Source organism: Salmo trutta, chromosome 24 (assembly GCF_901001165.1).
Source record: "Salmo trutta chromosome 24, fSalTru1.1, whole genome shotgun sequence".
Classification (NCBI taxonomy): Eukaryota; Metazoa; Chordata; class Actinopteri; order Salmoniformes; family Salmonidae; genus Salmo; species Salmo trutta.
In genome coordinates this window covers 10,889,155-10,992,398 of record NC_042980.1, presented here as the reverse complement: position 1 = coordinate 10,992,398, position 103,244 = coordinate 10,889,155, and the positions used below count along the sequence as shown (strand labels likewise).

The following is a 103,244-nucleotide window of genomic DNA, read 5'->3' as shown; positions in this document are numbered from 1 at the left end:
AGTCGTAGTAGTAGTAGTAGTATTAGTTGTTATTGTTGTTGTTGTTGTAATAGTGTAGAAGGAGCAGTAGTAGCAGTTGTATTAGTAGCAGTAGTAGTAGTAGTAGTAGTAGTAGTAGTAGTAGTAGTAGTAGTAGTTGTTGTTGTTGTAATAGTGTTGAAGAAGGAGTAGGGGTAGGGGGAGTAATAGTAGTAGTAGGGGTTGTTGTTTTCGTTGTAATAGTGTAGAAGGAGTAGGAGTCGTAGTAGTAGTAGTAGTAGTAGTAGCAGTTGTAATAGTGTAGAAGGAGTAGTAGTAGTAGTAGTATTACTAGTTGTTGTTGTAATAGTGTAGAAGTAGTAGTAGTACTAGTAGTAGTGGTGGTGGTAGTAGTAGTGGTAGTAGTAGTAGTAGTTGTTGTAGTTGTAATAGTGTAGAAGGAGTAGAAGTAGTTGTAGTAGTAGTTGTTGTAACAGTGTAGAAGGAGTTGTAGTAGTATTAGTAGTATTAGTATTAGTAGTAGTAGTAGTAGTAGTATTAGTAGTAGTAGTAGTTGTTGTTGTTGTTGTAATAGTGTAGAAGGAGTAGTAGTAGTAGTAGTAGTAGTAGTAGTAGTAGTAGATGTAATAGTGTAGAAGAGTAGGAGTAGCAGTAGTAGTAGTAGTAGTTGTTGTTGTAATAGTGTAGAAGGAGTAGTGGTAGTATTAGTATTAGTAGTAGTAGTAGTAGTGGTAGTAATAGTAGGAGTTGTTGTTTTTGCTGTAATGATATAGGAGTAGTGGTAGTAGTAGTAGTAGGAGTAGTAGTAGTACTAGGAGTAGTAGTAGTAGTAGGAGTAGTAGTAGTAGTTGTTGTTGTAATAGTGTAGAAGGAGTAGTAGTACTAGTAGTAGTTGTTGTAATAGTGTAGAAGGAGTAGTAGTAGTAGTAGTTGTAATAGTGTAGAAGGAGTAGTAGTAGTAGTAGTAGTAGTAGTTGTTGTTGTTGTTGTAATAGTGTAGAAGGAGTAGTAGTAGTAGTAGTAGTAGTAGTAGTAGTAGTGGTAGAATTATTATTATTATTAGTAGTAGTTGTAGTAGTATTAGTAGAAGCAGTAGTTGTTGTTGTAATAGTGTAGAAGGAGTAGTGGTAGTATTAGTAGAAGTAGTAGCAGTAGTAGTTGTTGTAATAGTGTAGTAGGAGGAGTAGGAGTTGGAGGAGGAGTAGTAGTAGTAGTAGTAGTAGTAGTAGTACTATCAGTAGTAGTAGTTGTTGTTGTAATAGTGTAGTCGGAGGAGAAGGAATAGTAGTAGTAGTAGTAGTGGTAGTATTAGTAGTAGGCGTAGTAGTAGTAGTAGTAGTAGTAGTAGTAGTTGTTGTAATAGTGTAGTATGAGGAGTAGGGGAGTAGTAGTAGTAGTAGTAGTTGTTGTTGTTGTAATAGTGTAGTAGGAGGAGTAGGAGTAGGGGGAGTAGTAGTAGTATTAGTAGTCATAGTAGTAGTAAGCGTAGTCGTAGTAGTAGTAGTTGTTGTAATAGTGTAGTAGGAGGAGTAGGGGAGTAGTAGTAGTAGTAGTAGTAGTAGTTGTTGTTGTTGTAAAAGTGTAGTAGGAGCAGTAGGAGTAGGAGGAGTAGTAGTAGTATTAGTTGTATTAGTAGTAGTAGTAGTAGTAGTAGTGGTAGTATTAGTAGTAGTCATAGTAGTAGTAGTAGTAGTAGTAGTAGTTTTAATAGTGTAGAAGGAGGAGTAGGAGTAGGAGCGGTAGTATTTGTTGTATATTAATATTTTTTTTATAAACTCTTTAATGTATGGGCACATTCTCTTCTTTGTTTATTTCAGAAAACATACTGAACTAACCCATAACCCAATCCCCTGATACTGCTACTTCCTGTCATCTCTGGAGCAACACAAATCTGACACAAATCATCCACTTAGTCCAACACCAGAGCAATAATACCATTGTCAACACCAAGCATCTGTCCATGAAAACAACTACATTGGCTGGGAAACTCCCCATGGAATACCACATTTATATTCTTCAATTGATCACATATGGTATCATAACATCAATCAAAGAAAACTAGCGTTAAGTATAACCAATTTTTGGAAGGAAACGGTTCGCATTCCAGACCAATGCTATATGTCCATCATAACCAAGCTTCTTTATTAGCCACATGCTACACAGGGAAAGCCCGTAGTAGAACGTCAATTAAATAGAGCATTCATAAATTGCAAGATCCAAGTCGCTTGAACAGGAGTTATGGCAAAGACATCCACAACAAGCATAAGGGGGCATCTTGCATTGAAACGTAAGAATGACAGGAAAATGTATGCATGCATGAAGGTGAGGTGTGGTGACGACACTGAATTTGCCAATAAATGTCAGCTATGATATTTATTTCATATCAATCAGTGAATAATTTCCTATATAGATATCTTAAAAACCATACTACGACTATGAGCACTTTCGAACATAATACGCAGCTGCGTCCTTGGGTGTTATTGTAACAGCCAGATTACAAACATTACTAAGAATAAAGTGGGATTGGAGGCCTGACTCAAAGAGACCACCCTCGCAAGGCAATTGCATCATGTGGAGAAATCAGTGAGTAATCTGTATTGATAGGTCAACTACTGACGTCTGGGCCAATAAAATTAGACACTGTGTCTCAAAATGACGTGACCGTTAGGATTCAAGTCATAATCATCTCATTCTTTACCTGCTTTCATGGTTAATGTGTCTTTGTAGGGCGGCCCAGCCCCTGAAGTGACTCTTATCAACAGTATGCAAGGTCTCCTCTGTGTTGTCTTAGGAAAGCTGCATTATCTCATCAACCCCCATTCTGTCACACTGGGAATGGGAAGCAGAGGTTCTGTTGTCCTGACGTTCTGTAGGTCTGACGTCTGCTTGGACGTTAACTTAACGGTAATGCTATTAGTCAACAACTCAGATTTTGAAGTCAGACGCTTATGAAAGGGTCTTAGCTTTCCCTTCTTTGTTCTTGACCTGCGCTGGTGAGATACACTCACTCTTTCTTTCTTTCTCTCTCCACCTCTGGGATTCTTGGGGCATGGCCTTTCAGGCTGACTTCTCTCTCTCTCTCCCTCTCTGATCATGCCTAGGATAATGTCTTGTAATGCTTGTTAATGCTTTGCGACTTAAGCTAATGCCTTCATTCATTTTACAAAGTAATTACATCTATTTGCTTTTGATAGACAATTCTTATTCTTTTCTTGATGCTTTATTTCTGTAACTCAACTATAGTCTCTTGCATATTGCTGAATCATCTTTATGGAGTCAGATAAACATTAGGCTTTGTTAACATACAAAGTGCATAGTCTTATCACAGGTCACATGTGAAGTACAGTTGAAGTCAGAAGTTAACATACACTTAGGTTGGAGTCATTAAAACTCGTTTTTCAAACACTCAAAAAATGTCTTGTTAACAAACTATAGTTTTGGCAAGTCGGTTAGGACATCTACTTTGTGCATGACACAAGTCATTTTTCCAACAATTGTTTGCAGACAGATTATTTAACTTAGAATTCACTGTATCACAATTCCAGTGGGTCAGAAGTTTACATACACTAAGTTGACTGTGCCTTTTAGCAGCTTGGAAAATTCCATAAAATGACATCATGGCTTTAGAAGCTTCTGATAGACTAATTGTCAATTGGAGGTGTACCTGTTGATGTATTTCAAGGCCTACCTTCAAACTCACTGCCTCTTTGCTTGACATCATGGGAAAATCAAAAGAAATCAACCAACATTTTAGACCTCCACAAGTCTGGTTCATCCTTGGGAGCAATTTCCAAATGCCTGAAGGTACCACGTTCATCAGTACAAACAATAGTACGCAAATATAAACACCATGGGACCACGCAGCCATCATACCGCTCAGGAAGGAGACGTCTCACATAAATGAACGTACTTTGGTGTGCAAAAGTGCAAATCAATCCCAGAACAACAGCAAAGGGCCTTGTGAAGATGCTGGAGGAAACAGGTACAAAAGTATCTATATTGACATAACCTGAAAGGCCGCTCAGCAAGGAAGAAGCCACTGCTCCAAAACCGCCATAAAAAAGCCAGACTACGGTTTGCAACTGCACATGGGGACAAAGATCGTACTTTTTGGAGAAATTTCTTCTGGTCTGATGAAACAAAAATAGAACTGTTTGGCCATAATGACCATCGTTATGTTTGGAGGAAAAAGGGGGAGGCTTGCAAGCCGAAGAACACCATCCCAACCATGAAGCACGGGGGTGGCAGCATCATTTTGTGGGGTTGCTTTGCTGCAGGAGGGACTGGTGCACTTCACAAAATAGATGGCGTCATGAGGGAGGAAAATTGTGCGGTTATATTGAAGCAACATCTCAAGACATCAGTCAGAAAGTTAAAGCTTGGTCGCAAATGGGTCTTCCAAATACACAAATACACCAAGCATACTTCCAAAGTTGTGGCAAAATGGCTTAAGGACAACAAAGTCAAGGTATTGGAGTGGCCATCACAAAGCCCTGACCTCAATCCTATAGACAATTTGTGGGCAGACCTGAAAAACCTGACTCAGTTACACCAGCTCTGTTTGGAGGAATAGGCCAAAATTCACCCAACTTATTGTGGGAAGCTGGTGGAAGGCTACCCGAAACGTTTGACCCAAGTTAAACAATTTAAAGGCAATGCTACCAAATTCTAATTGAGTGTATGTAATCTTCTGACCCTCTGGGAATGTGATGAAAGAAATAAAAGCTGAAATAAATCATTCTCTCTACTATTATTCTGACATTTCACATTCTTAAAATAAAGTGGGGATCCTAACTGACCTAAGACAGGGAATCTTTACGAGGATTAAATGTCAGGAATTTTGAAAAACTGAGTTTAAATGTATTTGGCTAAGGTGTATGTACTTCCGACTTCAACTGTATATATAATATGCATATATATCAAATATTACCCCACAACATCTTTTCCATTCAAAACTCCTCAATGATTTAAGAATACGTCCCAAATGACAATCTATTCCCTATAAAGTGCACTATTTTTTACCATAGCCCCTACCACCCACCACCCCCAAACAGCCCTCGTCAGTAGCTGAAACGCCTCCTCTCACCTGCCTGCCAACTCTGTTGTTGTGGAGCCTCATCCTGGCATGGATGTCCTTGTATGTCTCGCGCGAGTCCAGGAAGTCCCTGGAGAACTTCTCCCCAAAGTCCACGTCGGGGCTGCAGCCTCCCCACTCCCAGGAGTCCTGAGGCCCGGGCAGGTCTGCAGGGAAGTGCTCCATGACTCCGTGCACCATGCCCTTCCCCCGGTGGATGGCCTCTAGCTGCAACCGGTTCAGTTTGATGCGGAAAGCCTCCTCATCTCCTCTACGCTTCTCGTCGCAGCCGCACGCCTTCAGCTTCCCCATGGAGCATGCATTGGACACGGCGTGGACCACGCCCGCTGCCGCGATGGCGTATGCAAAGGCACTCTCTCGGAAACCTGCAAGAGATGAAGAGAAAGAAAAGATGAACAATAGAGATACTATCCTGTTATACACCTTTTGATTCGTACTGCACATACAGTACAGTGCAGTAGATGACTATCTGTGGAGCTATACAGAAGTCCAATGAGCCCTGATGGGTTTTTGAGATACACTGCAGTACCAGTATAAACCCCCACCCTACCTCACAGCACAACAGAGGCAGAAACATCTGGGACAATAGCAATTAAGCCCAAACACTTGCATGTCTCCAGGCCCAGGGGCTGAGAGTGGACAAACCCCCACCATCCTTTCAACATAAGGATCTGACAGTGATCATTAACAGGGCTGGAAGTGGCCGGTGGTGGTGCAGCAGATGTGAGCACCGTATTGTTAATCCCCTTTAAAGCTCTCCCTTTATTGAGCTCTCCAGCATGTTTACAATTAACCTGGCTACTGTTGGAAACCGTTTGATCTGCCTGCCAAATCACACACAGCAGCCGCACGGCGTCTCAGCCCTAATCAGGCCAGTATGGGCTGCTCTGTCATGCCATGCATGTTATGGGTGACGCAGCAAGGCAGAACAAAAAGAAATAGCAGAAAGTTACCAGTACTAGGGTTTAAAAATTACATTTTTTCCAGAAATCCTGGTTAGAAGATTTCGGATTTCCTGCTTATTGCTTTCTGATTCCGGGAATCTTCCAACAGGGATTTCTGGAAAACCTGGAAATGTTGGGAAAGTTACCAGAATTTTGCAACACTTGCCAGTACATACTGTAAGTAGGCCCCCATAAATACATATTATTCTACACATCTTTGAGAGAAGGTTCACGTGTGTAAGGTGATTTTGAGGACCTTCCTCGTGTTGTTCGTGCAGAATCCTAACATTGTTACGGCAACTTAATGGACCTAGAGTTTCTCTGTCCAGTACTGCCCATTTCAAGGGTTACAGGGTAACATACAGAGCATATTCACCACAGGTGTCTGTCTATACTGTACTCTCCTTAGTGGTGATCAGAGCTAATAGCCTGTAACCATGACTTCCCAAGTTCCTGTAAAACCAGCCCTTCTCAGAATCACTTACAGAAGAGAAAAAAAAGTGTTATAAAAGAAACATGTTTAGAACATACTCAAGACTCAAGATTTTTTGGCTTATAAATGAATGATATGTACTAATTGATTCTTGAATATGCCTTATTAATGCCTCGTGAGCTTAGTTCAACTGTCATAGATGTAAATAAACACTATATTAAAACATGGTTAAAACTATAATTGTGATATCATGAACGGGAAAGTCCTTGCATCCGTAGCCCTGCCTGTGAATTTGAGAGTGGTTGCATTTCTCCAGCTCCAACCCTCAGCTTTTTACTGAAACGGGTGAGGAGTATGATTTGTGATTGTTTCAACTGCTTACAGTTTGAGGAAAAATAATGGTATTACTACAAGCAGCCCAATTTGAGAGATGCTCAGTGTTACTTATCTTGTGTTATTGCAACTTGTGATATTTGTACAAGGATTTTCTTACTTTTCAATGACAAAAAAGTAGACATGATCAAGACAGAATTCGATTGATCACATTTTTATACTTTAAAAACTCCCAATTGTAACTGTTATTATTAAATATGTATAGGTATACAGTATCAATTAGAAATTACATTTGGAGTAAAAAAAAAAGTGCTAAAAAAGTCCTAAACTGGCCATGACCCCAGTTCAATGCATATTGGGGCTTGTAAAGAAAAGCCTTATAGAAAAGCATCCCAAGGGTATAGAGGATAGATAAGATATAGTCGATGATGTTCCATTGATCATCCCCTATTCACTCACTCATACACACGCACATACACACGCGCGCACACAAACACACACATAGTCGTTTTTCCGCCTCTCCAACTCCCCATGATTCCATGGGGGACTGAGGACGGCACTTAGATGCAGCCCAGAGACAAAGACATGAAAATGCTGTTTTAGATTTCCTCCCAAGCAGGCTGAGGCGAGAGACCTGGAACAAATCAATCTAACAAATAATTTAAAGTGAGAGGCACGCCCGGCTGAACTGATGGCTGAGGAAGTGGGAAAATGAATTAAAGATTAAAGAAAACTGTCACTTTGTGTTACAGAAACCAACTAAACAGGTTTATGTATTACCACTGAGAGTTGGGAAAGTGCTGAGAGCAAATTCACAGCACTTGCACTGGCAGAGAGTAAAAGCATTAGCCGGGCCCCGAGAAGGCTCACTTTATGTGTCTCACTGGCTTTTTAGCCTCGTTTTAATTCAAGCTAACGTAGAAATATGGCCCCATAAAGTATGTCAGAATAAATCAACAAGCAGATACATGTTTGAGGTAAAGAGGATATGTTTCCTGTAGTAAAATTAGATATCCAAACAAACAATTAGATAGGGCATGCATAATATGCCGCATGTGCAAAACTCACTCATAAAAGCCTCTAAACAAAAACTGTCAATAGCTTAATAGCTTTATATCTGTTGTTTCGCTACTGTATGTTTGTTGACGTAGTACAAGAAAATATATTTCATTTAATGCAACCATGTAACGAAATATTCATTCAAAGCATGCATTTCTTAGCGGATGAATCAACTCATTTAAAAACGGTTGTTTTTGCCTCAGGCAAAACATACCCATCCATAACCAAATACCAGAAATCCAACAACAAACGCTGTGTGTAAAGTGAACGAGTAAAGGGGACGTGTGGGGTCGGTCCCAAATGGTATCCTATTCCCTTTATAGGGTAAAACGTTTTACAAGTAGGGCACTGTAGGGAATAGTGCACAATAGGGAATAGGGTGCCATTTGGGATGCAGATGTGGGAATCAGAAGCACCTTTTTTTAACTCAGGAGGGGTCCCTACCCCATACTGCCTGTTAGGTGACTTACCTCGTTTGAAAACCACACTATCGTATGGGATCTTGTTCCTGGTCTCCAGGCTGGAGCAGTTCCACCTGTGTCCTCTGAACTGGTGCTGGCACTCATGGATGGCGATCTGGATCCCTTGGATGGCCGAGGCGGTGACGTCGGGGTTTCTCATGCACACCTCCAGTTGTCTGTGGTTCAGTCCAGGCAGGGTCAAGCACACGGTGTTAGCATTGAGAATGGGGTCGATATTGGGGATTTTCAGCCCAAGAATCTTGTTGGAATCTACCCTGGAACACAGAAGGTTTGATGTTAAGGTGTGTCTGTACTGTAGCACATGATTGATACTTCTGTGGCATGTAAATCATTTATAACAACTGTCATTTACATGACAGGAGTCAGGTGTTTTACAGTATTACACTTCTGAGAGTTTATGGTTGTAAATTGTTTCTGACAGTGTTGACTCATGAAGTAGTTGAAGGTCAAAAAGTGGCACGTTGTACATTGAGGAAATGAAAAATTCAGTTTTAATGATTTTATTGTTATGCATTCTAAAATGTATTGCCTATTGCACACACACACACACACACACACACACACACACACACACACACACACACACACACACACACACACACACACACACACACATGCGCACACACACATACACACATACACACAAACACACACATACACACACGCACATGGGGGTGCGTGCACACACACACCAGTCAATCTCAGGAAGCTCATTACATAAATATCCATTTGTGCAATCATTCATATTGGCAGTGTTGTTACTGTAATCTCAGTACTGATCAAAGAAACATGTTTATGACATGTCATTGATAAAATAACAGCTTGCATTTCTACAACTCATTTCACCATGTCTCAAAGCACTCCGTGACATCAAACTTTAAGTCCCGCAGTCTGATATTGAATGAAGGGGCATGTCACCAGAGAGGATGGACACCATGTTAACAAGAATGGAAAATAAACACTCAGTTCAAACGTGTGGGATCACTTTTTAGAGTCATTGAAAAATCCTAAGAGCAAATTCACATCACTTTGATTCTGAGTAGAAAAGTACTTGGGAAACATTGGGAACATTTATGTAAATCGTGATAGAAATGTAGTCTGTCTGTGATACAGCATTCTCATCAGTAAAACAGTTATGCAGAAGTAAACATTTGATACCCCTTTAAATCAACTTTGGGTTATTACAATAGCCTAAGCAGGATACCTACACTGACCCAGTGTAGAACAAAGATCGTTTTTGTTGTTGTTGTTGCTTACATCTCCTAAAAATCTACATGTGCATTACATTATCATGCAAAGAGTCTGATCTTTATGACAGTAAAGTTAGCCATCATGTCAATAATATGATACTTATTATTCAGGTATGACAAACTCACATAACGCTAAATGAACATGATTTGAGAAGTTAAAGTTGTTCTGAGTTATTTATTGTGCAGTACTAATTGCACAATATGATTTGCGAACAAGAGCAATGCCTACAATGAACCAATAGTGATTGTGCCAACATAGACTAGAGTGTAAACTGTAGCTAGGTGCTGCAAAATGTAAATCAAATCCCAGCCGAATATAATGTAGCAACTGTAGGTTGTAATGTGCTGCAAACTTTAGATAAACACTTTGACACACTTCATATTGAAGATGCATGACCACACCAGTAAAAGTAAAAAAAAAAGACTACTGTTCAAAGAAATCTTCAGGTAAAATATTTAAGTAAGTAAATGAAACTCCTCAACTCACCTTTGACTGAACATAGTGATTGCCAACACAAGACATATTAGGCGGTCGAACGAGAAATCCATTGTATCGCTTGTTTTTGACAAAAGATAAGAAATGACATAGAGCGTGTATAACAAGTTAAATGTCCCTCTAATATCTGTCCACTCCAGAGTTCCGGGGGACGCGCTTTGAGGATGACAGGTATTGAGCTCAAGTATGGATCTGATTTGAGAACTGATAAAAGACTGACAAAGTGCTGGATGTGCCTAACGACTGCAGGACAAGTCATTCAAAGGACGACAGAATTGGACTGCACGATCTGTCAACTTATTGAATGCAGGTAAGAAGTTGGAAGAGAGACGACTGAACGCTCTTGCACGCTATCGCACATCTGCACAAATGTACGACAGCTCCGCCAAGATATTTGCATTGGAATAAAGTACTAACAGCGCGCTATCTGGAGTCTCGTTGACTTGTGATGATTTGCTTATACCGATAGCATTCTAAACTGCACCACTTAGCACTTTGCCAGCCCACCTCCACGTCACTCAGAGTAACTAATAGCGGCAGAGGAGCACAACCCACCGACTGGACACACAGTGGTTGAATCAGTTGTTTCCACATCCTTTTTAACAAACTTATGTTGAACCAACGTGGAATAGATGTTGAATTTATGTCTGTGCCCAGTAGGCACTGGGCATAAACTGGTTGAATCAACGTTGTTTCAACTTAATTTGTTCATGTATTGTGACATGGAAAATAAATTGGAGTTGCAAAACGTCATACATTTCAACTGTTGTTTTGAGGGTGAAATTTCAACCACGGGATTATGTCATCAATTTTCAACATGTTGTTTTAAGGGTACATTTTAAACAATGTCAGATCTTGAACATTATATCCACTATCAGAAAAAACTATAGGCTGGGCAGCACCTCCTACTGGAGAGTTGATCTAAGAACTTATGTCATATATCAATTATTCTATTTAGGCCTATATTCGTGGATTTTCACTGAGAAATTTGCTAGCTAATGACAGACAACATTGCCATCTGTCTAAAGTACATTTGACAACATGATGATAACAGCAAAAGTTGTTTCCTACTAAATATGTGCCTACTTTAGCAATGTCATTGTATTCCGTGGCCCTATAGTGTAATTTAGAGAACACTGTCATTAGCCCACGTTCAAAGTCATTAGCCCCCGTTCTACTTTTGAGCATCATATATGCTTGCGGAGTGTAGAATGTTGATACGGTTGGCAACTATGCGACTGAGTGACCGAGGTGCAACCCATGAATAACCACTATTGCTTCAATTCAACTTAGGGTTCAACTAAAAATAGACAATACTTATAGGCCTAGGGTTTCAAGCTTTGGTTGATTTCAAATTGAATCTTCACGTTAATAATGAATGTGTTGGATTCACGTCTCCATCGCAACTAAAAATCTAAGTTAAAGAATAGGACTAAATCAAATCAAGCTTTATTAAAAGTGCATTTAAAGTTTGATTTCATTTGATTTGGTCCTATTCTTTAACGTTTGGTTGAGATGGAGACGTGAATTGAAAATATCGATTGTTTATTTGGAGACAAACTGGATATTGAATTGTGAATTGTGTCAAAATCGAAAGTTGTTCAAAGCCATGTGATATTACTCATCTTGGGCTTTTACGAGAGCGAAAAAAATAAAATAATAATATATATATATATATATATATATATATATATATATACACTGCTCAAAAAAATAAGGGAACACTTAAACAACACAATGTAACTCCAAGTCAATCACACTTCTGTGAAATTAAACTGTCCACTTAGGAAGCAACAGTGATTGACAATAAATTTCACATGCTGTTGTGCAAATGGAATAGACAACAGGTGGAAATTATAGGCAATTAGCAAGACACCCCCAATAAAGGAGTGGTTCTGCAGGTGGTGACCACAGACCACTTCTCAGTTTCTATGCTTCCTGGCTGATGTTTTGGTCACTTTTGAATGCTGGCGGTGCTTTCACTCTAGTGGTAGCATGAGACGGAGTCTACAACCCACACAGGTAGTGCAGCTCATCCAGGATGGCACATCAATGCGAGCTGTGGCAAGAAGGTTTGCTGTGTCTGTCAGCGTAGTGTCCAGAGCATGGAGGCGCTACCAGGAGACAGGCCAGTACATCAGGAGACGTGGAGGAGGCCGTAGGAGGGCAACAACCCAGCAGCAGGACCGCTACCTCCGCCTTTGTGCAAGGACGAGCAAGAGGAGCACTGCCAGAGCCCTGCAAAATGACCTCCAGCAGGCCACAAATGTGCATGTGTCTGCTCAAACGGTCAGAAACTGACTCCATGAGGGTGGTATGAGTGCCCAACGTCCACAGGTGGGGGTTGTGCTTACAGCCCAACACCGTGCAGGACGTTTGTCATTTGCCAGAGAACACCAAGATTGGCAAATTCGCCACTGGCGCCCTGTGCTCTTCACAGATGAAAGCAGGTTCACACTGAGCACATGTGACAGACGTGACAGAGTCTGGAGACGCCGTGGAGAATATTCTGCTGCCTGCAACATCCTCCAGCATGACCGGTTTGGCGGTGGGTCAGTCATGGTGTGGGGTGGCATTTCTTTGGGGGGCCGCACAGCCCTCCATGTGCTCGCCAGAAGTAGCCTGACTGCCATTAGGTACCGAGATGAGATCCTCAGACCCCTTGTGAGACCATATGCTGGTGCGGTTGGCCCTGGGTTCCTCCTAATGCAAGACAATGCTAGACCTCATGTGGCTGGAGTGTGTCAGCAGTTCCTGCAAGAGGAAGGCATTGATGCTATAGACTGGCCCGCCCGTTCCCCAGACCTGAATCCAATTGAGCACATCTGGGACATCATGTCTCGCTCCATCCACCAACGCCACGTTGCACCACAGACTGTCCAGGAGTTGGCGGATGCTTTAGTCCAGGTCTGGGAGGAGATCCCTCAGGAGACCATCCGCCACCTCATCAGGAGCATGCCCAGGCGTTGTAGGGAGGTCATACAGGCACGTGGAGGCCACACACACTACTGAGCCTCATTTTGACTTGTTTTAAGGACATTACATCAAAGTTGGATCAGCCTGTAGTGTGGTTTTCCACTTTAATTTTGAGTGTGACTCCAAATCCAGACCTCCATGGGTTGATAAATTGGATTTCCATTGATTATTTTTGTGTGATTTTGTTGTCAGCACATTCAACTATGTAAAGAAAAAAGTATTTAATAAGATTATTTCATTCATTCAGATCTAGGATGTGTTATTTTAGTGTTCCCTTTATTTTTTTGAGCAGTGTATATATATAATAACCTTTAGCCACCAGTGTATTCTGGCAATGTGAAGTCACAACATGAGTTCATATGGTCTGAACTAGGGGGGCTCTCCAAGACTGGGGGTAGATATACTCTATTGCAAAGGTCCCACTATCTTCTTCATGCTGCTGCAGTTAACCACCACTGTGAGCCATTACAACTGAGTCACTGTTCTGCTATATTACTCATATATTGCTTTCCGCAGGTCAGAATTATTACAGTGGACATATTTCCTCTCTGAAGATGAATAGCAAGATGTTGCAAGCTCAAGAAAAACAAAAAAATACTGCTTCCATCTGGTGGGCTGGGGTTTTCTGCCAAGCAGATTCTAACACACATGGAGCCTAATTGTTTCCCATTGTTCACTGGGGAATACATTTTCTGTTCAATTAAATGTATCATAAGTGACATGGGGAAAAAAATGTTTTGTCCCAAGTCAGCCAAGTGTACTTCTAACTTACAAAATGAGTTGCTTTACTCAAATGACTCAAGGCAATCGGTTTCCTGAAATCGTCAGTGTCCTGTCCTGACACACTGTATTCATATTGCAGGATAGGCCCTATATATTCACTAATTTGAATACTCCCCAATATTATTTATTGTCAGTTATAATGATACATTCCACCTCTTCTGTCCACCTATCATTCTCTTGAAGTTACAGTGACTTTAGAAAGTATTCATACTCCTTGACTTTCTCCACATTTTGTTGCGTTACAGCCTGAATTTGAAATGGATTAAATTGAGATTTTGTGTCACTGACCGACACACAGTAGAGTCATGTCAAAGTGGAATTTAGTTTTTACAATTTTTTACTAATTAATTAGAAATGAAAAGCTCAAATGTCTTGAGTTAATAAGTATTCAACCCCTTTGTTATGGCAAGCCTAAATAAGTACAGGAGTTAACATTTTCTTAACAAGTTACATAATAAGTTGCATGAACTCATAGTGGTTAACATGATTTTTGAATGACTATCCCATCTCTGTACCACACACATACAATTATCTATAAGGTCCCTCAGTCGAGAAGTGAATTTTAAACACAGATTCAACCACAAAGATCAGGAAGGTTTTCCAATGCCTTGCCAAGAAGGGCACCTATTGGTAGATGGGTAAAAATAAAAAAACAGACAATAAATATCCTTTTGAGCATGGTGATAGGTGAACACTGAGGATGGATCAACAACATTGTAGTTACTCCACAATACTAACCTAAATGACAGAGTGAAAGGAAGCATGTACAGAATATAAGGCATTAAAGTAATACTGCAAAAAATGTGGCAAAGAAATTGATTTTTTGTCCTGAGTACAACACGTTATGTTTGGGGCAAATCCAACACAACACATCTCTAAGTATCGCTTTTCATATTTTCAAGCATGGTATTGACTGCATCATGTTTTGGGTATGCTTGTCATCAGCACAGACTATCGAGTTTTTTAGGATAAAATAAATGTAATAGAGCTAAGTGCAGGCAAAATCCTAGAGGAAAATCTTTCAGTCTGCTTTCCAACAGACACGGGGAGACAAATTCACCTTTCAGCAGGACAATAACCTGCAACAGAAGGCCAAATATACACTTTAGTTGCTTACCAAGATGACATTGAATGTTCCTGAGTTGCCTAGTTACAGTTTTGACTTACAGTACCAGTCAAAAGTTTGGACACACCTACTCATTCAAGGTTTTAATTATTTTTTTTAAACTGTTTTCTACATTGTAGAATAATAGTGAAGACATCAAGACTATTAAATAAAACATATGGAATAATTTAGTAACCAAAAAAGTGTAAAACAAATTCTTCAAAGTTGCCACCCTTTGCCTTGATGACAGATTTCCACACTCTTGGCATTCTCTCAAACAGCTTCATGAGGTAGTCACCTGGAAATGCATTTCATTTAACAGGTGTGCCTTGCTAAAAGTTAATATGTGGAATTTCTTTCCTTCTTAATGGTTATTTTCTATTAGTATTTTTTGTATTTCTCATTTAAATATATATACACTACCATTCAAAAGTTTGGGGTCACTTTGAAATGTCCTTGTTTTTGAAAGAAAAGCAATTTTTTTGGCCATTAAAATAACATAAAATTGATCAGAGATACAGTGTTGACATTGTTAATGTTGTAAATGACTATTGTAGCTGGAAACGGCAGTTTTTTAATGGAATATCTACATAGGCGTACGTACGGAGGCCCATTATCAGCAACCATCACTCCTTTGTTCCAATGGCACGTTGTGTTAACTAATCCAAGATTATCATTTTAAAAGGCTAGTTAATCATTAGAAAACCCTTTTGCAATTATGTTAGCACAGATGAAAACTGTTGTTCTGATTAAAGAAGCAATAAAATTGGCCTTCTTTAGACTAGTTGAGTATCTGGAGCATCAGTATTTGTGGGTTCGATTACAGGCTCAAAATGGCTAGAAACAAAGACCTTTCTTCTAAAACTCGTCAGTCTATCCTTGCTCTGAAAAATGAAGGCTATTCCATGCGAGAAATTGCCAAGAAACTGAAGATCTCGTACAACGCTGTGTACTACTCCCTTCACAGAACAGCGCAAACTGGCTCTAAGCCAGAATAGAAAGAGGAGTGGGAGGCCCCGGTGCGCAACTGAGCAAGAGGACAAGTACATTAGAGTGTCTAGTTTGAGAAACAGATGCCTCACAACTCCTCAACTGTCAGCTTCATTAAATAGTACGCACAAAACACCAGTCTCAACGTCAACAGTGAAGAGGCGACTCTAGAATGCGGGCCAACTAGGCAGAGTTGCAAAGAAAAAGCAATATTTCAGACTGGACAATAAAAAGAAAAGATTAAGACGGGCAAAAGAACACAGACACTGGACAGAGGAACTCTGCCTAAAAGGCCACCATCCCGGAGTCGCCTCTTCACTGATGTTGAGATCAATTTTATGTTATTTTAATGGACAAAAAAAATTGTTTTTCTTTCAAAAACAAGAACATTTCTAAGTGACCCCAAACTTTTTAACAATAGTGTATATTTTCTTTGCGTTTGAGCCAATCAGCTGTGTTGTGACAAGGTAGGGGTGGTATACAGAAGATAGCCCTATTTGGTAAAAGACCAAGTACATATGGCAAGAACAGCTCAAATAAGCAAGGAGAAATGACAGTCCATCATTACTTTAAGACATGAAGATCAGTGAATCTGGGAAATTTCAAGAACTTTGAAAGTTTCGTCAAGTGCAGTCGCAAAAAGCATAAAGCACTATGATGAAACTGGATCTCATGAGAACCGCTACAGGAAAGGTAGACCAAGTGTTACCTCTGATGCAGAGGATAAGTTCATTAGAGTTAACTGCACCTCAAATTGCAGCCAAGTAACTGCTTCACAGAGTTCAAGTAACAGACACATCTCAACATCAACTGTTCAGAGGAGACTGCGTGAATCAGGCCTTCATGGTTGAATTTCTGCAAAGAAACCACTACTAAAGGACACCAATAATAAGAAGAGACTTGCTTGGGCCAAGAAACATGAGAAATGGACATTAGACCGGTGTAAATCTGTCCTTTGGTCTGATGAGTCCAAAAACACCTCCAGGCTGTGTAAGGGCTATTTGACTAAGAAGGAGAGTGATGGAGTGCTGCATCAGATGACCTGGCCACCACAATCACCCGACCTCAACCCAATTGAGATGATTTGGGATGAGTTGGACCGCAGAGTGTAGGAAAAGCAGCCAACAAGTGCTCAGCATATGTGGGAACTCTTTCAAGGCTGTTGGAAAAGCATTCCAGGTGAAGATGGTTGAGAAAATGCCAAGAGTGTGCAAAACTTTCATCAATGCAAAGACTGCCTACTTTGAAGAATCTAAAATATTAAAAATATTTTGATTTTTGTAACACTTTTTTCGTTACTACATTATTCTATATGTGTTATTTCATAGTTTTGATGTCTTCACTATTATTCTACAATGACGAAAATAGTAAAAAATTAATGAGTAGGTGTGTCCAAATGTTTGACTGGTACTGTAAATCGTCTCCCATTAACTTTGAGTGGAAGGTTTTCAGAAAGGATGCTATGGTAATTCTCACTATCAAATGTCTCTTTTCTCAAAATCTTCTCCCTCCCTGTCTAAAAATGGACAGATGTGAAAAAATAAACATATTAGAATAGAATAACTTATTAGAATTGAATAGATTTAACCCCAACCCTAACCCGTATTATGGTAATAGATTTACATTACTTTTGCACTACATGTACATTAACAATACTGTATTTACAGCATTCACAGTTTTAGTAGATATATACAGCACTATATTGCTGAGAAAACTGTTAGCCGACAGTTCAAAAGCTCATGCCAAGTTCATGTTTCTTGGAGAGTTTTGTAAAGGAATGAGAAGAAGGTTAGCCAATTACAACAATTTCACAGGCTAATAGGCAAATACTTGAGAGTACATCAAGAGAGGTGGAGAAACTACAAGACAAGCTATGTCGAAAAGAACACAGAGCTCTCCATTTATAGGAGCAGGCAGACAAATAATAGTTAAGAGTTAGAGGAATAATCAGTGTTTGGAATGGATCGGTATTATTACAATTTAATCATAATAAGAGAAAGTCACGGTTCCTGAGATTGAAATTATGGGCTAATGCAGCAATATTAGATGATTGAGGAATACACTTCTACAATAGACATACATCTCAGACAATTGCAGTGGGCAATAGATCCAGACCAGTACTTTGGTCAATACTTCGGCCTGCCTGTTTTTATTTCCATAGCAACAACCACTATAGAAATGTAGTGATTGTTGTACAGAAAGATTGTGCTGAATTTTTATTTTAAAAAAGAGACTTACAGTATACCAGGGCTCTGTAAAGCCGGGAATGAACTTCTTTAAGGTCTTAAGCCAAGACCTTATAAAAAATAATGTTGTAAACATGTTGATTATTGAAACTGCACTGTTAAACTGATGCATGGTGCAATAGAAAGGTTAGGCCGACCTCGTTATTCCTTTGTATCTGTGTTGCAATCTCCTGGGTGGAAGAACAGTATGGTTTTAATCAATTAACGAGTCATTGCGGTACAAAAAAATAGTTTGGGAATGAGTGAAACTTTATTTAGGACCGTCTTAACGACTCACAGAAGGTATACTAATCTGTCGCCTAGGGGAGACTTTAAATTTAGCAAAACTTTTCACGGGCTGTTGAAAAAATGTGGCGTGCTTTGTTTCGATTTTAGCGAGAGAGTCAGAAGTGTGGTGAAATGAGCCAGAGAGAGTGTGGTGTCTATGCACTACTCTACATGTTTATTCATCTGGAAAGGACATACTGGAGGTCAGGCTGAAATAGGGTGTGTCGTAAATGGCAGCCTATGTAGTGCACTAAATTTGAGTCCTAAAAATCGAATCAAAATCAATCAAAGTTTACTGGTCACGTACACAGATTTGAAGTGAAGTACCAACTAGCAATAAAAAAAAACAATACACACATAATCCAGAAAATAGTACAAATAAATTGAGGATGAGCCCTGACTAGAATACAGTATATACATGTAAAGTGGGTGAAACAGTATGTAAACGTTATTAAAGTGACCAGTGTTAAATGACTATGTACATAGGGCAGCAGTTTATAAGGTGCAGGGTAGAGTATCGGGTGGTAGCCGGCTAGTAACAGTGACTAAGGTTCAGGGCAGGGTACTGGGCGTAGGCTGGCTAGTGGTGACTGTTTAACAGTCTGATGGCCTGGAGATAGAAGCTGTTTTTCAGTCTCTCGGTCCCACCTTTGATGCACCTTCACTGTCTCCGCCTGAGGTCCTATGGGCTCTATATAAGGAATAGGGTGCCATTTGGATGAAACTTGCCACTCTCAGCCTCTCTCTGATATCTGACATGCATAGGAGTACAGGAGGAAACAAATCAGTAGCGTAGTGAGAAATTTGTTGTTGTTGGTGGTGGGGGGCAGCAGAAACAGTTAACTTTCTGCAATTCTACAGATTTTGCCATGGGGCAGAGATGAACATTTGCAGTTGTATAGCTAATCTCATGCTATTCTACACATTTTGCCATGAGGCTGAGATAAAACATTGCTATGTTAAAGTTAATTTCCTGCAATTCTACACATTTTGCCATGGGACAGAGAGGAAAATGTGCAGTTGTATAGCTACTCTTGCTATTCTACACATTTTGCCATGAGGCTGGAAGAAAATGTTGCTGTTTTAAAGCTATAGGTTTGTTGACTGTGATAAAGGCACTGTGTGAGGCACTGGATTATGAGCTATCTTGTTTGTTAAATTAAAAAATTAAGTACAGTAGGCAGTGGCATGTTGCATATACATGTAGCTGTAGAAACATATGCCTCAATGCGGTCATATTCATAGCTTATTGGGGGTGTGGGTTTCAGTTAGTTATTTTTGGCCACCCATCCCATGAGAGTGAATGTCATTCCAGTTCATATGAATGTCATTCCAGTGCACTGCTTGCTATGAATTCTATCTGATGGTGTTTAGGAAAAAATACAAATAATGTTCCATTTGCAGAGGTAGGTGAGTACTGAAAATCTATACTTAAACCTCTTAAGTACTAGTTAAAAATGTAGGTCGTTTTTTACACCTAATGATAAACTGTGATAGCAAACAAAAAGAACAATACCTTAGTGTAATTGACTTGACGTTAATGTATTATTTAAGCCTGTCAGCATCATTTTGTGGACCCCAAGAATAGTAGAGGCTGCGTTAACCGCCGCTAATGGGGATCCTCAAGGGCGTCGTTAAGGGGGGGACATTAATGATTCATGGGGCCCTAGCTTTGTATGGGCCCATATATGTTTAGAAAACGATTTGTTTATCACTTTTAAAAAATTTAGAAAAAAAACTGTGATGAAAATTAAAGCGAATAACCAAAATCAGATCAGGCATCTCTAGCCAACCATCCCAATATAGCTAGCTTGATAACTTGCTAGCTATAGGTAGCTAACTACCGTGGACTCATTCGGCTCGGTCAAAGCAGTAATTATTAACATGAAGATGAGCTACCACTACCAGCTATGGATAGTTAATTAGCTATTATTTAGATATTATTATACAGTTGAAGTCGGAAGTTTACATACACCTCAGCGAAATACATTTAAACACAGTATTTCACAATTCCTGACATTTAATCCTAGTAACAATTCCCTCACTTTATTTTAAGAATGTGAAATGTCAGCTCAATAGTAGAAAGAATGATTTATTTCAGATTGTATTTCTTTCATCACATTCCCAGTGGGTCAGAAGTTTACATACACTCAATTAGTATTTGGTAGCAATGCCTTTAAATTGTTTAACTTGGGTCAAACGTTTCAGGTAGCCTTCCACAAGCTTCCAACAATAAGTTGGGTGAATTTTCCTCCTGACAGAGCCTGTGTAACTGAGTCAGGTTTGTAGGCCTCCTTGCTCGCACAAGCTTTTTCAGTTCTGCCCACACATTTTCTATAGGATTGAGGTCAGGGCTTTGTGATGGCCACTCCAATACCTTGACTTTGTTGTCCTTAAGCCATTTTGCCAGAACTTTGGAAGTATGCTTGGGGTCATTGTCCATTTGGAAGACCCATTTGCAACCAAGCTTTAACTTTCTGACTGATATCTTGAGATGTTGCTTCAATATATCCACATAATTTTCCTGCCTCATGATGCCATCTATTTTGTGAAGTGCACCAGTTCCTCCTGCAGCAAAGCACCCCCACAACATGATGCTGCCACCCCTGTGCTTCACGGTTGGGATGGTGTTCTTCGGCTTGCAAGCCTCCCCCTTTTTCCTACAAACATAACGATGGTCATTATGGCCAAACAGTTCTATTTTTGTTTCATCAGACCAGAGGACATTTCTCCAAAAAGTACGATCTTGTGGATATAGATACTTTTGTACCTGTTTCCTCCAGCATCTTCACAGGGTCCTTTGCTGTTGTTCTGGGATTGATTTGCACTTTTCACACCAAAGTACGTCTCCTTCCTGAGCTGTATGATGGCTGCGTGGTCCCATGGTGTTTATACTTGCGTACTATTGTTTGTACAGATGAACGTGGTACCTTCAGGCATTTTGAAATTGCTCCCAAGGATGAACCAGACTTGTGGAGGTCTCCAATTATTTTTCTGAGGTCTTGGCTGATTTCTTTTGATTTTCCCATGATGTCAAGCAAAGAGGCACTGAGTTTGAAGGTAGGCCTTGAAATACATCCTGTCACGTCCTGACCAGTATAAGGGTTAATTGTTATTGTAGTTTGGTCAGGACGTGGCAGAGGGTATTTGTTTTATGTGGTTCGGGGTGGTGTTTTTGGAGAAGGGTATTTGATTTATGTATTCCGGGGTTTTTGGGCACTGTTCCTTGTTTATGTATTTCTATGTTTAGTCTAGTTGGTTGTATTTCTATGTCTAGGTTAATGGGGGGTTGGACTCTCAATTGGAGGCAGGTGCTTTCTCGTTGCCTCTGATTGAGAGTCCTATATATGGGTATGTGTTTGGTTTAGTGTTTGTGGGAGATTGTTTCTTGTTTTGCGTGTGTGAGCCTTACAAGACTGTTTAGTTGATCGTTCGTTCTTCTTTTGTTATTTTTGGTGTTTTCTTGGTTCAAATAAATGTCAAGATGAGCATCCACATTCCTGCTGCGTTTTGGTCCTCCATTCCAGACAACAACCGTGACACATCCATAGGTACACCTCCAATTGACTCAAATTATGTCAATTAGCCTATCAGAAGCTTCTAAAGCCATGACATAATTTTCTGGAATTTTCCAAGCTGGTTAAAGGCACAGTCAACTTAGTGTATGTAAACTTCTGACCCACTGGAATTGTGATACAGTGAAATAATCTGTCTGTAAACAAATTATTGAAAAATTACTTCTGTCATGCACAAAGTAAATGTCCTAACCGATTTGCCAAAACTATAGTTTGTTAACAAGAAATTTGTGGAGTGGTTGAAAAACTAATGACTCCAACCTACAGTGAGGGAAAAAAGTTTTTGATCCCCTGCTGATTTTGTACGTTTGCCCACTGACAAATAAATGATCAGTCTATAATTTTAATGGTAGGTTTATTTGAACAGCGACGAGACAGAATAACAACTAAAAAATCCAGAAAAACGCATATCAAAAATGTTATAAATTGATTTGCATTTTAATGAGGGAAGTAAGTATTTGACCCCCTCTCAATCAGAAAGATTTCTGGCTCCCAGTTGTCTTTTATACAGGTAACGGAGCTGAGATTAGGAGCACACTCTTAAAGGGAGTGCTCCTAATCTCAGTTTGTTACCTGTATAAAAGACACCTGTCCACAGAAGCAATCAATCAATCAGATTCCAAACTCTCCACCATGGCCAAGACCAAAGAGCTCTTCAAGGATGTCAGGGACAAGATTGTAGACCTACACAATGCTGGAATGGGCTACAAGACCATCGCCAACAGCTTGGTGAGAAGGTGACAGCAGTTGGTGCGATTATTCGCAAATGGAAGAAACACAAAATAACTGTCAATATCCCTCGGCCTGGGGCTCCATGCAAGATCTCACCTCGTGGAGGTGCAATGATCATGAGAACGGTGAGGAATCAGCCCAGAACTACACGGGAGGATCTTGTCAATGATCTCAAGGCAGCTGGGACCATAGTCACCAAGAAAACAATTGGTAACACACTGCGCCGTGAAGGACTGAAATCCTGCAGCGCCTGCAAGGCCCCCCTGCTCAAGAAAGCACATATACATGCCCGTCTGAAGTTTGCCAATGAACATCTGAATGATTCAGAGGATAACTGGGTGAAAGTGTTGTGGTCAGATGAGACCAAAATGGAGCTCTTTGGCATCAACTCAACTCGCCGTGTTTGGAGGAGGAGGAATGCTGCCTATGACCCCAAGAACACCATCCCCACCGTCAAACATGGAGGTGGAAACATTATGCTTTGGGGGTGTTTTTCTGCTAAGGGGACAGGACAACTTCACCGCATCAAAGGGACGATGGATGGGGCCATGTACCGTCAAATCTTGGGAGAGAACCTCCTTCCCTCAGCCAAGGCATTGAAAATGGGTCGTGGATGGGTATTCCAGCATGACAATGACCCAAAACACACGGCCAAGGCAACAAAGGAGGGGCTCAAGAAGAAGCACATTAAGGTCCTGGAGTGGCCTAGCCAGTCTCCAGACCTTAATCCCATAGAGAATCTGTGGAGGGAGCTGAAGGTTCGAATTGCCAAACGTCAGCCTCGAAACCTTAATGACTTGGAGAAGATCTGCAAAGAGGAGTGGGACAAAATCCCTCCTGAGATGTGTGCAAACCTGGTGGCCAACTTCAAGAAACGTCTGACCTCTGTGATTGCCAACAAGGGTTTTGCCACCAAGTACTAAGTCATGTTTTGCAGAGGGGTCGAATACTTATTTCCCTCATTAAAATGCAAATCAATTTATAACATTTTTGACATGCGTTTTTTCTGGATTTTTTTGTTGTTATTCTGTTTCTCACTGTTCAAATAAACCTACCATTAAAATTATAGACTGATAATTTATTTGTCAGTGGGCAAACGTACAAAATCAGCAGGGGATCAAATACTTTTTTCCCTCACTGTAAGTGTATGTAAACTTCCGACTTCAACTGTAACTGTATTCTCCACTATTTGCGTGATATTTGTTCGCTAGCTAGACTTTAATTAAAACCTAACATGTAGACTACCTATCCATACTGTAGATGCTACTACTACTACTTCTGTAGACAAAGATGCCAACATGTGTCTACTACATGAAGTTGAAACAGCGGACCTTGGAGGTGAGGCAGTTGTTTTGTAGCAGCAGCATCATAACTAGACCATTTTTAAATTGTAAAGTTAGGCACATGATGATTTAGACACTCTTAAATACGTATTCTACTTGATATATTTATAATTGATAATTTAAAGACTTTACTAGAAAGACAGGCACTGAAATTTCTGAAATGATTTTGAGTGCATTGGGAGGGCATGGCATTGCATAGCAGATTGCTGTGGTGAAGGCTATGTTAATGGTGCAAATATGTCAGGCAAAGTGAAGGGAGTTCAAGCACACATACTGCAAAAGAATCCACTGGCCACATTTTATTTTTTTATTTTTTTATTTCACCTTTATTTAACCAGGTAAGCTTGTTGAGAACAAGTTCTCATTTACAACTGCGACCTGGCCAAGATACAGCAAAGCAGTGCGACAGAAACAACAACACAGAGTTACATATGGAATAAACAAGCGTACAGTCAATAACACAATACAAAAAAATGAAGTCTATATACAGTGTGTGCAAATGGCATGAGGAGGTAAGGCAAGAAATAGGCCATAGTAGCAAAGTAATTACAATTTAGCAGATTAACACTGCAGTGATAGATGAGCAGATGATGATGAGCAGATGATGGTGTGTAAGTAGTTACACTGGTTTGCAAAAGAGCAGCAAAGTAAATAAAAACAATATGGGGATGAGGTAGGTAGATTGGGTAGGCTATTTACAGATGGACTATGTACAGCTGCAGCGATCGGTTAGCTGCTCAGATAGCTGATGTTTAAAGTTAGTGAGGGAAATGTAAGTCTCCAGCTTCAGCGATTTTTGCAATTCGTTCCAGTTACTGGCAGCAGAGAACTGGAAGGAAAGGCGGCCAAAGGAGCTGTTGGCATTGGGGATGACCAGTGAGATATACCTGCTGGAGCGCGTGCTACGGGTGGGTGTTGTTATCGTGACCAGTGAGCTGAGATAAGGTGGACCTTTACCTAGCATAGACTTATAGATGACCTGGAGCCAGTGGGTCTGGTGACGAATATGTAGCGAGGGCCAGCCGACTAGAGCATACAGGTAGCAGTGGTGGGTGGTATAAGGTGCTTTGGTAACAAAACGGATGGCACTGTGATAGACTACATCCAATTTACTGAGTAGAGTATTGGAAGCTATTTTGTAGATGACATCGCCGAAGTCGAGGATAGGTAGGATAGTCAATTTTACTAGGGTAAATTTGGCGGCGTGAGTGAAGGAGGCTTTGTTGCGAAATAGAAAGCCGATTCTAGATTTGATTTTGAATTGGAGATGTTTCATGTGAGTCTGGAAGGAGAGTTTACAGTCTAGCCAGACACCTAGGTATTTGTAGTTGTCCACGTATTCTAGGTCAGAACCGTCCAGAGTAGTGATGCTAGTCGGGCGGTTGGGTGCGGGCAGCGAATGGTTGAAAAGCATGCATTTGGTTTTACTAGCATTTAAGAGCAGTTGGAGGCCACGAAAGGAGTGTTGTATGGCATTGAAGCTCATTTGGAGGTTAGATAACAGTGTCCAAAGAAGGGCCAGATGTATACAGAATGGTATCGTCTGCTTAGAGATGGATCAGGGAATCACCCGCAGCAATAGCGACATCGTTGATATATACAGAGAAAAGAGTCGGCCCGAGAATTGAACCCTGTGGTACTCCCATAGAGTCTGCCAGAGGTCCAGACAACAGGCCCTCCGATTTGACACACTGAACTCTTTCTGCGAAGTAGTTGGTGAACCAGGCGAGGCAGTCATTTGAGAAACCAAGGCAATTGAGTCTGCAGATAAGAATTCCGGTGATTGACAGAGTCGAAAGCCTTGGCCAGGTCGATGAAGACGGCTGCACAGTACTGTCTTTTATTGATGCCGTTTATATCGTTTAGTACCTTAAAACCTGTTTGGGATAGGGGGCAGTATTGAGAATTTTGGAAAAAATATGTTCCCATTTTTAACTGCCTCCTACACCAACTCAGAAGCTAGAATATGCATATTATTGTTCAGGTTTGGATAGAAAACACTCTGAATTTTCTAAAACTGTTTGAATGGTGTCTGTGAGTATAACAGAACTCCTATGGCAGGCAAAAACCTGACAAGGTTTCAAGCAGGAAGTACCCTGTCTGACAAGGAGTCGTGCGTCTTGCATCTTTTTATTGAAAAGTAAGGATCTTAGCTGTAACGTGACAATTCCCAGGGCTCCAATAGGCTCTCAGAACCCGCGAAAAACCTGAAGGTTTACGAGGGAGCCTCAGGCTGAAACACATTATCACCTTTTGTAAGTGGCTGCTCAGAGGACCTTTGAATGAGGCGCGTGCACGAGTCGCTCCTGAGGAGAAATTTTATTCGGCTGTTTAGGCTCAATGCATATTCCCGGTCGGAATATTATCACTTATCTACGAGATAAATGGCATAAAAATTGGTTTTAAACAGCGGTTGACATGCTTCGAAGTACGGTAATGGAATATTTAGACATTTTTGACACGCCAATGCGCCATGCGCGACACCGTGATGAAGCATTCTGATAGTGTCTAGAACTCACGAACAAAACGTCGCTGTTTGGATATAACGATGGATTATTTGGGACCAAACCAACATTTGTTATTGAAGTAGAAGTCCTGGCAGTGTATTCTGACGAAGAACAAGCAAGGTAAGAACATTTTTCTTATAGGAAATGTGATTTTGGTGGAGGCTGACCTGGGTGGGTATCTAAATAGCTAGCCCTGTGATGCCGGGCTATGTACTTAGATTATTGCAAAATGTGCTTCATCCGAAAAGCTATTTTAAAATCGGACATATCGAGTGCATAGAGGAGTAATGTATCTATAATTCTTAAAATAATTGTTATGCTTTTTGTGAACGTTTATCGTGAGTAATTTAGCAAACTGTTAGTAAATTCCCCGGAAGTTTGCGGGGGTTATGCTTTTTCTGAACGTCACATGCTAATGTAAAAAGCTGTTTTTTGATATAAATATGAACTTGATTGAACAGACATGCATGTATTGTATAACACAATGTCCTAGGTGTGTCATCTGATGAAGATCATAAAAGGTTAGTGCTGCATTTAGCTGTGGTTTGGGTTTATGTGACATGATATGCTAGCTTGAAAAATGGGTGTCTGATTTTTTCTGGCTGGGCACTCTGCTGACATAATCTAATGTTTTGCTTTCGTTGTAAAGCCTTTTTGAAATCGGACAGTGGGGTTAGATTAACGAGATTCTTGTCTTTAAATAGCTGTAAAATAGTCATATGTTTGAGTAATTGAAGTAATAGTATTTCTAACGATTCAAAAATCGCGCCACTGGATTTCAGTGGCTGTTACGTAGGTGGGACGAGTTCGTCCCACATGCGCCAGAGAGGTTAAGCATGGCTGAGGTGCATCCATGACCATCTCGGAAACTGGATTGCACAGTGGAGAAGGTACGGTGGGATTCGAAATGTTCAGTGATCTGTTTATTAACTTGGCTTTCGAAAGACTTTAGAAAGGCAGGGCAGGATGGATATAGGTCTATAACAGTTTGGGTCTAGAGTGTCACCTCCTTTGAAGAGGGGGATGGCCCCGGCAGCTATCCAATCTTTTGGCGATCTTGGACGATACGACAGAGAGGTTGAACAGGCTGGTAATAGGGGTTACAACAATGGCGGCAGATAATTCTAGAAAGAGAGGGTCCAGATTGTCTAGCCCAGCTGATTTGTACGGGTCCAGGTTTTGCAGCTCTTTCAGAACATCTGCAATCTGGATTTGGGTGAAGGAGAAGCTGGAGAGGCTCGGGCAAGTAGCTGCAGGGAGTGCGGAGCTGTTGGCCGGGGTTGCGGTAGCCTGGAGGAAAGCATGGCCAGCCGTAGAGAAATGCTTATTGAAATGTTCGATTATCATGGATTTATTGGTGGTGACCGTGTTACCTAGCCTCAGTGAAGTGGGAAGCTGGGAGAAGGTGCTCTTGTTCTCCATGGACTTTACAGTGTCCCAAAACATTTTGGAGTTAGAGCTACAGGATGCAAATATCTGTTTGAAAAAGCTAGCTTTTGCTTTCCTGACTGTGTATATTGGTTCCTGACTTCCCTGAACAGTTGCATATCGCGAGGACTATTCAAATCAAATCAAATTTATTTATATAGCCCTTCTTACATCAGCTGATATCACAAAGTGCTGTACAGAAACCCAGCCTAAAACCCCAAACAGCAAGCAATGCAGGTGTAGAAGCACGGTGGCTAGGAAAAACTCCCTAGAAAGGCCAAAACCTAGGAAGAAACCTAGAGAGGAACCAGGCAATGAGGGGTGGCCAGTCCTCTTCTGGCTGTGCCGGGTGGAGATTATAACAGCACATGGCCTAGATGTTCAAATGTTCATAAATGACCAGCATTGTCAAATAATAATAATCATAGTAGTTGTCGAGGGTGCAACAAGTCAGTAACACAAGAGTAAGTGTCAGTTGGCTTTTTCATAGCCGATCTTTGAGAGTATCTCTACCGCTCCTGCTGTCTCTAGACAGTTGAAAACAGCAGGTCTGGGACAGGTAGCACGTCCGGTGAATAGGTCAGGGTTCCAGCAGGTCTGGGACAACAGGTCTGGGACAGGTAGCACGTCCGGTGAACAGGTCAGGGTTCCATAGCTGCAGGCAGAACAGTTGGAACTGGAGCAGCAGCATGACCAGGTGGACTGGGGACAGCAAGGAGTCATCAGGCCAGATAGTCCTGAGGCATGGTCCTAGGGCTCAGGTCCTCCGAGAGAGACAGAGAAAGAAAGAAAGAAAGAAAGAAAGAAAGAGAGAAAAAGAGATAAAAAGAGACAATTAGAGAGAGCATACTTAAATTCACACAGGACACCGGACAAGACAGGAGAAATACTCCAGATGTAATAGACTAATCCTAGCCCACCGACAGAAACTATTGCAGCATAAATACTGGAGGCTGAGACAGGAGGGGTCGGGAGACACTGTGGCCCCGTCCGACGCTACCCCCAGACAGGGCCCAACAGACAGGATATAACCCCACCCACTTTGCCAAAGCACAGCCCCCACACCACTAGAGGGATACCTTCAACCACCAACTTACCATCCTGAGACAAGGCCGAGTATAGCCCACGAAGATCTCCCCCATGGCACAACCCAAGGTGGGGCGCCAACCCGGACAGGAAGATCACATCAGTGACTCAACCCAGTCAAGTGACGCACCCCTCCCAGGGATGGCATGGAAGAGCACCAGTAAGCCAGTGACTCAGCCCCTGTAATAGGGTTAAAGGCAGAGAATCCCAGGGGAACCGGCCAGGCAGAGACAGGGGAACCGGCCAGGCAGAGACAGCAAGGGCGGTTCGTTGCTCCAGTGCCTTTCCGTTCACCTTCACACTCCTGGGCCAGAATACACTCAATCATATAGGACCTACTGAAGAGATGAGTCTTCATAAAATACTTAAAGGTCGAGACCGAGTCTGCGTCTCTCACATGGATAGCCAGACCATTCCATAAAAATGTAGCTCAATAGGAGAAGGCCCTGCCTCCAGATGTTTGCTTAGAAATTCTAGGGATAGTAAGGAGGCCTGCGTCTTTTGACCATAGCGTACGTGTAGGCAGGACCAAATCGGAAAGATAGGTTGGAGCAAGCCCAGGTAATGCTTTGTAGGTTAGCAGTAAAACCTTGAAATCAGCCCTTGCCTTAACAGGAAGCCAGTGTAGAGAGGCTAGCACTGGAGTAATATGATCACATTTTTTGGTTCTAGTCAAGATTCTAGCAGCCGTGTTTAGCACTACTTCATGTCTTTCAAGGCAATCTTCCTGCTCACTTTTTGGTTTAAAGTTTTGCAGTGTATTGAGAATAGAAGCCTAATTCTTCAGTCAGGAAATATTTCTCTGGACACTGAAGCAGCTCACATTAAGGCACTACAGGAATAAATACAGACTCTGCGTAATCCATGGAACGCTCTTCTGGCAGAAGCCTCCACGGTGGCAAATGAAATGGGTGTAACTACTCAGTTTCACAGTGAACAGAGGAGCCGCCAGAAAAAAATAAAACTTTTTCCTGATGAGACTGAAGATGACAGCAAATTAACAGTCAGACACTGGATTTCGCAACACAGTGTTTGATGTGGCTCTGGATAGTATAATCAGTCATTTGGACGTGCGTTTCCACACGATTACAGCTATATGCGAGGAGTTTTCACCAAAACGTACATTTAGGAAAATGACTGAAAACCAAATTTGTGTATCTTGCCACAAATTGAGAAACAAGTACTCCAAAGATCTCACAGATGGATTTGAAAATGAAGTGCCACTTTTTCAGATGGTCTTTCTCCTGTAGAGCCCCTAAATGCCATTCACAAGATGCAGCTACAGAACATTTTTGGAGAGGGTTGCATTGCACTGCGAATCTTCTGTACAATGCCTGTAACAGTTGCTGGAGGGGAACGTGCCTTTAGTAAGCTCAAGCTTATAATGAACTATCTAAGATCTACAATGTGCCAAGACAGGTTGAAAAGGCCTTGCTATCCTTTCAATTGAAAACCAGTTAGCTAGAAAATGTAACTTTAAAGACATTATGAGTTTGCTCACAAGAAGGCTCGACGCTGGGCTCTTGGTGCAGTGTAACCTCTGAGTTTTGTTTACAGGGAACAACCGCAAGGACAAATGCCTTAACCTGTTCTACCCAAGCCTGCCCGGGGATGAGCAAAATACTGTTTCAGAGTATTTTCTGCTATGGTTTATCTCCTGTTGAACTTACTCAGGAATGCCCACACAATGTCTTGACACTACAGTTGCAGTTTCATAGATGCTTGTTCTCTGTAGGTACCACATTTATGCCTGCAGTCCACATAGTTCAGGATTTTGTATTTATTTTGGGTATGTTATTTAGGCATATATTTAGGAATTATGCATAGGGAAGAAGAGGGTTAGCCTTGTTTATAAGAATTGGTAATCGATTCTTTAATCTGAAACATGGATCATTGGTAATTTCTTCATTAAAAGTGACTACAATACCATATATTAAAAAATAAGTCACCAATTGTGTAGTTATTTATAATAAAGCATCATTAAAATGGCATGACACAGACAGCTTATGTTAACATTAGGAACCAAAAATGTTTGCAGTTCTGTTAATATAGGCAAAGGACGAAGGTGGAAACTAGAATCTGCACAATTGTAGTATAGGGCAGCAGAAGCTTATAGTTAGTACATTTAATAACACATATTGTTAGGTACTTTATTTTAATCTGAAACATTCTGATTTCTATGTTAGGGGCCCGGTAGTTTTTTTTCTTCAATTCTGGCAACGCCCCTGTGGATCCTAATGAAAATAATAAATTGCAGATGTCCTCCAGAACAGATTGTCTCCAATGAAGACTGACGTCAATAAAAGTCTGTTGGCTGTACAGTTTAAATTAGGGTCTTATTCAAAGTTGGCTTAATATCTATCAATATGCTCTATTTCATAAAAATGTAAATAGTACTCGAGACATTGGAATCATTTCCAAATTTCAATAACTTGAATGAAAATGTATTTCACAGTATAATTTCAATGTGATGGTGAAAGCGTACTAAAAAGGTTCACACCAAGTGTGATGTTGAATTTTTTTTATTAAGAATTAAATTGTAAGGAGGATCAGGTATCAGCCAAACAACAATCAGCTAGCTTGTCTAACTATCTTAGCTGGCATACCTTCTGGCAAGGTTGGTAGACTTCAGAAAAGCAAGCAATTACTAAATGTACTGAATATGACTCACATTCCTTTCAATCTTTTACCCAGATTTTAGCAGAGATGAAGAGAAGCATATTTCATTTCTTTAAAAAAATAACCGCTAGTCAGGTGGATACAGACAGTTCGAGAGGTATGCTTAGATACGCAGAAAAATAAACATAGAATTAAGCATAATGATTATGGTGCTAGATTGCAGAAGAAAAAAAGTTTCATGTCTTTGAAACATTCAAAATTCTCCAACTTCCTGAAAGAGGGACCACGGACCACCTCCAGCCATCCTTACGTACTGTGTGCCACTTCAGATATTTGTGTTGCATGATGCCCCTGCTCCACTGTATCATGTCCTGTATGGATTGGGTTTTTATGCTGGTAAAGTAAAATTCTCTTAAAAACAAAAAAGCTAAAATGTCCACTATTCTATTCCATCATATTATATTCTACTGCATTCTATTATATTCCGTTCTATTCTATACTGTCTGGGTATCCTCAGTTATTCCCAGATATTCCGTGACTAGGTAGTTTATGGTTTGAACTAAGCATTGGATGTGTTATTAATTCCTGGAGAGCAATAAGCAGGGAATCTTCTGTGCTGGTGTTTACCTATCAGCTGGCTCAGGCTCTCCAGAGCCCATTGAGGAAAATCAGAACATCGCTTATTTTCGTTACCGCTTGAATTACTCCTGAGTATCCCTAATTGGGCATAATTACATGTTTGTTTGATATTGTTATTGTGTAAGAACATCTGTGTGTGCAATGCTGGAGATACGACCAGAGAAGTATGTAAGACAGAAAACATCTCAGCAAACATGACCCCATTGGCCCCATGTGGGTATTTGGTAGGCAGGGTGAGCACGGGCTAGCCCACACCAGGCCCACAGCAATCCCGCATCAGCCCAACAGGTCTAGCCCACACCAAGTCCAACACTGGCTAGCCCACACCAGGCCCACAGCAATCCCGCATCAGCCCAACAGGTCTAGCCCACACCAGCCCAACACAGGCTAGCCCACACCAGTCCAACACAGGCTAGCCCACACCAAGCCCACACCAGCCCAACACAGGCTAGCCCACACCAGACAAACACAGGCTAGCCCACACCAGCCCAACACAGGCTAGCCCACACCAGCCCAACAGGTCTACCCCAAACCAAGCCCAACACAGGCTAACCCACACCAAGCCCACACCAGCCCAACACAGGCTAGCCCACACCAAGCCCAACACAGGCTAGCCCACACCAAGCCCACACCAGCCCAACACAGGCTAGCCCACACCAACCCCAACACAGGATAGCCCACACCAAGCCCACACCAGCCCAACACAGGATAGCCCACACCAACCCCAACACAGGATAGCCCACACCAAGCCCACACCAGCCCAACACAGGCTAGCCCACACCAAGCCCACACCAGCCCAACACAGGCTAGCCCACACCAACCCCAACACAGGATAGCCCACACGAGCCCAACACATGCTAGCCCATACCAAGCCCAACACAGGATAGCCCATACCAAGCCCAACACAGGATAGCCCACACCAAGCCCAACACAGGATAGCCCACACCAACCCCAACACAGGATAGCCCACACCAACCCCAACACAGGATAGCCCACACCAAGCCTAACACAGGATAGTCCATACCAAGCCCAACACATGCTAGCCCATACCAACCCCAACACAGGATAGCCCATACCAAGCCCAACACAGGATCGCCCATACCAACCCCAACACAGGATAGCCCACACCAAGCCCAACACAGGATAGCCCACACCAAGCCCAACACAGGATAGCCCACACCAAGCCCAACACAGGATAGCCCATACCAACCCCAACACAGGATAGCCCACACCAAGCCCAACACAGGATAGTCCATACCAACCCCAACACAGGATAGCCCATACCAAGCCCAACACAGGATAGCCCACACCAACCCCAACACATGCTAGCCCATACCAAGCACAACACAGGATAGCCCACACCAACCCCAACACATGCTAGCCCATACCAAGCCCAACATAGGATAGCCCACACCAACCCCAACACATGCTATCCCATACCAACCCCAACACAGGATAGCCCACACCAGCCCCAACACAGGATAGCCCACACCAACCCCAACACAGGATAGCCCACACCAACCCCAACACAGGATAGCCCACACCAACCCCAACACAGGATAGCCCACACCAACCCCAACACAGGATAGCCCACACCAACCCCAACACAGGATAGCCCATACCAAGCCCAACACAGGATAGCCCACACCAACCCCAACACAGGATAGCCCATACCAGGCCCAACACAGGATAGCCCACACCAACCCCAACACAGGATAGCCCATACCAACCCCAACACAGGATTGCCCACACCAAGCCCAACACAGGATAGCCCACACCAAGCCCAACACAGGATAGCCCATACCAAGCCCAACACAGGACAGCCCACACCAACCCCAACACATGCTAGCCCATACCAAGCCTAACACATGATAGCCCACACTAGCCCAACACATGCTAGCCCACACCAAGTCCAACACAGGATAGCCCACACCAGCCCAACACATGCTAGCCCACACCAACCCCAACACAGGATAGCCCATACCAAGCCCAACACAGGATAGCCCATACCAAGCCCAACACAGGATAGCCCACACCAAGCCCAACACAGGATAGCCCACACCAACCCCAACACAGGATAGCCCACACCAAGCACAACACAGGATAGCCCATACCAAGCCCAACACAGGATAGCCCACACCAAGCCCAACACAGGATAGCCCATACCAAGCCCAACACAGGATAGCCCACACCAACCCCAACACAGGATAGCCCATACCAACCCCAACACAGGATTGCCCACACCAAGCCCAACACAGGATAGCCCACACCAAGCCCAACACAGGATAGCCCATACCAAGCCCAACACAGGACAGCCCACACCAACCCCAACACAGGATAGCCCACACCAAGCCCAACACAAGATAGCCCACACCAAGCCCAACACAGGATAGCCCATACCAAGCCTAACACAGGATAGCCCACACCAGCCCAACACATGCTAGCCCACACCAAGTCCAACACAGGATAGCCCACACCAACCCCAACACATGCTAGCCCACACCAACCCCAACACAGGATAGCCCATACCAAGCCCAACACAGGATAGCCCATACCAAGCCCAACACAGGATAGCCCACACCAAGCCCAACACAGGATAGCCCACACCAAGCCCAACACAGGATAGCCCACACCAAGCCCAACACAGGATAGCCCATACCAAGCCCAACACAGGATAGCCCATACCAAGCCCAACACAGGATAGCCCACACCAACCCCAACACAGGATAGCCCATACCAAGCCCAACACAGGATAGCCCATACCAAGCCCAACACAGGATAGCCCACACCAACCCCAACACAGGATAGCCCATACCAAGCCCAACAGGGCTCCGGGCAGCCGAGCGGAAATGGAGGAAAACTCGCCTCCCTGCGGACCTGGCATCCTTTCACTCCCTCCTCTCTACATTTTCCTCTTCTGTCTCCTGCTAAAGCCACTTTCTACCACTTTAAATTCCAAGCATCTGCCTCTAACCCTAGGAAGCTCTTTGCTACCTTCTCCTCCCTCCTGAATCCTCCTCCCCCTCCCCCCCCTCCCTCTCTGCGGATGACTTTGTCAACCATTTTGAAAAGAAGGTTGATGACATCCGATCCTCGTTTGCTAAGTCAAACGACACCGCTGGTCCTGCTCACACTGCCCTACCCTGTGCTTTGACCTCTTTCTCCCCCCTCTCTCCAGATGAAATCTCGCGTCTTGTGACGGCCGGCCGCCCAACAACCTGCCCACTTGACCCTATCCCCTCCTCTCTTCTCCAGACCATTTCCGGTGACCTTCTCCCCTACCTCACCTCGCTCATCAACTCATCCTTGACCGCTGGCTATGTCCCTTCCGTCTTCAAGAGAGCGAGAGTTGCACCCCTTCTGAAAAAACCTACACTCGATCCCTCCGATGTCAACAACTACAGACCAGTATCCCTTCTTTCTTTTCTCTCCAAAACTCTTGAACGTGCCGTCCTTGGCCAGCTCTCCTGCTATCTCTCTCAGAATGACCTTCTTGATTCTAATCAGTCAGGTTTCAAGACTGGGCATTCAACTGAGACTGCTCTTCTCTGTGTCACGGAGGCTCTCCGCACTGCTAAAGCTAACTCTCTCTCCTCTGCTCTCATCCTTCTAGACCTATCTGCTGCCTTTGATACTGTGAACCATCAGATCCTCCTCTCCACCCTCTCCGAGCTGGGCATCTCCGGCGCGGCCCATGCTTGGATTGCGTCCTACCTGACAGGTCGCTCCCACCAGGTGGCGTGGCGAGAATCTGTCTCCGCACCACGTGCTCTCACCACTGGTGTCCCCCAGGGCTCTGTTCTAGGCCCTCTCCTATTCTCACTATACACCAAGTCACTTGGCTCTGTCATATCCTCACATGGTCTCTCCTATCATTGCTACGCAGACGACACAATTAATCTTCTCCTTTCCCCCTTCTGATAACCAGGTGGCGAATCGCATCTCTGCATGTCTGGCAGACATATCAGTGTGGATGACGGATCACCACCTCAAGCTGAACCTCGGCAAGACGGAGTTGCTCTTCCTCCCGGGGAAGGACTGCCCGTTCCATGATCTCACCATCACGGTTGACAACTCCCTTGTGTCCTCCTCCCAGAGTGCTAAGAACCTTGGCGTGACCCTGGACAACACCCTGTCGTTCTCCACTAACATCAAGGCGGTGACCCGATCCTGTAGGTTCATGCTCTACAACATTCGCAGAGTACGACCCTGCCTCACACAGGAAGCGGCGCAGGTCCTAGTCCAGGCACTTGTCATCTCCCGTCTGGATTACTGCAACTCGCTGTTGGCTGGGCTCCCTGCCTGTGCCATTAAACCCCTACAACTCATCCAGAACGCCGCAGCCCGTCTGGTGTTCAACCTTCCCAAGTTCTCTCACGTCACCCCGCTCCTCCGCTCTCTCCACTGGCTTCCAGTTGAAGCTCGCATCCGCTACAAGTCCATGGTGCTTGCCTACGGAGCTGTGAGGGGAACGGCACCTCCGTACCTTCAGGCTCTGATCAGGCCCTACACCCAAACAAGGGCACTGCGTTCATCCACCTCTGGCCTGCTCGCCTCCCTACCTCTGAGGAAGCACAGTTCCCGCTCAGCCCAGTCAAAACTGTTCGCTGCTCTGGCACCCCAATGGTGGAACAAGCTCCCTCACGACGCCAGGACAGCGGAGTCAATCACCACCTTCCGGAGACACCTGAAACCCCACCTCTTTAAGGAATACCTGGGATAGGATAAAGTAATCCTTCTAACCCCCCCCCCCCCCTAAAAGAGTTAGATGCACTATTGTAAAGTGGTTGTTCCACTGGATATCATAAGGTGAATGCACCAATTTGTAAGTCGCTCTGGATAAGAGCGTCTGCTAAATGACTTAAATGTAAAATGTAAATGTAACACAGGATAGCCCACACCAAGCCCAACACAGGATAGCCCATACCAAGCCCAACACAGGATAGCCCACACCAAGCCCAACACAGGATAGCCCATACCAAGCCCAACACAGGATAGCTTACACCAAGCCCAACACAGGATAGCACACACCAAGCCCAACACAGGATAGCCCATACTAAGCCCAGCTAGAGAAGGGGGCTCATTCGATTATTGTGTGGTGTGCACACATTTTTATGCAACCGTTACTGAGAGTGTGGTTCCAGTTTAAGCCTTATGTTGTGCGATGCCCAATTTTGGGATCTTGTACACTGCCAATAATGAAGTCTTTAAAAAGACTTCAAAAGTGCATGTGACGTGAGAAACTTAACAGTTTCTCTTGTAAAAAAAAATATATATGGATGATAGTAACAACTTGGATGTCTTTCTGATACAATAATGTATCACATTCCATAAATACCTTTAACGCTGGGAAATTATGCAATTTATGCATTGAATTAAATTCCTAATAAATGGCAAATATGCATTGGTCCAATGTGGGCAGCCTACACGGGGACAATATTTTAGCCTGCATTGGGCCCACATTGGGCCAATTTGGGAATATTTGCTAGTAATTTTTTTTTGCTTATTTCAGGCAAAGTGAGGGCTGCCTTCATCAGATATGGGCTACTCACACAGGGCCACACGTGGCAAATGCATTGGGGGCTAATGTCCAGCCAATGAGCAAAGGTGCATTGGCGCAATGTTGGCAGCCTATATGGGGCCAATATTTTTGCCTGCATTGGACCAAATCATGCCAATGTGGTCATGTTTGCTGGGATAGAATAAGAATTGTGAAATCTCTGCTGTTTGTTGCTGTGCAATTATACAAATAATTGCAGTTGCTGGCTCACAAACACATGCAAGCACGCACGGCCAGTCTCTCCGAGCTTTGCTCTACTGTGGGAATATTGTAGTGGGATCTCACTCTTTCTCTCACTCTCTCTCTCTTTCTGCTATAGATGGTGGTCTCTCTCTCTCTCCCTCTCTCTCTCTCTCTCTCTCTCTCTCTCTGCTATAGACAGTGGGCAGTGCTGACCCAACCATCTGGACTGTCTCTCTCTGTGGCCTCCTGTGAATCATCCACCAATGTCTTGTTTATCAAGACAAAGGATCACAACAAATTACGGAGCGGAACTTTTACAACTTTACGTAAACTGCACATAAACCGCAGAAAGGAGGAGAAAGAAGTGGCTTGAGGCATTATCGAGGAACAATCTGAGGAGAGAAATGGGGTGAAGATCTTTATCTGAAGATAATGCTGGGCCTGAGCTTCCTTCAAAACCTTTAAGTGGAGTGATCGCAGGTGACAGAGATGAAGATAAGGATGAGAAAGCAGGGATTTCGGTCTGTTGAAGCACCTGGCCAACTAGGTCTTGTCAGCTCAGTGCACTAGTGTCGCCATCCCAAATGGCACCCTATTCCCTTTATAGTGCACTACATCTGACCAGGGCCCATAGGGCTCCTCTGTTCAATGTAGTGCACCATATAAGGAAATAGGGTGCCATTTGGGACGGAGACATTCGTGCACCGAGCTGACCAGGCAAAAAAGAAACTACAGATTACTATGGCTGGCCAGTGGCCTTGAACAGAGAGTTATACTGAGTGGAGGATTTGAAAGCCACACAACAGTCAACAAAAAGCTCCAAACCCATACGTATTGGTGTTGCAAGACATCCATCGCAATTAACCAGCTATTTCACGACAAAACATTTCGAGTTGTCTTTGAAGCATGGCTCAGATGGGAGAGGACAAGAACACCCTGTTCAAACAGCGCCATCTGGTGTCAAAAGATCATACTGTCCTCTAAATTGGCCCTGAATCTCAGTGCTGATTTTAGGTCAGTTTTGCCTTTTAGATCACAATGAAAAAGATTGCATAGACAGGGGGACCTGATCCTAGATCAGCACTACTGCTCAGAGACGCATGACACATACGGCCCCAGGGCTCCATACAACTGAACCATATACTGTATCATAAATACTCAACAAGAGGGATGTACTCAAACAGTGAAATCAACATTTGATTCCGGACAGAGACAAGTACATTAGGGAATTCCCGTGTGGAGTGTTCGCAAACAACATTGTTTATTGACACAGTCCTGGAGTGACTGTCCTGAAGCCTGTTTTCTTTTGAACAGGCATTGCCAAGTCAACCTAAAACAGCAGGTTCCTCAATCACCCCCCGACCAAGCAGCAATGTTTTTACTGCAAAGGATAACAAGGAGGTCTACTTTTACTAAACAAAGAGTGCTCAATTGTATGTTCATCCAGCCAAAGTAATGATACAATGTAGGTAATTGTGTTACTCACATAGTATAATGCCATGGACCATGGTGGGGCCCCTCTCAGTCAGTCCACCAGGCAGACAACAGCTGAACTTCCAGCTCCAGCGGGATGTCTTGCTCGTGAATATCACCGTTTCATCCAAACACAGCGCTCACACACGGCTAGAACGGAGGTTTACACTCTGTGGGTTATCATTAGATTGATTAGGATCAGATCAAATCTCACACAACGTTTGTGAGTAGATTTACAGTCGATAGCATCTCGGTGAAGAGCAAGAGAAATTCACAAAAGTTCACAGAACATTATGGTGTTATGTTGTAACAGTTACTCTAGCTCGCGCTCGCACCTTTGTTCTTAGCGACGAAGAAGAAGAGATTCACATTTAAGTAGATTTAGCTGGCTTTGAGAGGATTTCATGTTGACAGCTACTCTCTGTGACAAACATGTTTCCCAAATGACACCCTGTTCCCTATATAGTGCACTCACTACTTTTGACCAGAGCCATATGGGTCCTGAACAAAAGTAGTGCACTAGATAGGGAACAGGGTGCCATTTGGGACACAGACAAAAGTTCTAGTATCTAAAGACCTATGTACCTTTAATGATAACCTCTAAGCTCAGTGACTAGACCACCGGGAGTTCATTCATTGCCCTTACGATAACCAGACGCTACCCCAGGAGGACTCCTATTGGTCTGATTGATGCAAGGAAATGACTGTCTGCCTCATGACATATATCCACTTACAGTGGCAGGCCTTCATTAATGTCTCTGTGTGTTTTACAATCAGCGGGCAAAGACAGACAGATCTCCGAATACACCGCATTCCTCAGGGCACTGTTTGGAGGGGGACATGTGGAAAAGTACACCTCTTCATTGAAACGCGGCAGGGAGAGCGAGAGAGACAGCCACATTAATACCAGAGCTTCTATAAATCTATCTACTGTCTATGCAGTTCCTCTGACTTTACCATTGCTGAGCCGTGGCAGCTTGAGGAGAGAGCGCCCCTGGCGCTTTCCATGTCTGTGGCCTACCTCTGCCTTCAACACTGCTGGCTCCGCTGCAATGTGAATTCCTGGAAAATATGAACTTGTGTCGACTTGCAAGGCTCAAACTAATACAGCGGGAGTTTTTTCCCCAACACCATAAATAACTAAAAACAACACCTTTGTTGCTGAGTGGCAAAAGGATATAGTTGAAGCAGAAGTGTCGAAAATATCTTTTAGAGAATGGTCATTGGGAGTGAGGTGAAACCCTCAACCCTGACCCAGTATGAAGTCAACCAGTTAGAATAACACTTACACGATGTGTTGAAGGTCAATGGAAGGAAAAAGTGACATAGGTTTCTATAAATCTACCAGTTTATATAAGGGTAATGAATCTAAATCTCTGCTTTATCTTGGTCTAAAAAAGTTAGTTGATGTAGTTCACATCAAATACAACAAAAATATTTTAAAAATGAAATACCCCAAAAATCAAGAGAACAGTTGACTTTTTATTTGTATAGTAAGTGCAGAAACTCACTTGTCAATTCATTCCAATTTCTACACATACTGTAACTGGAAAATAACAACATGGATATGAAATGAACTTTGTAGAATACAAACGTTTAATCAATGAACAAGCAATTATGAAAGTCAAAATTCTGTCTCTGAATCCAAACAAATGCTGACGAATTCTCTTCAGATCATTCAACATGCCCTGACAAAATCATGTTTTCAAAACTTGGAAATTGTGTCTTGCCTTGAATCAAGATAACGTCAAAGCAGCTTTCTTCCATTTTGACAAGGGCTGTTTAAACATACATACAGTAACAGCGAAAAACTCCTGCAGCCCAACAAGTCCTAAAGTTGTTCTATGGGGATAATGGCCAGTTTTTTAGGTACACCCATCTAGTACTGGGTCAGACCCCCCTTTGCCTCCAGAACAGCGTGAATTCTTCGGGGCATGGATTCTACAAGGTGCGGTGTTCAAACGTTGCTAGGAAAACATTTCACACACCATTACACCACCGCCACCAGCATATACCGTTAACACTAGGCAGGATGGACCATGGACTCATAATGCTTACGGCAAATCCTGACGACTCAACAGGAAACGGGATTCGTCAGGACAGGCAATGTTTTTCCACCCTCAGTTGTTCAGTGTTGGTGATCGCATGCACACTGGAGCCGCTTCTTGTAGTTTTTGACTGATAGGAGTGGAATCTACTGCAATAGCCCATCCGTGACAAGTTGGACGTTGCGTGATGCTGTTCTGCACACCACTGTTCTACTGCGCCGTTATTTGTCTGTTTGTGGCCCCCCTGTTAGCTTGCACGATTCTTGTCATTCTCCTTCGACCTTTCTAATCAACAAGCTATTTTCCCCAACAGGACTGACGCTGACTGGATGTTTTTTTTGTTTGTCGCACCATTCTCAGTAAACCCTAGACACTGTTGTGCGTGAAAAACCCAGGAGGCTGGCAATTTCTGAGGTACTGGAACTGGTGTGCCTGGCACCAACGATCATGCCACCCTCAAAGTCGCTTAGGTCACTCGTTTTGCCCATTCTAACGTTCAATCGAAAAGTAACTGAATGCCTCAATACCCTTCTGCCTGCTTTATATAGCAAGCCATAGCCACGTGACTCACTCTGTAGGAGCGAACCATTTTCGGTGAACCTAATAAACTGGCCACTGAGTGTATCTGACATAGGAATAGCCACATTTGGTCTGATTTCCTAATTTGGTCGACTGCAACCCAAACTTAACACGGTAAAGTGGTCAATTCTACTGCTTACGTAAAGTATGCCTAATATTGTTGCAGAGCTCAGTCAGAATAGTTCCATTATACCAAGTTTTTCTCCCTTAACGTGATGTGCTTTTGTACAAAAACATCATTTAGGTAAATGAAAAATCGAATGGTGCGGACTCCAGGCAGGACTAGTAGCTCCGAGGATAGAGTAATCCTGTGCAGTGTGTACCCACTGTCATGGTAACAATATTAACGATGAACCCTCTGGCAAGGAATAATCTGGTCATAAACCATGGCATATTGGCAATAAATTGTAGCGATGTCATCCCTCATTGTACTCTCTCTCTCTCTCTTTTGCCCAACAAAAGATCTTACAGATCCCTGAAAGGTAAGTAGCAACAAAAACATACTTTATAAGAAGGGTAAGACACAGTACACTTAAATACCTTAGACCTATACACGTAAAATGTGAAAATGTACAGCTCGTTTGGGTACAACACGCTTCATAAGTAATTGTTATTATTAATCACGGTGAAGATAGGTTTTGTTTCCCCCATAAAAATAAGCAGAGATCTGATCTGCATATTCCGAAGAACGTAGGCCGGGAGTCAAAAGAAATGGGCTTCCTGACATCCAACTCACTTCAGCGAGTTGACGTATCAAAGAGACAAATGGATGGATTCATTGTCAGCATTGTATGTGATTGTGGAATGGCCATTCTGCACAACATGACTATATGTAACAAATCTATACGCAACAAATGCTTTAATTGAAAGTGCATACAAAAGCACTGTATATTAAACAGATAAACATAATATTATACTTTCTCAATACTGCACCTCATCCGAAAAAAAGTCGCAACTCGTTTCTCCATTTGCAAGCTACTCAAACAACAACCAATGTAACATATGGTTTACATAGACAGCTCCCATATCCAAAGTGCTTTTCAGAGAGATGGTAGGCACGTTCCTCACCTAATCACTATGAGTAGTCTTGTCATAAAATGTTCATAAATAATAGTCTCGGGTGTCAGTTCAGCTCCTCACCATGAAACATGATGGGGTTCGTCCTCCAAACAAATAACCCCCACATTTCCCTTTTTCATACGTTTTGTGCTTGATACCTGTATTCCATGTTGTGCATGTCCATTTTCCTTTTTCATAACATTCCAGTTACTGTATATAGAAACGTAGCATGCTGATGTGCTTACTATCTTATTACCAAGACCATAGTCTTATTTTCCACACCCAAAAGTCATTATGCTTTTGTTACAATAGTCCCCACTTGTAGTTACATGGTTAACTGACTATGAAGAGTGTTTCCCTAATTGTGGGTTGTAGCATGTTCCTAGAGAGTATTAGCATTGGGTTGGAGGCTAGAAACAGTTGTTATGCTATTTTCTGGTTCAATGGCTAAAGGCTTGAGGTGGGTCACTGTGCAAACACGTTTGGGAACCACTGCTTTAGAGGCAACGACCTCCGTACCGACGATTGAGAATGGTACCAAGCTATCTGATTGTCTTCTATGAGATGGGACCAAACATTCTGTTCTAGAGCATTCTCGGAGCTGAAATTTAACTCTTAACCTTAGATGTGACCTTCAATATTCCACTCTGGAGAGCTGGAACAGTTGTTGGGTAAGTTCCTTCAGTGGGTTTCTAGAAAAAGAGCCTAAAAGAGCCTCCGTTTCAGGATCATAGAGCTCTACGTGGTGAGCACTGGAGTAGTGGCCATTCTGGACTGTTCTACAGCTTGAGAGAAGAGTTACTGCAGCTGTCTGTCCAAGATGATCCTAGATAAGATACTAATCTCTCAGCGTGCTCCTGAATTGAACAGTGGGAGCATGATCTCAGTGCATCTTTCGTGTGAGGCAGAAGAGGGCAGGCCTGAAACCAACCCAGCTTCACTGTGGTAATGCTAGTGACAGAGACTGAGTTCTTTCCTCACCGAGCACTTCTTACACTGCACCACGCAGCACCAGTGGAAGCGGCAGAGGCAGTTCTCCTCGAACACCACCGTCTCGTCCCGGTAGCCACGCTCACAGCACAGCAGGTCACAGCCACTCACGTCCATGGCTGTGCTGTTGCACATGCGGCCCCGCGTGCCCAGTGAGCCCGTCTTCCTATTGGGCGAGCAGAAGTCGGGCGACTCGGCCGAGTAGATCAGGTCCTGTTTGTCCGGAGGCTTGATGTTCTGGCCTACGGGAACCAGGGTCTTGCCATCATTGCCTCCCATCACCTTGGAAGCTCCATTGAACCGCTCCAGCAGGCGATCACCCACCTCGCGAAAGTGAGGCATCTTTTTCCAGCAGGTCCGGAGTGTGCAAGACCCGGACAGGCCATGACATTTACATTCAGTCCTCATATAATTCCTCACCGCCTGTAGTAAAGACACAGAGATAGATAGGTGAGATTAAAGCAGACACAGTTCAGAAGGAATTTATCCCCTCCCCCACCCCCAACCGGCCTCTGGCCTTCCCAGAGCTCACAGGCCTTGACATCAGAACAGAGATCATTGAGTTACAATTGAGGTAATTAACCCATTTTGCATGCAGAGTTCTAACCTCCTAAGTCTTTAACCTCACTTTGTTGTTATTCTACATGTATGCAACCTTTTCTTCTTGTTTTTAATTCAAAACCTGTCTTCCTGAGACTATAATTGGCTCAACTACACAGCCACTCCTCCCCATTTACCTGTCTCTGACCCCTTGGGAAAGGTTTTGGCTTGTGTGCCAATGTAACATACTGTGATGAAGCAATACTGACAGGGGTGAGCAAAGTCCCAGGAAATTCAAAGCAATAACCTGTAATTAGCTTCTCAAAAGAGCAGACAACCTCCTAACTGAGTGCAATGCTCCTCTCTTCCTATCAACAAGGAGGCCATTGTGAATCCAATATTTCACGTTTTCAACATACATGTACTGTATTGAGTCCTTAACAAAGACCTGAAAACGTTAAAGTTTTACAAGGAGAAATATTTGTAGCTACTTGCCTTAAAGCCTTGAAAACAATATGAGGCTCACACTTGTTTTCTTTTATCCGAAATATGATTCTTGTTAAAATATCAGTTTACATTGTTACAGAACTACAGCTAGAGGCTGTCTTGGATGATGCATTTGACGAAAAGAGGAACATTCAGCTAAACAATGAATACTTTCAGCACTTAGGCCTAATTTTCAACTTTGTTTCTAAAAAAGCCATACAAATAAATGAAAGAATTTCCCTTGATGATCGTGAGCATAATAAAAAACATTTGACACGTATGCTTGCTTGTACTTTTGCTTAAATCAGCACAGGTAAAATAAAAGATAGGAGATGAGTGTGTTTGGAGGGAATTATAAAAAGTTAATTCACAGCCTGGGATGGTCTAGTGTTCGAAGCTGCTGCCTCTGGAGCACGTGTAGTGTACATTGTACCACTGGCCCTTTCAGCTTTATTTCCTTTCTATCTCTACCCTTTGTAATAAAGGATTAAAAAGTACAAAAGGAGTGCCACAATCCTTATTAAAAAAAGAAAAGTTAATTCACTACCAGTCGTCCTGCTTCGTTGTTGTGGAGATCGATCAACGTCCTGATGTCACTCTTGCCCTTTTTCCTCTTGGCATCCATAAACTGCTTGGACTTCTCGTAGCCAAACTCCACGTCGTCTCCGCAGCCGCCCCACTCCCATTTGACTCCCTCGCCAGAGGTGGTGGTGGAGGAGGAGGAGGAGGCAGGCCGGGGGGGAGCCCTGCTCCTGGTTGCCTCACAGCCACACTGCAGCAGCTCCCCCATACTGCAGGCCTGAGTCACCGTGTGGGTCACCCCAGCTGCTGTGATGGCGTACACAAACGCTGTCTCCCGGATGTCTGAAAGACACACACACACACACACACACACACACACACACACACACACACACACACACACACACACACACACACACACACACACACAGGGGTGTCATCAGAGGAGTGAACAGAACAGTGACCCAGGTCACATACCATGCTGATACCACTGGTATCTGAGATGGGGGGGGGGGCTAGTACACAGCTGCAGGACTATTTGTGTAATAGGGGAGTTACCACTCTAGCCCAGTGGGATGTACGGCTGCAACTGCAGATTGATCCTCTGTCTTTATTTTAGGGACCACAACATCATTCTAATTGTATTGTCCTTTGTATTGTCCATTGTATTGTCCTTTGTTGCTCTGGAAAAGACAACATGTCTATGCAGTGTTCCTAGCTGCTATAAGGGAGAAGAGGAGGTAGGTAGTTAGCGGTCCATTGTGTCGAAGCTGAAATGAATGACATTTATTTTCTGGAGCTGGAAGACATGAGCGTGTAGTCACCGCTTAGCCCTGTGCCAATTCCATATCGCATGATTCAGTGAATGGGATTCATTAAATCTAGTGAAACGGAATCGGTGCCGTGCGAGGGCCCTTCAGACCAGCACCCTGTGATATTAATACCAGCTGTCCGTCTGCACACCCACTGATGGCTCCGTACAGGCCGGTTCTGTGTGTGTGGCGTCTCCCTGCCAGCCCAGACCCAGCATCAGCCCCAGCCCAGCTTGGACCAGCACCTGAACACACAGTCCTCCTCAGTCCTCCTTACATACTGCTCCAATAAAGCCCTTCCCTGCCTGCCTGTCGTGCGCATTGTGAAGGCCGTTCCCCATCACACACCATCCCTGTTTCATCTCAGGTTTAGGCTGTAATAGATCTGGGGGGGAAACAAATGTTCTACTCCCAGGACAATTGAGTGTACAGAAGGGACAGAGCTGACTAACTCAATAACTTCTGTTGAGACTTCTCTTAGACAGGCCAGTCATGTCTGCTTTTGCAGGAAGTTTCATATAGTCTGCGTCCTAAATAGCACAATATTCCCTTTATAGTGAACTACTTTTGACCAGGGTCCACAGAGTGTACAAAACATTAAGAACACCTTCCTAATATTGAGTTGCATTCACCCTCTGAATGGCACACATACACAGTCCATGTCTCAATTGTCTCAAGGCTTAAAAATCCTTCTTTAACCTGTCTCCTCCCCTTCATCTGAGAAGTTTATTTAACAAGTGACATCAGTAAGGGATCATAGCTTTCACCTGGATTCACCAGGTCAGTATGTGTCATTAAAAGAGCAAGTGTTCTTAATGTGTTGTACTCTCAGTGAATATGGGTCATTCTACAGAAGTGATGCAAATTGGAGGTTAAATGTTTTTTTTCTTCACATTTGTATCCTATTTCTCCAAAACTTTAAGCATGTCTTACACTGTGTGTCAGATAGACATATCTATCAGTGGAGGCTGCTGAGGGGAGGACGGCTCATAATAATGGCTAAAACGGAGCCAATGTGTTTGATGTATTTGATACCATTCCACTTATTCTGCTCCAGCCCTTGACATGAGCCCGTCCTACGCAATTAAGGTGCCACCAACCTCCTGTGATATCTACTACTCACACACTTTGTTTGTATTGCATATTTGAAATAATGTACTGAATTCCAGCCCACTAAACTTGTCACTACCGAAACATAGTGATGGTTGCAGCAAAGGGAGAACCATGCACAGTAATGATCATTTTGATTAACCTTCTATTACAGATACATTTTTTAAACGTTACTTGCACACAAAATTTACAAAATAGGAAAAACATGATTTTTAACCAGATTTTCAAAACCTTTCAATTTAATTTATAGAAATATAATCTCTATTATTCTCTGTAAAAGGTTCAATGTTGATTTTATGAATCTGAAACCTATTGATTGATTGAATTACTTATGCATCTAATTAGTTATGTCGTTAGATGTTTAAATTGTCACTTTGTCTCTATTGTGGCAAAATATCAGGCGTTTCGGTAGTGACCAGGCGTATACATTCGGAACATAATTGCTTACTTAATTGATACCATATCAAATGTGATACACATAAATATCACAATCAATAAATGTCTTTCTGTTTCTTTCTGCCTTTTCACTGCACAGTAAAAATAAAAGTGTTAATTTAACTCCTATAGAGTTGAATTCAACACTGTTTCAGATAACATTTGGTCCCAGTCTACATAGTGTTAAAGTTACTCTCCAGGTAGTGTCACATTTTTGACTCAAAATGGTGTTAAAATTCAAACAAACGTTTTTTCATTCCACTGAATTGAGTTGAATTTACACTGCAATGACTGCATAATTTCACACTCCGATTTAATGGCGACACTAAAGCTCATTGACTCCTCATAATGTTGAAAATACTCATCCTGGGTTAAAATAAGTCAACACTGTAATTTTTACACCCCCTTTTTCACTGTGCACAGTCAAAACAAAAGTGTTAATTTAACTCCAGAGTTGAATTCAACACTGTTTCAGATTACATTTGGTCCCAGTCTACATAGTGTTAATGTTACTCTACAGGTAGTGTCACATTTTCAAAATGAATTTGACTCAAAATGGTGTTAAAATTCACACATAAATGTGTAATAATATTTAACACTGGTTTAACATCAGTAGGCTATTACTCTATAATTAAGTAAATGTCAAAGTGAAAACTTTGCTATTGGTTGTTGACCTTACTTACCTGATTATTTGAGGATGTGCAGGAGCAATTGCGTTGACAAGTAAGTTGAAATAATGATCATCCGCAACCACAGCAGAGGATTGGCATGTTTTTTCATTCCACTGAATTGAGTTTAATTACACTGCGATGACTGCATCATTTTACACTCCGACACTATAGCTCATTGACTCCTCATAATGTTGTAAATACTCATCTCGGGTTAAAATAAGTCAACACAAATTTTTACACCCACTTTTTTACTGTGTAAGAATGTTGTTAATCGACTACACCTCAGCCTTCAACACCATAGTGCCTTCCAAGCTCATCACTAAGCTCAGGGCCCTGGGTCTGAAACCCTCCCTGTGCAACTGGGTCCTTGACTTCCTGGCGGGCCGATCCCAATTGGTGAAGGTTGGCAACAACACCTCCGCCACACTGATCCTCAAACACGGAGGCCCTACATGGGTGCGTGATCAGACCCCTCCTGTACTCCCTGTTCACCTATGACTGCGTGGCCACACACGTCTCCAACTCAATCATCAAGTTTGCTGACGACAACAGTGGTAGGCCTGATTACCAACAACAATGAAACAGCCTACAGGGAGGAGGTCAGAGCCCTGGCGGAGTGACACCAGGAAAATAATCTCTCCCTCAACGTCAACAAAATGAAGGAGCTGATCGTGGACTACAGGAGACAGCAGAGAGAGCATCCCCCCATCCACATCAACAAGGCTGCAGTGGAGAGGGACAAAAGCTTCAAGTTCCTCTGCGTGCACATCACTGACAACCTAAAATGGTTCTCTCACACAGACAGCTTGGTAAGAAGGCGGAACTATGCCTCTTCAGCCTCAGGAGGCTTGGTCCCTAAGACCTTCACAAACTTCTACAGGTGCACCATTGAGAGCATCCTGTCGGGCTGTATCACCATCTGGTACGGCATTGCACTGTCCGCAATTGCAGGGCTCTCCAGAGGGTGGTGCGGTTAGCCCAACGCATCACCGGGGGCACACTGCCTGCCCTCCAGGACATCTACAGCACCCAGTGTCACAGGAAGGTCAAGAAGATCATCAAGGACCTCAGCAACAATAGCCATAGCCTGTTCACCCCGCTACCATCTATAAGGTGGAGACCGTACAGATGCATCAAAGCTGGGACTAAGAGACTGAGAAACAGCTTCTATCTCCAGGCCATCAGACACCGCTAGCCCGCCTTCAGTACCATGCCCGCCTCCAGTACCCTGCCCGCCTCCAGTACCCAGTACTCTATTCTGCACCTTAGAGACTGCTGCCCTGTGAACATAGTCATTAAACACTGGTCAATTGAATAATGTTTTACCAACTTTATATGTATACACTATATTCTAGTCATAGCCCATCCTATATAACTACTGCTGTACACACCTTTTCTATTCATATACTGTCCATACGGTCTTTACACACCATTATACTGTATGTATATATTTATATTCCGGTCTCTGACATTGCTTGTTCTGATATTTCTTAATTCCTTCAAAAAACATATTTATTATTTTATTCTGGATTATGTGTATTGTTTTTTTTATTAGTAGATATATTACTGCTCTGTTGGAGCTAGAAACACAAGGATTTCGCAGCACCTGCGATAACATCTACAAATCTGTGTACGCAACCAATAAACATTGATTTTTTTATTTTTTTAATAATCCAAAATAGAAATAATGATCTATGTGTTTAATGTAGATTATTATTTATTTGTATAAACATAAAAAAATACAGTGGACTTTTTTAATGTATTTTTATTTAACCTTTATTTAACCAGGTAGGCCAGTTGAGAACAAGTTCTCATTTACAACTGTGACCTGGCCAAGATAAAGGCTGTAGTGGCGAAGTAATAACAATTTAGAGGTGGATCAGAGAATCACCAGCAGCAAGAGCGACATCATTGACGTATACAGAGAAAAGAGTTGGCCCGAGAATTTAACCCTGTGGCACCCCTATAGAGACTGCCAGAGGTCCAGACAACAGGCCCTCCGATTTGACACACTGAACTCTGTCTGAGAAGTAGTTGGTGAACCAGGCGAGGCAGTCATTTGAGAAACAAAGGCTGTTGAGTCTGCCGATAAGAATGAGGTGATTGACAGAGTCGAAAGCCTTGGCCAAGTCGATGAGTACGGCTGCACAGTACTGTCTTTTATTGATGGCGGTTATGATATCGTTTAGGACCTTGAGCGTGGCTGAGGTGCACCCATGACCAGCTCGGAAACCAGACTGCATAGCAGAGAAGGTACGGTGGGATTCGAAATGGTCGGTGATCTGTTTGTTAACTTGGCTTTCGAAGACCTTAGAAAGGCAGGGTAGGATAGGGGTTGCAACAATTGCGTCGGATAATTTTAGAAAGAGAGGATCCAGATTGTCTAGCCCAGCTGATTTGTAGGGGTCCAGATTTTGCAACGCTTTCAGAACATCAGCTATCTGGATTTGGGTGAAGGAGAAATGGGGGAGGCTTGGGCAAGTTGCTGTGGGGGGTGCAGGGCTGCTGACCGGGGTAGGGGTAGCCAGGTGGAAAGCATGGCCAGCCATACTTATTGAAATTCTCAATTATCGTGTATTTATTGGTGGTGACAGTGTTTCCTATCCTCAGTGCAGTGAGCAGCTGGGAGGTGGTGTTCTTATTCTCCATGGACTTTACAGTGTCCCAGAACTTTTTGGAGTTTGCGCTACAGGATGCAAATTTCGGATTGAAAAAAATAGCCTTTGCTTTCCTAACTGCCTGTGTATATTGGTTCCTAACTTCCCTGAAATGTTGCATATCGCGGGGGCTATTCGATGCTAATGCGGGACGACACAGGATGTTTTTGTGCTGGTCAAGGGCAGTCAGGTCTGGAGTGAACCAAGGGCTATATCTATCCTGGTTCAAAGTTTTTTGAATGGGGCATGCTTATTTAAGATGGTGAGGAAAGCACTTTTAAAGAATAACCAGGCATCCTCTACTGACGGAATAAGGTCAATATCCTTCCAGGATACCCGGGCCAGGTCGATTAGAAAGGCCTGCTCGCTGAAGTGTTTTAGGGAGCGTTTGACAGTGATGAGGGGTGGTCGTTTGACCGCAGACCCATTACGGACTAACAATCAAGTGTCAATCATAGAGATAAATAGAGGACTCTTGATGGATATGACCCGTTTATGTATGGACATTGCAATTGAGGGTTTCCACCATTTTAAAGAATTTCAAAGTTAGTTAAATACTGTGACTTACTAAGACATTTCGTAGAAAGAAATCCCATCTTCAACTAGGAATCGACTCTTAAGATTCAACATTTTTTCATTTTTAAAGGAGGAGATTGATCAGTTGCTGTACTTCCGAGAACACACGCATCTTTCGTAGCGAGCTAGTGAGGGATGGAGAGAGAGGGGAGGGGCACAGTATAGGCAGGTCGCCATCAGGCAGACGGAGTCAGAACCGTGTACTAGGCCTATCCATCGGCAATCAAAAGCTGTATCACACAATGGAATGCTGTATTTCTCAATTTCTTGGCTTGTAATGTTTCTCAACTTCAGTAAAACAGGGCCTATCATCAATGATTAGGCTAGGATATTCTACACGCAACAGACCCAAGACTGAACACACACTTGCTTCATTAGCGAAGAGAAAAAGCAGGCGAGCCAGCTGCACAGTGATTTTAATATTGTGAAAGAAAAAAAGAAAAATACATTGTTTTTCCATTAGGGATTTTTCTTAACGTTAAGGATCCCAATTTAATTTAAAGTTTTAACATTTAAACGTTCACACCCCTACCCAAAACCATACTTTACATATTTATTGAAATATTAGATGTTCGGTAGTGACATTTCTTAAAAATACATGAAGATTTACCAATTTCTCTCACAAATTTTCTCTAAAATGTTTGCACATAGACTACTCACCATGTGGCCATGCTGGAGAGGAATGCGATCCCATCACCTGGTGATATTTGTAGGGGTGTGGCTTAAGGCACATTATACAAATGGTGGGTCTAATCCTGAATGCTGATTGGTTAAAACAGCATTCCAGCCGGTGTCTATTCCACAAGTTACCACCGGCTAAATCTATGACGTTAAAATGCCTATTTACTCTGTTCTATCTGACTGCGCAATTCACTGTCTCATCAGCCCAGCCAAGCAATTTATAAACTTGATCTTGACATTATCTCACATTTCTTTTGAACTAGCATTTCGTTTTCAACAGCGGAGATTTGTATAAACCTTGCTGTCTGTCTCGCCGACATTTGTAACATTGTTTCAATATTCAAATTCGATCTCCAGCTGTCCTATAGTAATGAAAGTGTCGGGGGTCGGGACGATTGTGTTAGCTGTGTTGTTGGCTAGCTCCTCTGAACAACAGTGTCCTGACTAAAGAGCAAATGTTATATACCAGGTGAGATCGTGCCTCATTAGCTTTATTGTTATGGATGTATCCAATAAAATGTCAATAGAAAACAGCTTAAACAAATGCAAATGCAGCTAATTTCCTGTTATTCTTGCTGCACTTTTTGATGTGGCTGTAAATTAGCCTTTGTTGGCTAGCGAGCAAGCAAGAGATAAGAACATTGCCAGCCGGTATGGCAATGGAACATTTAGAATGAACGACTGGGTCGCGTCCATAGATACAGAACAAAAAGAGTGAATGACTGGGTCGTGTCTCTGTCACGACTTCCGCCGAAGTTGGTGCCTCTCCTTGCTCGGGCGGCGTTCGGCGGTCATCGTCACCGGTTTTCTAGCTACCACCGATCCACGTTTCTTTTTCCATTTGTTATGTCTTGAGTGTTCACACCTGGTTCCCATGTCGTTATGATTATTTCCCTATTTAACCCTCTGGTTCTCATTATGTTTTGTGCGTGATTGTTTCTTGTCTTCGTGTTAGTTGTTTGTGTCAGGATTGTTATCCCTGTGTGGATTATTGGCTTATGATTTTTTCCAAGAGTAAAGTACGTTATTTTATTCAGTTCTGTGTCCTGCGCCTGACTCTATCCTCACCGCCACACAACTGACATCTGACAGAATCACGCACCAAAATTATGGAGTCAGCAGGTGCATCCATTCCTCCGGTACCAGTGGAGGAACGCGTCAAGCAGCACGCGACAATGCTACAACATCTTGGCACAGCCATGGATCGCGTGCTGCTCACCATGGAGCGATGGGAAAAAAGGGGTTTTCCCACAACTTCATGCACATCACTCCAACCAACACCACAACCCCCACAGCTGTCCACCCCTCCGTCACCTGGACCCAGTGGGATTCGGCTCTCGCTTCCGAGGGCTTATGATGGGACGGTTGCCGGGTGCCAGGGGTTCCTGCTCCAGATGGAGCTCTACCTGGCAACCGTTCACCCGGTTTCCTTGGGATACGAGAGCGTGTCCGCCCTCATCTCCTGTCTGTCTGGGAAAGCGCTTGAGTGGGCCAACGCGGAATGGGGGAGTATAGACGCCACATTGGTCCGCTATGAGGATTTCACCTGTCGCTTCCGGGCGGTCTTCGATCATCCACCTAAGGGGAGAGCGGCGGGGGAACGCTTGTTCCATCTCAGGCAGGGGATGAGGAGCGCACAGGAATTCGCACTGGACTTCAGGACCCTGGCTGCCAGCGCGGGATGGAATGAGAGGGCCCTGATCGACCATTACCGATGTAGTCTACGTGAGGACATCCGTTGGGAGCTGGCCTGCAGGGACACCACCCTTACCCTCGAACAGCTGGTGGATTTATCCATCCGGCTGGATAACCTGTTGGCTACCCGCGGACGTCCAGATCAGGGTCCATCTGTTTCCGTCCCCCAGCACCTCCGATTCTACACCTATGGAGCTCGGAGGTGCTGCTCTAAAGGGGACCGGAGGGGGAGCTGTTTCCTGCACTACCTGTGGCCGCAGAGGACACACTGCTGGTCGGTGCTGGAGAGGTACCCCAGGAAGTCGAGGCAACAGGCAGGGCACTGGCAGATCATCCCAGGTGAGTATGCACCCAACTCACCCAGAGCTTCCTGTTGCGCACATGTATATATCTATAGAATTTCCTGAGTTTTTCCCGCATTCTCAGCATAAGGCACTAGTAGATTCAGGCACAGCTGGGAACTTTATTGATCGTTTGTTTGCTCGTAGATTAGGGATCCCTATTGTTCCTGTTGATGTGCCCTTTCCTGTACATTCCTTAGATAGTCGTCCTTTAGGATCGGGTCTGATTAGGGAGGTCACGGCTCCACTATGCATGAGAACGGAAGAGGGTCATGAGGAGAGAATTTGTCTCTTCCTGATAGATTCTCCTGCGTTTCCTGTGGTGTTGGGGTTTCCCTGGTTGGCTTATCATGACCCCACTATTTTGTGGCAACAGAAGGCTTTTAAGGGATGGTCACATCAGTGTTCAGGGAGGTATATAGGTGTTTCCATAGGTGCAACTATGGTGGAGAGTCAAAACCAAGTCTCCATCATGCACATCCCCTCTGAATATGCAGATTTGGCTCTCGAAGGCGACTCAATTACCACCCCATCGACGGGGGGATTGTGCGATAAATCTCTTGGTAGATGCAGCACTTCCCAGGAGTCACGTGTATCCTCTGTCACAGGAGGAGACAGCGGCTATGGAAACATATGTCACCAAATCTCTGGGACAGGGATTCATTCGGCCTTCCACTTCACCTGCCTCCTCAAGTTTCTTTTTTGTGAAGAAGAAGGATGGAGGTTTGCGCCCGTGCATTGACTATAGAGGTTTAAATCAGATCACTGTGAAGTATAGTTACCCTCTGCCTCTCATAGCCAGTGTGACCGAGTCATTGCATGGGGCGCGCTTCTTCACCAAATTGGATCTCAGGAGTGCTTACAACCTGCTGTTTATCCGGGAGGGGGATGAATGGAAGACGGCATTTAGTACCACCTATGGGCACTATGAGTACCTCATCATGCCGTACGGGTTGATGAATGCTCCATCCGTCTTCCAATCCTTTGTAGACAAAATTTTCAGGGACCTGCACAGGCAGGGTGTAGTGGTGTATAAAGATGACATTCTAATATACTCCGCTACACGCGCCGAGCATGTGGCTCTGGTGCGCAAGATGCTTGGTCGACTGTTGGAGCATGACCTGTATGTGAAGGCTGAGAAATGTTTGTTCTTCCAACAGTCCGTCTCCTTCCTAGGGTATCATCTGTCAGAGTCAGGGGTGGAGATGGTGAATGACCGCATTTCAGCCGTGCGTAATTGGCCGACTCCAACCACGGTAAAGGACGTGCAGCGGTTCTTAGGGTTTGCCAACTACTACCGGAGGTTTATCCGGGGCTTTGGGCAGGTAGCGGCTCCCATTAGATCACTGCTTAAGGGGGGACCGGTGCGACTGCAGTGGTCAGCTGGGGCGGACAGCGCTTTTAATCAACTGAAGGCTCTGTTTACCTCGGCTCCTGTGTTGGCTCATCCTGATCCCTCCTTACCGTTCATAGTAGAGGTGGACGCGTCCGAGGCTGGGATAGGAGATGTGCTGTCTCAGCGCTCGGGTACGCCACCTAAACTCCGCCCCGTGCGTTCTTTTCGAAGAAGCTCAGCCCGGCGGAGCGAAACTATGATGTGGGGGACCGGGAGCTGTTGGCTGTTGTCGGGGCTCTGAAAGCGTGGAGGCATTGGCTTGAGGGGGCTAAACACCCTTTTCTCATTTGGACTGACCACCGCAATCTGGAGGACATCCGGGCGGCGAGGAGAATGAATCCTCGCCAGGCAAGGTGGGCCATGTTTTTCACCCGTTTTGTGTTTACTCTATCCTACAGACCAGGTTCCCAGAACACTAAGGCAGACGCACTGTCTGGAATGTTCCACAACGGCCGTGGTCACATCTATCGGTGGATTTCGTGATGGATCTTCCTCCGTCACAAGGAAACACCACGATTCTGGTTGTTGTGGATCGGTTTTCTAAGTCCTGCCGTCTCATTCCTTTGCCCGGTCTCCCTACGGCCCTACAGACGGTGGAGGCCCTGTTTACACACATCTTCCGGCACTACAGGGTGCCTGAGGATATAGTGTCTGATCAGAGTTCCCAGCTCACATCAAGGGTCTGCAGGGCGTTCATGGAACATCTGGGGGTCTCGGTCAGCCTGACCTCAGGTTTTCACCCCGAAAGTAATGGGCAGGTGGAGAGAGTTAACCAGGATGTGGGTAGATTTCTGCGGTCTTATTACCAGGACAGGCCCGGGGGAGTGGTCGGTTTTCATCCCCTGGGCAGAGATGGCCCAAAATTCCCTCCACCACTCCTCCACTAACCTGTCTCCGTTTCAGTGTGTACTAGGTTATCAGCCGGTTCTGGCACCGTGGCATCAGAGCCAGATCGAGGCACCTGCGGTGGATGATTGGTTTAGGCACTCGGAGGAAACCTGGAATGCTGCCCATGTGCGCCTGCAACGGGCCATCAGGCGACAGAAGGCGAGCGCTGACCACCACCGTAGTGAGGCCCCGGTATATGCACCGGGAAACCGGGTCTGGCTCTCGACCCGAAACCTGCCCCTTCGCCTGCCCTGCCGGAAGCTGGGTCCGCGGTTTGTGGGGCCATTTAAAGTCCTGAGGAGACTGAACGAGGTATGTTATAGGTTACAGCTTCCCCCTGATTATCGTATTAATCCCTCGTTCCATGTGTCTCTCCTCAGGCCGGTGGTGGCTGGTCGCTCCAGCAATCTGAGGTGCGGGAGGACATCGAGGGGGCCCCGGCGTATACTGTGTGAGCCATCATGGACTCCAGGCGTCGGGCGAGGGGTCTTCAGTACCTCGTGGAGTGGGAGGGGTACGGTCCGGAGGAGAGATGTTGGGTGCCGGTGGAGGACATACTGGACCCTTCCTTGCTGCAGGAATTCCACCGTCTCCACCCAGATCGCCCTGCGCCTCGTCCTCCGGGTCGTCCCCGAAGCCGGTGTCGTCGCGCGGGGGGGGGGGGGGGGGGGGGGAATACTGTCACGACTTCCGCCGAAGTCTTTCTAGCTACCACCAATCCACGTTTCTTTTTCCATTTGTTATGTCTTGAGTGTTCACACCTGGTTCCCATCTCGTTATGATTATTTCCCTATTTAACCCTCTGGTTCTCATTATGTTTTGTGCGTGATTGTTTCTTGTCTTCGTGTTAGTTGTTTGTGTCAGGATTGTTATCCCTGTGTGGATTATTGGCTTATGATTTTTTCCAAGAGTAAAGTACGTTATTTTATTCAGTTCTGTGTCCTGCTTCTGACTCTATCCTCACCTCCGCACAACTGACATTGACAGTCTCTGGCAACCGAAACGATAAAACGAAGGACCAGCCCGGCTTGGGTAGCAACCCTAGATTTATGTCTGGACTATATATTGTGGAAGGATGAAATAATATGAAGAAATGAATCAAAATAACGTTTTTAATGAAAATATGTCAATCATTATTTGAATATGTTGGTAACCCGTTGTATAAAAGTGATAATGTTCCTCGAAGCCAGCGTTTGGAGGATATATTGGCACTTCGTCTCAGGCCTAACAACACCCATGCCAATATCCTCCAAACACCGGCTTCTCGGGCATTATCACTTAATTAATTCGGCAGTCTTTTAATGTGTGTGTTTCGCAGGTGTCATCAAAAGCTGGGACAGCATTTTTTTTGGAAAGATCTTTAAAAAACTTACAAAACTACTGATTAGATCATCATCTTTCAATGTAATTATAGAACAACTCAACATGTTCTATTGAAATAATAGGGGTTAAAAAAAAAAATCATAAATCATGATTTGCTTTATTTTCAAACATGAAGTTTAGGAGTCAGGGTGTGGGACAGCCACCTCTCAATAGAAATAGGTGTATAAACAATGACTTTGTACTATATTAATGTAACAATATGTTTGTTATTGCCTTGGAATGAATTAACGCATTCCAAGGCATAAACTTTTTTTTAAATAGTTGTTTTTGGGGTGGGACAGCAATGTACCCCTCTTCTGTAGAATCACCCTGTCACGCCCTGACCTGAGAGAAATGGTTTGTTTCTCTATGTGGTTAGGTCAGGGTGTGGGGTGGGCATTCTATGATGTCTATTTCTTTGTGTTGAGCCGAGTATGGTTCCTAATCAGAGGCAGCTGTCTATCGTTGTCTCTGATTAGGAATCATACTTAGGCAGCCTTTCCCCACCTGTAGTTGTGGGATCTTATTTTTGTACTGCTTGTTAAGCCTGCAAGACGTGACGGTCGTTATCATTGTTTCTTATTTTGTGTTTAGTGTTCTGATTTAAAATAAATACAAGGATGAACACTTAACACGCTGCACCTTGGTCTACTCCTTTTGACGATCATAACAGAAGATCCCACCACCAAAGGACCAAGCAGCGTGGGCAGGATGACTGGACATGGGAGGACATCCTGGATGGAAAAGGATCCTGGACTGGAACAGGTGGAAGCAGCGAGGGAGGAACAGCGACGAGATCGACAGGCAAGGAAACAACGGAAGGCCGAGAGGCAGCGGCAAAAACAAATTGGGGGGGGGGGGGGGGCACACGGGGTGATTGGCGAAGTCGGGGTTGAGACCTGAGCCAACTCTCCGTGCTTACCGTGGGGAGCGGGTGACCGAGCAAGCACCGTGTTATGCGGTGATGCGCACTGTGTCGCCAGTGCTCACTCACAGCCCGGTGCGCTCGGTGCAAGCTCCTCACCATTGCCGTGCTAGAGTTGGCCATCAGCCAGGAAGAAGTGCGCCGGCTCAGCGTATCTGGTCTCCAGTGCGTCTCTTCGGCCCAGGTTATCCTGCGCCTGCTCTACGCACGGTACCCCCCGGTCACCAGCACAGCCCAGTTCGTCCTGTTCCAGCGCTCCGCCCTTGCTGGGCTAAAATAACCGTCCAGCCAGGACGGGGTGTGCCAGCCCTAAGCTCCAGACCTCTAGTGCACCTCCACGGCCCAGTACCCCCTGTGCCTGCTCTGCGCACCCAGTCTCCTGTGCGTCTCCCCAGTCCGGTGAGACCGGTTCCAGCTCCACGTAGGAAGCCTCCAGTGATGATCAATGGTCCGAAGCCTGTAGGGATGATCCATGGCACGAAGCCTCCAGTGATGATCCATGACCCAGAGCCTGTAGGGATGATCCATGGCACAAAGCCTCCAGTGGTAATCCATGGCCCGGAGCCTCCAGTGATGATCCATGGCATGAAACCTCCAGTGAGGATCCATGGCCTGGAGCCTGTAGGGATGATCCATGGCACGAAGCCTCCAGTGATAATCCATGGCCCGGAGCCACCAGTGATGATCCATGGCACGAAGCCTCCAGTGATGATCCATGGCCCAGAGCCTGTAGGGATGATCCATGGCACGAAGCCTCCAGTGATAATCCATGGCCCGGAGCCTCCAGTGATGATACATGACACAAAGCCTCCAGTGATGATCCATGGCGCGGAACCTGTAGTGATGATCCATGGCACAGAGCCTGCAGCGACGGTCCCCTCTCCGGAACCTACAGAGACGCTCTCCAGTCCGGAGCCTCCAGCGACGCTCTCTAGTCCGGAGCCTCCAGCGACGCTCTCCAGTCCGGAGCCTCCAGCGACGCTCCCCAGTCCGGAGCCTCCAGCGACGCTCCTCAGTCCGGAGCCTCCAGCAACGCTCCCCAGTCCGGAGCCTCCAGCGACGCTCCCCAGTCCGGAGCCTCCAGCGACGCTCCCCAGTCAGGAGCCTCCAGCGATGCTCCCCAGTCCGGAGCCTCCAGCGACGCTCCTCAGTCCGGAGCCTCCAGCGACGCTCCCCAGTCCGGAGCCTCCAGCAACGGTCAGCAGCCCCGAGTCTTCAGCGATGGTCTGCAGCCCCGAGTCTTCAGCGGCGGTCTGCAGCCCAGAGTCCTCAGCGGCGGCCTGCAGCCCAGAGTCTTCAGCGGCGGCTTGCAGCCCAGAGTCTCCGGCGATGATTCACGGTCTGGATCCTCCGGCGACACAGAAGCGGGGGGATCAGCGGGCGGTGTGGGGGCTACGCCCCGAACCAGAACCGCCGCCAAGTATAGATGCCCACCCGGACCCTCCCCTATAGGTTCAGGTTTGCGGCCAGGAGTCCGCACCTTTGGGGGGGGGGGGGTACTGTCACACCCTGACCTGAGAGAAATTGTTTGTTTCTCTATGTGGTTAGGTCAGGGTGTGGGGTGGGCATTCTATGGTGTCTATTTCTTTGTGTTGAGCCGAGTATGGTTCCTAATCAGAAGCAGCTGTCTATCGTTGTCTCTGATTAGGAATCATACTTAGGCAGCCTTTCCCCACCTGTAGTTGTGGGATCTTATTTTTGTACTGCTTGTTAAGCCTGCAAGACGTGACGGTCGTTATCATTGTTTCTTATTTTGTGTTTAGTGTTCTGATTTAACCTGTTGGGGCTAGGGGGCAGTATTTGCACGGCCGGATAAAAAACGTCCCCGATTTAAACTGGTTACTACTCTTGCCCAGAAAGGAGAATATGCATATAATAGTAGATTTGGATAGAAAACACTCTAAAGTTTCTAAAACTGTTTGAATGGTGTCTGTGAGTATAACAGAACTCATATGGCAGGCCAAAACCTGAGAAGATTCCATACAGGAAGTGCCCTGTCTGACAATTTTGACGTGACGGTCGTTTGTTTTGTTCTTTCAATCTTTGAATGAATACAACGTCGCCTTTTGCAATATTATCTCTATTTTACGAGAAAAATCGCATAAAAATTGATTTTAAACAGCGTTTGACATGCTTTGAAGTACGGTAATGGAATATTTTGAATTTTTTTGTCATGAAATGCGCTCGCGCGAAACCCTTCGGATTGTGACCTGAACGCACGAACAAAACGGAGCTATTTCAATATAACTATGGATTATTTCGAACCAAAACAACATTTGTTGTTGAAGGAGAAGTCCTAGGAGTGCATTCTGACGAAGAACAGCAAAGGTAATCCAATTTTTCTTATAGTAAATCTGAGTTTGGTGAGGGCCAAACTTGGTGGGTGTCAAATTAGCTAGCCGTGATGGCCGGGCTATCTACTCAGAATATTGCAAAATGTCCTTCCGCCGAAAAGCTATTTTAAAATCTGACACCGCAATTGCATAAAGGAGTTCTGTATCTATAATTCTTAAAATAATTGTTATGTATTTTGTGAACGTTTTATGTTGAGTAATTAAGTAAATTCACCGGAAGTTTGTGGTGTGTATGCTAGTTGCTAGTTCTGAACATCACATGCTAATGTAAAAAGCTGGTTTTTGATATAAATATGAACTTGATTGAACAAAACATGCATGTATTGTATAACATAATGTCCTAGGAGTGTCATCTGATGAAGATCATCAAAGTTTAGTGCTGCATTAGCTGTGTTTTTGGTTTTTGTGACATATATGCTTGCTTGAAAAATGGCTGTGTGGTTATTTCTGGCTATGTACTCTCCTAACATAATCTAATGTTTTGCTTTCGCTGTAAAGCCTTTTTGAAATCGGACAATGTGGTTAGATTAATGAGAGTCTTATCTTTCAAATGGTGTAAAAGTCCTATGTTTGAGAACTTTGAATTATGAAATTTTAAATTTGGCGCTCTGATGTGTCACTGGCTGTTGAATAGTGCGGGATAATTTCGTCCCACCTACCCTAGAGGTTAAAATAAATACAAGGATGAACACTTACCACGCTTCACCTTGGTCTACTCCTTTTGACGATCGTGACACACCCATATATGGGATAGGGTGCCATTTGTGACGCGTCCATAGAGGGATTATGGGTAATGTCTAAAAGTCACGCCTGTTTACTGTTTCAGTTGGAGAGGCGGAGATTAAAACAGAATCTCTGAGGAGGTCGATGTCTAGACAAGCTACAGTAATGGTTGTTTCAGTAATGTCCCTCAGTCTCGCTCGTCTTTAGCCCCTGCTCGCTCATCTTTATCATGAGCAATGCAATCATCGTGTCTATATTGGAAAGAAGACGTTTAATTCATAGAAGTGAAATGAAACTTTATAACACAATCAAAAAGTATTTCTGTTCAGTTTGACTTTGACTAAGATAATAAAAACATGCTTACATGACTAAGAGAGAAGAGGTTATGAAAAAATTAAAAAAGAAATATCTTGATTTGAATGAACACCATTTTATATTTTCCTCAGAGACACAAATTCCCCAAAAATTCTCCAGCAGCTTACGCCTGGGCCTGCCTGGGAGATCACTTGGTGCCAGAAGGGGCTTCGCAAGGAATTAGACAATATTTTTTTAATACTCAATCTTTGAGTCAATGATGCATGCGTTCAGGTTAAAAATAATAGAGGTAACCCAGAGCCCCTCTATGTAGCAGTAAATGTGACAGAGCCTTGATGAGTGTGAATCATTTTGGTTTATTGATTTTGCTGCCCTGTGCCACAGTCCAGGAGAAGTTCAAGTCTTGTACCGCACATATCTCATTGCATCTCTGAAATCCATTCTATTACCTTGAGACTTACAGAACAGTGAGTAAACCAAGTAATCCCTAAACATGCATCAAACCGACAAACACACTTACTAAAAACGACACACATTCCACCTTAAAAATGATGCGTAGCCATATATCGCACAGATTTGACTATAATCCGATAATTGACGAAATGCAGCTGCTCTGTTGATCTCTGAATCAACACATACAGTATTTCTTTCATCAGGCAGAGTCCAAGGCCATATGACCCCACTCAAGCCCTCAACTTGCAACCAGAGGAATGTTTAAGAGTGTATAGATTGTAGCTGAACATCGGCGTTCAACGGAAGCACAATACTGTGCCTTAATGCAGGTGTGAATAAAAAGATTACATTGAGGAAACAAGAGAAACGATTAGCTACAGTAGCTTAACTCCTGGAGCAGCTGTCTGCCCCAGTGGACCCGTGAGAGTGTAATCTAAAATTGCACGGTGTTACCTGATACAACAAAGCCATTACACCCTCATTATCTGAGTTTAGAACCGAGAGAAGAAGCAACATCTCCACTTTGATCGTATCAGTGCCAGGGCCTGACACAGGATCAGCCCTGTGTAATTTACACTTCAGGGCTAATCGGTTCTAACATAACAGAGATTAAGGCAATTACGGTGTTAGATCATTACCAAGAAAAGTAATTGCCTTAAAATAAGTGGATAGTACATGACTTTAATGTTTGCAGTGGTGTGTAACGTTTTGTATGTTCATTCATATTTGTCCCAAAAAAAATCCCCCAAAAATCTAGGTGTTTCAACTAATTATTATTAAGTAACTGGTTCCACAGTCTTTTTTTTATTTACTCAACTTTTCGGTCCAAGTCTTACCTGAACTAAAACATTTAGTTGGCCCAAACTTAGCTCCAACTTGAGAAAACTGGCAAAAATGGTGTTTGTTAAACTTGTTTCTGGGGGGCAGCTTAACTAAAAAAGGGTGCGCAACTGGTTACACACACAGTGCTTTTAACATTTTCAATGTACATATTTGACACACGTTGACATACATTTCGCATGTTCATTCATACACTAATTACGATTTGAACTCACAACCTCTTGGTTCATGGCATTCCAAGCTTCCTGCTACGCGACCATGTCTGTGACGATTATCAATTAATCTGACTATTCTCTCATCGTTGATTTGATTGACTTATTGAAGTCATTTTTGGTTTTTCTGTATAGTTGTCTAATGTTGGTGGAGCATATTACTCTGTTTTAATGTTACTCCTTAATCACTATGATGAATATAATAGTTTTTCTTGAGTGTACTTTTAACAGAGCTGAGATTTACAGTGAAGTGCAAAGTGTAGCAGTACAGGTGAAATCAGTAATTGACACAGACATGATGGTGTAGCAGGAATATTGTAATGCTGTGAACCAAGAGGTTCTGAGTTCAAATACCAGGTTGAGGACATGTTGAATACTAATTACCGTATACATGCACAATGTAATCAAGTATGTCAATGTGTGTCAAATCTGTACGTTGAAAACATTGTATGTTAAAAGCACTGTGTGTAACTAGTTCCACAGCCTTTTTAAGGTAAGATGTCCAAATAATTGTTTCTAGTTCAAATCAAATGTTATTTGTCTCATGCGCCGAATATAACGGTGGTAGACCTTACAGTGAAATGCTTACTTACAAGCCCTTAACAAACAATGCAGTTTTAAGAAAAATACCCCCCCCCCAAAAAAAGAAATAAAAGTAACAAATAATTAAAGAGCAGCAGTAAAATAGCAATAGTGAGGCTTTATACAGGGGGCACCGGTACAGAGTCAATGGGTGGGGGCACCGGTTAGTAGAGGTAATATGTACATGTAGGTAGAGTTATTAAAGTGACTATGCATAGATAATAACAGATAGTAGCAGCAGTGTAAAAGAGGGGGACAATGCAAATAGTCTGAGTAGACATTTGATTCGATGTTCAGGAGTCTTATGGCTTGGGGGTAGAAGCTGTTAAAAAGTATTTTGGACCTAGACTTGGCGCTCTGGTACCGCTTGCCATGCAGTAGCAGAGAGAACAGTCTATGACTAGGGTGGCTGGAGTCTTTGACAATTTTTAGGACCTTCCTCTGACAAATTGTCAAAGACTCCAGCTACCCTAGTTGAATGAACATATGAGATCATTTGAGCAAACACATCACTTTAAGTTGACTGAATTCTTGCCTATGTTTTCTCATGCTGGTGCCAAATTTGTTAAGTTCAGGTAACACTTTGACCAAAAAGTTGAGTAAACAACAAAAAAAAAAGACAGTGGAACAAATTACTTAATCATATTTAATTGAAACAAAAAATAAATGTTACAGTGCAATTTATCCCATGTCTAACTGGGATCATTTCATTGACGTTATGACATTGTGCCGCAGTGTCTCACCTCATCCAGAGAGTTTGGCCGGAGTTCTATGGGTCCTGATCAAATGTGGTACATCATATAGGGAATAGGGTGCTATTTGGGACACAGACTAAGTGTGTCACATTCATAAGAAAGGACAGATAGTGAAAGACCTAAAATGTGTGATGCTTGTTTTCTCTCCAGGAGTCTGGAGAAAACCCTCTCCGCCCCCCCGGCCAGACGATGCAAAGCTCCCAAATGATGATTGACAGAGAAGCAGACAGAAGCAGGAGCATTTTAACAGAGCTAATAACGAGCAAAATTCCTGAGGTGGCAGAAGAATTATGATTATTCTATCTTGTCACAACTGCATACTGTCTCTGAGCATGTCTAATTACTTCATTACAACCATGAGACAACATGTCGAAGCAGCCAGCATAGCTCACAGCAAACCCCTGGCAACCCCTGGCATCGATAAGTCAACACAACAACAGCTCTGGTTTATATGTTTGAATATAGGAAGAAAAAGCCTCCAGTTATTTTTGCAATGGGAGAAAGATGTAAGCTACTTTGGACAGCACCCCCAGCCCGCCGCGTGCATGTGAGGAAGTGAACCTGTCCTTGCAGATCTTCCTGCACTGACAAATGGTCATTAGAGCTACATCTTGGTAATTGTTCGGAATGCTTCAAAACATAGGAGCACTTAAGCCATACCTATAGACAAGGAGGAATTTATGATTAATTGCCATTTTGGCAAGCAGTTTCACTGAGTTCTCCAGTTCTCAGTGAAAGGAGTAGCTAATGTTGTAATCCTTATACTGACAGCAAATTTACACTCAACTAAAGCTACAAAGATGCTATTTAGATCCGTCTGTCTGGGAACAAATCAGGGCCTGGGTTCCCAAAAGCATCTTAAAACCTCTTAGATGTAAAGTTCCCTGTTTAGGGGTCTGCGTTGTTCTGCTACAGGTTCCGATCAAATTTTTGGCTTACGAATTGATCTGTGGACACTGTCGATCAACATAGCTTGCATTGAGCGATAGCCCTGGTTCCTACAGACACAGTAGTATATTTTGTCTGCCTGTGTGACGTAGGATGTGAAATATGAAACCACTTGAAGCTGGGATGTCCCTCCTACCATTTCATTCGCTCTTCCGACTGTCTATCAACTCCTGGCTGAACCCTACGTCACAGCCACTGACAAAGCACATGCCTGCAATCCTTATATCATAGTGCAGCAGGAGAGAGTGATTTCGTCACAACAGCACATTCAGAGATCAAAATAGCCATTAATCTAAAATAATTAATCGATTTTAAACAAAAAACACGTTATGTTTGTCTTAGATGAGATGAACTCCTACGGAGTTTAGGAAGCCAAGCTAGAGCTTGGTGAGACGTTCACAGCGGTGGAGGCAGATGTTTTGATCACTAACACTAAACATACAAATATGTATTTTACAGTTATTAGAAGGGTGAAATCTTATAGTTAGTCATTTTATAACTTCATTATACTATATTTAGAAAGCATATAAGTCATTTTGAGCCTTATTCATACAGTTTTGTTGAATACAAAATACATACATATTTTTATCGTATTTGTACTGTGCTTGAGCTTGTGTCCTCAAAATTGGCTACACCTCAGCAATTTATAACTATTTTTTACCAGAAAGGTGAGCTACTAACATTTTTTGGAGTATGCAGCATTACTAGTTATTGTTTATGGCTCTCTCGTGATAAATAATTACTTTTGGAGATGACGTAAATTACTTTTCGATTACATTTAGTTACATTTAACTGGTTTTCGTTAGAACCTTCGTAGGAGCATCGTTAAATATCCGAGTTGTTTCCCAAAACCCTCATAAGTAAAGTTGCACTTGAAAACACTTGTTATTTACTAACTGTCTCAGACCACTCATAGAACAGCTAAGGTAGTTGTTAGATCATTTTTTGCAGTTCCGCATCACTTTATACACAGAAGATCTCTGCTAAACATAGAATCAAGCTGTTTAGAACACAAATTTGTCTTTGCAATTGAACAAGCGAAGAATAAAAAGATGATTCAAATGAAAATGAGATGAATGCATTAAAAAAGAATTAAGCAGGGCTATAGGCAACATAGGCCTATATATATATATATATATATATATTGTTCAGTTAATTGAGTTCTATTTGTAGGCTACACTGTCTGTAACGCCTTGGTATACTTCATGATGTGTAACAACGTGTGCAATGAAGTGCCAAATTAATCTGTGATTTAGTGCATTATTATAGGGTAAGCGTTAGAATAAGCCACCTCAATATTTGCAGCCATATGGTGATATCTCTCTAGGAGCTGATCTGTCGTCAGTATTGTGGAATAATTATAATGTTAAGGTAAGATTTGAATGGAGAAAGCTGATCAGAGAGCTGCGCTGCCTTTCTTTCATTCCTCTCAGTATCGACACATGGTCCAACGACGCACTTAGTGAACGTTCTTTCTGCGTGGTGTTTTGGGAAACGCATGTTACTCATGTTATCTTCGGCCATTGTAGGAAAGATGCACCGTTAAAACACTTTTGGAAGCATAATTTCCGTCGCTATCGGGAAACCCGGGCCCAGTCCAGTAAGAGCGGTCACATAAAACCAGGTCAAATCAATGCTCTAGCTGTTCCTTGGATCAACATCTGACTAGAGGAGACCAACCGCACCACAGGCACTCTGCCCTCTGCTGACTCTCAGCAACAAAACAGGAACATTACAAACCACAGTTTACAGGAAGATGATGTATATCATCTAGCACTATAGAAGGAATCATCTTAATACCCACATATTCCTCACCGAGCGAACAAAGTTACTTTAAAGCGCCTGCGGAATACTTAGCTTTGCCTCGAGAGATTAAAGGCTTCATCTGTAATGACTTAAATGGCTATGGCATGAGATATTTTTTACTCAGAATTTAGTCTTTAAAACTAAGCGGCGGTTCTTCGAGACAAAATCTTTAAGGGAAAGTTATAATGGACACTTCTTGTGTCAGATTAATGACGGTAAAGAACAGGAATTCTGTCAACGCCAGCAGGATGCTTGTAACGGTACTCTAATTGTTTTGAATATGAAAGACCTGCTCAAAAGATTCTTCAAACAACTGAGGGCATGCATTAGCTAGATAGTAGAAGATAAAACCAATAAAGGATACACTATATTGGAGCTAAACGGTGGTTTGTTGACAAAACACTTCCTTGTTGGTACACACAGAATGGTCTCTATTAACCAAGCATAGAAAAGTGCAACGGGAGGAGACAACGTACAAAAAGCAAGACAATAATTGCATAGTAGCAGGGCCTACATTCGTTTTATTACTCAGTTCAAAGAGCACCGGCAATGTTAGAGATCAATGGTTATATGAGAAGCAATTTAGGAGATAATTTTGAGTTTGTAATTTGATGCAAAAGAGGAGCAGTCAAGTGTAAATCTGCCTTGTTAACATACAACAGCTGGCCTTGTTCTCCACTGCACTTTGGATCAGAGTAAAGTTGAAGTGAGGCCATTGGCTGTGCACTCAAAGGTCAAGGGGTCACGTCTTAAGTGAGACACTGTTAAACCATTTGAAAGGCACTTAGATTATTATTTTCTATGTCAGGCAGGCAGTGATTGTATGTAGAGTTATTGGATAAATTAGGGGGAAATTATCATAGGGTCCTATTTTCCATAATGACAAGTCCTCACTCACCTTGTTGGAGTATTTTGCCAAAGTACTTGTTCTGACTGGTGCAGTTCCAGCGGCGAAAACGAAACTGGTACTGGCACTCCCGCACACCCAGCTTGGCACCCTTGGCGACCTCGTGGACGATCTCTGGCTGGTTCTGGCACAGCTCAGCCTGCTTGCCCGCTAGCCGCTTGGTCTTCCGACAGATGCTATTGGGGTCCATGACTAGAGGGCTCCCCACTGCCCTACAGGGAAGTATACAACAGATTGACTGTGACTACAAATCACACTACAGGGGCATAACATTATGATGTGATCGTGTCTTACTCTTACTACATATAAGTATCACTGAAGCTAAATGTATGTGTTCTCCTATTAGGCAGTTTGATTACTTGACATCGGGTGTGGAGAGAAATAGTAAATCTGCAGTGATGCGGAAACAGAAAAAGGAGCTAGAGAGCTGCATCTTAATTGCCGGGTTTCTTACCTAGCATTGACAGATGTATGTTTACCCTTAGGAAAATTGTTTATTTCAATTCCTAATGGGAGTACAGGCCTCAGGTTGAACAATGTGAACTCTTGCCAGTACTTCCCGTGACAGTTGCTATGACATAATGTGAGAACAGCCCTATCCCCCTGTTCCCTCGATTCAATAACTCTGCATCTGACTCCAGTTGAGCTGATGTGATCCGTAAAGCTCGAGTCAGTTTTTATCATTATGTGGAAGTAGGAGTGTGCGAGAATACCTCATTGCTTTTCACTCACCCTTGTCACAGCTAATCTTCCTGACTAATAACATTCATCTGCCTTGTGAGTTTGTTTTTAAGAAGTCAAACAAGCACTCTTGCCAATCCCTAGCATTGCGGTCTGATAAGAATCATGAGACACAGGACCGTTGCTCTTAAAATGTAATGCATCCCATCTCCAGTAAGTCAATTACATTATTAAGTCGAAACCATTTATATATCAATGTCTGAAATGTCACTGTATATCTGTGATTCAATCAAAATACCAATTATTTGAATACAGTTGGATGCACCTTTTTTTTTATCCATAGCGTCATGGAAAACTAAAATTGAACTGCCAACATACTGTACACAAAATAGCATAATGGCTGCACAGATTAAGTATAGAAAATTATTGAAAGCCTAATAATTCACACTGTCCTAAAAGCGGGGAGTGAACAGTAGCTTAATCCCCACAATGTGAGTTATCCTCACTGAAGTGTGAGAACTTGACTCCGACAGTCCAGCGTCACCGACGTCTGGGATCCTGACATCCTTCTGCCAGTTACTGATGATGTATTGACAACGTCTCTATAGAAACGGATCACAGGGGAACACATCTCCAGCGCGCTATAGTATTTTCCTACACAGATCTGACTCCAATGGTTCCACACCCCTGTGTAAGTAACATGTGCAGATAAAGAACTTAGCAGACACACCAAGTCTTTACAACCCCTGAATATCTGATGTGTTATGGCCTTCAAACCTGGGGGAATCTCTGAGCCAGGATCATAGCTTTGAAATTGGCTCAGCGAGCTGAACACACAAAAAAAGGGACCGGGTTTTACAGCAGGAGGTGTAGACTCGTAAAAAAAAAAAAAAAAACTAAAGCAGACCGTGTTTCAGAGTTTCTTCTCCAAGTCCTGTGTCATTGTCAAAGTGAAAGGCAAACCCTCCTCGCCCAATTCAAAAGCGAGGCTTTTATATCAAACGAGCAGCCGAAGCGGCTAGAACACTGGCAAGGACGAATCATGTGGTCTGAATATGGCTCCGGCAATATGTAGATGAAGACATTTTTCTGTCTTGAACACCATGCTGTGTTCCAGCATCAACACAAACCAGGACTGACCTGAACAGGACACTATGAGGAACACAATGTTATCAGTGTTGAATATAAAGGATAGGAATCTCTATAAAAGCACATATATAGGAACTACAAAATCAGATAAGCAATCAATCTTCCACGTCCATGCAATGTGTCATTATTCCTCCCCTTTATCAGTCACAGTAATGCTCCTGGACACGATAATGGTGAAACAGAGTCTAATCATAAGAGAAAGGAGGATGCACTACCAATCTACGCAATCAAGAGCCCTCTAAACAGTGCCTCACATGAAATATCACAGAGATAACCAGAGACCAAAATAGAAAGGGAAACACTGATAAAGGACATGTATCCAAATAATCAGTCTCTATGTAGGCCATCATGATCTTTCGCAGATAAGCTCTTGTATTTTTGTGTGGACCTCAAGTAACATCATGAAGTGCATGGCCATAGATATATGGGCTTTTTTCACTTTGCAAACAATACATTTCATGATCCTAATTCTCTATGCCGGCTATGGTGTATATGAAGTCAGTCATGACAAGGCTGGAACGCTAGCTGGAGAGCGGCTTGTGTTCAGCTCTCTGGTCCGTGTCTCCGAGCCATGGCACAATCTTCTCTAGAACTCAAATCCTGAACTCAAATCACATGTTTGTCTTGCAATAAGTGAGGACAACATGAGGTCTACGCGCACACTGAAAAATCTCAATGTCTGGAAATTGGTGGAGGACACATGCTCTGTGGTGAAACAGAGTACATAGTAGCCCCGGCTAAGCCCTGTCATTGAATCTTTATCTGATCCTTCTGGCCTTGAATGGAAATCATGCGATTTTCCAGAAATAGGTATGGCTTTGAAATGGGAGTGAGAAGTAGCAGATGAAATGAGACCTCGTGTTGTCCTCACTTATTGCAAGACAAACATGTGACAGACTGCAGCGGTGCAACAGTGCTGTGCACGATTTGATTTAGTGTTGTGATGGGAAAGCTGCCGTCTTATCGGCTCTTAACCAACCATGCTATTTTGTTTGTTTTGTAAATAATGTTGCTGATACAGTCTATTATGACCGGAAAGAGCTTCTGGACATCAGAACTGGGATTGCTCAACTCAAACTGGACGAAGAGTTCTTCTCAATGAGTCGGACAGGAGGGATATAATACAGACACCCGACCAGGCCCAGATCCCCATTATTCGCTGGAGAAGGAAACGGAGATTTCGCGGAAAGAGATCAGGGTGCCTTGTGAGGATCAGGCGACGAGTGGCTAATCTGCCCATGCCTTCCGTCCTGCTAGCTAACATTCAATCGCTGGAAAAATAAATGGGACGAACTGAAAGAACGTTTTTCCTACCAATGGGACATTCAAAAACGGTAACATCTTACATTTCACCGAGTCGTGGCTGAACGACGACATTAAGAACATAAAGTTGGTGGGTTATACACTCTATCGGCAGGACAGAACAGCAGCCTCTGGCAAGACACGAGGCGGGGGCCTATGCATTCATGTAAGCAACAGCTAGTGCACAATATCTAAGGAAGTCTCAAGGTTTTTCTCGCCCGAGGTAGAGTATATCATGATAAGCTGTAGACCACACGTCTCTACCAAGAGAGTTTTCATCTGTATTTTTCATAGCTGTCTACATACACAGACCAATGCTGGCACTAAAACCGCACTCAATGAGCTGTATACCGCCATAAGCAAACAGGAAAACGCTCATCCAGAGGTGGCGCTCCTGGACACTACCAACTGTGGCTCAATTGGTAGAGCATGGTGTTTGCAACGCCAGCATGGTGTGTGCAACGCCAGGGTTGTGGGTTCGATTCCCACGGAGGGCCAGTACAAAAACAACAAAAAAAATTGTGAAATGTATGCATTCACTACTGTAAGTCGCTCTGGATAAGAGCGTCTGCTAAATGACTAAAATGTAAAATGTAGTTCTATAAAAAAGTGGTCAGATGAAACCGATGCTAAGCTACAGGACTGTTTTGCTAGCACAACTGGAATATGTTCCGGGATTCTTCCGATGGCATTGAGGAGTACACCACATCAGTCACTGGCTTTATCAATAAGTGCATCGAGGACGTCATCCCAACAGTGACCGTACGTACATACCCCAACCAGAAGCATGGACCACAGGCAACATCCACACTGAGCTAAAGGCTAGAGCTGCTGCTTTCAAGGAGCGGGACTCTAACCTGGAAGCTTATAAGAAATCCCGCTAAGCCCTCCGGCGAACTATCAAACAGGCAAAGCATCAATTGAGGACTAAGGTCGAATCGTACTACACCGGCCCTGACGCTCGTCGGATGTGGCAAGGCCTGCAAACTATTACAGACTACAAAGGGAAGCACAGCCGAGAGCTGCCCAGTGACACGAGCCTACCAGACGAACTAAATAACTTCTATGCTCGCTTCAAGGCAAGCAACACAAACACGCTCTCCGCAGCCGATGTGAGTAAGACCTTTAAACAGGTCAACATTCACAAGGCCACAGGCCCAGGCGGATTTCCAGGACGTGTAATCCAAGCATGCGCTGACCAACTGGCAAGTGTCTTCACTGACAGTTTCAACCTCTCCCTGTCTGAGACTGTAATACCAACATGTTTCAAGCAGACCACCATAGGTGCTGTGCCCAAGAACACTAAGGCAACCTGCCTAAATGACTACCGACCCGTAGCACTCATGTCTGTAGCCATGAAATGCTTTGAAAGGCTGGTCATGGCTCACATCAACACCATTATCGCAGAAACCCTAGACCCACTCCAATTTGCATACCGCACCAACAGATCCACAGATGTTGCAATCTCTATTGCACTCCACACTGCCCTTTCACACCTGGACAAAAGGAACACCTATGTGAGAATGCACCATAGTGCCCTCAAAGGTCATCACTAAGCTTAGGACCCTGGGACTAAACACCTCCCTCTGCAACTGGATCCTGGACTTTCTGACGGCCGCCCCCAGGTGGTAAGGGTAGGTAACAACACATCCGCCACGCTGATCCTCAACACGGGGGCCCCTCAGGGGTGCGTGCTCAGTCCCCTTCTGTACTCCCTGTTCACTCATGACTGCACGGCCAGGCATGACTCCAACACCATCATTAAGTTTGCTGATGACACAACAGTGGTAGGCCTGATCACCGACAACGATGAGACAGCCTATAGGGAGGTCAGAGACCTGACCGTATGGTTCAAGGACAACAACCTCTCCCTCAACGTGATCAAGACAAAGGAGATGATTGTGGCCTACAGGAAAAAGAGGACCTAACACGCCCCCATTCTCATCGACGGGGCTGTAGTGGAGCAGCTAGAGAGCTTCAAGTACCTTGGGTCCACATCACCAACAAACTAAGATGGTCCAAGCACACCAAGACAGTCATGAAGAGGGCACGACAAAACCTATTCACCCTCAGGAGATTCACCCTCAGATCCTCAAAAGGTTTTACAGCTACACCATTGAGAGCATTCCGACTGGTTGCATCACTGCCTGGTATGGCAACTGCTCGGCCTCCGACCGCAAGGCACTACAGAGGGTAGCGCGTACGGCCCTGTACATCACTGGGGCCAAGCTTCCTGCCATCCAGGATCTCTATACCAGGCGGTATCAGAGAAAGGCCCTAAAAATTGTCAAAGACACCAGCCACCCTGTCATTGCCACCCTGTCATTGACTGTTCTCTCTGCTACCGCAGGGCAAGCGGTACCAGAGCGCCAAGTCTAGGTCCAAGAGGCTTCTAAACAGCATCTACCCCCAATTCATAAGACTCCTGAACATCTATTCAAATGGCTACCCAGACTATTTTCTTTGCCCCCCACCTTCTACGCTGCTGCTACTCTCTGTTATTATCTATGCATAGTCACTTTAATAACTCTACCTACATGTACCTACAGCGAGGGAAAAAAGTATTTGATCCCCTGCTGATTTTGTACGTTTGCCCACTGACAAAGAAATTATCAGTCTATAATTTTAATGGTAGGTTTCTTTGAACAGTGAGAGACAGAATAACAACAAAAAAATCCAGAAAAACGCATGTCAAAAATGTTATCAATTTATTTGCATTTTAATGAGGGAAATAAGTATTTGACCCCTCTGCAAAACATGACTTAGTACTTGGTGGCAAAACCCTTGTTGGCAATCACAGAGGTCAGACGTTTCTTGTAGTTGGCCACCAGGTTTGCACACATCTCAGGAGGGATTTTGTCCCACTCCTCTTTGCAGATCTTCTCCAAGTCATTAAGGTTTCCATTTCCATTTGCGAATAATCGCACCAACTGTTGTTACCTTCTCACCAAGCAACTTGGCGATGGTCTTGTAGCCCATTCCAGCCTTGTGTAGGTCTACAATCTTGTCCCTGACATCCTTGGAGAGCTCTTTGGTCTTGGCCATGGTGGAGAGTTTGGAATCTGATTGATTGATTGCTTCTGTGGACAGGGGTCTTTTATATAGGTAACAAACTGAGATTAGGAGCACTCCCTTTAAGAGTGTGCTCCTAATCTCAGCTCTTTACCTGTATAAAAGACACCTGGGAGCCAGAAATCTTTCTGATTGAGAGGGGGTCAAATACTTATTTCCCTCATTAAAATGCAAATCAAGTTATAACATTTTTGACATGCGTTTTTCTGGATTTTTTTGTTGTTATTCTGTCTCTCACTGTTCAAATAAACCTACCATTAAAATTATAGACTGATCATTTCTTTGTCAGTGGGCAAACATACAAAATCAGCAGGGGATCAAATACTTTTTTCCCTCACTGTATTACCTCAATTACCTCGACTAACCGGTGCCCCCGCACATTGACTCTGTACCAGTACCCCCTGTATATAGCCTTGCTATTGTTATTTTACTGCTGCTCTTTAATTATTTGTTACTTTTATTTCTTTTTTTGGGGGGGGGGTATCTTTCTTAAAACTGCATTGTTGGTTAAGGGCTTGTAAGTAAGCATTTCACTGTATTCGGGGCATTGTGACAAATAAAATGTGATGTTTGATTTGATTTGATAATGATAAAGATCTGGTATAATGAAGTGCTTCTCTACAGATGATGCATTGCTGAAGCTTGGCCCAGGACCCATTCCAGGAGCGGATGAGTGGAAATGGCACACGCTATATGCACACCTGTGGGCCACACTCCTGGCTGCCTGCCAGACTATGACCCACACACAGCCAGGAGGGCCGGGAATTTACTTGTCCTGAAACTTGCAAAGGCATTCCAAATTCTCTGGTCTCACTGCTCTCTGTCCAAATGATTACAGCCTAATCAAAGAAGCTCTGAAAGAAGAGGTTTATCTCAGAGACGTTTCATCTACCCCCACAAATGGCATCCTGTCTGTCTGGTCAGGCTGACAACCATTTGCTTTAAAAAGACAAGGAGCAGAGAGACAGGAGTGAGATGGCATGCACAGCTCTCAACAGAAAGCATCTTTGTCCTGTCAAACTGCAGGACCTCCAGGTGTGCTCACCTGAGTACTCCAATTTTGTCTTTGGGAAGAGAGGTTCACAGTTTAGCAGTACTAATAGCTGGCCTTCAAACTTGAAAAGGTTTGATTTAGTTAAATATCCCTCTTCAGATATGCGTGTCTCAAATTAATTGATTATACTTATGAAGAAAAAAATCAGTCTGTGTCTTTTTAAGTCTCATACATCTCAGAGTACTGAACAAATAATTGTTTTATGATGACATATCCACTGCCTCAAGGTCCACAGGAAAAAATTCCAACTCTGACCTCCCTAATATCTCTGTTTTTACAACAGGCAATTGCAGACCTCCACAAGCTGAAGCTGAATCTTTTTGGCTAGCTGAGTTATAACATTAGGGACTTTAGTTTTTTATTGTTGATTTCATTGACTTACTTAACCACATTTTAGACATTAGTTTGTTACCAACAATAAAAATGCTGTATTGAAGATAAATGTTGTGGTTCGTTAAGACATTTTTTAGAAATTGTTTGATCAGTCATTACAATTTTTTGAGTGAGTTTCCAGTAGGAAGGTGGTAATAGATAAAGAAACCCAAAAGGTTTAATTAGTATGTAATTGTAGTCTAAGTATTACCAAATGCATCACAATGCGGTCAAGGTCATCAAAAGTACTACCATGTTATTACACTTGTCAATACAAGGCTCTTTGAATAGTGGTTATATCAATTGAGTCAAATGCAGAATTGCATGTATTTTAGTACATCCTGACATCATGCCAATCTTTAGCCAGATATCAACATGGACGCGTGCAAAGCATACTTAACATCAGATGACAAAACCACCGCATTCTAAGAAACCTTATTTACATGAGCAACTAAATATGACGCACATGTTAATTGTTTGTAACATGACTTACCACCATAACCCAATGATATTGACCGGACATAAGAGGATGAAAAACAGGGCTAGTTGAGTCCGAGATAATGGAATCGTCATGATGAGAGAGTGTCCTTCAAAAAAACAACAACGTTAAATTAAAAAGTGAGAGCCGCCAATCCCCAATTCAATTAAGGTGTTGTTGTTTTCATTGGATGTCCTGCGGAGTTCGTAATCTGCAGGATTCAGCACACCCACTAAATGCTCAAAAAGTCCTTTGAAAGACTCTGGATGCACCACTAAAGTTCGATTACACGGTCAGGAGGGAAGAGACATCGTGATGAAATGTGTTAACCTCTTCATAGTCGTCTCTCTGGCAGAAAGAGTCAAGACTGAAATACCAGAGGCAGAGGTGACAAGCACGTCCTAACTAAAACACCCAAATTCCAATAGCACAGCGATTTTAATCTGGCAGCAAGGATACTACAGCCCGGGGGTGATGGAATGTAGCCAGACCTTGGGCAGAAAAGTAAACCCAAGGACCAGCAATGCTAACGTTTTAGTGCAAAAGTAATATAATCTATTGGCCTTGGTAACAACCGTAAAAGTTTACTCGGCATCGAAGTGTCGGTTTCGATTCACAGGTAGGCGCAAAACCCACAAATTTATCCGGGTGTCTGCGCTCTAATGCACTTTTCAAGTGGGAATGTACTTCCTTTGCAGAAGATATGCGCTCATCTCCCACCTGGTATGATGTCGCTTCGGGCCAAGTGAAAACCTATTTTGTCACTCAGAAAAACGGGATAATTAGTTGGAAGAACCTGACTGTGTGCAAAAATATATTTTACATCAGAATGGCAGAGAAAGGGAAACAGTTTCCCCTGGGTGTTTATAGTGAAGAAATAAGAGCTTTCAGGTGTTCCATACCTTTGTCATATTTGCCTATATCTGTTGATAATATGAACATGCATACTATGTAGACCCAAAGTTGTTTTTCTCCGAAATAAAGTAGACCAATAGACCAGTAAAGCCAACTTTCATTGCAACTGTAACAGTTGTGGAAAGGCAATAACTTATTCAGCAAAAATATGTATTGAGAGAGAGATAATATGTTTCTGCTCATCCATTCATCTATATTTTTATTTATTTATTCAGGACGAATAGCCTAAGGTAATCTTTGGGCTATTACCTCCATCTGTGCTGAAATATATTTTATGATTTGTTTACATTATACTGTTTGGTCAACATTCTCAGTTCTTTGCTGAGCTCACATTCTATTTTTTTTCATATTAGTCGTTAATAAATTATTTACAATCTTTTCACGACAAAAGGACACTTTGTGCCCATGTGTCATACATGTTTTAGATAGGATTACCATCTACTTATCTCCTTTTAGAGTTGCCAAGGGCATCCCACTTGAAATTCAAGAACTCTGTCTTCATGTAGCCCATCAAAGAATCCGCCCTGCATTCCAATACAGTGATCCAATCAATCACAATATAAACACAAGCAAACAGGTCATTTCACTAGTCCCATTTGCATTTTTCATTTCTCTCTCTCTCATAGCCCTGAGCAGCTAAGAGGAAAGAAGAGGAGCCTTGTCTGCTATCTCATGTCCAGGTCTGTTTGATTCATACCTTTTGTATTTCCTCCAACTTCAAAGGTGAGATATGGAAGGGTTTTGTCTAAGCCGCAGGTGTGTCACGGTAATGATAGTTCCATTTATCATTAGATTTAAAAAAAGAAGTGATATCTGACTTAGCCTCAATGTATCATCATTGGGTCATCATTGGGTCATGTGACAAAGCAGACATTGAATCTAAAGTTTTTTTTTGTGTGTGGGACCTACAGTAAACTCCAGATCACATGTAGGACACAATTCAAAGTAGACTGAACTGTGCATTTTTGGTGCACTTTTGTGTCGAGTTTTGAAGTCTCTCTTTATTAACCACATGAAGACAGTTCATGTCCCAGCTTTGAGTGCAATACATTGCATTTGACCTAATCCAAAAAATTGGCCTACGTAAATCTACCCTTACATTTTTGGAATTCCTGCAAAAAATGCTCTGCTATTTATATGAATTGCACTCATAATCATATAAGAAAGTTATGAAAATTGAGTTATCACTCCTCGTCTATATTTAACTGAGGCATAATTGCAAACATGACTACTCCACTTGTAGTCCCCCCCCCCCCTCTCTTTCTGTATGGGTGAGTGTTTTTGTTAGGGAAGACTGATTCTTCATACTTGGCTTAAACTTTATGGACAATAAAGATCCCATTTCAAAGTACAGCAGGGTGTTGAGCCTGGGGCCTTGGCTGAGTGTTCCTGGGAACAGCCCTAAGCAGAACTAGAGTATGTCTTTAGCTGACAGTGCTTCAACAATCCCTTGTACTGCTAGCATGTGCTTCATACTTCGCCCTTGCAACGGGGCTCAGCGTACTCACCTTTTCACACTGCCTTCATCCAACCATGAAATGGCTACCTACTGTCTGCCATGGGATTGCACCTCCTATCTCTGGTTACCAGCTTCATCTTTCTACCACACATTAGCCCTTTGTTTCTCAAATCTTAAAATCCCCTTAATCTGGAAAAAGCCAGTCAATACATTCCCCTACGATTGTCATCCAAAATGATTAGAAATCCCATCACACATCATATTTTAAAAACACATGATGTATATGTGCCTTAACCTTTTTAAACAAACCACAGTCATTTTTTGGGGGAATCCCCTTGAGAAGTAAAGTTTGTGAAATTCCTTCACAACCGGTAAGGAAATTTTATTAGAAAACATCAATATTGTCACATGGAATCACATATCTGTAAACACTACGTCTGTTTGGAAAAATAAATAGTGTTATGTCATATGGTATGATGCCCTGACGACAGCAAATGAGGGAGATGGATGCAATATTTTCATCAAAATTGTGTAAATGTTTTTAGGAAAACAGTAAATTGCTCAGAGAAAAAAATGTATTATCTTGAATTCTCACATAGGCAAGGCCCGTTGGTGTTGACAACTACAAATCAATGTCACTTGTCTGCACTGTCACCTATGACCCTTTGCAGTGAGTCCAGACCGCATGCTTCCTCAACACAAACCTAATTCCCGCGCAGATTACGCATTCTGACTGTAAAAACTTGTTAAATCTTTTACTGATCATGAGATCACCTCCTCAGCAGAAAATTGTCCCCTTAGAACCGGGCCAGCCTATTGAAAACAGAATTAATTCCAGCAGTTTTCGCATCTTCCAAGTGCGTCACTTTTAATACTCCAAAAACATCAGAGTTGAACTTTTGTTTATTAGATTAGGTTTGGTCCAATCAATTGTGTGAAAGTGAGACCCACTGTCTCTCAGATAGTGACTATCTGATAGTGTGTCTATCACTTATATGCACAGCTGCTTTTATATCACCGAGATCTGTCCTATTGGGCAGGGTCATTTGACACGAAGCCATGGAACTACAGACGGGTTCTTATCTTGGGCCTGTGTTTAAAAGACGAAGAGACAAAAGGAGATAAGTGGAGGTGCTTCTGAATTTTTGTTCACTGAACATGTGTCTCCATGTGCCGCCTTGCATCGACAGTGCCGGTGTCTTACAAAGGAAACACAGTATTTATGTACTACTAGTGAATCTCTCCTGGGAGAGAATGCTCTCTTAGAGGTCTTTTGTTGTGTTGCACATTTTGCAGGGAGGTGATCAGAAGTTAACAGGCCACACACTGATCACTGGAATGATACATTCAGTTCATGCACAGTGCTCACAATGAGATGTACAGTAGTAAAATATTTTCGGCCACAGTGTGCAACCATGGGAGAAATGCATTCTCTAGCATGTACAACAACATTGATGGTAATAGTTTCTTTACTTTTGAAAAAACATTTCCTTTATTACTTTTCTTTTTCATTACCTTCACTACATTATTGTTCATTATGATACCTCATGATGTTATGTACAGTAGGTACACTACATAGTCAAGCCTTGTTACTTTGGAAATGTTTGTTTTTTTCGTTTCGTCTGATTTGTAGGCTACATATCATAGCCTATTGAATGAAAAAAAACTTGACAAGAAATGTTCCTATATGAAAAACATTGATATGGTTTATTAGATATGGTTTATTAGTATATAGCGCCACATTGTGGAAATATATGTAAAGGACGCTTCAGAGAGAAGAGAGGAAAGAATTCATGAATAGCCTCGGCTACTCTGTGGTGAGCTTTGATGTCATAAATTATTTTATGAATGTGCCATGAACTTATATAGAGATCTTATTAAAACACTATACGATTCCATGCAGTATTACAATATTCTACATTAAAGATAATGTGATTGCTACAATCATTTTCAATATGCTACATTTAATCACTCTGAACGTTCTGCGTACCCCTGAACCGATCTCTGGAGTCACAGGTCTGAATCAGAATGAAAACCAGTAGCCTACTGCTGCGGCCGTCCAGGGGACCATAATTGATGTGATGATCGTTGCTTGCGAGTGCGACTTTGGTCATCTGCAGGTTGAATAGTTGAGTAGCCTCAGAGGCGAAGCGAAGCCCCACTCCCGTCCAAATCTATCAACGCGAGAATATAGCGATAATCGGACCATGTGGGGATTTTTTTGCATGGAGGCATTTGAGAGTGTCGGATTTGGTCAACAAAAATATGTGATTGCTAATTTGCTAAACGAGGCTTATTTGATCGAATACAAGTGCCGTAATATATCTAGGTTGTTACGAATGTTCTGATATAAGTGGACGCACGTGGCATTTTGGCAACTTTGAGAAAAACTACTTTATATCTGAGATGTATCTGTCGTTCACACACGAGTACCTGCCCTCTCATTGGCTACAATATTCCCACCTGATCTCACCTCCTTTTCCTGTCTTTGCAACGACTCCCACTGTTAGAGCGGAAACAAGACCATCAAGACCATATATATATATAATTTTATTTAACCTTTTTTTTATCTAGGCAAGTCAGTTAAGAATTTTTTTTATTTTACAATGAAGGCCTGCCCCGGCCCAACCCTCCCCTAACCCGGACAAAACTGGGCCAATTGTGTGCCTCCCTATGGGACTCTAGATCCCGGCTGGTTGTGATACAGACCGGGATCAAACCAGGGTCTGTAGTGACACCTCTAGCACAGAGATGCAGTGCCTTAGACCGCTGTGCCATTCGGGAGCCTAAACCGGAAGACACATTTCAGTTGAAGGCATTCAGTTGTACAACTGATAAGGTATCCCCATTTCCCTTTCCCTATTCAGACTCCTACCCTAAACCCTTACCCTAACCTTAACCCTTACAAAAACCTTAAAGGCCCATTGCAGTCAAAAACATGATTTTCTGAATTTTAAATGTATTTCCACACTATGTGGTTGGAATAATATTGTGCAATTTTGAAATGTATGATGCCCTTTTAGTTTAAGAGATGTTTGAAAAGACTGCCTGAAATTTCTGCCTGTTTTGGTGGGATGGAGTTTTGGCCTGTCTGGTGACATCACTAGGCAGAAAATGTATTAATAGACCAATAAGAAGGAGAGTTTCAAACCTCTCTGCCAATAACAGCTACTTTTCAGTTTTCATCTCCCCACTCAGACGATTCCCAGACAGTCCTAGTAAAAAGCTATTTTTGTATATTTTTGTATATTTTTATTGAGAAAATACACAGTAAGGTACTTAATTGTTACCCAGAAATATTGATATTGAGATAAAAACGGCTGCATTGGGCCTTTAACCATAACCCTTACATAACCCTAACCTTAACCCTTACCTTAACCATTTTACATTTCAAATTCAATTGGGTAAGGGCGTCCCAAGGATCCCGATAGCAATGAACACTCAAAATAGGTTGACCTTCCGGTGATTTGGTGCACGTCTGCCTCGTGAAAATGTTCTTGATTTACTTTGCATACCGCATCACAGATGCATTTGGAAATCTTCATGAGCAATGCATGTATGCAAAGTAGCCAATGTTACTACCTGCTATCTGCTGCTTCAACGGGAAAGTGAAGGGCAAAAAGTGAAAATATGTGTCAAATGACATGGTGCATTTGGTCGCATGTTGGTTCTTGCCAAGAGGCGGACCATAAACAGCTATTGGGAGAGGGTGAAGCAGATCATTTTGCACAACCCAAAACCCCACATTTCTTATATCCTAAAACAAATGCACCAAGTGGTTAACAAGGTCCATTCATGTATAGGCCAGTGACTTTTATCAGCACCTCCCAAGTTGTACACTTCACTCCCCATCCCCCACGACCCAGAGCCTGAGGGTCTAGGCTACCTTATAAACCAGCCTCTCAAACTCTCTCTGACCTGTGTGTCCTGGCCCTGATTGGTGGTTGCTAATAGGTTATTAGAGGGCAGGTAGGTTATTAGGGGGCATGACACCTGGCAGCTCTTCAGACTTTGCAGGCCACAGTCTCCTCACTTCTTCTCTGAGTGGACTTGTGCGTGCAGTAGTGACTTGTTACTGTTATTGTAACTTGGTGTGTTTATTGTTACTGTTGGTTGTAGTTGCAGATAGATGCTTCCATATTTAGCCCTATTATATAGTCCTTTGCTATGAGTGTTATTATTGCTCCGGTTGTGCTATTGTTGTTAGTAGTCCATTACATTCTGTGTTATTCTGGATCCATGAGCTTATCCTGTGTCACAGAACCCCATCCTTTCCATGCCCCTATCTGTTGTTTGTGTGTCAATATTTGCCTTATTCCTTTCTGACGGGGGAAGGTACTAGTGGGTCACAGAACAGCCCAAACGGAGAGTCGCTCTCGTTCAGGTAGGTTAATGCTACCGCAAGTTGATACGTTTGATCTTTTTTTTTAAATGGGCCTATTACAATAATATATTGGAAATATGGCCTATTTTGCAGTGTAACATCTACAAGTTTGTTTCGTAGTGTCAGATCTAACTGAGTATCCACTATCACCATTTATGTTCCCATAGCCTCTAGTAAGGTGTCAGGGCTTATAGGACAGTGACCTGGCCTGAGGGGCTGTGACCCCTACTGGCCTGACCTGGAGAAAGATATGCAGTGTCATTCTAAACACATGTAACAATTTCTTTCTAATCTAGGGCCTTTTTAGGGCCATTTTTGCAAGGTACAAAAAAGAGACAATCAGAGAGCATTATCCTCTAAAATTGCACATATTCTCATAGTCCTCTATTTAGTCTCTTAGGGACAGTTTCTCAGACACATATGAAAATTACATATATAATCATTATTCTATTATTTAATTAGCATTTGTAGGCCTGTGACACCCCAGGCCCTTCATAAAACCAGGCCAAGGTTTCCAAGTCAAGAAGACAAAAACAATATTCTCCTTGTAGGGCATGTTTGAACAGTCATGCAGCTGAATATTTGTTTTATTTCACACACTAACCGTGTATCATGAATTCATAGCAACCATGAATCATTATTATTTGATTTTGTCTTAACTCCGCAAATCCGGGCTTTGTGTTTGATTGAATGTGACTCTAGGATGCCCTCTAGTGTGACCAGCGCACCTCTGTAAATAGGCTTTTCAGCTGAAGCAAGGACTTACTTAAAAACAACTCCTTTTTTTTTTTTTAAACCAACATTTATCTAGGCCACAGTATTGTGATCTATTTAGCCATGGGCGAGGTCGGCGGGTTTTTATTTGTCCAAGTCTGTGATTCAGAAGGCTACGGAAAGAGCGCTGGAAACGACTACGCTGATGTATTTCTGACGTTGGGTGGTTTATTTGGGGTGGAGCTAGAGACCACTGACACGTAAGGATCCTGCGTTAATTCCAAGGGAGAAGCTACATAGGCCTACATCTTTTTAGTCGAGAAGGATGTCCTTTTTAAATATGACCAGCTGCTAATATTTTCTATTTGGATTGATGTATATAATTACCCAAAGAGTCACACATTAGGGTGGGAGGGGGTGTAGGCTGACGAAAGGACCGACGTAGTCTATAGTCAACGTTGAAAATGAGATTTGCAATGTTTATTTCTCTGCTGAGGCCGATCGGGCCGGTTATTATCGGTGTTTCTTTGGGATTTACCTTAAGTTTACTTAGTGTGAGTTGGGTAGAGGAACCTTGTGTCCTCGACGGGAAAGCGAGTGAAGAAATACGTTTGGCCCAAGATGGGAATTCAAAAGGAGCGAGGAGACCCAATTCGATATCGACTGTGGATGCCGAGGAAGATTTTGAGCCAAGAATAGTGCCATATAAACCAGTCCAACAAAGCCAAACGAAGCAACTTTTTCGGTAAGCATTCAAAGGGGTTGGTTGAAACCCGAAAAGGTAAAAAGTGTTATTGTAAACATGCTTCAACAGTGTAGCCTACTTGGATCTTTTCCAGTTGACTTCTACTGTCTGTGACGCTATTGCCCCACAACTTTTTTCAGAATGGCTATTTTATTGCCAGTTTTCCCAGGAAAACTCCTTACAATGTTACCAATTGTCCTTCAGCGGTATATTACGAGCCTACGTTAATTTAGGCATGTGGTTGTTTTCACCTCTTTCATCAGTTCTTTTTTTGGCATTCTTTTCCACTCATAGACCTACTAGATGTCACGCACACTTAAACATCAAGATAGCGATTGATGAACAATATAACATTACATTGGAAATCAGTCCGTCTTGGAGTCTGCTGTTATTATGCCCACTAAAACAGAAACATCTGTGAAAGGCCAACATTCCTGAAACTATATCACTAATTTTACAACCTTCACCCTATCTGTGGCCTTCAGTCTCCAGCTACCAGAGTATAGCATTTTTGGCCATAATAAATGTTTGTAAAGTTGTATTGATGTTGTCTTCCTACTGTATGTGAAAGAATATTTGGAGAATTGCATTTAATATGGTGCCATGTGCTTGCCTAACCTTATGTAGCATGCACACCAAGTGTGTGCAAAGCTGTCAAGGAAAAGGGTGGCTACTTTGAAGAATCTCATATTTTGATTTGTTTAACGCTTCTTTAGGTTACTACATGATTCCATATGTTATTTCATAGTTTTGATGTCTTCACTATTATTCTACAATGTGTAAAAATACAAACCCTGGAATGAGTAGGTGTCCAAACTTTTGACTGGTACTACTATACATATATACTCTTGGCATTCTCTCAACCAGCTTCACCTGGAATGCTTTTCCAACAGTCCCAAACCATCTCAATTTCATTGAGTTCAGGTGATTGTGGAGGCCAGGTAATCTGATACATCACTCTCCTTTAAACAGTTGATGTCTGTTACTTGAACTCTGTGAAGCAATTATTTGGGCTGCAATCTGAGGTGCAGTAATGAACTTATCTTCTGCAACAGAGGTAACTCTGGGTCTTCCTGTCCTGTGGCGGTCCTCGTGTGAGCCAGTTTCATCATAGCGCTTGATGGGTTTTTTACGACTTCACTTGAAGAAACTTTCAAAGTTGTTAATGTTCCGTATTGACTGACCTTCATGTCTTAAAGTAATGATGGACTGTCATTTCTCTGCCAATTTATGGACTTGGTCTTTTACCAAATAGAGCTATCTTCTGAATACCACCCCTACTGATTGGCTCATTAAGAAGTAAATACATTCCACAAATTAACATTTTAAGAAGGCACACCTGTTAATTGAAATGCTTTCCAGGTGACTACCTCATGAAGCTGGTTGAGAGAATGCCAAGAGTGTGCAAAGCTGTCAAGGCAAAGGGTGGCTGCTTTGAAGAATCTCAAATATAACATTTTGATTTGTTTAACACTTTTTCGGTTTCCATATGTTATTTCATAGTGTTGATGTCTTCAATATTATTCTACAATGTAGAAATAAAGAGAAACCCTTGAATGAGTAGGTGTTCTAAAACTTTTGACTGGTACTGTATGTTGGAAATCCATACGTATAGTGCCTTGCAAAAGTATTCAGACCCCTTGGATATCTTCACATTTTGCTACAAAGTGGGATTACAATGGATGTAATTGTCATTTTGATGATAAATCAAGAGCTAAAATATAGTTGTGACAGAAGTATTCAGCCACTTTGTTTAGGCAAACCTAAATTGGTTCAGGAGTTTAATTTGGAATCTGTGTGAAATCTGTGTGAAATGATGATTTTTGAATGATTAACCCTTCATCTGTATGGTCCCTCAGTGAAGTATTGCATTTCAAGCACCGATTTAACTACCAAGACCCGGGAGCTTTTGATAAGCCTCATAAAGAAGGGCAGTGATTGTTAGATGGGTAACGATAACAAATCAGACATTGAATATCTCTTTTAAGCATGGTCAAGTTAATAATTGTGTGGGGTTGATGTATTAAACCACCCAGACACATCAAAGATAATCGTCCTTCTGCTCAGGGATGTTACCATGAGGCCATTGGTGATTTTAGAACAGCTACGTAGTTCGATGTCTGTGATGGTAGAAAACTGAGGATGAATAGTGACTCCACAATAATGACCTAAATATTCCAAAACTTGCATCTTGTATGCAACGAGGCACTAAAGTACTCCTGCAAAGGAATACACTTTTTTTACCAAAATGCAAAGCCTTATGTTTGGGGCAAATCTGGAACATCAGAGGAACTGCCTTTTGAGCATCGTGGTTGCTGCATCATGGAATGGGTATGCTTGCCATTGGCAAATACTGAGGAGTTTTTAAAGGATAAAAATAAATGGGATGGAGCTAAGCACAGGCTAAATCCTACATGAAAACCTGCTTCAGTCTGCTTTACACCAGAGACTGGGAGAAGAATGTACCTTTCAGCAGGACAATCACCTACAACACAAGGCCAAATCTACACTGGAATTTCCAAGACGACAGCGAATGTTCCTGAGTGGCCAAGTTACGGTTTTGACTTAGTCATGTGAAAAAGTAGGCACACCCCCTGAATTTATTTTTGACATATTTGGACAGATGAATAGGTGATCTTCACTTCAACACTATTGACAGTTAAAGGTAACCTAATTTAACAAAATACACTGAAAGATTATACTTTGCAATCATTTTTCATAAAAAATTAACAAATGTACACCCCTAGCTTCTTTTGGCTGAAATAACTTAATGTAGCTGTTTCTTTTAACTGTCTATCAGTCTCTTACATTGACTGGGAGGAATTTTTGTCCACTCTTCTTTACAGTACTGCTTCAACTGTCATGTTCGAGGGCTTTCTTGCATGCATGGCCCGCTTCAAGTCCCCCTACAGCATTTCGATAGGATTGAGATCTGGACTTTGACTCTGCCATTCCATAACCCTTCATTTCTTCTTTTTGAGCTATTCTGTTATAGCTTTGCTTCTGTGTTTTGGATCATTGTCCTGTTGCAAGATCCATGTTCGGTGCAGCTTCAGCTTTTTGACAATGGCCCAACATTCTCCTCAAGAATTCTCTGGTACAATCTAAAATTCATGGTTGACTCAATGATGGCAAGTTGGCCAGGCCCTGAGGCAGCAAAGCAGCCCCCAAACCATAATGCCACCGCCTCCATGCTTACGGTTGGTATGAGGTTCTTTCGTTTTCGCCAAACATGGTGTCTGGCATTGCGGCCAAACAACTCCACCTATACCTCATCTGTCCAGAGCACATTGTTCCAGTAGTTTTGGTGTTTACCCAGGTGTTTGGCAAACGTCAGTCATGTCTTGAGGCTTCTTCCTTCCTGACCTCCCATGTAGGCCAAGTTTGTGCAGTCTCTTTCTGACAGATGACTCATGCACTTCGACATTGATTGTGGCAAGAGAGGCCTGTAGATCCCTTGACGTTACCCTGGGGTTCTTAGACTTCTATGAGCATCTTTCAGTCAGCTCTTGGGGTGAATTTGGTGGGATGACATGTCCTAGGTAGATTGCCAGTGGTCTGGAATTTTCTCCATTTGTAGATGAGCTGTCGGACAGTGGAATGATGTACTTCAAATTGCTTGGAAATGGATTTATAACCCCTCCCCAGACTCATGGGCATTAATAATTATTATTTTGAGGGCCTTGTATAGGTCTTTTGCTTTTGGCATGATGTGTTACCACACCCCCATATGGTTAAGACCAGACCAAGTTTCTAATCTTTATGGAAGGCTGGAACCTCCTAAATTTCTCTCCAATGATTTTCTAATCATTTGCACCTGTTTTGGTGCACCTGGTTCTAATTATAGCCATTTTATATGATGGTAGGGGTGTACTAACTTTCTGCATAAGGAAAATGCATTTGTTTATTTTAATTGCGTAACATCAAAGTTAATTTTTTTGTGTGGTTTGTTAAATTGGGTTACCTTTCAATGAATGTGGTGGGAATTTAGCTCAAATATGCATGTGTCCAAATATGTAAAAAAACAAAAATGTATATACACTGCTCAAAAAAATAAAGGGAACACTTAAACAACACATCCTAGATCTGAATGAAAGAAATAATCTTATTAAATACTTTTTTCTTTACATAGTTGAATGTGCTGACAACAAAATCACACAAAAATAATCAATGGAAATCCAATTTATCAACCCATGGAGGTCTGGATTTGGAGTCACACTCAAAATTAAAGTGGAAAACCACACTACAGGCTGATCCAACTTTGATGTAATGTCCTTAAAACAAGTCAAAATGAGGCTCAGTAGTGTGTGTGGTCTCCACGTGCCTGTATGACCTCCCTACAACGCCTGGGCATGCTCCTGATGAGGTGGCGGATGGTCTCCTGAGGATCTCCTCCCAGACCTGGACTAAAGCATCCGCCAACTCCTGGACAGTCTGTGGTGCAACGTGGCGTTGGTGGATGGAGCGAGACATGATGTCCAGATGTGCTCAATTGGATTCAGGTCTGGGGAATGGGCGGGCCAGTTCATAGCATCAATGCCTTCCTCTTGAAGGAACTGCTGACACACTCCAGCCACATGAGGTCTAGCATTGTCTTGCATTAGGAGGAACCCAGGGCCAACCGCACCAGCATATGGTCTCACAAGGGGTCTGAGGATCTCATCTCGGTACCTAATGGCAGTCAGGCTACCCCTGGCGAGCACATGGAGGGCTGTGCGGCCCCCCAAAGAAATGCCACCCCACACCATGACTGACCCACCGCCAAACCGGTCATGCTGGAGGATGTTGCAGGCAGGAGAACGTTCTCCACGGCGTCTCCAGACTCTGTCACGTCTGTCACGTGCTCAGTGTGAACCTCCTGTCATCTGTGAAGAGCACAGGGCGCCAGTGGTGAATTTGCCAGTCTTCGTGTTCTCTGGCTAATGCCAAACTTCCTGCACGGTGTTGGGTTGTAAGCACAACCCCCACCTGTGGACGTCGGGCCCTCATACCACCCTCATGGAGTCTGTTTCTGACCGTTTGAGCAGACACATGTACATTTGTGGCCTGCTGGAGGTCATTTTGCAGGGCTCTGGCAGTGCTCCTCCTGCTCCACCTTGCACAAAGGTGGAGGTAGCGGTCCTGCTGCTGGGTTGTTGCCCTCCTACGGCCTCCTCCATGTCTCCTGATGTACTGGCCTGTCTCCTGGTAGCGCCTCCATGCTCTGGACACTACGCTGACAGACACAGCAAACCTTCTTGCCACAGCTCGCATTGATGTGCTGTCCTGGATGAGCTGCACTACCTGAGCCACTTGTGTGGGTTGTAGACTCCGTCTTATGCTACCACTAGAGTGAAAGCACCGCCAGCATTCAAAAGTGACCAAAACATCAGCCAGGAAGCATAGGAACTGAGAAGTGGTCTGTGGTCCCCACCTGCAGAACCACTCCTTTATTGGGGGTGTCTTGCTTATTGCCTATAATTTCCACCTGTTGTCTATTCCATTTGCACAACAGCATGTGAAATGTATTGTCAATCAGTGTTGCTTCCTAAGTGGACAGTTTGATTTCACAGAAGTGTGATTGACTTGGAGTTACATTGTGTTGTATAAGTGTTCCCTTTATTTTTTTGAGCAGTATATATTTTTATGTACTTTCTAGGGGGTGTACTTACTTTTCACATGACTGTATATCTGCTTGAAAATCTTTGATAAGACTTGAAATTGACTTTCTAGCCATGATCCCCAAAATTCTGCCAGCTTGAAGAATTGTGAAAATGATAATGGGCAAATATTGTACAATCCAGGTGTGCAAAGCTCATACAGTATAGACTTACCCAAGTTGACTCGCAGCTGTAATCGATGCCAAATGTGTTTCTAACATGTATTGAAATAGGGAGCTGGATGCTTATACAACGACTATATATTTGCTATTGACTCGCAGCTGTAATCGATGCCAAATGTGTTTCTAACATGTATTGAAATAGGGAGCTGGATGCTTATGCAACGACTATATATTTGCTATTTAATTTCTATTCATCTATTAAAAGTTCAAGTTTTTCCTTCCACTTGGACATTTCTATACATTTTTGCCAGAAAATGACAAATCAATTGTAATCTCACTTTGTAACACACAATGTGAAGAAATCCAAAGGTTCTGAATACTTTTGCGAGGCACTCTAAATATGTGTACAAAATCTCCGTAAAGTATGTTTTTGTGTACTTGATTCTCTAGATTGAACTTTTCCCATTGGAAAATAGCAGCAATCGCTTAACGTGGTGATCCTTAGTTGCTACATACATTTTTGGATTGATATGTACCCATTTGATTATTGAAGAATATAACATAAATGCCTCATGAGCTTAGTACAACTGTCGTACCCAAAAAATAAACTTGTTCACTCCAATGTTTTGCAAATGTAAACGACCGCTGTTTTAATACCATTTTGATATCATGGATGATCGGTTCTTGAATCCATAGCCTAGGTTCCATTTCTCCAGCCTCATCCCTCAGTTTTTTCCTGAAACTGTGTTTTGGGGATGACACTTAATGTTTTCAATTTAAGGATTGCGTCTTCTTTTTTTAATGAGTGTGTATGCTTTCCAGGGCTAAGTACATCAGTACAGAGCTGGGGATCCGGGAGCGCCTCTTTGTAGGGATCCTGACGTCCAAAAGCACCATCAACACATTGGGAGTTGCCGTGAACCGCACCATCAGCCACCACCTGGACACTGTGGTCTTCTTCACCGGCATGCGCAACCGCAAAGTGCCCCACGGCATGTTCGTGGTCACCCATGGGGACGAGAGGCTCATATGGAACATTTTCCAGACCATCAAGTACATCTTGGAGCACTATGTCCACGAGTATGACTGGTTCTATCTGGCCCAGGACGACACCTACACAGAGGCAGACCGGATCAAACAGCTGGTGGCTCACCTGAGCATAGACCGGGAGCTTTACATGGGCAGCCCTGAGGAGTTTATAGGTGGGGAGATGGAGGGGAGGTACTGCTACGGTGGTTTCGGATACCTCCTGTCCCGTACCCTGCTGCTCCGGCTCAAACCCTTCCTGGAGAACTGTAGGAATGACATCCTGAGCGCCAGGCCTGACGAGTGGCTGGGCAGATGCATCATTGATTATGCCAACACCAACTGTGTGGATGAGCATGAGGTAGGCTATGTATTGCTACTGTCTTGTACAGACGAGTTCCGTGAAGAGTTCTGTTCCATGGGTTTATGATCCCTTTGTCCAAGAGACTGTTTCCCAGAAATAGATTAGGCCTAGTCCTAGAATAAGAAGCATGTTTAAAAGATTCTCTATTCAGTGGGGGGATTTTTAGGCCCCCGACTAGGCTTAATCTGTGCCCGAATAAGCATTCCCAAGTGTTTCCCAGTAAGTGAATGTTTCTTGTGTCAACAAACCAGACCTGTGTTGAATACATATGTCTCATACTTGCGCTGCGCTTGATTTAGTTCGTCCAGTACAATAGAACCAATATATAGTCACAAAAGTGGACGTTCAAGAATTGAACATGTGTATTTGACCCAGGTCTGCTCTGAATAGAAACTACAACTGCCTTTCACTGGCATCTCCCCCAAAAAGATGAAACGGAGCCTGATTTTATGAAGCCTCATAAACTTGACTCATTATCTGTCAGTGTAGTCGGCTGGTTCCTGCTCCGTAAACGCTTGACACACACACACACACACAATATAGTAAAAATTTAAGTCCATATACTACATCAAAATATAAGAGCCATCTTTCAAGATCCACCAGCCTCACGTTAGAACACTTTCTTTCCAAACTACATCTGTAGTTAAAAAGTAGTCTCATTAAAGTGTATACTAGTGACATCTATAGAATAAAGCACGTTGCACCATATTAGTGCTAAAACATAGTTAAACACCATCAGTGTTTTAGCACTGCATTCTCTGTAGAGACAGAATTGCCTGTCTTCACACTGTGGCCCCTGAGGGTACTTGTCCCCTCTGCTGTGACGGGGAGCTTTGCTTCTCCTGTTCTGCACTGACAGTCAGGGCCCCAGTGGAGCCCTGTCACAGTCACACTGCTTGTCCAAGTGACAGTTTAAAGACTGTGCACCTTAGATAATTACATTGATTTAATCTGTTTGTATATGTTACCCTTTTTGGCCCATAGTGTGGCTGCTTGCACATTACACCTGAATTTGTTCCAACAATGTCACCAGTTATACACCATTCTACCACAATACTATTTTAGAAGTACCTTTTTTTACATAATGAGTAGTTAAATCAAGACAGTTACAGTCTGCCTGAACTTTTTTTCTGTGGCATGTTACATTCTATACCCTCTTTAATTAGGCTTCCATTTTTTTTCTCTCTCTCCTGTGGTCTGGCATTTGAGCAGGAAACCATCTTGTTTAAGAGTCTGTATTGGAACAGAAACGGAGGGCCTGTTTCACTGCTGCGTGGTCATCTTGCCTCAGGGCCAGCACAACTCCGGGAGGGAGAAAGGAGAAGTAGGGGAAAAGTCAGATGAAAAAACATGGGAGAGTGTTATGTGGAAGTACAACTCGCATTCGTACAACTCGCATTCCACATAACTGCTACAAATACAGTTATCAGTTGTGTGACAGTGATTCTTTAGACCTTTGCGATTCATTTTCCAGTCCGATGGTTGGTGACCTCTGTTCATGCGATTTCGTTATTTTAGTAGCTTGATCAGATTGGATAAAATGCTTTCTTCCTAATTGGTTAACTTCTTAAGGTGCTTACTCTGTTTATCCTAAATGGTTGTCTGGTTGTCTCTTTAGATTAAAGCTGCACCAAAATTCACATAGAAATGTGAGTAATAGATCTGTCATGCTCATCAAAAGCAAGTCTAAGAAGCGGTGGATCTGTTCTATGTGCTTACGTTTTTGCTTCTTTTACTTTGTTTTGTAAATTAGCTGAAAAATACCTTTTTTTTTTTTTTTTTTTCATGGGAAATATTTCACCAGCGGTTTAGATGGTACAATGATTATCTACTGTACACTATACTTGTTTTGTCACAAACTGAAATTAGATGAACATACAGTAGACTTTTAGCAACCTGGAATTGATGGCGCGATTTCTGCATAGTGCATCTTAAAGTGGTCTTATTACTTATGGTAATTTAGGTGTTCGTACACTGAGTCCCAATAGGTTGTTGACGCCATACATTCCAGTAGTGTTTTTCCTATGAAGCCGTTTCGAAAAGTTTGTTTTAAACATTTAATTGTTTGGACAGAAGTTGTATTAGCCATACGTACGGGATAGGCAAGGTATACATCGTCCAACGAAATGTTTACTTGCAGGTTCCTTCTCGACAATGCAACAGCGATAAGAAATAATATAAGAATATGAACATAAAGTCAAATGGCAGAAGAATAGAAAACACTTTAGCATAAGTATAATACAGGAAGGAAGTATTTTTAGTACAATATTTAAGGGGAAAATGGGGGTGCAATTAGAGGAGGTGGTCAGTCCAGTTCAAGTGTTCAGCAGTCTAAAGGCTTGTAGATACCAACAGAAACTATCAGACCTCATGCTCCAATACATCTGATGTGTGGGGTCCTTGACGCTGCGTGCCTTCCTTAGGCATTGTTTTGAGTAGATGTCCTGGATGGGTGGAAGTACTGTCCCAGTGACGTACTGGGCCGTCTTCACCACCCGCTGGAGGGTCTTGCAGAGCATTTGAACCAGTGGGCTATGTGTATTTTTATTTCATTAATTGGGGAAAAAAATACAATCTAAAGCGCTTTACTCTTACATGTTGTTAGGATCTGTAATACAATGGTTGTTGGAACTCTTAGTACAGAGAAAGTTGTTGCTGAAAAAGAAGCCTTACTACAATAGCCATTTGCTATGAACGATACGGGCTATAAGGGTTCATGTGTTTTGGAAACTGCTAGTGAAACAGCCATTAAGGAAAGTTTTTCTAAAACATGTCAGAGGACCAATGTTTGATAGCCATTTTAGCCCTGATGAACCGCCACTATCTCTCTGAAATGCTGTTTTAGTGAGGAAAGATAACTAATAGCCTTAGGTAAACTAAAACTGATTCACTGTCTGACACATTCTCTTAGATTTTCTTTCATACCTTCTCTTTGAAAGCACCCCATATCGCCCCTACATTAATTTACTCCTTCCAAATAGATAGGAAAGCTTCCAATCCATTTTCAAGTAAACAATTCTATCAGCTTTCAACCGTCACTAGTAAATAATACACGGGGCTCTATTTCCAGCTTTCACTAAGGCGGCGCAAGTGTCAAACGCACGTTAGTTGGCAATTTATCTGTCTAACATCAGCTCGCTTGCGCTAAGGTGGGAGGGGTAGCCATATTTGACTTGTGTCTTCAAAAATTAACGTTTTCATGGAGCACAAATGGTGAGATTTAAGACCAACGAGAAGTAGGTCTTCGCGGTAACATGGTTGGTAATGACATGGATTTTGAGAGCGGGAGCGGAAGCTTATTCAGCCGTGACGCACGGTGCCCATACGCTCCTGTAACGAGGGCAAATTTGCATTTTTGCGCCGGTAACCCTGGCATTTAGAAACATTTTAAATTTTTTGGTTTTAAGTTGATTAAAAACCAAGCATAGCCTCCCCTCAGAAGGCATTTTTTTTGGTAGCAGACTATCAATAAAAGTTTTGGCTAGTGAGACTGCTTTGAAATAAACCTTAATCACCCAAAGCTTTCCTAAAAGATCAAATTTGGGAGCAGCAAAACAGTGCATCATTTTTAACATTATTTTAGCCAGCTCCCATTAATATTTTGGACGTGCGTAAAACCTCCTATGTACATGTGTCCATATGCCCATCAGAAATGAGACGGTGCCGGTCGGTGACCCTCGTATTTATACATTTAAAAAAATAAATAAATTCAAACCAGAACTTTACCTCCTCTAAATATTGAATTTGGATCTTTGTTTGGATCTCCTGTGAAAAGTTTGGAAGTGCGTAAAACCCTCTGTAGTCTAGTTGCCTCACCATTATGTCCTCACAGGGAGCCATTATTATGGCTGTAAGTATATTTAGACAGCCTATTTAAAACAAGTTGTTTTGATTTTATAATCATTCGCTTGCTTTTTAAGCCATATCAATAGTGACTTTAATCTTGCTTATTGACAATGTTTGGCATGTCCATTGTTCAAACATGGCAGACATAATGCAAATGTATAGTTGGCCTAGCTCGTATATCAATGAAAAATGCTATGTTAAACAATACATTTCCATATTGAAGCCGTGCAATTACTTTTTAGAACGATGTGCCTTGCAGACATGTTCAACATATTTAGCAAATATGGGACATGCCTACATACATTTTGTTTCTGTAGGCTATTTAACAAAGTAGGCTATAACAAACTAACATTCAAATCAGCGTTGATGACAACGCAATGCATAAAAGACCGTAAATACACAACTTGAAGCAACCACATATTTAGCCATGGAGCAGGTTCTGATTGGCCAGTGAGGGGTCAAGCCTCCACCTACAACTTATTTATTCATCAAAACCTTTCTTTCATGCCACTGCGGCCATGATTCCAGCTGTGAAAATAGCAAGAATATAGCACTATTGACAGCGCTACCATTTGCCTTAGATTTGATGAAATTGAACCCAGAGACTTAACTCAGTCTTCTGTTTTGTTTTCACCCAATTTCCCATGTTACCACTTTGCGAAATGTACAGTACCAGTCAAAAGTTTGGACACTTACTCATTCCAGGGTTTCTTGATTTTTACTATTTTCTACATTGTCGAATAATAGTGAAGACATGAACTATGAAATTACACATGGAATCATGTAGTAACCCCAAAAAGTCTTAAATGATTTGCCTTGCCTTAATGACGGCTTTGCACACTCTTGGCATTCTCTCAACCTGAGGTAGTCACCTGGAATGCATTTCAATTAACAGGTGTGCCTTGCTAAGTTAATTTGTGGAATTTCTTTCCTTAATGCGTTTGAACCAATCTGTTGTTTTGTGACAAGGTAGGGGTGGGTATGCAGAAGATAACCAAAAAAAGTGTTACCACATGATTCCATGTGTTATTTCATAGTTGTGATGTCTTCACTATACGTAGAAAATAGTAAAAATAAAAACGCTGGAATGAGGAGGTGTCCAAACCTTTGGCTGGCACTATATGTACTTTTTTCCCCCCTTTTTTTTTCAGGGGCTGCATTACTTCCATTACGAGATGGGCAAGAACTCAGATCCGAGTAAGGTGGAGAATGTGCAGTTTAAGAATGCCTTGACTGTCCACCCGGTATCTGACCCTGAGCAGATGTACAGACTACACAAACACTTCACTGAAATAGAACTTCAGAGGACATACGATGAGATCGAGAAGCTACAGGTAAACGATCTGATCCTGAACACCACAGAACATCCTTTGTTCAGTGAACACCGACGTAGTCAGTCTCCCCTGTCTGTTTTCATTTAACATCAAGTGCTGAAGGCTTATTTCAGTTGAATATTTGTTTTGTGAATGACTGTTCTCTTGGTTGGACATAAGGGGCTTTTAAAGATATGCTTGGGAACTTTGCCAACTAGTATTTTTTTAAACCTCCTGCTTTGGGCTGGATGAGTTGATGTGTAGTTCATTCATGCAGAATTCCCTAGTTTGAAAGTTTTCTGGAAGCCTTGCAGTGCCTTTTTCCCAAAAATGTTCCCAACGTGGGCCAGCTCCCTAGCAATTTGAGTTCATGCCAATGAGATTCAGCCCCTCGCCATTTGAGTGACAGCTAACAAGATGTACACACAGCCGAGAGAGAGATGATGTGCAAATATCTGCATGTGACGTAGTATGCAATTTTCTGACACCACTTTTGGCTCGTGAGCACTACTTTCAGAACTACTGGCTAAAACGTATACTTAAGTACTGGAGAATCTCGTCAATTGTAGCAGTACAGTATCACTGTCAGTTTGTCTTTAGAGGTATTTTTTTTATCTGTACATCTCATGTGTCCACAGGCAGAGATAAAGAATGTGAGCAAAGTGGCTTTTGATGGCAACCGGAGCGCCCAGTGGCCCATTGGGATCAATCCTACGTTTGAGCCCAAGTCTCGTTTTGAGGTCCTCCGATGGGACTACTTCACAGAGGAGCAGGTGTATTCATGCATTGACGGCTCCCCCAAGTGTGAACTGCGTGGCATTGATCGGTTGGACGTGGCCGACGTCATCGAGATAGCCATGGGGGAGCTGAACAAGAAGTACAAGCCTGTCCTCCACCTGAAGAAGCAGCAGCTGATCAACGGCTACCGCCGCTTTGACCCCACTCGGGGCATGGAGTACACACTGGACCTGCAGCTGGAGGTAGTCAACCAGAAGGGCCGCAGTCGCTCCATCACCAAGAGGGTCCACCTGGTGCGTCCTCTGAGTCGCATCGAGATCATCCCCATGCCTTATGTCACAGAGGCCACCAGGGTTCATATCATCTTACCGTTGACTTTTCAGGAACGGGGTGCCGTCAACCATTTTCTAGAAGTGTTTGCCACAAATTTGTTTGAGACCAGTGAAAACGCCATCTTGACTTTACTGTTTATCTACGACCCATTCGAGGCCCAGCAGGTCAACCAGAATGACATATTCACCGATGTTAAAGTGCAGATCAACGCATATGAACGAAAGTATCCGGCAGTGAAGATCCTGTGGATAAGTGTCAAGACAGAAACCCCTTCTCAAATCAAATTCATGGACATCATTTCCAAGAAGCACCCAGTAGACACTCTGTTCTTCATCACCAACGTCAACACCAACGTCAACTCCGAGTTCCTCAACCGTTGCCGCATGAACTCCATCAACAACTGGCAGGTATTCTTCCCAATCCACTTCCAGGACTACAACCCAGACATTGCCTTCCACAACCAGGAGCCCCCACCCACACTAGACCTGGTTAAGGACGCCGGACACTTTGACCGCAATTCTTTCGAGGAGGCGTGCTTCTACAACTCCGACTACATGGTGACGCGCACACGCATGGCCTCCGACGTGCAGGAGAACGAGGAGATCGTGGAGACCTTGGATATCTACGACATGTTTGTCAAGTACTCCAACCTGCATGTGTTCAGGGCTGTGGAGCCGGCTCTGCACCAGAAGTACCGCTACCAGGCCTGTAACCCGCAGCTCAGTGAGGACATCTACCACAGGTGTGTCCAGAGCAACCTGGATGGCCTGGGATCCCGTTCCCAGCTTGCCATGCTGTTATTTGAACAAGAGCAAGGAAATAGCACTTGATCACCAGCCCCCTTAGAAACTTTACCTAGTACGTGTGTGATTGTGTGTATGCGTGCTTGTTTGCGTGAGTGTGATTGTGTGTATGCGTGCTTGTTTGTTTTAAAACTAATGCAGTACATTCCTAAGCGGAAACCTTTTTTTTTACTAAATGTTTACAATAAAAATGTGCTGTCCGTACAGAAAACGATGCTGGAACCAAATGTGTTTTAAACCTTCGGATTTGGTGGTCATGCTGGTCTTCTCATTATTTTAACATGTTACAAAAGTTCTACATACCTTTTGTGGCTCTTGAGAGTATGGCTTTAAACCTGCACAACGTTTGATACTTGGTCATTTGCAGTTTAGTAATCACTACTAAAGCACATCTGTGTGCCTTTTTTTTTTTAAACAACTGTCAGTCCTCTTGTATTTTCATGTCTGTTATCATATCAAGCAAAATAAGTACAGATTTTTACATTGTATACATTTTAGCCATATTTGAGTCCCTTTCACATTTGAATGAATGAGCTGGCATCTGCAATATAGATTCACTCTACTCACATGTTAATGGGAAGGAAGCGTTATGGCACTGACCCTCATCAGATGCAGAATGAGATTACTGTTGGGTTGAGAGGATTGGATGGTATGTGTTGGTACTGTAGGTCCCATCACAAACAAGCCTGTAGATGTAGAGCTTCTTCAGGAGGTTACAGTAAAAAAAAATACAAAAAAGACACCAATATGATTCTCTTATTTAGAATAGGGAATTATGTCATCTTTATCCATTACATTTTTATCTGCAACGTTCTGAATGTTTTAACTCTGAATACACCCCGGTCAGATACGTTTGTCTGAAGATATTTTGGGGAGTCCTTGTTGAGAGGCTAACGCACAGTTCAGACGCTGAACTTTTGGTGAATCGAACTGAATAGAAATAAAGAGGTTGAGAGGTTTGCTTGACGTACTGGTTGGTTTCATACAACCGCTTTCAACACTGCAGACTTCCTTGTGGGCTTTGGGTCGAATTCAGGCACAACACCTCTTGTTTTAAAGAAGTTCATTGCACTAAAAGGACAAAGAGAGACGATTCCCACACCTATGCAGCGCGGAAGATAATGTTTGAAACGGTGAATATGATCGGTTTAATGTGTATCTTATAGGGATGGGCATTTTACAATTGAATGTTCGTGGACCCCCCCCCCCCAGTACTCATAACCCAAATCCTAATTGCCGTGATATCAACTGGTTATATTATGGAACACAATCTTCAACAAGGCAGTAACCTCGGCAGTGGCGCTTGCTTGTAGAACCCTGTGGCTGTTCAATGGCTTAGCCTTTTGTTAATTTAGTAGACAATACGCTCTTATTTCCCGAGCCCTTATCACAGTCAAAACACCTATTTCATAGTTAAAAAAAAAAAACATGATGTAATATAACCGAATAAAATGGAACAGAATATTTTTCCAAATGAAGAAAAGTTGCCAGTGCAAAGTGATGCGCATTGCATGCATGTTGAACAGTTATCATCAGTGATCATTTGAAACGTTTCTAAGTGGATGAACACTTTCACATTGAACACTGCACGGTGATGAATTATGGCCACAACTGTTTGAGTAGACATATACTTATTTATTCAGATGAAAATACGTTCTTTGTCTTTATCAAACTAATGTTTTTGCCTATGTTAAGTGTGGAACCTGTATGTTTAGGAGGGTTATTGCCTGGGCTAACCAATTCTAAATGGCACAAACAGTTCGCAAAGTAACTTTAGCGGAAATAGTCAGGACACAATTATTCCAAAACTGCAGCTTGTTGCTGGAACACATTTTCCTACTTTAATCAACCAGACCATTTTTGAATTTGTAACGGTCTTCATTTGGCATGGAATGTAGCTTGCGTATCCAATGCGTTAGATACGTGTGTGTGTGTGTGTGTGTGTGTGTGTGTGTGTGTGTATAGGCATTTGTTTCTGTAGGCCTAACGGGAGCTTTTGTGGAGGGATCGGTCAGAACGCAATTGCGTGAATGAGACATGGAGGGGAGAGGGAATTTGGAGGTGTGATGCTTGGTTTCTTTTTTTGTTGTTCCCAGCAAATGCACATGTTCATATGGAACACAAGAGTCGAGGCAAATTTGAACGTTGTCTAAAGACAAAATGTCACTTGCCCGTTTGGGCAGCCACAAAGCACATTCCACCAAATAGTTTTAAGGTGGGCTATTTGGAGAAAGAAAAAAAGTGATCTCTGGTTAAAGATTGAGCTTTTACGTCCGTTGGAGTACTAATTTACTCATGCCTACTCGGTTAACGCAACGTGTCTTCAGATTTCCTGTCTCCCAGTCTCCTCATACTTAAAATAAACCATGATGTCGGCGTTAACATATACGTTGCACAGTAATATCGCTATTCCCCCCCCCCCTCTAAAATGATTTTCGTACCAGGTTAGGAAAGCATTTTCGCTAACCCTTTTCCTCAGGCTCCTAACTTGCTACCTTAAATCTCCCACCCTGCTGCGTAAATTATCTCGAATCCCCGAGCAGACAAGGTACAAATGTCGTTCTGCCCCTGAACAAGGCAGTTAACCCACTGTTCCTAGGTCCTCATTGTAAATAAGAATTTGTTCTTAACTGACTTGCCTAGTTTAAAGAAAAGGAAAAACATTTTCAGATGGCACTCCATACCCGCTCTTCCAAAGAGAAAGTGATGTGTTTTTTTTTTGTTTTGTGCAGCATAGAGCAGTGTTTGAACTTGGGCTAGCTGTGACTGGACTAGTTCACAGTAGTTGTTGGTTTCGGTGTGTTACACACATGTACTCAATATATTAAAGTAGGTATTTGAAATCAGTTGAACAAGACTGCAGTTATTAAAGGCAATCATGATTGTGGTATGTACTGTATAAATTGGCAGTCAACATTGTTACATGAATATTACATTACATTTCTATTACATCAGAATATATATACCTAGTCATTTTTACTATTTTCTACAGTGTAGAATAATAGTGAACACATCAACTATGAAGTAACACACATGGAATCATGTGTTAAACAAATCAAAATATATTTAAGACTCTTCAAATAGCCACCCTTTGCCTTGAGTGTTGCACACTCTTGACACTTTCTCTCAACCAGCTTCACGAGGTAGTCACCTGGAATGCATTTCAATTAACAGGTGTGCCTTGTTAATTTGTGGAATATCTTTCCTTAATACATTTGAGCCAATCAGTTGTGTTGTGACGGGGGGGGGGGGGGGTATACAGAAGGTGGCCCTATTTGGTAAAAGAGCAAGTTCATATTATGGCAAGAACAGCTCAAATAAGCAAAGAGAAACAACAGTCCATCATTGACTGACCTTCGTGTCTGAAAGTAATCTGGAAAATGTCAAGAACTTTGAAAGTTTCTTCAACTGCAGTCTCAACCATCAAGCACTATGGCTCATGAGGACCACCAAAGGAATGTAAGACCCAGAGTTGGCTCACTGC

At 42.9% G+C, this 103,244-nt stretch overlaps 3 protein-coding genes across 4 annotated transcripts in view; 1 reads left to right on the top strand and 2 right to left on the bottom strand.

Annotated features, from left to right (window-relative positions):
• The window catches only part of LOC115160682 (protein Wnt-10a), a 25,612-nt gene extending 14,858 nt beyond the window's left edge, over positions 1-10,754 (bottom strand). The window contains exons 1-3 of one of the 2 annotated variants that reach the window (XM_029710932.1): positions 10,063-10,754; positions 8,314-8,579; positions 5,066-5,439 (exon numbers count right to left, since the gene is read on the bottom strand). In XM_029710932.1, coding sequence (XP_029566792.1) covers positions 5,066-5,439; positions 8,314-8,579; positions 10,063-10,124 — 702 coding nt within the window. In that variant the 5' untranslated portion in view covers positions 10,125-10,754. The remainder of the gene's footprint in view (positions 1-5,065; positions 5,440-8,313; positions 8,580-10,062) is intronic. The other variant, XM_029710933.1, reaches the window with a different exon arrangement.
• Positions 10,755-43,052: 32,298 nt separating this feature from the next.
• LOC115160681 (protein Wnt-6-like) lies at positions 43,053-78,118 on the bottom strand. Its single transcript, XM_029710930.1, has 4 exons — positions 77,375-78,118; positions 69,243-69,463; positions 45,833-46,149; positions 43,053-44,682 (listed from the first exon to the last, which is right to left on the bottom strand). The coding sequence occupies exons 1-4, from the start codon at positions 77,452-77,454 to the stop codon at positions 44,221-44,223; spliced, it is 1,080 nt and encodes a 359-aa protein (XP_029566790.1). The 5' UTR covers positions 77,455-78,118; the 3' UTR covers positions 43,053-44,220.
• A 6,827-nt stretch (positions 78,119-84,945) lies between these two features.
• LOC115160680 (chondroitin sulfate synthase 2) lies at positions 84,946-102,603 on the top strand. Its single transcript, XM_029710929.1, has 4 exons — positions 84,946-85,576; positions 92,160-92,724; positions 97,725-97,907; positions 98,525-102,603. Exons 1-4 carry the CDS (start codon positions 85,296-85,298, stop codon positions 99,785-99,787), a joined length of 2,292 nt encoding a protein of 763 aa, XP_029566789.1. The 5' UTR covers positions 84,946-85,295; the 3' UTR covers positions 99,788-102,603.
• Positions 102,604-103,244: the final 641 nt, after the last annotated feature.

Excerpts from the sequence above, each read along its gene's own strand:
- LOC115160681 (XM_029710930.1), bottom strand. The coding sequence starts at position 77,454 with ATGACGATTCCATTATCTCGGACTCAACTAGCCCTGTTTTTCATCCTC. Across the intron at positions 46,150-69,242 it reads TGGCAAAATACTCCAACAAG|ACATCCGGGAGACAGCGTTT; the intron begins GTGAGTGAGGAC and ends TGTGTCTTTCAG. Across the intron at positions 44,683-45,832 it reads ACAACGAAGCAGGACGACTG|GCGGTGAGGAATTATATGAG; the intron begins GTAGTGAATTAA and ends TCTTTACTACAG.
- LOC115160680 (XM_029710929.1), top strand. The coding sequence starts at position 85,296 with ATGAGATTTGCAATGTTTATTTCTCTGCTGAGGCCGATCGGGCCGGTT. Across the intron at positions 85,577-92,159 it reads CAAACGAAGCAACTTTTTCG|GGCTAAGTACATCAGTACAG; the intron begins GTAAGCATTCAA and ends TATGCTTTCCAG. Across the intron at positions 92,725-97,724 it reads ACTGTGTGGATGAGCATGAG|GGGCTGCATTACTTCCATTA; the intron begins GTAGGCTATGTA and ends TTTTTTTTTCAG.